Genomic DNA, 133,771 nt, shown 5'->3' with positions numbered 1-133,771 from the left:
TTGGATCTGGCCTTTGATGAGTTGGACTTGAACTATGACTGGCTGGAGCGATTAATTGAACCAATCAGCGATTAATATTGCATATCTCAGGCAGCCGACTTTTTGATAGCCTGATGCTGTCTTTAACTTTATTTTCCTTCTTGATCATTTTTAAGTCTTCTCTTATTAGTTGGATAAACGTAGGGAAATGTCGTAAGCGCTTTGGGGCGGGGGTTTCCCAATTTCATTGCATGTTAGTTTTAATATTACTGCTGACTTATTTTTACGTGACCTGGTGTTACGTGTACACAGCGTAAACGTATCATTCAGCGTAAACGTAATAATCTCAAACAGTTCTTCAATTTCTTAATCATGCAGAATATTGTTTTTATATAACTGTGACATGTTCTGATACCTAATTCTCGCATTTTTTTAAAGACGTTGATCTGATTTACAGAGATCCGATTCATCTAAAGAGTTTAAGAGTTTTGAATAATGCCCTCTTTTCCTTATCCCAGTTATAACAACTCTACGTCCCTTATTTCCCAGAAATTACTGGTATACCTATGATATTAAAATAAGATATAACACCAAAAGCTAGCACCCTCTAATAAAGAACTCATATTGATCGCTGATTGGTTGCTCAACCAATCACACCATAGAGTCCTCCAGATGATTTGCATTACTGGCTCTGACTAGTTTAACATCTGTTGAGCGAAGATGGCTCTTTACAACGGAGCCGAGATATCTCAAGATTTTTTAATGGCATGAAGCATAAAACAGATTATACGACAGACTGTTAGAAAGACAGTTATAAAAATTTGTCTAAATATTCCAGAAGGGAAATCTCTAAACCTGATGTAATCCTCCTTTAGTTGTACACCACAATCAAAGATATATTTTTAATATACCATTTGCGCTCCTTAAGGTATACAGATAACATATTTATATATGTATACCTTAGCGTAATAAATATTACGAACTTAATAATTCTAAACTGATCTTTACGAAAACCAAAACGGTCAGTAAATAATTCAAAAGTCCAAGTATTGCTAAGGCCAATCGTGCTAAACAAAGTGGAGCACGAAAACCAAAATGGGATTCTAATCTACTTCTCTAGAAGCCTTGTGATTACAAATATTTGAATTAAAATTGAAGAATATCAACAAGGATAGTTTTTAGTGCCAGTAGTGAAGCATTAGTTCCAAAACCAATTTTTCACAACTATCGTAGACCTAAGGAACTTTTTCGTTTGTATCCCAGCATTTAAATTCTAAGAACTATTTTAGAATGTATACCTTTAAGGAGGAGATTTATAGTAGCTTTCACAACTTTAAAAATATTTTCTTGGTCATTTAGTGGTTATATTTGCGGGGGGAGGGATGTTTTTAGTTCAATAACCACTTGACAAATTCTTTTTTGCGTTAACATGAAATATATACTACAGATATTTCTGGTAAAAATAAAACGCAATATATATTTTAATATGTGTTAGTACGAATTTTTTAAACATTTTTTTGCAGTTTTGAGTTTCTTTCAAAATTCTCCATATGAATTGCTTTTATATTGCCTATACCACGCGATAGGCCATGAAATTTGAAAAAATGCATATATATATTATTATATTTTTCCGCATTAAACTAACATCAACAATAATTCGCTAAACTTGTATGCAACTGGCAATAATATTTGATTCGAAACAAACGAAAGCTCATTTGAATACATTCAAATATCAATATTGATATTATTACACTGATTTAATGTAAACTGTAACTGTTTTATAATTAGTTTTTACGTTAAATCACAATTATCGAATGAAGTAAACAGTGTAACTAGCCAAACTAATGACTCACATCTAACGAATTCGTCGACTGATAGACCATAATTAATTATCATTTCAAAGATGTACGAGGAAGAAAACAAAAAAAGCATTAATCGATACATCGAAATATATCGAATACGGCTATATGAGTACTCGAATATTTCAACTAATTATGAATATCGTCTAAATGCGGATCGTCGAGCTAAAGGACGATGGCAATTTACGAGGTTTTTGCCACGTCTGATATACTTTTCTGCTACTAACTCTCAATGGATCTATGATATATATTATATTGTCTGGAACTATGTCCATTAATATTATGGATGAATATCGAAGTCGATGTGATAAATTATGGATGTAAATATTATAATCAGGGACACTTTATAACCTGTCTGTGGTTGTAATGTTCCAGGTTCCCAGTGGAGTCATGAGACTTAGTTGGTTTTTACAAGTTCCATGTAGAATAACTCATCTACCAGTTATCGTAGAGTAAAACTTTAAAATTTTCAGAGTCAATAGGTCATGAGAACATGTCTATTATATAAGATTCGTCTATTTTAAAAGCCACACATGAACTTTCTTCGCGTTGAGGATACTTTTAGGTATTGAGGTTTATTTATTTCAATCTGCAAAGTTCATCTGCAGATAGTACAACTAGAGCATGCCTGAACCTGATTAGAGCAGGTATACTCTACTTTGCCGATAAAAACAACTAAAATTTCGTCAGTCCAACTTGACTGTGGACCTGATAAGCGTTGATAACTAAGGCTATCAATAAGTAACGGCACGCGACGGGAATGTGATTAGGTTGAGTACTTTATTTATGTTATTCGCTGTTAAAATATTTTTTTTATTCAGTATTGACTTGTATATAGCAATTTATTACAATGGTTGTCCAGAAAGTAACGAACGTTTTTATCGCTGCTGTGTTACTAGAACCGTCATCTCGGTGTCAAAACGTCCTCCCTGTAAAGCATTTTGTACACTTCTAACTATAATGGTGCGTGATGTGCTTTCTCTACTCATTGTTCGTACAACTATTACAATATTGCAATTATAACTAATGAAAATTACAGTACTATATCTATTACAGTGAATTTATCTCTGATAACATTTTATTTATCTCATGTTTACATATATTTTCCGATCAAGACATATAATGATCTATATGGCATGACGGAAGGAATTGCGTAATAAGATAAAAGGAGTTCATGTAATCACAGAGTATAGAGATTCTACTGACCCTGGTAAGTACAATACCGTTATTCATTTCGTTGATCAGGATTGTTTAAGAATTAAAAACTACATTATTATATCTCCACCAAACTTTTTTGTTTAGGTTATGTTAATATGGTAAGTATTTAGCTTCATAGCTTGTGTGCTTATCAATGTTTTGTTCAGTTTCTGTCCAGATGAATATAACGTCAGGTTATAAATATAACCTTCAGTAGAATTTTATTTACTGGGTAGGAGTACACTACAAAACGTGTTGCGTAACAGGCTTCGCTGTGGTTACAAGCAAAATTTCGTCAATAGCTCTTTCATTAGCCCACGCATAGTAGTAGGCTACTATGTCACATGTTAAAATGTCATATGATTGTACTTAGTTTGTTTACAAATTGGGTTATTCCGGAAGTTCTAGTTGCCATCATGGTTACCCATAAAATTAATGAGAAAATAGACTCACTTGATCTGAGCTTGAATTTAGTTACTATCAAGGCGGGTGTTTTTTTTTCTTTCGCCAGAAGGACGGGGTAGCACCGATGGCGCCGCCGAAATCTGCACTAATGGCCAAGGGCATTTCCCATCGGTACTTTCCGACGTCAGATCACGTTTTACCATAGGCACGTGATCTTAGGTCGAGAAAGTACCGATCAGAAATACCTCGGCCATCAATGTGGGATGCGGCGACGCCCTCCCTCCTCCCGCACTTCTGACGAAAAAAAGCAAAACATTCCTAGAGATAGTACCTACACAAACTTAAGCTCAGATCTCGTGAGCGCTCGTAAAGGTTACCTTTATATTTGATACTACTATTGCCGTATTTACGATGACGTAATTTATACCTACTTGTATATCACGTAGTAACAAGTAGTAGATAGGGACATAATGGCCACCGTATAATAGCAAAGGACCAGATAATCTAATACCGTAAATGTTGTCCACTTTGCATCAGAATTGCCTGTTATATATAGATTAGGTCATAAGAATATCGCATACACAATTTATAATGTTCATATCTATCACATCATATGATATCTTGAACGTTTATAACCACCGTATCTATTAGTTCTTCTAAAATTTATCAAGTGGCTTTCGAATAGATAATTGGAAAACTAGATTCAGCTCTTTGTTGATAAAATAACTGGTTTCTGTTTTAAGATCCTTAAGATATAAGTCTAGTACCGTACTTTATTTTAAGTCAAGGACAAATGTTAATTTTTAAGGTTAATCGCCACTCTAAGAAACTTCACTCGAACTAATCCAGGCTCAGTGTGCACTTCAAACCAACGCAACATACATACTTGCGCACGGCACACTCAGGTCTTATAGACACTACAAATATGGGAGGTGTAGGCTATGAAAGACGACAATTCACAAATACCACTAGTTACAATTTTGGCTTTTACAAATTAGAAATATAACTGCATAACTTTCAGTGATTAGTTTAGTATCACGGATTTGGAACGGATATCCGTTTACATGGTTCACTTGAGTACGATATATCGGTGGCATATCCAGTAATCTAAAGAATAATGGATGAGAAATTAGTAGTCTACCATATTTAAAATTTCGATCCAAGCTATCTATAAACATAACCAAACACCTAATTTATGATTTTCTGTGGTTGAAAATAATGGCTTCGCCACTTCTACATGTACAGGTCTTTGATCTGTCACAAAAACTTCTGGACAAGCAAAAAAAGCTAACTGAAATTATATAGATAATCCTGAATGGTTGTTAATTGTTATGGTATTCCAACAAGAGGTTGCTGTAAAACGTATTCTGAATTAGTGATGATAGTCCCATTGCAATCTTATATGACCCCCCCCCCCACCATATATACCCGATCCATCACTGCTGAACATGTGCCTAGAGTGTCTGCTATCAGCAATTAAGCCCGAACATAAGATTGTGTCTTGCCTCTCATTTTGTCAATACAGATGGCGGTGAAGTGCGGCCAGTCTAGAGGACTACTCAATCAGTACATAGCTGCTGTGGCAGGTAAAATTAAACATTCTTGACAGTTTAGTTATATCATATGTATATAATTTGACCATCAAAGCACTTCCTCTACACTAAGCTTTTCAGTTTATGTTACTACGGTTTGTTTATACTGTGCTTCTGTACGACCAGTTTTATGAATTGCTTCAATTTAATAATAAATTATACTTATACAAAAATATTAGTTGATAATACCCATCAAATATAGGAGTTAATATATATATATATATATATATATATAAAACTAAATTTGTTATTTAATGTTACACATAGACGTTTTGTTTAACCTACTTTGTCAGTTAGTTGAATAGATTATTATTTTAGTTCTACTTAGTTTATGTCCCATATGACAAATACTGTTGTTAACTGTTTGTTGGTATTACACATTATAATAAATTGGAACGATTATTCAGAATTGCTCAATATTGTTCTCTTTGTCTTACGTGGTCGTTGTTATAACTAGCATTAAAGTCTTCTGGTTCATCGCCATAGAAGCATTGGCTTACAAGAATAATTTCTTAAATTACATGACAAAAATCGGTAAAATTACTTGACATCCTCACATCGGTTTTAGTCTAAAAACTATGGACTGGAGACGAGTTTCTACGGCGATACTAAAATATTTCAAGCATGTGTAAGCTCCCCGGTGTGAACCGGAAGAGTTTGATGTTAGTACATTTTTTCCAACACAGCAAATAACGATAAACCAAACGGCCATAGTTATAAACCGTAAAGAAGGGTAGAAGCAAACAAGGATAATGTTTATTTTTTATACATTTTAAATTATAAATAGGGCAAATCAAAATATCAGCTGTAATCTTTCCTTTATTATATTATATACATTATTTTAGTTCTAATTAATGCTTAGCTCGTGTGACAATATCATTTTTAACTGTTGTATGATGGATTAACAAATTAAAGTTAGTTGAAACGATTATTCATAATTGGTTAATAGATCAATTATTCTTTTCTTAGTCTTACCTGGCCTTATTTTATGTTACATCTCAACGTTTTTTGACTTCCTATATCAATTATAGTTAATTAGAAATTAGTACATATATTCTTAAAATCATCTTATCATTAGGTATGAATTAGGAACAATAACTAGTCATCAGAAACGAAAAAATATCAAAATCTTAGTAATTGTTACACAATTATTTAACTGTTGCTAATAATGACCAAATAATCTTTTCCAAAAATAAATATATAAAACAGGCAGTGTGTTACGCACATATTTTATGTTTCAGCATGCTTCAGTGTTGTAAATTCTTCAACATGCTACGGATGGACCACGCCCATTCTGAACCACCTCCTTGGATCTGACAGTGAGATTCCTATGACAAGGGATCAAGCTTCTTGGGTCATCTCTATCATAGAGCTTGGCAACCTGATATCCCCACTTCCAGCTGGAATTCTGTCGGACTACATCGGGCGCAAGCCAGTCATCCTAGCGACTGGACCTCTCTACATCATCAGCTGGCTGATGGTCATCTTCTACCCTTCAGTAACTATGTTGGGAGCAGCTCGAGTTCTGCAGGGGTTCTCGATGGGACTGACATTCACCGCTGCTCCTGTCTACTTAGGCGAAATCGCTGGCAAATCGACCAGAGGAGCAGTGACAAGCATATTCTTCAATTCGTGGTGGCTAGGTTTCGTTATACAATACTCAGTGGGCCCTTTTCTTAGCTTTTACAATTTTACCTACTTTACACTTGTTTTAAACATACCTTTCATGTTGTTATTCTTCTGGCAACCCGAGAGTCCTTATTATTACGTTATGAGTGGAAATATTGAAAAGGCGCGCAAATCATTAGCTTGGTTCCGAGACACTTCAACTGATGAGTTAAAGGAAGAGTTAGAAGAGATCAAATGGAGTGTTGAAGCCAACCAGAGATCAGCTGGGCTACGTGATATAATAGGAAACCCAGAGGAAAGAAAAGCCCTAACCATTCTGATGATGTTGACAGGAGCTAGATTACTGAGTGGAACTGGAGCTATCACTGTTTATGCCACTGATATTTTCGATATGACGCCTAACCTCTCTATATCATCTGATGTAGTAACTATGGCAGTTGGTGTTGTAATGCTAGCTGGAGGGGTTATTAGTTCATTCACCTCAGACTCCTTGGGAAGAAGACCCTTGCTGATGCTGTCATGCATTGGCACTTTCATTTGCCAATTTACTACAGGAACGTACTACTTACTTTTATTTAATACTTCTTTAGTTGTCTCTACGTTTAGTTGGATCTCTCCAGTTTTAATTCTCATCTACTCCGGTTTATGCACTACGGGTATGTATCCTGTATGTTCTCTGTACACATCGGAGCTGTTTAACTCCAATACTAGAGGGATTGCTTCCAGTATTGGTGCCATCAATGTTACCATATTTTCTTTCGTATTGTTGATAATGTATCAGCCAGTGAATGACCACCTTGGGTTATATGCCAATTTTTATTTTTACTCACTAACCATTTTAATTGGAGGCACTTACTTTTACTTCAACGCTCCAGAAACTAAAGGAAAATCTTTTGTCCAGATCAGAAAGGAACTTCTCGAGTTTAAAGCCTGAAGTTTCTAAAAGTAATATCATTTCTCTAATTAGAGTAGTTTTTATCTAAGAGTTACTACTTATTGACTCAGTTTCATATATACATATTGTGTTGGGTTTTGTAAAGGATCTCTGCGCATAAATGCTTATAAATTATCTCATACGTGTTTTGACTTATTTATATTGTTAATTATAATACTCATACTGATATTTATATCACCTTTTTATACTTAAGTCAATAACTATTATTACTTTCAAGACTAACTTTTAAAATGTTACCGGTTTAGTGATATTTTGGTATTGAGTATAAATTTCATATATAAATACCACAGTTAAATTCTAGATTATCGTTTGTTCATTTATTTTGGTAAATTTTTCGATGTTGTTTAAGATACATAAAGTAAGTAAAATAAACTATATGGCATCAAAGTGTCCATACTATACAATTCCCTTATAACAATGTTTTCCTCCTGTAAATATTGTTGAACCTCTTTCATTCAAGTATAAACAATTATCACAATTATTGATAAGTATGTTGTATACTGTCACACAGAACCAGATAACCTACAAGTAAAATTGTACGTTGATAAAACTCGGATACCTAACCTAAATAGTATAAGAGCTCATCCGTTTATTCCTAGCTTCATGCCTAATTATCTAGATTTCAGGAGGTACCTCGCATTCGTTAAATCTATCAGAATCTTGATATGATATGTGCAGGAAAGAGAATTGATGTAGAACTACCCAGTCAAAAATCCTAAATGTTATCCTCATCTCTGATGGTTTTACCTTATATCCCCAAGCCAAAATATTCAAACTGCAGAAAGCTTTACATTGTGACTTTCGGAAGTTAATTTAAATAATCAAAAGTTTTGTCTTAATAAAATGTATTATTACATGCCAGCTTGTAGTATTCAAAGAAAGAAAGACCTCTACTATGCTGTATTTCTTAGACAGAAGCTAGAGTTAGTGACACCCTTTTTTTCAAATCTCAAATAATAAATGTTTATATTTTGCCACATACCGTTATGCAAGTAAGTCTCACTAACATGAATTAAAAATTAAAAAAACAATAGCTCTTTTGCTTATAAATTGGTATAGACATTGGTAAGGGGAGTTTCAAATATATATCTGAGGAGAAATGGAGTGACCAGGGAAGCGTTTAATAAGCATCTGCTGATTCTGATTTCGACAAAGAATCACACGTAGCCTACAATACAGCAACGTACGTTACATTACTTACATAAAAAAACTCTAATGAACAGTTAGCCATGCACGACCCATGAAGCAAGCAATGGTACCACCTACTAGCATATATTGTTGTTGTTATTGTGAGTATACGTCATCTCAAGAGGTATTGAACTGTACGTGTTATACCAATAGTTTGATGTTCAGTTTCGAAAAGTGTTTTGCACGAGAGGAGGACTGTGATATCACTTTTGATAAGCTCTTATCAGTAAGTGTTTACAGCAATACAATTTTTCAATCCAAATATTTTAAATTTGTTAGTTAACAAATGTAAAGTTACAATACTATACCAAAACTATAATTATTGTGTTCCAACAAAGCTAAATACAATATACAATACCTGCAATGGCAGAAATAATTTCAAGCAAACTAGTATAAGATAAACTTAAAATCTTCACGTTTTTATTATGGCATCAGAGTTTTTATAAAGACCTCGTATACCTTTGAAACGGACAAGAAGGAACATAGGTTACACGAATAACTTCCCCCAGTGATTCTGGTTTATTTATTAGGTTCCTGGTTACATCATTGCTAACAGCAATGTGGAATCTGCTCCAAAACAGTGAAACAGGAAGAGTAAGGGATGAGGTATTAAGTTTCTCAAAGTAACCCTGACTGATTTCGGGGGGGGGGGGCGGTCCTATGCTGCCTGTGTAAACATATATCACTTATCGTAGGTACACTTATAACTACAAATACTTTAGCTTGTATTTCAGATAGAGTTGGTCGACATCATACAGAAAGTTTCTGAGTTCGCAACTTATAATGAAACACTTATATGTTTTAAAACTAAAAACAAAATATCCCGTTTCACAAAAATTTTGAATTCGAATTTCTTTTATACCCAGCCTAACAGCCTAATACTAATATTAAAAATTGATTGCTTGAATTTGTGATAAGCCATAATAAAAAAGGTCAAAAGTTTTAAAGACATATCTTGATCGGTTTTAGATATAAGGTATAAACATTCAACTTTTCGATAATCACAGAAATATAGTCTTTACTTTTATAAACGTTATAGACCTTCTGTGATCAGTATAATTTATTCCCTCTCCTTTGCATTCTGATCTCCCAGTCATATCTCAGTTTGCTATATTTCTTTTTGGATGCATTCCACAGCTTTCAACTTGTTGTAATCCTTTTACAAATTGTAGTGACATTAATGTTCCCATCATTAAATGTTACAAAACCATATTTAGCTCCTAGTTCAAATGATTTTTTCCTACAAAGATACTTTTTTATTCTCTACCACGAAACATTATTAAAAGATTCATTCACGTTTAGGTTTTTTTTCCAGGAAGGTAATATCGAAACAAATCAGGTTGGAATAACGAACGCTTGAAAAGTGTCCAATACAGGTAATATATAATAAAAAAATATTCTGAACAAAGAAAAATACACCAACCTAAGTAAAATAAGTGAATACAACTCTTCAACCTCTTTACAGGAAAAACATAGGTAAGGTTTTATTATAAGAAAACAATAAAAATAAGCAGATTTATCAGAATTTACAATTTTTTCGTGTGTTCTTTTCAAAAATATGTATACATTCAAAAATTGAAATAAAAATGTTTAATCCTAAACATATATTTTACCACCATGGACCTAGTTCTCAGTTTTCAGTTAGAGCCACAATCCAATATAATCCCTCTCTTGGAAGTTGCACAAAGGCCGTGACAGATAAAAAGAGTAAATTGAAGTGATGCTGGTGTCTTTATATAAAATCACAATTGAACTCAATCATCCTAGGCTAGTTATGTTTGTTTTAGGACGTTTGATAGGGGATCGTGGAGAATATAACTAACGACAAAGGATTAGATGCTGAGAGTTAAGTTCTCCAAATACACATTTACTTAGAGAAATCTCTCTAAGAGCTGGTAGAGTCTAGTTTGTTAGGGGGTATGTGTGAGAGAGACGGTTTACTAAGAAGCCTTTGGAGTATAACGTAGAGCAATGAAAAGTAATAAATTGCACCCTGATTTTTCTTCCAATGACCATTACTTACGTCATGGGTACTAGAGGATATGTTTATATCCTCCATTTTTGTATGTTAAGGCTAGGGTAATATCGCAGTGGTATAAGATAGCACTTAATGTTTGGTTGATTATTATAAAGACGGTCTAGTTGACGTGGTGTAGAAATGATGTATAGGAGCAGCAAACATTTAGAATTACATCTCTATATAACTACAAATTACATAAAAAATATTTTGAAAACTGACCCTTTATGCCAGATTTCCAGGTTAGAGGACAAGTGCATAGCATCTTGGAATAACGAGATAGGATAGAGTATGTAGATGTTTCCTCTAATTTTCGTCACTCATATGCAATCTGACTTGGAACAGCGACATATTATTGAAGTCAGAGATAGAGTATCAGCTTGCTAAATAGAAATTTCTCTATTCGTGCCATGTGTCCAAATTATATACCGTTTTTGAAGTATTAATTCCATATCTGATGAAGAGAAGGTGTTGAACATCAATAGTGTTGAGCGCATCGCCGGTAAAAATATTAAACCGGCTAGGATCAAGGTAGGAGCTCTCTGGGATACGTACTAGATATATAGCCATTAAGGTTCTCGATAAGTCAGATCCAAAATTGACAATGAGTTGGTGATCTGAGAGGTAGTTTTCAAACCACCGAAGTAACATGCCACGAATGCCATAAACTTTTAGTTTCTTCACCCAAAGTTTGTGTTTGACTCGATTAAATGCCTAAGAGAAATCAACCATATTGCATCCGGTCCCTGAAAGAAGATGTGATGTAAGTCTATTGCAATGCTGATAACTGCAGATCTGTCTTAAATTAATCCATGCTGTAAGGATGATAGCGAGCTTTGCAATATTAAGAAACCTCTAGAGAGCAGTAGCTTTTCAAATGTGTTAGATATAACCGATTGTACTGCAATGGGGCGAGATTTCTTGACAGATTTATGTCCATATTTGTGATTATTTAGATAACTTTAACTCTACCAGAAAAATTCTATTACATACTTTTTTATTGCTGAGGAAGTCAAACTCACAACTATTGATAGTGTCAAGATGAACAAGAACATTTTTTTTATTTTCACTGCACTTCTATACTGAGTGAAACCGGCTATTCTCCCTATTATTCTGAGCCGTAAGGCGTCTGCCGCATTCAACTTGTTAAACTACTGTACAATAACAGCTATTATTCTGTCTAGCTATAATACATGAGATTAACCCCTTTACTGCTGCTCTAAAGTGAGTGAGGCCAACAACCATCCGTCCTATTCTGCGCCATAAGGTGTCTGCGATCTGCCGCAGTCAACCTGTATGTGGTTACCGCAGTTTTGTGGTTTATCCTGTAAAAAGAAACTGACATTGATATATTTAAAATCCGGGATGTAACTAACTAAAAGGTAATTGTAAAGTAATCATAATCATTAAGTAATCATAATTGTTTTTCCTAAAATGTACGTGTTACCCGTACATACGAGGATTTTTCGAATTTCGGCGATGCTATATCAATTTTTTATTTTTAGTTGATGCAAGCGTGTGTTGGTTAATCATGACTACTGTTTGAGAAAAAACCAAAATATATCATGTAATCCAATATCGAATGGGCATGGGCGATGGGCATGTTATTTACATGTGTGTTTTTGTTAGGTTAGGTTTGACTGTTAACAATATATCTCTAAGACTGAAATATCGTATAGTATTTTTAAATTAATTTTGTTTATAATTTTAAACTTTTATTTAACTAACATAATGGCTAAATCTTTAAAATGCAAGTTTCACTTGAATTTAAAGGTTTGTTTCCACCTGTAAATTCATAACCTAAAATTAATCATTGTAAAGTATTGATATCCACATTACCTATAACGAAATAAAAACTCTACAATTTCTTACAATAGGTGTACTTTCATTGTCAGAAAAAATTTTTAGGCGCTAATAAACCATAAATTTAAAATGTTAACATGTTTGAAATTTAGGTTATCCTGTGTCACAAATAGTCCAATAATTAGTATAATGGGATCAGGGAGGAATAAAAAAAGTAGTGATAGTATCATCAAAAATAAAATAATCAAAACACAGAATGATTTTCTTATCTTTAAGTAACCTATAAGTGTTTAGAGGCTGCAATATAATAAGAGGCATTCACTACAATCGAATCATCATACCAAATTATCGATTAGAAATACCTAAGCTATTAAATACAAAAATATTCTAGTTATAGGGTTGCATATAATAAGCGGCCACCAACTATTGATTATAAATATTGAATATAAAGACATTTTACCTATAGATATTAATAATTATTAGTTGCCAGCTATTTTATTTTACAGTACAACAATATTGTTTAATACAATCTTGAAAGCCTACATGGAGGTTATTGATCCAATTTAATTAAAATAAAGCAAAATCATGTGTTACGTAGACCATTTGACTAATGGGAGGCCGCAAGTACAATGGCGATGTACATGTGTTATTTGTATTACAAGCAGTCAGACACATTTATTTATCCTTCAAAATAGTATAAAGTAACTAAATGTTACTCTGTTCTGTCTGTAACATTTGATAACACTATTATGTTTTATGATATAAAACAGCTGAACTTAACTGTAATTTCAATTACCCTTAACGTAATTTGTTACACATTACACTAAATACATGAATGTAATTCTTCCATCTGTAGACTTCCCTTTTCGGGTTAGGATGAAATTCAGGCTGCCAAATAATTGTTGGCTGGAGAAAAAATAAACCTAATTTTATTTCAGTAGTTATATTGTGAATTCGTTACTCATGAATATCAATGATTCGATTATTGTGGTGACCGCTTATTGAGTTCTTAAGGATTACTTTGTAGCTCTCCAATCAGATTCCATAGTTTGGGTGTTGGTAGTTCGTAGATCAATGTTTGTATTTAAAACATTGTTCAATGTTTAAAAAAACATTTTTGGCCAACATCTGCATATTCATCACCATTGTTCTTCTCGTGGTCACTAATCTACTTACAACATAAACAAAATAACAACAGCTGGCAATGATGTCACTAGCCTACTTAGTACGTAATGAAATAAAATCAGCTGGCAGTGATTAATTATGAATATCTCAAAGTCAATGTGGTATTCGATAGTATCGATTTTGAGGCGGTGGCCTCTTATTATGCAGTCTTTAATATAAAGAATAAACGAAAAGAAGCAAAAAAATTGTCATGGTTATTACCCATTTAATGAAGTTAATGTACTTCAAATCTAAACAAATTATGTTTTTCATATTTCAGAAATGGGTGATCTTACAGGATTGGGACTTAATTTATTATATTTTTCAGTACAGTTTACATAAAATCCAATAAATTTAACAACTTCGTTATGCCATAAAAACATCAGTTTCGCTTTACTTCTGTCCTTTCCTAGAAAATGTGACAATATCTTTCACTAGCTGTAGCTTGCTAACAAAGCGTTTCCATACATATGTTTAGGCCATAGGAACCTTTTTCATTATTTTGATGAGAGGAAACCACCTGAGAAGTTTTTCGGGTTACTCGTGAGACACTCTGTATCGTGGAAAAAGCCAAGGATATAAAAGGTTATGTTGCATCTTTCATCATAATATAGCCTACACATAGTATTTCCAACGTGAAAAATAATATCAAATTGGAGACCAGTAGGCACATAGCATTTAATAATCCAGAAGATATAGCCTAAATTCCATTAAAAATTTATATTCCTTTTTAACACAAACATTCTGCTGGTAGGACCCTTAATATATAGTTATCTTTCAGTAATAAATATCTAGGCTATTGCTTTTATAATCTACTAATTTACTTAAAGTAGGACTTTATTTATAATACAAGTGGATTAGTTTATTAGATGACAGCTGAGTTATATGTTACCGCAGTACTAGACATTGCTGACTAACTTTGTTTGCTCTCTTATTTTGTAAAATTAAATTACGACTTAGTACCCACTTAGTTATCTAAAAACAGTATAGTAATTTATTTTATAATATACTTGTAAATACTAAGATGACAATGGATTTCTTTACATTACTCTTTAGCTAATAGCCCATGTTCTTAAAGTATCTACAGTTAAAGTTTTAGTTCAAGTTGACCAAATTATGTTTCAGATTGCTAGTGAGCTCAGTTCAAAATTGTCAAAGGATATCCCACCGACCCGACAACAATATCAAAGTATCTACTTTATGGTATTAACAAGAAAAATGGTAAAGCTAACCTAATATTTCCTTTTAAATCATTTAAAAGACTGTTTCCTGAATCATCAAAAGAAGATTTTCATTCGCTTGTGAAAGTCCCTTGTGATGATGTTCTAAATAGTGTAGAAACAAGTCTTAGCTCTGAAAATGATCCAAACATTGTATTTAATTTGGATCAACAACACTTTATTCAAGATGTGTTATTGGATAAATATTCATCAAATGAAGACGTTAAGTCTCAAAATATTGTAATTGATTATAGGTGAGTGGAGAATTAATTTATTATCTTTAGATGCAAACTTTTACATTAATTACCCCTAAGGATTACCAAGCTATATTTTATAAGCCTCCTTTTACCTTCTATTCTGGAACAGGGTGTATGTTGAAAACACCTGGCTAAGTTAATTTAAACAAAAAAATAATTAATTAAAGCTTATAATTCCTTTAATACAGTATCTTGAATTTATTTACAAACATATCTGCAGAGTAATTTAGTATCTCTGTACTGTAGAGAAGTTAGCATGACCGGTGACTTCGAGATGCGCCGTAGGCAAAGACGGAACTAAAGTGGTGGGGGTGAGCGGCTCAGTCTGTTGCCGTATTTAGCCTTGTGAACTTCGGTCACCAGTCTTCTATACGTGCCGCCCAAAAAACATTCGCTTGTGCCAATTCACGAGTTGTAATACAATTTGTGAATTAATTGCGTTGTGCTCATTACGTTTTAAGTAAAGAGTTTGTGATGGATCGTAATGTAAAAATTAAAATTGGAGGTAGAAAGGTTATACACGGCCAAGCAAGAGAAGTGATTGCAAATGTTTACCATTTTATGAAACGGGAAGCAAAAACCAACACACTTATAAATTTGAAGAAAGTTCAACAGCGTGTCGTAGAGGCAACTGGAATTTAACATAAGGGTCTAGAAATGTTGGCAAACACTACAATATTCGGCTCCCGCCACCACTATGAGCCGGGAGCCGAAAACTCTCAGTAGGGGTAGTAGCACCGTATTCACTCCCCTACTCTAGATTGTGCCCCCACGCGCTCACCTCCTCCACTCCTCACGCGCATCCCACCGGTCATGCTATAACTTCCCTACAATACAAACTAATTTTTTACTTCACCAAAACCACTCTTTTTACTTCACCGTCTAGTGGAGGAGGTGTCAGCCGCACATAGCTAGGAATGCCTTTTGCCACTTGGAGACTAAAGACAACTCACCTATAATGGAAAGGTGGAAAATGATCAGAAAAGTGACTGTGAACGAATTAGAAAAAATGTTATACCAGACTAGGAGTTAAGTTTGATGAATATCATTGGGAATCGATGTACAACGCAAAGGCGTTCGCTCCAATTCTACAAATGATGGAGTCGAATAGACTCTTGGAGGAGGAAGAGGGGAAGAAAGTAAGTTCTTTGAAGTTAAATTAAACCTTTACCAAACATGTTTTGAATTTATTACCGAAAAATGCCAGATCATTTGCACGCACATTTAACTTTAATGCACAAAACATGTTCTTTTTGAAATAAATTCGTTTTTTTTGAAATTGTTAATTATATTTTAATAGTAAAATTCCTGAGAGAAGCATAAATTGTGTTTAGAATAACAATCAAGTTTTAAAGTACAGTGGAGTCCCGCTAATCCGAACACGTGTAATCCGAACGTCGGTTAATCCGAACAGGTCCAGGAGGAATTATTTATAATGATAATGAACAGTTATAGGAACTAATTACATAAAAAATGAAAATGGGTGCATCATTTCGTACATAAACAAAGAAAACTTTAATTAAATAGACATACAATATTTTATTAAGACCAAATTGTGTACGATACAGTACATAAATAATGAAGTTAAATACAGTACCAAATTGAAACTTATAGGTTAAGTATGAGTTAAATTACTGTATTTAAGAAGTGAAATCAAACAAAAAAAAATTGGACGTAGAGTACTGATATTATTATTGAGTACTGTACAATATTAATTGTTTAAAAGACATAAATTCAGTTATTGTCTTCTGTCGCATTGAAGAGTCTATTGGATGACGCGTAGTTTCGTACAACTATTCAACGCGTGGACCCGTACAATATCCAGTACGCTCACATTGCTTAACAATAGAACTCTCACACTAAATACGGTAAATGTGCTTAGTATTTCGCAAACACGTTTTATTTGTCAAGAAATACAATGCAACAGTCAGAAAACATGTTTTAATAAACAATGTTGATAATTCTATAACAAAATAGACCCATCTCAAGTTTAAAAACCGTATTTTTCTGTAATTCTGGCTAATCCGAACAATCACATAATCCGAATAGGGCTCGGTCCCCAATTAGGTCTGATTAACGGGACTCTACTGTAATATCCTTTAAATTGCCTTTTTATTTATTTTGTTTTTGTTTTAGTTGTAATTTTGTCATCAATCTATTCAAACATTTAGAATATTTATACAATAATGAAATATAAAATCGTATTATGTTAAATCTAATATTGCTCCTGCATTGGATATTGTTTACCACTTGAATGATGAGGACTAATAAGACGCAGGGGTGCAGGTGATGGTGCTAAAAGGATGGGAGAAAAGTGCCATTATTGAAGAGTGACGGGTCAAACCCTGTACCTGACCAGGGACGTGACTGCAGCGCTGGACCGCTGGGTGAAATTCCGGTTTGACCGTATGATCTACGTGGTGGACAACAGTCAACATCAACATTCACCGCATTGCAGGGAGTGCTGAATGCACTGGATTACGACTGGGCCAACACTATCGAACACGTAAAGTTCGGCCGTAAATCCCAGGGCATGAGCACACGTAAAGGACAGGTAGTGTTCCTAACAGGATATTCTGGACGAGGCAAAGCATAAAATGATCGAGAAGAAACAACACCAATCATCAAGTAAGTAAATAAGAGAGTATATCTTGGTTATTAATATTTTTATGTTGCTGCAGTGTTCACTTAGAAACAGATTAATGTTACCAGATGTACCTAACATAACATCTCTGCCTACTATGCCAATAATTTTAGTTTGCTGGGCTGTCTGTCTACTTTTTCGACTTCAAGATGACTTCATATGACATTCTGTGACTGCTGAACTCAATATTGTGTACACTATTTGAAAGTTAAACTCAGTTTGCTCTATTCACTTATTACCTTACATGTCTTCTGTCTTCTATTCCATTATGGACAACTCCATTGGGTAATTCTAAGCAATATATGGGTCAACCTCGATTTTTCTCATATTACAATTTAATGTTCCAATAGTCAATTAGAGAAGGAAAATGACTAGAATTTCTTGACGGAAAGCCAGTTTTAGGGAGCAGGCAACTCATATTACAATATAATGTTCCAATAGTCAATTAGAAAAGGAAATGACTAGAATTTCTTGCTGGGAAGCAGTTATAGGGAGCAGGCAACCTGCGAGAATTACCTATTAGTGATCAAGGGCACTGACGTGATCTGGGCTTCAAATTTGGAACTACTCGAGTTAATTTTTTTTCCTAAAAGAGCAAGCAGCGCGAAAGCGGCGCAGCGGGCAAGCATTGTGCGTGATCTTCGTATATACTGAATTGATTCAGGCCAAAGGAATGACACACAGATTCCTTTACCAGATTTTTACGGAGATTTTGTATTGGGCGGATTATATTGGTTTACTTTGCTTTCCAGCATGTAATTATGTGTTTTAAAATTGTTTTACATACATTACCTACATTATATTGTAATATGTAATGACAATTTATCAGAAATTTTTAATAAAAAAAAGGATCACGCACGATGCCTGCCCGCTCTGCGCAGCGCTTCGCGCTGCTTGCTCTTTTGGAAAAAAAAATTAACTCGAGTAGTTCCAAATTTGAAGCCCAGATCACGTCAGTGCCCCTGATCACTAATAGGTAACTCTAAGCAATATATGACCGTCTGGCGGTTGCCTGCTCCCTATAACTGCTTTCCGGCAAGAAGTTCTAGTCATTTCCTTTTCTAATTGACTATTGGAACATTATATTGTAATATGAGAAAAATCGAGGTTGACCCATATATTGCTTAGAATTACCCTTCCATTGTAACAACCTCAAATTCCTTACATTTATATTTGTTAGTAAAAAACCTTGCTGTTCTTATTTTTTGACATTCTGAATTATATTTACCAAATTTGTATCTTTGGAATTAACTTATATTAATTTTTACATATACAGTTATAATTGAAATCAACAGAATAGCTTTTAGATAGTGATTTTCTAAATTTTGATTGTATATTCACCTTTCCTCCATAAAATTACCATACAGTAAGAGTTCCAGTGTAACTCTTTTGACCGGCATGTTTGGTATACTTTGGATGTTCAAATTGAAGGTATTTAGTGAATTCTATGGGCTGCAGAACATGAATGAACTGTTTTTAGTAAATAAAAGTATCAACTTCAGAGTACTGTTAAAGATAGCCATACTATCAAAATGCTTCACAGAATAAAAAGTATTAAAATATTGGTTTCTGTGAATTTTATAAACAGTGATTACAATAAGAAGCCAATATAAGCTGCATACTCAACAGTAACCGTCTAATTATTGTTTTATTGGTTTTAGATGAGATTTACCAATATAGATTTTTTGCATTTTCATGAAGTATAAACACTATATTATATTTTTTCTTTCTTTCTCCGGCCTATCCTTTTGTTCACTCTAAAAGAAATAGGCCTCATATTAATCAATTTATTCATTTTATTACATACTGTTAATTGTAAACATAACTAAAGGAATCATTGTATGAAAGTCTTTAAGGTAACCTTTCTAAAGACACAGGCAGGAAATCTTCCTGATCACTTTACAAGCAGCTATATGCATTTAAAATAAGAAGTTCGGATAGTTTTATAATCATGTTCAAGGAAAAATGGATAAGATAAGGACGTGAATTTTTTACAAAATAAATACATTATAATGTCCAGTAATTATATTTTTTAGTAAAACAATTACATTTTTGTATAAATAAAAAACATATGTCATTCCTTCCAGTCATGTCTGTTCTTCTGTTCTATATATTTTAAAAACTTCACATCGTTATCTTTTACTTTTATTTTCGTGGCCTTGACTACAAAATACTCCCAAATACTTTAAATGCCTTCAACTCCTTATGGAATTGTCCAAAGATTTTTATTATTATTAAGATATTATGTTATTTATTTATTTATATTTTAAAATAATTTAAATTGTGGCGTGACTGTTTTGGCAACTTCATATTTTGGGTACTGAATTTTCCTTGTCTGGACTTATGCTAATTTTTATATTTTATACATGACTTGTGTCGATGCTCGTGTAAGCTCTATGACAATAAACGAAATTCTTATTCTTATTCTTATTCCATTTTCCCTGTGTTCTGGAAAGGTATATTAATTGGCGGTGATCATAAATAATTAAAAGTTTTATTTGATATTATAAATAAGTACAAGTAATGCCATCACGCAATAAATATGCATTGAACCATACTTCTGACGGTTTCAATTTTCCAGCGACAAAAAACTCATCTGATGAAGTATCCGATGTTCTCGGAGTATCTGCCATTATTGTCAATGATTTAAAACAGCGGAGAATGAGAGATTACAGCTTTGACTGGAACACTGCGCTGCAGGTAATTAGGTGTAAAAACTTAGAGTATTTACATTGATTATTTATTACAAATTTACGCTATTTAAAATGCATAAATATAATAGAACTACAACTTTGTCAGAACTCACCAAGGCAATTAATTGTAATTTTCTGTAATAATTTAATAGCAAAACAGAAACTAAGCAATTTAATTGTTTTTTTAACAACACAAAAATTACAAAGACATATTAGTCGAGGTTTTTAACATTTATTAGTATATAATATTTTTACTAATACAGTTCAGAGTGTTTAAGATTTCCTTCTGCTACTATACTGTTTATTTAAAAAACATCTTGCTAAATACTGTCCTAGTACTGTTTATAAAAGGATAGTAGAATAATACTGTTATAACTTGCTTTAATTTTATATATTTGTAACATATAACAGTGGAAAAGTTCTGACACTCTGTTTTAATTACATTGTTTTGTTTACATTTTTATGATATAATGATGCAAATTTTGTACCACTGCTCTAGTTATTTATTCTATCAGTGTTTAGCCTATTGATTGTTACGTGAGAAACACAGAAATAAACATGTTAAAATCTTTATGTAACTCCTGTTAATTTAACTCCATTGTTTGTTGTGATTAACGTTATTATTTCTAGTTGTTGATCTGAGAGTAGGCTTATTGATGGTTTCCAAAATGTTGATTTGATACAGTGCTGTATCACTTGATAATGTATGCTTAAAAAAATGCACTGTATTGATTGGCTCATGGTGCATTTACATGGGATGCAGTTACTAACTGCCTTCTTTATCTGGTACAACTGAATACGTAATAGCATTAGTTATATAATTTTGAAAATAGTAGTATTTACAACTTCTAGAATGTACTGACAGATTGAATTGGGGGTTTTCTATGTTCATACCTTGTTTGTTAAGTACTATTATATACAAAAAAATGAAGAAACTGTAAACATGACTTGTTTATTTACTGATAACTCATAACTCTGGTTTGTACTTGAGTGCAAACCTCTTATTGTTTGGCAAGGTGGAGCATTAGATCCAGTTGCGGTGGTCTTTGACTTCCTTACACCTACCAAAAGGTCCAGAACTCTTTTGTTTGGTATTCTCCCAAGCTGTCTAAGATGGTAGTTGATTTTTAAATGGATGTCACCAGATTGTTCGGATATAGTTTCAAGTGATTTCTTTATCGTCTGAACAGTACATTCAGCCTGGCCATTTGTTGAGGGATGAAAGGGTGCCATCACTTTATGTATTATGGAGTTGTCTTGAAGGAACTCCTCAAACATCTAGGATACAAACTGTTGTCCGTTATCAGAAAAAATGAAAAATGACCATTGGAATGCCAGATGTTGCAAAAAGAGCTTGAAGTACTCTAATACACCAATATGATGTTCTTTTCGTGGGAATAACTTTGATTCATTTAGTGTAAGCATCATTAACAATGAAGTAGAACTCCACTTTGCAAGGTCAATTAATCCAATATGTAGATGTTCCCATGGACCCTTGGAATCTTTTCACTGAAGAAAATTAATCTTTGCTGGTTTGTTCCTATTAAGAGAACAGCATTTGCAGTTTTGAGCTAGTTCTATATTAGCATCAATGCCCTTCCAGTAGACATAGCTTCTAGTGAAAGACTACATTTTTACCATTTCAATATGTACAATGTGAAGTTCTTAGAGGATTTTGGACTGAGTGATTTGGGAATCATTACCCTCGAACCTTTGAAAATACAGCCATCTTGGAGGGTAGTACGGTTTTCGTACTTTGCAATATGGAGCTTACTTTATATTTAATTTTAATAATGTTTTACTACTCCATCACACAGTTGTCATTCTGAAAGCAGTCAAGTGCACAGTGTACTATCCACCTAAATCGTACATTAGTTTCTTTGTTGTGCTTGTGTCAAATTAATGAAATGTTATAAATCATAATGTTATGAGTTGTGGTCAGGGCCATATTCAGCTTTGGTGGGTCTCAGAAAAGATATTCAGCTCGGCATTGTCATGTCCTGTGCCATCCGTAGACCGTAGACACGGTCCCTTCAAATAGACGTGTGATGGGGCCCAGCCCAGACCCCAATGGAATTGTCTGAAAAAATGTTCTTAAGTACGGATCTGCTTGTGACTTCTTCACTGCCTCTAGAATTGATTCTTCATAAACAAAACATTTTTCAAAACTTAAGACCTTTTCAACTGGAAATACTCATTATAAAGCAGTATCAAACTGCTGAAACCTGATTGTTCAGTTTCTGCATTATCAAGTGTGGGAAACAACTCCTCAACATGTCTAAGCTTGTAAAGTAATACAGCCACATTGATTTTATAATGTTTTGTTCTAGATGGATGGAGATTCAGGAGTGAAGCTGCAGTACACCCATTGTCGCCTCCACAGTTTGGAGCAAGGCTGTGGCGTGACATTGCCTGACACCTGCGAACCCAGTCTGCTGTCAGAGCCAGAGGCTTTGGCCGTAATCCTTGAGATCGCCAGGTCAGCTCACACTTCACTCCTGTCATAGGTTTGTCATGCATGGATGATTTTTCAGAAACAAAGTTTTATGATATTCTTACATTTGCAGGATGGAGGAGGCAGTTGAACGAGCTCATAATAAACTGGAGGCATATGAGATAGTGAACTACCTTTTCAGACTGTGGTAAGCTGGTGAACTGAATGGTACATACAGTTTATTGTTGACAAAAGCCTGCAACTCTCTTAGGTATCTGTTAAATTCTTCAAGAATAACCGCTCAATTTTTTCAGAAGTTCAGAAATGTTTTCTTGTAATAAAACTTGCAGTATTAAGAAACTTTGTAATTTACCTGTTCCTAAAACTATTTCAAGATTAGGCCCTTCTCCGTTCTGGAGGTATCATCAAAAATTTCACCTACACAAAAATGTAGTGGTTTTGTGTGTTTGTTATCTGCTCAAAGAAAAATAACTTAAGGTTGGTGGGTGAATAAGCCATCAGTTGTAGTTAAACTTGTTAGAAATTATTGGGTATCATTGGAAGCAAAAATAAAAAAAAAATAATGGTAGATTTGAGTCAAAAGCATAAGGAGCAGTGGCAACAGTGACTATTGCTTGGACTGACCTAATAAAGGTATCTGCGACTGGTACCCTCATGCAGCTACAGTGCAGACTGTTCCAGTGGAATATTCTAATAACAAAACACAAGTGCAGGCAAGACAATAGTGACCCAGTTAATATTTAATGATGGGCAGCTACACAAAATTGTATTAAATAATACATTAATCTAAAGTTGATAATAGTGATGGGCAAATTCAGAATTTTCAAATCTTAGTCGATTTTCAAATTTTAAATGCTAATAAACTTTTTAATTCTACGTGTGTTAAAAACAAACATTATCGCAAATTCAATTTCTGCCATTCTTAAACCTTTTGAGGCTGTCCAATAATGTGTAAGTAGTCCAAGAAAACCACCCTAATTTTCGATTGGGTTACTATCTATGGTTTTTCATAAAAAAAGGATAATTATAATATGGTTTAACAGCAATCTGTAATTTTTGTATTACCAATCAGCTGCCATCCACGAATATATACAGCAGACTCGTAGCACTGCATGAACGTTAATAAATAAAACATTAACTATAAGTACAGAAGTGCAATAATATGCCAATTAGTTTATGGTCTACACAAAGTAAGGCAAATACATGTATTACTGTTCGGTAATTTGTGTACAGCCAACAGTTAATTACACAACCGATCTTCTAACATTCGATTGTTGAATCCTTTTGAACAATTCTCAAATCCGAATCTTTGTTAAAGATAAAAAACTATACAATTATTTTGCAAATAAAAAACAAAATTTTGAACTGTTCCCAATTATACAGGGTGAGTCAGAAATATGGTAAAATATTTTAAGATGTGATTTTAGAGCTAAAAATAAGAAAAAAAATTTTGTATAAAGGTAGGTCCGGAAACGCTCCATTAGTGAGTAATGGCTGGCGAAAGATTTTGCTTTGTTTTCAGGTCACCTGGTGAAATTGAGTGATTCTGAGATGTTTTGTTCTTACTTTTTTAACTCAAATAAGGTGGATTTATAAAGAAAATCACCTGAAAAATCCAATAAAACCACTCTAGAGGTTGTAGTGTGAACAGTTTTTTTGAGAAAAAAGTATGAAATTTGCCAAAAATCTAATAACAAAAATACTGTTTTAAATGTTTGATGTCCAATAACATTGTTAAATTACCAATAAACAAATTGTTTTTTCCTAATACAGATTGTAGAGAATTTAATTCTGAAAACAACCATAATAAAGCAAAGTCAACTATATGTGTTAAAAAGTTATGAAAACTGACTCCTCACGTATTACACTACGCAGCAAACTTTTGCTGTTTCATAATAAGGAATGAATATCTGATTGGTAACAGCTGGTGAAAAACAAAACATATTTTTAGTTCAATTTTTTTTAAATACAATAAACATATCTACAATCGCTGTAAGTTCTCCACTAGAAGATTAAAGATGATGCTCAAAATAACCTCCCGTTGTTCAAAATGCACGCGTTCAGGCGTCTTTCTCATCGAGTTTCGGACCGCCGTTCAAAAACTCCACCGTGTCTGCTTAATGGTTTCTTATTCCATTAGAAATGTTTAATCAGAGTTTTTCAATGGTATCTATTGGGGAAGAGTAAAATAATGTTTTTAAATGTCCCCAAAGATCAAAGTCCACAGGGTTTAAGTCCGGTGATCTTGCTGGCCATAGAAAAAAACTGGTCCACCTCGGCCTATCCATTAATTTGTGAAACTCTCATTTAGGTGTCCCACGGACAGCCAGAGAGTAGTGCCCCGTCATGCATAAACCACATGATTCAGCGCAAATGCAGAGGTACATCATCAAACAGGTTAGGTAGCTCGTCTCTTAAAAAAGTTTAGTACACCACGCCATTAAGCCTGGGAAGAAGCACGAATACGAACTAAATGATCTGCTAAGATTCCAGCCCAAACATTTATTGAAAACTGATGTTGTGGGCTATTAGGTTTGATAGCATGAGAAATTTCTGTCTGCCCAAGTGAGGTTGTTATGGAATTAATGATAGCTGTTCTTGTAAATGTGAGCCTCATCACGTATTTAAAAAGTTTTGGATCAGCACATTTGCCCCAGAAGCCATCGACAAAAAGCAACACGGGGAGCGTAGTCTTGTGGCAAAAGAGTTTGGACATGTTGGAAGTGGTATGGGTGTAACTGGTACTCGTGTAGTATTCTACCAAATACTAGAATTGGCTGACATTGAACTGTAGTGACAATTCTCTAGTGCTCTTTTCAGGATAATCAAAATTTCATTAAGAACCAATCTCTTCTAATTCAACAGTCCTACATGATCGGGCGATGCCTGCATTACTATGCTCCCGAAAACTTAAAAGAACTTGTTTCAGATAGGAGTTGATCTGAAACAAACGCAAAAAAAAATCACGCAAAAAATCTTGCGTGCTTGGACACCTGCGGTTAGGAAAGTTTTCTCTTGATACAGACGTCTTGCTGCAGTACTATTGCAGCGTCTCAAACCATACATTAAATGCATGTCTGCTAATTTAGAGTTTGAATACACAAGAAAACAGAATATTACCTTCCATTTTTAATAAATGAAACAACACAACACACAAAATTCACTAATAAAATGGATGAAAATAACTGGTTAAAATACTTAATACAAACACACAGTATCATTACAGTTTGTTGTTTTGTTTAACAATGAGGTGACATATGTCATCTAATAATAAATGCCCAACTGATTATACAGGGTGGGCCATAAGTCAGTTGTCACTAGCAATCCTTAGACTTTGTTTTTCCTAGCGTAGTAGTTGTGAACTTGACTAAGTCAAACACTAGCAGTTTGAGGTTATGTTTGTTTTATTGTCGATATCTGAGAAAGTATGAATAGGAAATTAACAACAGAACAGCGTTGTGTTTGTTTTGCAACCATGGTGGAAAAAAAATAAAAAAAAACAAAAAGCATGATCATAATTATAGTGATGTTTGTGATTTGTTTTGTGGAACGTTTTCCAAATATCCAGCCTCCATCTCGACAAGGTATTCGCAAATTAAAATTTAAGATTTGAAAGAGACTGGGTCGGTAGCGGAGCTTCCTCGTTCAGGTAGTAGGCCGCAAGGTCTGTTACTACAGATAAGAGAATCTGAATGTTGTCGCGCAATGTTGTGTGCAATCACCGACGAAATCGCAAAGAAAAGCATCAAATGAGTATGGAATAGCAAGAACAAGCCTACAAAGGATACAGAAACAGGTGAATTTGAGACCATATAGGCCTACTTTACTCCAAGGCCTAAATGAAGATGATCCGGACAGGCGTGTGGAAATTCTGCGAGCTGTACACAATCCGACAAGAAGCCGATCCCAATTTTTACAAAAGCATTCTTTGGAGCGACAAAGCAACTTTTAAGGTGAATGGCAGAGTGAACAGACACAACTGTGTCTACTGGGATTCTAACGAATCCCCATATGGACGATGGAGACAGAGTTAAAACGCTCCTGGCGTGAGTGTATGGGGCTGGTATTTTTTAGCGGTGGGCTAATCGTGGCCTCAATTTTTTTGACGGTACTGTCAATTCTCTTAATTACCTAGATATGCTTCAATAGGTGTTGTTAGAACTGGAAAATAGTCCACTTTATGAACATTCTGCGGCCGGTTAAGGAAAAGTTGATATGGCAACAAGATGGAGCACCCCTCTCATTATGGACTTATTGTGAGAGACTTTCTAAATAATAAGTTTAAATGAATGGATTGGCAGACGAGGTACTATTGAATGGCCTCTACGGTCTCCAGATATAACACCAAATGGAATTTTCAGTCTGGGGTATACTAAAAAATGAGGTTTATTCAGTCAAGATTCGTAATGTTGAGCATTTGAAGGAACGAATCCAATCAGAATTTTGAAAAAACTTACAGTCCAGGAACATTTGCGACAAAATTTGTAATCTGTGTTAAAAAGATGCAATCTTTGCTTAGAACAGCATGGAGACCACTTTGAGCTTTTTTTTGTAGGTTCATTGAACACTACATGTTTTCCTGTATTAATAAATTGTATTTGTACTACATAGTAAAATAAATATATTTGTATTTTCGCTTGTTTTGGTATATTATTGCACCAAATGCATTTTGACAACTGACTTATGGCCCACCCTGTATATTTAAAAATGTTTAAACAGCTATTGTTTAAATGATTAATTATTACCAGCTGTTATCGATCAGATACTCATTCCTTATTATAAAACAGCAATAAAAAAATTAAGCTATGTGGTGTCATATGAGGAGTCAATTTCATAACTTTTTTACACATTTAGTTGACTTTGCTTATTATGGTTGTTTTTCAGAATTAAATTCTCTACAATCTGTAATTAGAAAAAACAATTTGTTTATTGTGTCATTTAACAATGTTATTGGACATCAAACATTTAAAACCGAATTTTTGTTATTAGATTTTTGGCAAATTTCATACTTTTTTTCTCAAAAACTGTTCACACTACAACCTCTAGAGTGGTTTTATTGGATTTTTTCAGGTTATTTTCTTTATAAATTTTGCCGCCTTATTTGAGTTAACAAGTAAGAACAAAACATCTCAAAGAGTCACTTAATTACACCAGGTGACCTGAAAACAAAGCAAAATCTTTCGCCAGCCATTACTCTCTAATGGAGTGTTTTCTTTTCCGGACCTACCTTTAATAAAATTTTTTTCTTATTTTTAGCTCTAAAATCACGTCTTAAAATATTTTACCATATTTCTGACTCACCTGTATATTGAACCATTTATTATTAAATAAATTTATATAATATCTATTCATAATAAATCATTTTATGAAGAACTGTTTAGAGGGTTAAAACAAAATATGAAACTAATTACGATAATCATAAATATATCTTCATAAAATGTTATGCACTATTGAAACATGTTTCACACACACTAGTACATAAAGTAAATGATAACTTCGAAGCCACATAAATACACGTATGATTAAATAGAAACCAGCCTACTGCATATGTATCACAATTTCTATGTAATTATAGTCAACTGCACACCTTTGTAACATAATAAACATTTGTTAACATAATATCTCTGACATTCATTTTGCGATGGTATGCTGTGCGTCAGAATTACTGCCACATCTTAACCTCATGCTCTATGGCAGTCATTGTCATGGCCATTCTATAGCAAATATAGTTAGTTGTCACCTGATCAATCCAGAAGAGAAGAAGGAGCATTTAATGTATGTGGTGTTCACAATTGAGTAATTTGAGCTTTGCCAAAATTTTCTAAAAAATGTTTTCCCACAAAAACGCCTTGAAATAAGAGAGATATGTTCAAAAAGTAACAGGAATTTTCATTTTTTTAATTAATTATTTGTCTACATTAATGAAGTCAACCTCAACACACTTCTCAAACTTGATATTTAGGATAGCCTTTATCTCTTTTAGCTCTGTCATCAATGATTGTAAAACGACGGCCCTTTAATGTTCTCTTTACTTTTGGAACTAAAATAAGGTTCCCAAGTAGCCATTTGTAGAGAATATTGAGACTAGGGGATCGTTACAGTACTGTTTTGGCCAAAAATTCACAAACAAGCAATGAAGTGTGAGTAGTTGCATTGTCAATGTGCAGAACCAAAAATCAGGATTTTTCAAACTGTTTCATGCAAACAGTGTAGTAGTGCAAACTTGAAGATAGTACTCCTTTATTGACCGATTGACCTTGTGGTAAGAATTCATGATGCACTATGCCATTAAAATCGAAGAACACAGTGAGAATAGAATGAACACACAGAGAATCTTTATATTTTACTGCACCTGTCAAACCTTTTTCTGTCTTGACGATTTATGATCCAGAATGCCTCCACTGGAATGATTGAGTCTTAATTTCAATGCCATATCCGTAAACCCATGTTCATCACCTGTCATAAAATGTTCCGATAATTATGCATTGTCGTTGACTTCATTTAGTGACTCCTGAAAAACTTCCATTCAACTATTTTGGAACAAATTTTGCTGCCACCTACCCAAAACATTGAAAAGATTTCATTGTATGAGCCAATTGACATTCCAACATCAGTGACTTCTCGGATCATAATATTGTGATCGTTCATAACCATTTCTTCCACTTTTTTACATTTTCATCAATTGTTAATGTGCTGGGGCATCTGGAGCGTTTGTCTTCTTCAATATCTTCACAGCTCGTTTTTTTACTTGTAAGAGACTCATCATACGTCTTTGTTAACATTGCCCACACTTTGTTGTACTTCATTTCATTTTTCACACAAAATTTGATACAAATTCTTTGAGCCAATTTTTTAACAATAAAAAATCATGGGACTCATAAAACACATCTAAACCTTAGCAGTTGCCACTGAAAAAGTAAGCAATCAATACAGCTGGAAATTGTATTATACTTCAGTACCAAAATAATAGAAAAATAATGATAATCAGACTCTCTAAACTTGTGAAACTTGGAAGTTCCCATTACTTTTTGTATTCACCTCTTACACAAAATCTCAAATTATCAAGATTTAAAATACCATCACTTTACTGAATTGTGAATTCTTAACAGTACCCAGTTAGTACATCATTGATTTCTCTAACTCCAATTCAATGATATATCAATCACACTAGTTTGATTGATTTTTCCACTAGGTATACAAAATGTAAAACCACCCTGGACAATATCATTTAAAATTTAACCTATTGTCACTTTAAGAAAAATGTTTAATTTGTTTTGTTTGATTGTAGCAATAAAACGAGCCAAGCCCTTAAAACGCTGAATGTGAAGAACCAATCGGTCCCGGTGGCGGAGCAGCGGCTTCTGTTGTTCCACAGAGCGAGGACCGTGTTGCACTCTGGTATGAGGTTGCTCGGCTTGCGACCTCTAACTGAGATGTAACAGCCTCTACTCTTGTAGTGTCTGGATTAGCTCAGCAGTTATCTGCTACCTCTGATGTTTGTTCTGGGAAAGAAATTAATTAAAGCTGTGGACAAGCGCTGATGCAGAGCAATGCATCTACTATCTGTTACAGCCTCCCAAGTCAACATGTAGCACAGTATATTTATGAAGATTGAATGTAATTTTTTAAAGCCTGAAGATTTTTTACACTTCACTTGAAAAAAGTCTCAATATTTGTTTATGGATAAGAATTGGTGAGGATATTTTTAACATGATAGTACTATTACAGAAGTGAGTATGAATATTTTAAAAGGTCACCAAGACAAAATACAAACAAAATTTTGTACTAAGTAGTCTTATTTCAACATCTAATACTAAAGAACATACCTGTATTTAGCATTAATTTAGTTTTTACAGTGCTAATATTGTATTGTTTTACAGAATAAAATGTGTTTTCAAAAATTATTTGGGTTCATTTTTGTCTAATCTTTTACTGCAAACAACCAAATGGTGATAAATTTCATATTTCTGTAATTTATTGGCTTTATTTTTTTTGTTTTTTTTAAGTTTGAAATTCCGGATGAAAACCGTTTTAAATGTGGAGAAAAGTAATAATAACTTTAAAAAAAAAACAACAAAAAAAAGCCAATAACTTTATTTTTTTGTTTTTTTAAGTTTGAAATTCCGGATGAAAACCGTTTTAAATGTGGAGAAAAGTAATAATAGCAGTTTGTTACTCTTTGATTTTGTATCTAGGTGTCCGTCGCCCTTACAGTATATTTGCAAAATTACTCTGATTTCTGTTTCTTCATATTGTAAAAAAGTCATCCTGAGTTAATATTCATTCAAAGGTGGTGAGGTTGGAATTTTTTTAATTATAAACCTTAATTTAAACTTTTACTGAAAATTTCTTTTCTGTATGATTGTCTGTCTATAGAACATCTCGAGAATTAAACGAGAATCACAACGTGTCCCTTATCGGGTACATGCGATCTTTCACAACTGCCTTTGTGTCTGGATACTTCAGACGTTTAACTTCGAAAAACCATTACGGTTTTTTTGCCATTTTTATTCAAAAATTCAACGTGTTAATTTCCACATTCACTGTTTATTAGACCCAGAGTTCAGTTGATTCACTCAATAATTGTTTGGATTCCCAATTTTTAAGGTGTTTGTAAAGAACTTTCTAATGCACTTTAAACCAAAAAGTGTTCTAGACAAGATTAAAATTTAGTGCCGCAGGAAGCCTAAGATTAATTTAACACCCATTAGTTTTGGAAGATCTGCAAATCCTGATACTCTGTACTTCGTACATTAAGTTTTCGCTGCCCATTGACCCATAATTGTGGATAGCCATAATCTCTGTAGTAAGTGTGTTTCCAAGGCAAAGCCAATAATCTTAAGTTTATTCAATAAAATACAAGGATTATCAGTTTTTTTAATAATCACGGTATTGGCTTTTGTCACATTTACATACATGTTCACATGCTCTTTGATAAGATGTAGTTTTAGATTTTCTTTTTCATTTTTCTGGATAGTCGAGTTCACTAGTAAACTCATCCTCTCCTACAATAATTATAAAGTAAGTACTCCCAAGTACACATTTCCTGTCTTGTGTGCTGTGATACAGTCTATAGGTACAGTAGTGAGGTTGAGTGGTAGAGAGGGCTAAATAGCCCTAACTCCGCCTCTTGAATAAAGGCATATTTCATTTCATTCATTTCATTTCTATATACATTACACAACCATATCATTTATAATCTTTCTAAAATTGAGTGAAAATCAAGAACATAAATAGAAAACTCCTTTTTCAAAATGCATTATTCATTATTAGCACATTTTAATTGGCTGAGCGTTAGCGAAGCCTATCACTCTATAGAATAGGAAATTTAATTTCTTCTGTCTGTCTGTCCAAATGATAATTTCTAAAACAAACTAAACACTTGGTTTAATGTACACCTCATATATTTTTGGATTAGGTTAAATAAATATTAAAACTGAGTGAGAGTATGAAGATAGCTTTCTTTAGTTACACACTAATATTAGTTCTTAACGTTTCTTCCAAGTAAACTTTCTTCTAGCTTTTTCTTGACCTGGCTTCTTTCTCTCTCTCCGTCTTCTATCTTGCGTCAACAATCCCGCTGCAATAAAAAAACTGAATTAATTTTTTGTTCTGTCTCATTTATCAATACAAACACAGAAAAAGGTACTTTTGAAAAAATAGTTTTAGATTTAACTATTTTTAGGTAATTAAATCATGTATTGGTTTGTACGCTTTCAAATATAAGATGTTATTAATTTTTAAGATGTATGTTCACAAAATGATGCAATAGCCACTAAAAAGAACAGTATTTCTGTCTTAATTTGTGGCTGTGTTCAGGGAACTACACAAAACAACCACCTGGCTTCCAGACTGCCATAAATACTTGTAAACAAGCGAACAGAAGAAAGAAGCATTTGTTTAAACAATAGATTCTTTGGGTAAACGGGAATATGAGCAAAACAAAACACAGATTCTGAATCTTCAAAGGTTTGTGCTAAAATAGTAGCTAGTGTTAAACTTGGTCATCACAGTTTATTATTTTCTTTTAAAAAAATTAGCAGTGGGTTGTGCAAGATACTTGAAACACAGTTTTGAAGATAGTCAGAACTGAGTCACGACATAATGAACTTGCTAAGTGTCTATGTACAGTATTACTGACACATTTTTGACAATAATTTAATCATGTTTAGGTAAGTTATTCTCTGTGACTGTGTAATTTTTTGTTTTGTACTTGTTTCTGAATTATTGTGTTATTACGAGAAATAATCTAAACAGACAAGATTAAATTGACATTTTTAGTGGCCATACTTATGTTGAAAGTATGTGAAATTAAGGAATTTTGTATAGTACAGTACTTTTATAAAAAACAAGAGACAAGGAAATAAAATTTAACATTGGCCTGCCATATATGCACTGAATTTAAAGGAAATATATTGGGCAATTTTCAATTGAAGGTTTAATATACTCTTCCAAAACCATTAACCTCAGTTCCACTGAATTGTAAGAGTTATATAATATTTTTTAAATTAAGATAACTTGCATGGACAGTATTGTATTACTAAAGTATTACTTTCTTAAAATGAATAAAACCTCGTACAAGACTGGAAACTACTGACCTATTCTCATCTGCTCGACCATGGTCGGAGGAACAAAGCTGCGTAGGGCCATCGAAATTCCAAAGCGTATGGCTCCGGACTGTCCTGTCACCCCTCCTCCATATACAGAGGCTTCCACATCTACAGTGTTCAACTTACCCGAGAAATGGAGGGGGAACAGCAGCTGTAACAGTTACGTTACGTTTTTATCACTTGACTAACAAGTAAAAGAATGACACTAAAAACTTAATGATTGGGTTAAGATTTAATTTAACCTTCATAAAAACAACTTTTAAAACAATCATAGTCAGGAAGAAACCTCTTTAAGGAGGTGCAATCAATTCTTTGTTTACCATTTTAAAGTCATAGCTCTTTAAGCCCTGGAGACAGAAAGAAAAATGTAACTCCATGAGGAATTACAGGTATTTAAAGTAAGAAGTTAATGAAATTTCATAACCACTCTTTGTTAAAAATAAAGCTAAAATAAAATGTGAATTTTTACAGAGCATACATGAATTATTCCTTTAGGGAGTTACATTATTTATTGTTCTATTTTTTAATACGATAAGCAATACTGGTGAGCCACTTTACTGATACGGGTTAAGCTGTTATCAGCAGGAAGTAGAACAATGACAGAAACAGATATTAGCTAAGTTAATATTGATGTTTAACTAAACTCTTAAGAGTTTGCATCTTTAACTAGATATCGGTTATGTTAAAATAAAAGAACCTATCTATCTCAAATTACACATATATTCAATTTGTCTCTTGAAATTATAAATTACAAAACCTGTTATTCGCCCAAAGAAAATTAGTAGTTTTATAATGCTCACTACTTCTTTGAAATAATTACATTTTTACTTCCTTGCCAATATAGTATAAAGTATTCTCCTGTTTTTATAGTGTTATAAAAGTGATTGAATACTTTTTGTTTAAATATCTAAATGTTTAAACCCCTTAATTATTTTGCTGTGAAAAAGAATATTATATAATAGTTTTTTGTTTCATTGAAAACAGCGATATTGGGACTACCTGAGTAAAGGAATAATCTTGGGGAAATGTATTAGTGAATATATATATATATATATATGGATGCATTGTTTTTTATGGACTTTTTAACTCTTTAATAGCTTTAACTTCATTTTCATTTTTTACAGCCCACTGGATGGTTATTAAAATGGTGAATATGAATTCTCACTGATTATTAAAAAGTTGACAAGATGTAATCTTAAATTTGAGTAAAATAAATTGAAATATAAAATAGTTCATACAGATTGTCCGATTTTTATGAAATTTGTAATTTAAATCCAATATATAAATATTGTCAGGCATTTTGATTTTTTTATTGCTTTTTAAAGAGTTTTTAAGTTTTTAATGGAATAATAACATCCTTATTTTTACAAAGCATATTTTGATCTTACAAAGCAGTTTTTTTACATGTTAATGAATAATTTAATTCAATTTTTACCATTTATAGTCCAAAACATTTTATAATGGTAGGCCTTATATTATGCCAATTTGAATAAACATTACATAACTGTTTATAGTACCCCACTAATATTATAAATGCGAAAGTTTGTTGTTTGGAGGTTTTTCCTTGAATCACGCTGAAACTGCTATACGGATTGCGGATGCTGAAATTTGGAACAGGTATAGCTTTTGGTCTGAATTAACATTTAGAGTGATTTTTACTACCCATAACACATTCATTTCACCAAATAAATTCGAAGTCAAATTGAAAAATTAGTTTGTTTACACTCGAATGTTATGATAAGAACGAAACGTATTTTGACATTATAATATTACATTTTAACAATGGCTAATGGAAACAATTCATTCTTTCCCTGGCTACAGTCCAAAAAACAAGTGTAACGCAAAACTTTAATAACGATTATTTTGGAAAGTTGCAAAACCTTAATAAGAATTTCCCTCTTATACCGGAAGTGCATAGTAAGTAGGTAGGACTCTCCCCTAGGTCGTAATAGGCTTTTCAGTCCTACTTATGTGTGTATTTTCTTCATCAGGACAAGGTAAACTCAACTATGTCAACTCGATTTTGACCAAAGTAGATTTCCGAGAACTAGATAATCGAACGTATATAAAATTGATCGAGGCAATATGGCAAACTAAACTGTGACATAGTAGGTAAGTGAATTTAAATGGTCTTAAGTAGGCACTATTTAACTGAAGTAGGCATCTCGGTCCTACGTAAGTATATATTTCTTCTTCGTCAGAACAACAAGGCAAACTCTACTATAGTACTGGAAATATCTTAGACCTGAAATATATGACAAGGACTGGAAATATATGCTTTTTGACCGAAGTAAGTTTCTGAGACATGTGTGATCTGAGATTTGTGTTTTCTTGATCGGGATGACAAGGCAGATTCAGCTGTGACGTTATGTATATAATTAATTAGAACCACAAATGCTCCTACACGTGCCAAACATGATATAATAATTAAGTTAAACTCTGATACTATTTACCATGAACAAATAATATCTACCTGATGTATGCCTACTTACTTTTTAAAATTTGTATAGGACTCCCATCATATTACATCATAATTGCTTTTACTAAGTAATATAAGGACTTTGGTTCTAAGATTGCTTGTGAAGCCGCGGGTAACAGCTAGTAATAAAATAAAATGAGAGGACTAATATATCAATTAACACAATAGTTAACTTTATTTAACAATAAAAATGTATTGCTTTCAAAATAGTAAATCTTGATGATTGGACAGTAATTAGATATTATCACTATCTCTGGGACAACTATTTAATCCAATAAAACTTTATTCAGATTTACATATTATATACAGAATTTTAAAGTACATATTTAGTTGATAAAATGTTATATTAAAATGACAGTGAATCAAATTCTTCTTATTGTAATCCATAGCTAGCATTGAACTTGGATAACATATTCTAGAATCTTAGCCAAGATTGTAATCCATGGCTGGCATGGAACTTGGAAAGCATACATTCTAGAATATCAGCTAAGTAAATATTATTTTGGTTGGTAAATTGGATAAATCATGTAAGGCTTTAATAACTGTGGCAGGCACATACAAACTGAAATATTGGTAGTTTACCAAACGTTATGACTAAGAGGGTTAACATCTATCTTTATACATTTAAGGAATACTAAAAATACTAAAAATTGTTAAATGTATGTTTTGTTATAAGTTTTTCAGAAAATTCAATTTATTAATTATATAGTTTTAATATTGTATACTGAAGAATATCAATAATTTTCTAAAAATATAATTATTTTTCAAACAATGAAACTTTTTTTATGTAAGATTAAACAACAGTATTCTACATTTCACCACAACAAATATTTTTAACTCGAGTTTACACTTTTCTTAGAGTGGTCTTTAAATAATTCTTATTATAAAGCACCAACTGGCCTACTAAGAAAGTTAAACTATTTAGTACCTACCTAATACCAACATTTATGAGACCTAAATATATTTTTAAACAATGGCCAATGAATAACAGTATTGTACAAAAAAATACCCTCCTGGCCAAGAGTAGGAAGCTGGGGAGTTAGGGAAAGATGCCTGCAAGTGTTTATCTGATACAGTACATGCATATTGAATATCACACTATTATACAGCGTGTTAACTCTCCAGTAATTTTTAGGGAATTTCTTCTTCAGGTCAAGGCAAACAAAAAATTTCAATATAAAAATGGGTTAGAAATGCTTGGTTTACCATATGTCTTTGTTTTTTAGATTGTATTTATTATTTTAAAAACTAGTAAAGATCAAAATTCAAATTTAGCACGATTATTGTTCTTGCAGTCTCATATCAAGAAAAAAATTAATATTAGATTATCATATTACATTTAAAGATGGAGGACAGTTTATATATTTAAAGCTTATAATAAAAACTATTTTATTGGTTCTAGAAATAAAAAGTAAAACCTAAAATCACATACAGACATAAACAGCAAACTATAAGCAACTCACACATGTTTTTATTACATATTTTAGTTTGTTAAGCCAAAAAACTAATTTTCCAAAGATTACCACAGAGTTCATAAACATCCTGTATAAAATATGGAAGAAGTGAAATCATTACCTTTTTTTAAATTTGGTATTGTATTGAAAAGTTTTCAAAATAGTAGTGTATAGACAAAATAATTATTAATAAAGAGATTATTAATTATTGAAATTTTGAGATTCTGACACAATATCCAATAGATATGGGTTTCAAATAAATGATTAACTAGGTATTCTTCATATGACAGAACCATGATCAACTTAAGTAATTAAGCTAAATTAAATTAATATGATAAGTATTTATTAAAAGTGATCATTTCCATTATTATAGATGGGTTTAACTGAAATTCTGGAATAAGTACATACAATTTAATAATTCACTAATTGCAACTTTGTTTTAACATGATTTAATTTTGATTTTCTAGAAAAACATTTAAAACCATGGGGTTTCCAATAAACATAAACTTAGGCTTTTCAAAAATCTGTGTTTGCATGAAAAAGGCAAATACAATTATATATAAAGACAGTTTTGGCCATATTTTGGAACCATAAATCATTACAAAATCAGTATTGCAAGGTACAGCTAAAGATTTTGGATTGAATAATCAGTTCTATTTTATGAAGATAGGATGTGAAAAAATACCTGTTTTATAAAATCCAAAATTTGAAGAATAACTTAATAGTAAATTGGTCCGACAAAAATAATAATAAGATTTAGTACTGAAGATTGTATGTTTTGTATTCAAATACAAAAAAAACATACACCATTGTGTCAGTACTTTATTGGTGGTTCATAACAAATAATAAATAAAGGTGGACAGCTGTAAATTGTCAAAGTCATCCTTCACTTATACAATTGGTGAAATGTGAACATCCAATGTTGGGAAAATTCTACGTCCCACAATCCTCAGGGTCTCCTCAGTTCCCATGCCACTAGTTCTCAGTTGCGACACGTGATGTAATTGTTGATTGTATGTTGATAATAAAATATCTATCTAGAAGTCCTTGGTTTTCTACGCAACTAAAAGGAATGTTGCTTTTGAGATAGTGTTGTATGAAGAAAGACAATCAACTAGATTTCTTATAAGTACATGAAGTTCTTACTGTATAATGAGTTCCTTCAAAATTGACAAGTACTAAAAAAGTTTTGAAAGGAGATATTGTTCTCATTTTCCACCTCAATCTCATCCTCAAGAGCAACTTGTGCCTGTTCTATCATCTTGTAAAGCTGTATAAATAAGAGGCAATAGAACAGTCATCAATTGAAATGTCTGAAAAAATTATATTATCACAGACAAGATTTACTCAACTTCACAGTTTGGCACCCTAGATCATGTGGCTACTAACTAAAGAGCTTTTGTAAACCATTAGATTTCCAAAAGAAATGTTTCTATTGACAAGTAATTTTTTACATTATACGGATGCTAATTATTTTTCTTAGAGAAGACAATAAGTAATTAATTATAACATTTTGAATTTTGTGAAATTTTTTATTTATAATTTTTCTCTTGTGATTTGTTAATTAATTATAAACTGCACTTCTAAATTAACATCTACAACAGAACACAATCCACCTTATATGTTTTATCTTTGTCAGATTTTCTACTATCACTTCCGGTTTTGAATTATGATTTTAGCAACAACCAGAGCACAACAACAACTGATGAAGATGGCACAACATCTCTCCCAAGTGTTATCACATAATAGACAACTTGCTGAGTTAAGGTGACTCAATCGATTCCCAGGAACTGATATATTTTTACAATAAAAATTATTATTTGAGTAATATTATATTACAAATCATCTCATTTTTAAAATCTAATTCCCTGAAGTCATAAACCCTTTAAAACTTGTTACAATGAAGTCATAATTCACAAACAAACTGTAAAAATTCACTTTCTTACCTTCTGCCTGTTTTTCTTCAGCTTGAAGGTAAAATTAGCCAAAAATTCAACTTTACATGACTATAAGTTCCCGTGGAGTGGAAAAATATTTTACTTATCTTTCTATTATGAGTTTTCTCAAAGACCTACATGTTTCAAAAGTAACACCAATTAGAAACCGATTGAGTTATCCTAACCCTGGCACTAATTCTTCCAGTCTCAACCTATTGTAAAACCCCAATTGCCTTCATTCACACTCTATATAAAATGCATAGTTGGGCATATTATGTCCCCAATTGCCTTCATTCACACTCTATATAAAATGCATAGTTGGGCATATTATGTCCCCAGACCCCAATTGCCTTCATTCACACTCTATATAAAATGCATAGTTGGGCATATTATGTCCCCAATTGCCTTCATTCACACTCTATATAAAATGCATAGTTAGGCATATTATGTCCCCAATTGGTAATTGTTCTTTTTTAACTCTAATGATTTCATTTTTCTCATCTCATATTTCTCCTTACAATCTTTTTCTGTAATAGAAGAGGCAGTCAGCATATTATTATATTATTCAGTCAATTCATCAGTAAGTAACATTGTTTCATCAACTTTATTCTATACTTTATATATTATATATATATATATATATATATATATATATATATGCCGGTACTTGCAAGTGAGAGATCCGGGTTCGACTCCCGGCGGAGCAAGTACTTTTTGTGATTCAATGTTTATTGAAATTAAATAAGGCTATTGCCATTTATACAATTTAATGTAAATAAAAGTCGTTTGACAGGTATTTGGTCTTCCGATCATATGTTAGTTTGCTTATTTAAACGCATATGTGACAGATATATATATTTACAAGTGTTTTATCATTTTCCTACAGATAAACATTGTTTATCTATAACTACTTTTAACATGAAAGACAAGATTTAATTTTAGTAAATTTATTACAGAGTAAATACTTGTATAATAAATAAACTTTCATGAATGAAAACTTCTAAATTGGTGTTGTATTCATCCAAATGTACATTTAATTTTATATTGATAATTTTTTACTAAACTACAATCAATTGGTTTTTCAGTTAGACAAATAAATATTTTTGCAACCAATATTCTTGTAATAGTATGTATTCTCCAGTGAATCAGTATATCAATTAGTCTTATTGAACATGTGCCAAAAAATATATAAATATGCAAATTTCAGGCATAACTAAGGATAGTGTAGAGTCAAATACTTGATGTTCAATTAATTTATTTTAAGATCTGCTGTTTTAGTAATTCATTTCTGTATTCATTTCTTCACTAAAATGAAGTCATACAGCAATAAGCCGTCTTTCTTTGGCTGATCTATGCTGTTGCCAATTATAAAAACATTGCTGTCTGAACATTACTATAAGATCGTGCTAGTTGTTTATTATTCTTAATAGGCAACAATTAACCTAGTTAAAGTAACCTCTATTTCGGTTTTTACAGTGGTTATGAATAAAGGAAGCCTTACTATAAATAAAGCAGTTTGTTATTGTTAATTAAGAGGTTTGTTTATGTTTTTCATAGTTATTGTTCATAAGGACGTTTTTTGTTGTTAACATATTTTTTACATCTCTGTTGGTTTTTTTTTCTATTTATTTAGATAAAACAAAACATACTTAGCAACATATATTAATGTACTTTATTGCTTTTAATAAAAGAACTCGGATCTGACTGCAGAGGCATTAAGATATTCTGGAGCTGCCGTTCATTAAATTTTTTTCTGTTGGCTATTTGCTAGAACCTCAATGTGGACCATGTCTTGTCATAGTAAATCTGCTTTATAATTCAGTTATTTATCATTCGATTTAGATAGCTTTAGCATCATTAGATTTGTGATAAACTCCTCTAAAATTATTATTCTTTTAATTTCTGACTACAATTATTGCTGGTTTTTAAGATATTCAAAGTAAAACAGTTTTAATGTCCGCCATTTTGAAAATATTAAAGATATCATATAATTTGTTGCAGTAACTGGCCTTGTTACTGAAAACACAACCAAATCTTTTTTAGGATTTTAATTTAATTTGTATGTATATGTAATATGTATTAATTAAATGTATATTAATTTGTATATATATATATATATATATATATATATATATATATATTGATTTATACATATTGTAAATTATATGTAATAACATAGTTCAATAATATTTGGTGTAAGAATGTAAAAAAATTATCATAGAAATTAAAATAATATGGTGCTTGGTGGGGTCTGAGTCCATGTCTCTCAATTTATCTTGTGGCCTCCCCCTCTCCCTCACAGTCTGTAGCCTAGGCCTGTGCCTAGTCAGCCTAGTAGTAAATCCGGCACTGGGCTCAATTCTGGGTAATACGGATGAGGGTCCATCAGTCCATTTCCTGTAAGGTCTGGATTACACAGTAAGCTTTATGTTCTTGTCTTGCTATTGTTTGATTTTTAATGCACCACAATAAAAAAAGTAAAAATATTAAAGTAGAACCAATATGAGGACACTCATTTTATGATATAAACATTCATTTGACTATAAAATATATTTATTTGAGAGAAAGTATAGGTATTACCAATCTATGTACATGGGCAAATTTTGATAAAAATCAAAAAATAGGCAAACTTGTGTACATTTACTTACATACACACACTGACACAATATTTACAATAAATTAATAATTCTGTTTGGATTTTAGAAACATGTACATAACTCAAAAAGGCTATCTTTATGAACTGAATAATTCAAACAAGATTAAAAAAATATTAAGTACTATTATATAAAATGTAATAGGTAAAAATTTACTATCAATTATATCAAAGCGAATATTATATGATTTCATATGATGAGAAAATTGAAATAATCATGTGACTAAATTTTAAAATTTAATTTTGTACACAGAATTCAAACTGCTGCATTTGAATGAAGTAAATACAGAGCAGATAATACAATCAAGAAGATATCTAAATTCAATTTAACTCCCCAAAGGACTTCATACATATAACTTTAAAAATACATTTTAAAACTGAATGATTTAAAACTTATTACTTAACTTGATTCATTAACCAAATCATGAAACACCAAATAAATAGTTAAATCATACGTGTCTCGTAGTTACAAATAGTAAAATGTTTACTCCATGTATTTACCAATTATTTGTGAATTGTGTAATGAAGAGAACACTGCTATGGCAAGGGAACAAAAAATAAAAATTGTATTGGTTTACAAAAAAATTATAGTTAAGACCAATACTGTACTTCATCTTCAATAATATAACCAGTATTATTTTGTATACTAGACAAATAAATAGGGATTTGTGATAAACATAATAGCTTTTGAGAACCTCCTAAAACCGTTTAGGAAATATGTTAATCCATCCTATAACAACCCCAACTGAATGCCTAATTACAAAAATGAATACATGTCATGATAAAATTATTCCTTTATTTTATTATTGATACAAAATAAATAATAACAACTTTGAACAACACTTATGTCTATCACAGAAGTAAAGCTACTTATAACTCCAAGAACTCAACTCTAACATTAGTTTTAAGTCAGGATTTACAAGGATATTTGATTTCTTAAGTTTCCTTGGATTCGTGGAACCGTCAAGCTCAGATAAAACTTAACAACTGGTCAAACTCTGTAATATTTCTGTATTTACCAATATGGAATATTCAATATACTGTAGTGTTTGCTAAGGAAATTATAAACACATTTTAAACTTGTTGAATATTAACCTAGAAGCAAGTAACATTTTAAATATTATTTACATGTGAATGGTTTTTTAATTTCAATAAACACACATACATGGGGCAGCGTCCTATCCCGAATAAGTAAACCTGTGTTATCTGGCCAGGTAAAAAACAAAATTGTTAATTATATAAAAAAATTAAATCAAATGTATCCTTTGTTTGCACAATATTACTATATAATTTTTCGAAAGACCTGTTAATCCATATCATACAACTCTGTTCGACTGATTACGATTTAGTAGTTAAAATTGTAGATATAATGAAGAGGAATTGGATATGATTACATTGAGTACCAGATCACATTATGATATTAAAATAAATTATTTTTGTATTACTGGTGCATTATTCAGAATTTTATATTTGCACTATTCAGTATAAATTACACAATAGTATATAGCACAAGGTGGGGGGGGGGGTGGGGGGGGGGGGGGGTGGGGGGGGGGGGGGGTGGGGGGGGGGGGGGGTGGGGGGGGGGGGGGGTGGGGGGGGGGGGGGGTGGGGGGGGCCCGTGTTGTGTGTGTAGTGTACTGTATTGTTTTGCTTTCTGTTCTCCAAATCTGTGCTTCCAGATAGTGTGCTTTCATTTGTGTTGGTGGCGTTTGGTTTTTAATCTATCGCGATGGCAACAAATACGTAAACATGTGGTTAGTGACAATTGGATAAAGAGGACTAGCAGAGCATTAGGTTTGAGGATTGAATAAAGGCGATATTCTTTTAAAAAACATATTGCAGCATCGATTGAGTATCTGGTGTCGGTTACATCTACAGTATCGGATGGAAAGAAAAATAGGACAAAAATCGAAGAAATTTTGTTTCAAGATGAATAACAAAAGACAGTTTGGGCAATCGGTGCAAAGCTAAGAAAGCTAAAAACGAGACTAGCTTTGTAATGTATTGGTTTTGTGCGGAAAGGGAACGTGGTATTGCCAGTGTCTGGGCCTATCATTCAAGAAAAGGCAAATCAAGCTGAATAAACAGTTGCCCATGATTGAGTGAACCAAATTTTACTGCGAGGTCAAGGACTGGTTGGAATAGGTGGAGAAAAACGGTATGGTATTCGCCAACTATCTATCACAGGAGAAAACTCTTATTCTGGGTAGACAAACAAGCACTGCTGGATGACTATTAAAAACAAGTTTTTGGAATTTTGTTAAAGAAAGAAAATGTAACGATGCAAATCAATAATATATAACGCCGATGAGACAGGTCTGTTTTTTACAGAATGTTGCACGAGCAATAACTTTGGCCTCAAAAACTGAAAAAGACGGCAAAAGGGATACAACAAAAGCAAAAGACCTGATTGACAATTAATGGCCTGCAGCAATGCTTCCGGGGAAGCATAAATTTCCTCTACTCTTAATAGGAAAAGCGGAAAAAAAATCCAAAAGAGCACATCGAAAAACGTTAAAATTGCCGGGATTTTCTACCAGTTGTCCTACACAGTCCTCAAAGAAGTGCATGGTTGGATTCAGCAACAACTTTTAAAAAAACTGGTTTTTTTTTATTGTTTTTTTGGTGCCAGGCGGGTGACGAAATATTTAAAAGATTGTGGGTTGACCAATTTATTAGCTGTCCCTACTAATTGATAATGCTCCTTTACAATCCAGTCTGCAGATGTTGCTGGTTCCAGTGGGGACAATACACGTCAAGTTTTTGCCCGCCTAATGTAACAGCGCCTAATTACAAGCCCGAGGTTCATCGAGAAAATCCAAAGGTTAACAGAAGACAGATGCATAAGACACCAATCATTGACAATAGAAGGAAGAACACGGTGGTTAGTTGAGATTCTCAAAACATTTAAATGTTGAAAACTGTAACTGGTACATAACCTGCATGAATTTTGGGAAACACGTGACTTAGAAATACAGCTTAATTAAATCATGGAAAAAAACTGTGGAAGGGTGTAATGCGACTTGCCTGAAAATATAATTCAACCAGTGGGGAACTGTAATATGGAAAATGACTCTCCCAGACGATGTCCAGGCCCCAAGAAACTTTTGGATATGTTCCAAAACTATTGATGGCTGCTCTGATAGTTCCCGATGAAAATAGTGAGCGTTAACTCTGTGGTTAGGGGGGCAAGACAATAAAACGGCTCATGTTGAATGACGACTGCGGGATCAGCCAACAGCACGCAAGCGGCAGGAACGACTATTGGCCACAGACCAAAGCTGGACTGAGCTTTTTTACCAGGAAATGAAACCAGTTATACAATCGTACTGTATAAGGATTAATAATAATTTAATGGTTGCATAAGTATTGATGTTTTTTACAATTATGAAATGGAGTTTATATCTGCTAAGTATTAACCGTAATATTTATATTAATTTTTACCTTAATGTCACCATTCTTTCTCGGCTAACCCGGATTTTCGTTAACGCCGAATACGGCCGCGGTCCCGTTTAATTAAATATCCCGACCTTAATCGAAGGGGTTTCCACTGTACTTATGGTCCTATGGAAATCATCCTTGCCGTTAACTTCTTATTACTGGAAGGAAACCTCTCACTTGAAATGGCTTGGGCTGTGTCCTGGAGAAGATTTGAAAATCTGGTATGGTATGGATCTGTAAAGGAAGAATAGGACTAAATAGTTGGGCTAAATAGATTCTGCATCGGCAATGGACAAATGCAACGGCAAGTGGGTGGAGGGCTCCAATTGAACACCTGATACTATTACACTGCAACTCATTGTATAATAACGGCCTTAGAAAATCTTGCATTTGAGCAAGCTACATTTGAGGATCTTTATAATAATAAAGAAATGTCTAAATGTGTTAGATTATTTTTCTTGTTATTGGTTATAGCTTTGTATGTTCTGGACAAAGTTTTCACTACATTTATGTGCAATTTCTGTATTGCAGATGCAAGACGAAAATCTGCCCATGCCAATGTTACAGTCCGCTCTCCAGGGACAGGGCTGATAAACATCAATGGTCATGATCTCAGCTATTTCAGTGACATCCAAGCTCGAGAACAGGTAGGCCTATCTTCTTACACGGTGATAAGAGTTTAATAATGATCTTCCAGTAAGTGTTCTGAGTAGCTTCATATTTATTACCACATAATACACTGGCAACAAACTAACCATGGAACCGACTTCATAATTTTTTATTGGTTCAAATCGTAATTTGACATACTTGCACATCAACATAAAATAAAAAAATCTGTTTCATTATTTACGCATCTTCCCTTCAAGAGTCCACATGGAAGCAGGTTCTAGTAAATGTTGACTTTAGGTAAATTTACATATAATTTTGAACATACAGCTCAGAAATATGTATGTTTTTTTCATTTAATAATTACTTTAAGTCATAATAGTTCTTTTGACTAAGCGTTTTGACGGTCTTAACCCTTACTCTAGGATCAAGACAAAAAGTTTAGATATTGACTGATTTATCTGTGAGTTTGGAAGTTTACCACAAACTAACTAGTAGAGTTACAATAATTTAAGTTACATTAAAATTTATCAAGTTTATTTCTGTGGTGAATACAAATGAATTCGATAAAAAAAATACCTTCAATTTTTTTTATGTTTCCAACACGAAAAAAATGTACATGTTTTTGGGACTTTTTTAAAACCAAAGTTCAATTTTTTAAATTCATAACTCGAAAACTTGTGATCCGATTAAGACCAAAAATATCTTTACAATATAGTTATTACAAGTGTGCGATTTTCAAGTAAACTTTTCAAATGTTAGATTTATATGTAAATAGTTGTTATTAAATTCCTTTCTTAATTTTTAACCTTAACCAGGCAGTTAAAAAAATTCAGCATTGATCTTGTTATGAGACTCTTAAAGTAATTATCTTGGTTGTTTAATTTTGTAAATCAGTATTTAAAATGTTTAAGTTTTAAAACCAATTTAATTAAGCGGGTTTTGTTAACTCATCATGCCCAGCGCATTTTCTTCTGAGTAAGCAAACCACCAGACTGCCTTAGGCATTTATACCTAGGATGTTACCTCTCTTTAAAAGTTATCATACATTTGTGGTATTAGCTGATAATATATCACTGGTTTTGAATCTCCTCTTTCTAAAATCAGACTGAAACAAGTTAGGGTAATTATTATTTAATAATAAAAATGTGTGACAATTGAGTTTCTTAAAAAAAAATTAGTAAGTACTTTTATAAGGTTAAGAAACTATAATTTATTTTTGTCATAAGTAATAAAATAAAACTAAAACACTCCTAAGAGATTTGGCACTTTTAAGCCCTACTGCAAGATCACGTGGCACTAAAAGGGTTATGCCAGTTATTATGACAAGCTTAATTAATTAGGTTAAAGTTGAAATCCAAGTCTCCTTATTGTGAGAAAGTCAAGGACCATAATAAAGTCATATATAATGATGAGGACTATAATGAACGTTCATATATTAGTAACGGTAATTGATGGTTGCCAATTATCTAATATTTAAATATATATATTTGTATGTACTTCATGTATATCAACATAGCATAAATTTAAATGTGGTAAACCATATTTTTAATGACATGAGATTGGGAAAGCAGCATACATAGTGGCTTATGTAGGGTAATCAAATATGTGCTGGATGTAACAGTCTCATGTACTTAAACACTCAAGGAATGATTACATCAGAAGCAGAAAATGTTTGGTAATGCGTACTTGGAAGCGCTGCAGAAGTTGTTGCGTAACATCAGCATCATTAGTTTGCAAGTCACTGTTTGTTCCACTGGCGGACCTTTGTAAGGGACTGTGCCGCTTTGATCAAAGAACAAATACAGGAAATGTATACTTTGGTGTAAAGCATAAAACATTTATATTCACAATTATTAATACATATAGTAATACAGTATGAAATAGAGTTATGTTAAATTGCGATGATGATGTACAAACATATATTGTACATTGTTTTAGTTTTTCCAGTATTGTTTTAGGATTGTTAGGGTTGGGGTAAATTAATAATTATTTTATCATTCTGTTTTGTCCTTACTATTAACATATATACCTGTTAATTTAAATTTGATATGCTTTAATTTAAAAGAAAAATGAGGACACTACAAACCTTGACATCTTTTATAAATCCAGCCTTGTGTGCCAATTTACTTTTAAAAAACTACCCACACACAGCCTGAGTCAACTTTGCAGCACACAGCTGCTGTGTTTGTAAATATCGAGAAACTTTCTCACTGAGTGTTTACTGAAGCAAAGCCTCAGAACTGAGACGGACTAGCTAGCTAGTTCAGCACAACGCAGCCAGCCAGGCGGGTCTGATAGGAAACAGATGTGTTTATAGGAAGTGGTTTACCAAGATACAAACGGCTGAGTTAGTGTTAGTTAGCATTGGCAGAAATAGACTGATTGTTCTCTTTCAATGTTAGCTCAGGCCCATTTTTTGGAGCCAGGGTAACAACTCCACTGTGTTGTTTTTGTTGTTCTGTTTACGTTTGCACTGTAAATGGTATCAGTTGGAGTTTATATAAAATAACAAATGCGACATGTAATGAAATAAAATTATAGCGGACTAGGTAATAAGATCTGATGATGAATTAATTAACTTACTGGTGTTTATATTATCGGCTTAAGTCTGAAAAAATGTACATCATAACATGTAGGCTTTGCAGAAAATAGCTAAATTTTGTCAATTTTAAAACTTGTTCTTTCTTTAATACTACTAGTGAATTACAAAACAAATTCCAATATTAATTTAATTTTGTGAGGCCTTTTAGAATTGAAGATTCCATCATCAGGCAACTTCACAAAGTTTTTCTTTATTACTAATTTCTTTAAATGTAAATTTGGGACATGTTTGTCGTTTGAGTAGTGTCCTTAATCTAAAAGTTTCTAAAAAGTTCAAAAGTTCAAATTGAGTTGTAAAGCTGGAACTCAAAATATGTGTGAATGCAGAAATAGAGATGTTTGATCAAGTAAACAAAAGACATAATGTAAAGGAGTACAAATAAATGTACGATAGCTGGTTTATTGAAAATAAACTTGATAGTAATTATGTTTCTTTCTTAGAATTTAAGAAAGTATAGAAGGAATACATTCATGGGAAGGGGATAAATATAAATTCAAGCATTTAGTGAAGTACAACTAAACAGTTCTAGCTTTCCTTGTACAATTCACTATTCTGAGAGATGTCACTTTTAATCTGTGCCAAGTAGGATGTAACTTATTAACTTAATAAATCTGGACATGTTCTATTTAATGTGTGCGTTTTGATATACAAACAATGTTTGTTGCCAGGGTAGAAGGTCAACAAGGTTATTTTTCGCAGGTCTAGTTTTAACCAAACACAAAATATTATAGTATAACGAACAGTACATATACAGGTCCTTGATAGGCTTAATAAATTAACTTATTAGTATTAAGTTTGGACACAAATATGGAACAATCAACATTACATTTTTGTTTAGTCATCTTTGAACTATCCAATGAAATGTTTCAAAGTCCTTTGAAATACATTAGAAAATGTTAGGACTCTTTTGTCACTAAAAAATGTTTAGTTAAGATGTCTTCATTTTGTCTTTATCCATACAAAAACATCTCGGACATATAAATTAAAACAAATTCGTATAAAATGTTGTGTGAAAAAATAAATGAATCATAACAAAGTTTGGAAAATGTTAACAAAGGCCTATGGTGAGTCTGCTACGAATAAAACAAGGGTTTACTAGTGGTAAAAACATTTCAAATATGGCAGTGGAGATATTGAAAATGACGAACTCCGGACGTCCCAGAACACTAAAAACCAATGAAAATGTGAAAAAAAGTGGAAGTAATGGTTATGAATCATCACTGTATTTTGATCAGTAAATTCGTTGATGATGTTGACATATCAGTTAGCTCATGTAATGACATTTTTTGAATTTTTTGGTTACTAAAGGTGTGGCAGTAAAATTTTTTCCAAAGTTGTTGAATTTTGTACAAAAGTAGCAACAAATGGAAGTTGCTTAGGAGTCACTAAATGAAGTCAACGATGATGCAGAATTACTGAAATGTGTTATAAGAGGTGAAAAAACTTGGGTTTACGGATATGATGTCAAAACTAAAGCTCAATCATCCCAGTGGAGGAATTCAGGATTGCCAATTAAGTCTGAAAAAATGCTTGAAAAGTGCAGTTGAATATGAAGATTATGGTTACTGTGTTCTTCGATTTTAATAGCATAGTGAGGTCATCGTGAATTCTTACCACAAGGTCAACTGGTCAATGAGGAGTACTACCTGCAAGTCCAAAGCTATTTGTGTGATGTAATCTGAAAAAAATGCCTGGATTTGTGGCAAAACAATTCGATAGCTTTTGCACCATAACGATGAACCTGTTTACACTTCATTGCTTGTTCATGAATTTTTGGCCAAAAATAGTACTGTAATGATGCTTTAGTCTCCATATTCTCCAGACATGGCTCCTTGTGACCTTTATTATTTCAAAAAATTAAGAGAAACTTAAAGGGCTACAAGCAAAGATAATATTAAAACTGCATCACTGAAAGAACTAAAGGTTATCCCAAAGATTGAGTTTAAGTAATTTTTGAGGATTGGAAGAAGTGCTGTCTGCAAAAGTGCATAATATCTACTGGAGACTAGGGGTCTAATTAATGTAGATAAACGAATAAATATTTTTGCCAAAAAAGTAAAATTCTTATTAAAAAAACCTGATATTTTTATAGTTTAAATGACTTCATTTATGTAGTGTTAGAACACTGATGTCACTGTGGCATCATTGTTGATGTAGTGCAGTCATAATTTGTAAGAATGGCAAAATACGTTTTGTGTTAATTTTGTTCTTCTACGAATTTGTTTGTCATATTTCATCATAAATTTAATACAGTCATAAATTTATTGCGTAAAATTGTTTTGAATATGATCTCCTTAATGGATCAGTGTTGTTTTTGGAGTTTAATGTGTTGACAAATGCCCACAGCCAATTGATTTTGACAGCCATTCCTATGTGCGTATTTGGCTTGTAACAGACCACTGGATAAATAATAGTAGTGTACAAACTGTAATACTGAAATAGATCTACGCATGATGCTAAATATCACTACAATACAGAATATTAGGATCTGCACAGCAGCACTATAAGAATAACAGTAACACTGAAACAGATTTACGCATGCTGTTAGATACCACTACCACACAGCATTAGGATTTGCACAGCAACACTATCATAATTATTGGAACAGTGTAAAAAAATTATACTAGATGTTGCAATAAATGAGGAAGAACATTGGAATACCAGATTGCAAAAATGTGAATTTGTCACATTTAGACGAGGATTATCATGAAAAAAGCGGATTTCATAATATCTCGTACCTTATGTTTTGAATTGTTCAAAGCAAATTACTAGAGATCGACTTGTTGATAATAGTTTTAACATTTGGTAGATTCAATGATCAGATGAGCTACTAGAGTTCTGTGTGAAGGATGTGTTATACCTACGCATTTATAGTTGAAGATATGACAGATTCTTTTATGCAATCATTTCTTCATTGTTTACTGATTAGGGACAAGAAAAATGTTAACATCAATATGACTCCTGAGTTGTTCTAGCCTAATGTATACAGAAACCAATAATGAAAACAATCTGAAGATTTTCACTAATAAAGGATAAAAAGTTGTAAAACAACCAGACTATGGCTAATGTGTACATTGGTGATGAAGATTTGAAGATTTCAAACGATAAAGGACAGGACAAGTTTGTCAATGAACAGACTCTCAAGTTATACCTCAACTCAAGCGTAATATATAAAATACACATTTAAAAAATAAGATAAAAACTCATGAACAGTAAAAATATAATATATAAAACATTTTTATATCTGTGCTCTGCTTTAATCAAGATAACTTCTTTATTTTTATACTAAGGAAAAGTTACGCACTGTCAATGTATGACTCTTACTTTTACACTTAAGGAACAGTTACGTACTATCAATGTATGACTCAAGTGAAGGGGTTTCCTGGAGTGTGAGTGTTGTGAGGTATTACAGCGTGTTGTATTGTGTAGAACAGGGAACAGTGAAGGACATGAGTCATGGACAAGAGGTCAACAACACCGAGCTGGTTACTGTCACTCATTTGCAGATTTATCATACTGATACATTGAAAGGCATGAGAATGAAGCATCTTCTAGGAATCTCTTTTTAACTGTCATGTCGGTTATGTAAAATGCTTTGGGTAATGCAATTGTTTTGTAACAGAATATAAATTATAAAATACTTTGCCTCATTTAAATGTTTTTCTCTATAGAAAGGACAGTGATACAGTGAATGCAAATAAAGTTTGTTTTTATAAAGCTGTAACTGAATCATTTAATTATACAAATTACGTTGGGAAGTCTGTGTAATATCTGTATCATGCTTAGTATACATTTGTGATTTATTAGTAAAACCGGTTTTTGTTTCAATAATCCACACCATAAATAAAGACAATAATATTCAGTTATGTGTAATATCAACTGCTAAAACATACAGTTTCAAAAGTTTTGTGCTAAAAAACTAAGAATGACCTTTTTAAAATATTTGAAATTTTATTATTTATTTTAATCTACATATGTTTAGTTATATACTTAGTTTTTTAAGTAATAATCTAGAGATTAAATAGTGCTTCCATAAATAAAGCATTTTTTATGCGTAGTATTATAATAATCCAAATATTAAAAGAATAAGAATTGGCAATGCTATGAAACATGCAACAGGTATAAAAAGGCCAAAAAAGGTTTAAGGAGTTCCACAAAGGATATCACACGAATTCATAAACTATTTTTTAAACACATTTTCTAACATCTTTTTGTATAATTTAAATGTGTTATCAAAACGTTTTTATTGTTTAAAGTTAAATTTTAAATGTGTTTAATTTCAACATTTTAGTTAAAAATCAATATTTGGAAGATTCTGCCAGAGAAATCTAAAAACATTTGTATGTTTTAAATGTTCTTTTTTAATCAAAATACCATTCATTTATTAAAACTTACTTTTTTAAATATGTAGCATATTGGATAGTTTTGTTTTATGACTGAATTTCAATATAGAATATACAATTTTTCAAATATCAAACGCCTTTATATAGTTTTTACTTCATGGAGTTTCAACTCTTCAGTAGTCATGAATTTATTATAATGTTATCTTTTATGAATTATTGTTTCAATATAAGAAACTTATTAATTATTATTGTATAAACGATTTTCAAATACTGTACTTATGTAACATTTTGACATCAACATAGTACTTATTTTAGGAAATACTAAAGTTGATCTCACCCTACTATGTTGTCAGTGCTGACTATATTTTATCTAGATAAGTAAACTAGATCAGTAGACATCTGATTGATTAAGACAACACAAAATCATCTGCAGCAGGAGGGTTGATAATACCGACTCTCAACTCTCGTTAACTTGATCTATAATGTGTTGTTAACTCCCTTGCAGCTGCTAGCCTTTTTTAATCAATACCGATTTATCCATTGATTCAATTAAGACTGAAGTTTGTGTTTGTTTTTCTGTTTCATAAAAATAGTTTTTATTGCTATGAAGAAAAACACACATTGAGACTTCCATAAGGTTCCATTATTTTTAAACAGTTATTAATATTTTTCTCCAAGCTAATTAAAAAAAAGTAAAGTAAAGATGTCTTATTTTACTAGGCGAAGTTAGGACTAAGAAGCCCTCTCTAACACTTAAACTGGGGAACAACGGTGCTTTGTCAAAATTGAAATCTTCATTGATATATTTACAAAATGTCTCATATTTATATAGTGTTTTTATCCATAGTTCAACCATTTTTAAGTATTAAAAGTTTTTATCGGAATGTTAATGTTGTAATAAATATTATTGAATAAAATTATGACTCAATAACGGTTTAAAAGTAAAATATTCAGTGCAATTTGGAAAGAATATCTCAAGGCATATTATTACTTTGGCAGATTCATACTTTTTTCAATTTATTCTGTAAGAAAAATATTTTTCCATTATAGAAAATGAGGGGCACAAGCCTTATTTGGAGCCCCAATCCCAAATGTTCATTAACTGCATTAATATGAAAATGGAAAACACATTTATTGGTATTATTTAATAAGATAAAATTATAACATTTTTATAATTAATTTTACTCTTCATTACTATTTTAAATGAACTTAAATAATTCAATGTTTACAATATATAATATGCTTCATATATTAAATAGATTTTAGAATGTAGTGCTCTATACTCAAAATCATAAAACGGTTCAATCGATCTTCACTTATTGTAGATTACATTTGGTTTTTTATTAGACTCAATTTGCTATCGCACTCATGATGCCACTGGAAGAGGTGTATAGCCAAAAGCCTAAGACAAACACAAATCTTTAAGATTACGTTTTCAAACATCGTTATTGAAATCTCGTTTAGAACAGAGGCAGTAGAATTCAATCCTCCCTATTTTTCAAAACTCAACAAGGAACGTTTCAATATTATAAAATAGAGTCTGAATTCTTCTAGTAAATCATCTTTCATGAAATGGTTTGAGTACGTGATTGCAAGTCGATTTGTTATAGAATCAATATTGATCTCACTTAAAGCATCAAATTTGTTGGAAAAGAAATTACGGGTGAAAACAAATTTGTAATTTCACCAAGCCTATGGTCTAGAGTAGATATCGAATTTCCATTGATAATAAATCAAGGGTAGGTAAGAATACTTTTATTTCGAATCGAGATTCATTTGAGTTGTAAATGTGTTCTCTTGAGTCATTGTTAAAAAAATTTTCTTTTTTCTCTCTCTAACTTGTTTGAGATGAGGTTCCATACAGTACTAACATATGCTGATACGAGTTTTACTTTGTCTAACAGTATAGACCAGCTGTTTTAATGTTTTCAATGTCAGAAACTAAATCTCTATTTTTCTGCATTCTTTACAAATAGTTTTTGGCTTTATAGAGCGTCATTCTTGTAGTTGATGTTCTGCAAAAGTTTAAACCAAATTGTGGCGAGAAGAATGAACTCAAATAATTAAAGCCACCATTGTATGATAGATTCCGTCTCTGCTGGAATATTAATTTGTTTTTGAATTTTGTATAAGGTTAAAATAATTTATGATATCTCTGAACAAGAGGGCACATACAATCAACTCTTGCACTCCATCTGTTGTTTGAAATAGAATGTAGAGATATGTTAGGCGTTTCTCACAACAAATTGCTTATACAATTTTTGTAGTTTCCAAAGTATGATTTGAGTTCTATGCTAGTTTCACGAGCACGTACTCCACAGATATTGAGGAAATGAGCTGTCAGGTTGGCCTGAACGTTTTTTTTTCAAGAATTTGAGGTAATACACCTTTATATCTCCCACACATATTAGTCGTATTGTAGAATGCTTTGCCTTTACATGACTGCATAACCTGGAGTTTCTTAATACAGTGGTGATTTGTTCTGAAATTCCTCACTTTGTCAAGATGGCACAGCTGAAGGAACCTTGCACACCCAGGTTTCATCTTGCTTTGTAATATATCTGATAAAGAGTACTAATTGTTCTTTCTGGCAGAGATCTGCCATTTCATCCACAATACTGTTGTAATATAAGGACTCTATAACTTCATTGACTGTGTGTGGTATAACATACCTTTTCTCGACTTTTTATTCATTTGTTTGCCAAAACAGATAGTTTACTTGTAATCTTGCCATCAGCTCTTAATATATTCACTGACTAGATGACGTTGAACTTCAATATTGTATTTACCTAAAAGCTTTAATGTTGATAGATAAAACCCCAGGTGTCATCTGTGTCTGCAGTAGAATGGCCTCCTCTGAAAGGAAGATTTCTCTCTAAAACAATGAAACATAAATCACTGCTCTAAGAATTGTCTTCTTAGTATCTTCTTTCAGTTCTATAGAAGTAATGATCTGTCAATAGCACTATTCTGACTTTTCAAACGTGCAGATCTTTCCATTTTATGTCATTTGCTGGACTCACGATTTTTTTACTTTATTTTAGATCTTTTTAAATAGTTTTTATGCCTCCATTGATAAATTTGGAGTAGTGACTATAGTCTCAAAAAAGCAAAAAACAAACAGTGAAAGCAAAATGGTTGGCGTGACGTGACTCATAGCAGCTACTCACTTTTTTTCTAAGCGTGTCTGTTACCGATCATTGTGATGCAAATTTATAAGTAAGGAATAAAAAACATGATTAAAATGAAAAATATCGGCTAAAAAGAATTTCGGGAGTGGATAATTTTTATGATTGTAAACATTTGTGGGGTATAAATTCCGGCTTTGAAAGGAAGAACTAGAGATGTGCCTGTAGTCACGCAGAGCGGTGGTAAAAAAACATAAATACAATGTAGCAGGACGATAATCCAACAGAATATCAGTGGTGAGGGGAGGGGGAGAGGTCAGAAGGGCAGGTATTTGTCCATGTTGCACTCGCAAGGACGACCGGTCAGTTCACTGCCGGTTTGTTGTTCTCACTGATTTTCCTCATCAGCTGTAATTATAGTTATCTACGGCTCAGGATAGCAAGGAGAACTTCCAAATTGATAAAACATCGATTCCTTACTTTTTTAGTGAACAATTCTTAACATGATCCAATCGATTTTTGGTTTGGATTTTTTGTTTTACTTTGAGAATCAGAGCTAATAATGATAATCTTACTTTCTAAGCTTACATGGCCAGTCTTATAACTAACATTGCAGTAACATCGTTTGTCTGGGCTAACATCAAAGTTTTTCCGTTTCACACCGCGTTGAAACATTGCTTACATAATAATTAACTTCATAACTGTTCAAGTCATTTGAGAAAAATGTTCAAAGAAATTGTGTAAGCAATGTGAACCGGAAAACTTATATTACTCTTAATATAAATTCTGTATAGAAACAAATTATAAAATATTTGTTAATCACTATACAGGGGGGATGTTTAGGCATATAAAGCATGAATGTTGCACAGTTTTTTTAACTAGGCCCAAGTAATACGGTTGAAAATAGTAAATATATGACGCTTTACAGTATGCATATTGCGAGTTAAACTTCTGTAAATCAAGTTAATGATATATAACTTTAAGAATCTACACACTTCAAAACAATTAAGGGATCACTTCTAGTTCTTGTTGTAGGATAAATGTAAATAAAATGAGAGAGTTATACTTTGGCCACAGATAACGGCAGCATCTTGATAAGGACGATAAGGCATTTTGTTTTATTTCCGATTATTACTGTTGAAGATACATACTGATGATTTCCTTGTCAGGTACAAACAAGAATGAGATGACAATTAAATGTCATCATTACAGAACTCTGTAACTAGCTGTACCTGTATCAGTTTAGATGTTGATCAGTTGATGTTTTATCGTTGCTCTGTTTGGTTTTCATTGTAATGGTGGGGTTTAGACGGTTTATGTCCGACACAGAAGTCAGTAGAGCGGTCACTTTGATAGAAGAAGGTGTTTCCCAACGGATGTGGGTAGACACTTAGGTGTGAGCCATTTAGTGGTTTCCATATTATGAAACTGTTACCAGAAGCAAGGCATTCTTCGCAGAAGACCAGGGTAAAGTTGCTCAAGGTCACACCACGGACAAGGAAGGCATACTTTTACGAGTTGATGCGCTTCGTAATCGATTTTTAACTGCTAGAGAAAATGACTTTAATCAGAAAGCTTGGAACTCGTATATCAGACCAAACTGTGAGAATAGACTCGTCAAGAACTCAGCTAGAATGAGATGTAGGAGACCTGTCCAAGTGCCGTGACTTACCGTACGTCATACGAGGGCAAGAGACCATAGGGCGTAAGGTAATGTTCACAAACGAGTCAAAACTTAAAATTGTTGGTAATGTAGGTCATGTTAGAATACGGCGAAGAGGAAATGAGCGGTTTGTTAACTGTTGCCTATCTTCTAGGCTTCTGTTAGGGGCTCAATATTAGTGTGTGCGGAATAACAATTGATGATCAAATGATTTGAAACGGTAGTTAAAAGCCCAACATTACGTGGATGAGGTGTTGGACGTCCATATTCGTCCGAGAGCGGAACAAGCAGATAAAGATTTTGTATGTATGCAAGCTAGAGCCAGACCACATGCAGCGAGAGTAGTTCGACAGTACTTAATAATAAATAATAATAATAATAATAATATAATAATAAATAATTTATTTCTCCAAAATAACAAACTGAATATTACAAACAAATATTATTGCCAGTGCTTAAAAATAAATAATACTATGACATAATTTATTTACAATAGCAGCAAATAACAAATACAAAAAAATGTGTTCTACTAATTTTATTTTTAATAATTGATGTACATAGAGTAATAAAATATAAAAAGTATGTTACATCCTACATTAGTTTTTCTTTTTTTTACTAATAATTAGGCCAATAAATTTACACAATAAGGGAAATTTAGGTACCCCATAAGGCTGTGCCTGTGTTGGGGATACTGTATACAAAAAGAGTAAAAAATAAAAATAGCGGAAACGAGCAAGAATGAAATGATAAAAATGAGTTATTGTAGCTTATGTAGTAAATAATGTACTATTGCGTTTCAAAGTTTAAATTTAGTATAACTATTGTGCTGTATTAAATGAAAGGATTTATGCATGATTTACAATTAAAATATTAGGCTTTAAACATGCGACATTAAATATTATAAATCATTATTTTATGTTTCTCTAACGTTCCTATTTAAATATTATTATAACTTAGCAGACTATACTAACCATACACTAATTTATTATTATCTTAAATATATACTCAATATCATTTTGACCGATCAACCATACTCTAATTTTTTTTAGAAAATATATTTATGTTCCTACTATTTTTGACTAATTCTGGCAATAAATTATATGTCCTCGGAGCTATGAAAGAAACACATTTTGTAAAATGTGTTTTTTGAGGCTTTGGTACACAAAAGTTATTTGCATTTTTCTTAATCTCATTTCTGCTTTATTTACATTGTCAGAGCATTACCACTTCTAATATAAAACAATTTTAATACTTCATAAATGTACATATAACGAAGGGGTAATATGTTCATGCTTACAAATAAGGGATAAGAATGTTCCCTAAAATTAGCTTTGGTCATTAGTGTTATAAAAATCATTTGTATTGTTATTAATGTTCCTAAATTTGTGATATAAGTTCCGCCCCAGCAGGAGAGAGCATAATCAAGCCTACTATGAATTAAAGAAAAGTAAACGTGCGAAGTACGTCTGAGGGGCATAATTGTCTAAGAAAATTATAAATACGAAGTTGATTCATCAATTTTCCCTTCAAAATTGCTATATGTGGTTTCCAATTTAGTTCCCTATCCAATACGATTCCCAGATACTTTATAGTATCAACCCCCCTAATTTTGAAACAAAATCATCACAAAACGTTGGAACCTCTGAGCAGTTTAAACATCTGTACACTAACGGTTTCTCCTCTAAGGCTAAAATGTATATAATTTGTTTTCTCTGGACTGAGGACCATTTTATTAACTTGGCACCACCTCAACAATATCAGATCGAAATTGATATGCTGCTCTACATCATCACGACTATTTTCAATATAACACAAGGCAGTGTCATCAGCAAATGATGTAACATATCCTTTGAACTTAGCATTGCAAAAATCATTTATGTAAATCAAAAACAAAATCGGGTCCAAAAAGTGATCCTTGTGGGACTCCGTGCTCAATTTCCCCCAAATCACTCAAAAGTCCATTTATTCTAACCCTCTGCTTTCTCGATTTTAAATAGCTGCAAAACCAGTCATACACGACACCTCTAATTCCACAATTATACATTTCATTTAATAATATTTCATGATTTACCGTATCGAATGTTTTCTTTATATCCAAAAATATCCCACTTACTTTTATATTATCATTCATCCCATGCTCTACCTTGCTCATAAAATGTAACAAAACAGATTCCGTAATAAACCCATTTCTGAACCCAAACCCTTTGGAGAAGATCGAGAGAAGGGACAAAGGCCTATGGTTGCTGCACTTGGTACTAGGGCCTTTTTTATGTAAAGGCACCACAACTGCTTCCTTCAATTGATTTGGAAAAATGGCACTTGTTAAACTTAAATGTATTAAAAATAAAATAACGTTTGAAAATTATGAAAATACGTTTTTAATTAGGTTAGTACTTAAACCATCAATTCCAGGAGATTTATTATTTTTCAATGAATTTGCAATCTTTTCCAGCTCATACATTGAAACAGGTTCAAAGAACATAGACGATAACTCTATTTTTTCCTTAAAAACAAATGTACGATATTTTGAGGAAAGGTATTAACATAGTTTTCCTCTAAAGAAATCAAATCTCTAACAACCCCCAAAAAATATGAATTAAACTCATTGGCTATAGCGAAATGATCTCGTTCAATAACATTATTTATTTCCAGCGCATATGTTTCTCTTCCTTTAGCCGCTTGCCCGGTAACTTCATTTACAACTTTCCACGTCGCTTTACTGTCACCTTTGCAATGTTGGAACAATTTTCTGTAATAACTTTGTTTTGTTTGATTTATATCAAACTGCAGGATATTTGTGTACCGTATAACATTTTTTCTTAGTGTTTCATTGTTTGGATTCCGTTTACCTATTTTAAATAAATATTTTTAAGTTTGATCCTCTTAATATTAGTTTCTCTGTTACCCACGGTTTAATCTTTTTCATTCCCTTATTTAGGTGTGTTGTTTTAATATAACACTGTTCGACATACCGTACATTTTAAAAACGTTTACAAAAATGTCATAAGCAAGAGACGCGTCAATGCAGTTGTAAACAGCTGTCCAATCCGCATTTTCAAGCCGGCCGTGCAACAGCTGATAGTCAGTGCGACGTGCCACGGCCGCTTCGGTGTTGGTGGACGCGGTCTCGACAGGTCCGGCCTTCCCCTGCACACGCACCACGCACAGGCTGTGGTCGGTTATACCCGCTCCACCACGCTACCCACGACACAAAATCTGCTCTTATCCAATATTCTTGTGTTGACGTGATCTAAGCATGTGCTTGAAACAACGTGCAAGTCATCCGCACTACGGACTGTTCTTGTTGGTTCATTTATATTAATGTATCAAATTATAAAGAAATTGAATTTATTCTTTTATTACAATAACGGTCAAGGTATTGTTCTAATTCATTGAGAAAATTAACTATACTCGATTCATGTAATCTATACACTGCCAATAGAGAAAAATGTTGTTATAAGCCAAAAAGCAAAACTTTACAATGTCCGCAGACGTTATTCTTTCCGAAGAAACACTTACACCTTCAATAGTTTCAACTCTAATATAAATCATTACTCCACCAGCCCTGTAATGTTCGTTATAATTGCAAAAAATAGTAAAATTAGGTAAATTGTATAAATCTTTTTCAAGAACCGGTTGGCAGGTGATTGCGATGGCGTCGTCCTCTTCACACTTACGCAAAAAAGGTTTCCTCCCCGCTGCCAAAAAAAACTTGAATCCTTTATTTCTATTTAGTTACCTTGCCTTGGCGAAAAGGATTCTTCTGGTGCGGGTCAGGGATTCATTTATGAAGACCGGCCTGTCCATCGCCATCCCCATTTGGCGAGTAGAAAAGCCGCGTTTTTCACGCTTCTTCTGCATCAAGGCTTCTTTGTCTATACGACGTACAAACTTGCCACAATGCCAGTTGGTTTAGTGGAATCGGTTTTATATTTAAGTCTGTGGCAGGCATCGATCATAGAACTATCGATTGCGTAGCCAAGTCCTGCTTCAACCTTTTCAATTAGCTCGATTGTTCGCTCTTGAGTTTCCCGCCTCGGTTCCTCAGGGACGCCTTGAATTTCAATGGTGTTTCTTCGGGAGTACTGTTCCGCCTCTTCGAGCCTCACTTCGAGTGTAGAAACCTTCTTTTTAAGCATTCTGTTTTCAGTTGCTAGTTCTTCGTATTTTTTCAGTACTTCCTCCATCCTCGGGGTTTGTGCATTCATGGCGGTGGTATTTTCTCCAGTGTCTCGTATAAGGCTTAGTGCGATTTATTAAAATCAGCCACGATCTTGGCTTGTTCTGCTGTACTTGGACGTACATAACATACCAGTATTGGAGTGGCCTGCTTGCAGTGCAGTGCATCTGGGGCCGGCCAAACCAACTCAGGACTTTGGATTAGCTGGAAATGGCGTTACGAACAGAATAAGCATGGTTGCCTCAAGACAGCTTCAGACGAATCATTAATATCATGCGACAGCGTATTCGAGCATTAATCTCAGCCAGAGAAGGTACCAGCGATATTGAATGTGCAATTATTAAGAACAGATTATACTTTGTTATATTCGAAATGTAATAAAAGAGGTATTTTTACTTTAATTTTTGTGTTTTGGATGTTCGTTAGTAACGTAAATTAGAATTTCAAAATTAAGAAAGGATTCTATGCTTGACTACTGGTATAAGGCTTTAAACATAAAAAATAAGTGTCAGATATCAAACAATAAACTAAGTACAAACTGTTAAAAAAGTGATCATTGTTTTGAGGTTTATACTTTATATATAGTAGAAACATTTATATTATAGAGCACTTATGGTACTGTATTCAGTTCGTGGTTGGGTATTTAATAGCGAGGTCTTTCACTGCTACTGTCCAAGTGTAGCCAATGTTATCTACTTTTGAAGGCCAAATTATAAGCCGAAGTCATACTAAAAGATGAATCTGATTTTCATAACCGGTTTCAACATTAGCTAGGCTCGAGATTTTACACCCCGGTTTTGTACTGCAGAGCAACTCTTCAAAACACCGAGTTGTGTCAAAAACGTGTTTTTTCCATACATAACATGTATGCTATTTTTTAAGGGTTAAACAGTAAATTGTAGGCCTACCTTGTTTCATGCACACTGGTAGGCATACACAATTGCTTGATACAGGCACATATTGGCTGTCGTATTTCGCAATAACAATGCAGGCAGCAGCCACTCCACCATTATTAGTTTGCACTTTCACTTTCTATATATGAAGATGATCACGTGTTTCTTGGCGTGGAAACTACGTCTAGGTTACAACAGTAATTTTACGATATCGCGATAAATCCTCGTTACAATTAATTTCGTCGTTAATACTGTTTTAATCTGAAAAATATTCTCCAACCATGCTAACTAAATACGACGAAAATGGACCTGTTAATTCAGACAGGGAAAGTTCAACATGATTTGATCAATGATTGTTCAACAAAGTTTAAAATCAAATTGAACATATTAAAACTTTTTTTATTTGTTATGAAAATGTAAAAATGGATTAAAAATAAATGTATTATCTAGTACGTTTAGTACTATATACTTGCGTGCTCACCTCACAATTACATAAAAAATATTCCGTAAAATGAAATGGCAAATGCGATACTTTGTATTCATTTGCAATATTGAATTAAATAAAATTCTGGCAATTCTTGTATTTATTTTTGATTTGACGGAATTAACAAAAATAAAGTACATTTTTACTGTCTACAAAAAACATCTTCCACAATTAAAATGTTATTAAACACAACCACTGAGGCTGGATTATCGCGAACTAACGATTTAAATTCAGTACACTCCAGTTATAGTTATAGGCTATATTTTCAATGCGTGTGGGCTATCGTGAAGTTGACAAAATACCGCCAGAAGTATAAGAAATTTGGTACGAAATTATTCATGAGATACTCGACGTTGATGGAGATACATTTCTTCAGCCCGGTTACTTAACGGCTTTCAATAGATTTAAAGTAAATTCTAGAAATAAAATTATTGCTTGTTATAAATACATCGTTATATTTAATGTAGCAATTTATTTATTTTTATTAATTTATTCATTATGTGACTCAAATTATATATATATATATATATATATATATATATATATATATATATTTATTCCTAAATTAATATATACGAGGTTTGGTAAAAAAATAAAGCGACTTTTACAATTTCCTCGGTTTACGTATATTCCTTTTTATTTTTTGTATTGTTATGTTGGTCTCTGACGTATGCCAACCATTTCGGCAATTTTGAATGTTCAGTTAATAATTGTTGACAGCTGATTTGATTGCACGTGTCGTGGCTCGTCTTTGATTTGTGCCTATTCGAAAAAACGTTCTCAGAGGGTCGAGATGTGAACGACGAACAGCGTGCCGGACGCACGAGCACGTCAAGAACATACGAAAACATTGACGAAGTGAAGAAAATAGTATTGGCCAAAACAAACACACTAATGATGCCGCAGCCACCGTATTCCCCAGATATGGCCCCCTGTGACGTTTTCTTGTTTCCGAAACTGAAGAGGCCCATGGAAGAACGACGCTACGCTACGATTGACGAGATGAAGACGGCATCGGAGGAGGAGCTGAACAAGATCACAAAATCGACTTTTCGAAGTGCTTCAAGGATTGGAAGAAATGTAGGCACAAGTGTATAACATCTAATGGGGATTACTTTGAAGGGGACACAGTTGAGATTGATGGATAAATAAATAATTTTCGAACAAAAATAATAACAAAAGTTGCGATATTTTTGAACAAACCTTGTATGTATGTACGTAAATATAATTATAAATAAATTAATAACAATACATAAATAGCTACATTAAATATGATGTCCAGATTAATATTTTGTCATTCATCGTTGCCATATGCTCTAGCTGTATGTATATAATTATTTTACCACGAATTTTAATTTGTGTTTCACCTATACTATTTAGCAATTTAAACATTTTCTAACCTATTTATCTATTTAGGATCACATTCTCTATCTGTTCATTTAATAACAATGACATTAGTTTTTGAAAATACAAAAAAAGACAAACCGCATGTTCTCGAAACTACAAAAATACTTAGCCACTCGCTGAAAGAACGGTGTCAGAGCGTGGAGAATGCTAGAAAGAAACTGTGGAGCTACGATCTGACGCGACGACGTGACAAACTCCATGGCCCTCATCCTGTCACAATGAGGACTCTTGCATCTCCGCCTCCTCCACAGTGCCGATAGCTCTCTTCGACACCCATCCGGTCATCCGTGGCTGAGAGCGGTTATCTTGCGGTTGTCCCTCTACTTGGCGATTGTAGGACTGTAGGTCCACGCCTAGTTTTGACGAGGGTGGCTGAAGTCACTTTTCTTGCAGGGTAGGACAGTTACTCCACGCCGAAACCCGTGGACTGACTGTCCTACTTTTCAAAACTGACCTGGCCGTGCCTTAGTTTTTTTAAAAGTAAATAACTAAAATAACTTCATTCTGATCAGTGATACTTCCACTATATTCGCACAGCGTACTGCTGAAGCAGTTGATATTACCGTTTACTCAAACCAAAACTCAAGCTATCACATATAAAGTGGATTACTAATTGGGATTATATCTAAACAAATTCCACATACTACTACCTGAGTAATTCGGCATTATCCTAAGCAATCATAAACATCTGCATTAATTCTTGTTTGAAGGTTATTTTTGACGATGGAATGATTGTGAAGGAAACAGGATTTTCCGGACATTGCCATCTGACTGCAGATCTCGAAACGTATAGTGTTACTGATTTCTTGTTTCACTGAACGATGGTAAATGTCCGGAAAATCCTGTTTCCATCTGCAGTAAGTTTGTATTAATTATTCCTTATCATGGTCCATTGTTAGTACAATAATGTACGTATATGTGTGTAAACAAGTTAATTGAAATGGATGGTTTATTGTTTCATTAACACTGTTAATAATTGAAACATCCATTTCATTCATATTTAATATATCACATTTACAGTTGTTGTATCAAATTACGTTAAATAGATAACTATACAAAGACAAAATATTTTATTACCTTAAATAGTGGCTCTTGGCCTAAAAAAAATAAACAAAACTTACTTGCCTACCGAAACATACTAACTTACATATTAGCAACCGTCGCTAACGATATGTTTTTAATATCACTCAAACTGCAATTCGACGAAGACCAGATAAAGAAATGGTCTAGTCTCATTCAAACTTCCAATTGCTATTCATCGTTATATCCCGCTGCGTCAAAAAAATTTGTAACTGCGTGTAAAGTTAATTTTTGGTCGATTCAGGAACGACACGAGATAATTTGTTTTGTTACTAGCAGTTACCAGCGACTTCGAACGCAAAAATGTCTTAAATATGTTGTTAAAACCTATTAGTTTTAATTTTAAAATAAACTGGTAACCGTTACATGTATTAAAATTTGGAGTTTAGTTAGTAAAAAAATCACAAATGCAGTACGTTTTTTTAAAGGTATACGGTTAGAATTCACGTTAACTACTGTAGTTCCCCGCGGTTTTGCACCTAATTTCGTAGGTTTTCGTGTGAGCATTTATGGTTCGAGTGAATTTTATATCCGACGTCCATGTTAGAGTTTATTGTTCCTATGATCAAGGAAATGTGTCTTAAAATGTATACTTATGGCCATTGTAATTTATTCCAGGCTTAATATATTTTGTGCCTTAGTTGATGTTGCTTTGTTTCCTCGATCAACGAAATCTACAAAAGTCCGAGAAGCTTACTTCTGTCAAAAGTCATATAAGATGCGTTTTATAACAGTCTTTAAATGTATTGTAAAGGTTATGTAGTAATTTTTTCTTTGATATATGCATTACAGTACTCATCGAGCACTGCACACCCAATAATTACTAAAGTGTACAGTTAAAAGTAGATTTTTTATTAATACTTTTAATTTTTGGTATCTTAATATTTTCCTTACTCTGTGCTCAACAGTGGTTGCAAAAAAGGTTGAAATAAGAAGTGTTTGTTATTATCAAGCTTACGCTATGCTTTCAATACCAAATGTAAACAAATTAAAAATAGTGATTAAATTCATTACACTTATGATTGTGCTACCATAAAACAATGTTTACACAAAACAGTTGACTAAAGTTAACAGGCTCTTATATTATTATATAAAAGTCTTGTTCTCTTTGTCTGATTTTTTTCATGCACGTCGGGGCGCAAAACCTATCCAATAAAGCAAAGTCCATTATAATCGTTACAGCCATTTCTTAAGGTTAGAAATGTTTTAACTAACCCTACTATGTTTGATGTGTATAGATGTTGTCTAATTCTTTCTGTAGCCATATTCTAAATGTTCTTCAGTAGTCATATAGAGTATAGATCTCGAAACATCCCTTCAAGTGTTTTAGAGTAAGTATGACGACCCTTTGTCAACCCTTCATCAAAAGAAACCCGTGAGTCGGACAGTGGGTCCCAGGCCGGGACCGTGGACCCACAGTCCGTGGACGCACAGTCCGTGGACCCACAGTCCGTGGACCCACAGTCCGTGGACCCACAGTCCCGTGGACCCACAGTCCGTGGACCCCACAGTCCGTGGACCCACAGTCCGTGGACCCACAGTCCGTGGACCCACAGTCCGTGAACCTACAGTCCGTTTACCCGCTTGGTGTGTCTTCCGCAGCCGTTTGCCGGTTCGTGTCACCTGCGTCTGCTGTACGCAGAGGCCCCGTGTTACCATTTAATTTCATTTCTTTATTGCCAGAGACATTATTACAATGCATAACGAATGTCAAAATTAATACAATTGTTAATTTACAATTGGATAATGCAGATCCCATTGTTAATGACAATTAAAAAAATATATGTAGTATTATATGGAAATATTAGAGGAAGATTAGGAAAAAAAATGTATGGCAGTGAAAAAGTCACAGCCTATACCATTTTTACGATTAGTCCAATAAAGCAGATACTGAGTAGTACCTTCCTACAATAAGATAAGTTTTAAGTTTTGCTGAAAAACTCTTTTGTCGTATTTTGACTGCCAGTGCGGTTTGGCGAACATCTGTCTAGTGTCTGCTCGAGTTGGAGTGTTATAGCTACGAGTTGCTAAATTATATGGTGCAGATCCACTAAATATGTAAAAAGTATACTTACATAAATATATATTGACTCTAATGTTAGTATCTTTAATTTTGAAATACAGTTCAACATGATTGTCTGCCCCTTAGTGCGAAAAATACGCGTATTGAAAAAGATTTCGAAGCAGTCGGTATCTAACTTTACACAAAGAAGTTAAAATTGATTATTGTAAGAGTTTTCAGACCACCCAGCGGATTTGAAGTCAAATTGTTTTTTTACAAATTCGAGGCTGTATTGATTAACCAAACAAAGGATTATGTCTTGATGAGTGATTTAATCTTGATGCGCTGGATAATAATCACCCATCTCCATGTTGATGTCGTTTGGTCGGTGTCTACATTATCACCGATTTATTAAGTGTCTCAATATCTGTGGTCAACACCGACCATTTCAGACTACCATGGCCAAGAGGCTATAGTTAATGGAGAAAAAACGTGAGGGAGCCTAAGAATAATAAGTAACTCAAGGTCAGGAAACCTCGCTCTCCTCAACAACTCTATTTCTAAAAAATGTGGTTTCTTTCTAAAGAAAAGTGGGATGTGTTTAGTTCAGTTTAGTAGTTTAGTAGGGGTGTAATCTGTAGAACAGCATTTTAATTTTTTAATTTAAAAATTGCCATCTTAATATATGTTATCCTACAAAAAATTACAGAGTAGCCTAAGAATCTTATAATAAATGGATTACAACAGAAATTTTGGTTTGAGAGAAAAAACTCAAATAAAAACAACAACGTCAAACCAAAAATTTCACAACTTTTTCGAAATTACAGAAAAATTTAGAGAAAAGTGATTCAATCAGCGAAAGCATATGCTGTCTCTAAATCAATTAACTCGTAAAAAATATTTATAAAACCGTTTGGAACATCATACAAAAAAAAGAATAAAATAAATAAATACAATACAGAAACCAATCAAACAACCCTATTCAGACAACCTAAATCAGAAACCAAATTCGGGGTAGCCTGGTGGGGGTCCGAGGTTACTAACGAGTTCAACAGATTTTACGCGTCTGTTACTTGTTTATTACCTTCACTAGAAATCCCCACGCGTATACAGTAACCTTATTGGTTACTCATTAGCACAACTCCATTAGAGATGAGGAACGTCTCGAATACATTATCTGCAGCTCCTTTTAAAAGTTGAACGATATTAATTTGATATCTGTGTAACTCATTAAATATATGCTTAAAGCACTTGTGTGGCCATTATCCCAATTATTTAATTTTTCTTTTAAACAATGAACTTTCCCCTCACTCATAAAAATCGCCAAATTTAGTGCAATATTTTAGAAAGACTATCACTGCTCAAAACAAAATTATTGACCCGTCTTAATTCTGCCTACCCTGAGCAAAGTATTTGAACAAATATTTTAACTTAGAATGCTCCAATTTATAAACAAGCACAACCTGCTTTCTGAGCATAGATTTGCTTTCAGGAGGCTAGTCGAAATAGTTATAAAAATCTTCTGGCTGTGTTGACCAAGCTAATTGCTTGACGAACTTGTGGCATTATAGGTGTGCCTCTGCGACGGTTTAGTTCATTTCTTCTATGGTTTAGTCATAGAATGTAAGTTGTCAAAATTCCAGAAAAATTCTCTGAACCGATTCACATGCGATTTTTATTATCTCATGCATTTTGTAGTGTTGAGTTATTGGCATACAACTGGTTGACTGCACAATCAGTATACTGACAACCGGAACTGGAAGTTTATTTTATTAATTGTCCTGTAAATAGGATAAGAATAAATTTCAAAAGGGGCAAATCGTGTCTATGAAAGATTTGCTATAGACCGTATTCCTGTGATGAGTCGTAAATCGTGGCGGATTTCAACTACGGAACTGTAGGCAAACTTAACGAATGTAATCACCGGATTTTAAATCTTGGCGTGTGTGGAATTTTGTTTTTGAATGACGGCAAAAAAACTTTGTCTTGAACTTTGATGAGAAAAAGTTTTAATACAATTATATCATTGTGAATTACATAATATTGATTCCAAAGATGAATTTCCAAGATAATGAAAGGTAGGCGTTGTGCAATCCGGATATTATTATTACGACGTGCCAGACAAGGAGAGAGCTAGCCAGCCAGTCGTGGTGTATTCGAGTAATGAGACCCTAATGAATACTTTCACTGAAATAACTAGTATCTCACATCCATAAATTGACACCCCATAAAAATATTTCGGTCTGTGAAGGGGGAGTCCACGCTCAAAACAGCAAACAACTTTTTTTTCTTAATTTATATGTTTTTTTTTTATTTTCTTTTACCTTGGTAATTTCTTTACACAAAAATGTCACAAACGTAGCCCTACTAAACTATTTTCACACAGAAAAAATAATTCATGTTTTGCTGCAATTTACAGCAATATTTTTGTATAGTTTTCATGTTATATTGTTAATAATTAGGTCTTAAACATGTGCCTTTTCAATAATATTAATTCTAAAATAATGCTTTACATGAATATGTTGCCTAATTAAGTTCGTTGTTTTGGTTTATTGGCGTTTTCAGAAAGTTCATGTTTTTATACCGTTTATTTAAATTCTAGAGTTGTATAGGAGATAGATTGACGATTTAAAAGAATTTTGTTCAGTTATGCCTATTCTACAATGCGTAGTATTAAGTTGTAAAAAATTGATATTAAAGTATTGATAACTAATACAAACTTTTGGTAAAATATTGATAAAAATAAAAAAGAGTTTTGTGTTATAAAACTCTTTTGTCACATAGTAGTTTATTATAAAAATCAAAACCCATACTACACTTTATAGAGCAGGCTTTTCTAAATAAAGTAAAAAGAAATTCACTTCTCTACCACTCACAAAACTTACCATACAAACGGCTAAAAAGCTCATGCCCTCCCCCCTTAGGGGGAATAAAAAACATTTGTTTAAATTAAATAACTAATAAAAAATGAGTTAACTTTTTAAAATATATAGGTATATAGATAAATTATTTTAATTCTTTCATGAACTCTCCTCTTAATAATTTGGTAAAGTTTTATTTTCTGATTTTGCGGATACTCCATTTAGAAAATTAACCTATATGGAGTTATGGACTATTCATCGTTTTTGCTGATTTTTGCTTGTAAAAACAATAATTTTAAACTTATGTTGATTTTAATTTTACCACATTAGTACCACATATTTCAGGTTTTGAAACGATAGTTACTATATTATTTATATACTGTACCATTGAAGTTTATGAAACAAACTATCAGTGTGTTCTTGAAGCGTGAATATTCACATTTCCCTACTGAAATAGGTGGAGTTTGCAATGTCATAGTCACATCTAGATATAAATATCGTGCCGCAATGAACTTGGCCACTCTTGAGGCTGGATATCATCCGGTTGAGTGGGCGGTGGGCGAAGTGGCGTGTAATAAATCACATTTATTCAGGGTTGTATGAGTATTTTAATTTGCGAGTCAACCGCATGTACGAGCAACCTCCCTCATTAGTCTTTAGTAGTCTTACAAATGTGGTCATGTTTGTTGAGTCTTGGCCGACTGCGACTGATAGTCCCGGTGCCGCCGTCGATGGCAAATGTTCAAGGTCAGCCTGATGGTCTGGAAGACCTGGCGTTGTCCGACTTGTCTTTGTGGGGGGGGGGGGGGGTGGGGGGGGGGGGGGGTGGGGGGGGGGGGGGGTGGGGGGGGGGGGGGGTGGGGGGGGGGGGGGGTGGGGGGGGGGGGGGGTGGTTATAAGTTTTATAAATCCTATCGAAAATTATATTTAATATAGTAACATAAATCGCTGCTATTGACTAAGTTTCTATGTGTTTCTATAGTTATTAAAAGTTATTGTTATGCATTGTTTACACTTATATAATTATTTTTTAAAACTAACATTTTTTTTGTTCGTTTTTACTAAATTAAAACAATTACTATTCTAATACGAATTCTTTAAATCTCTCCACGAGTACACTACTGGCAGAGTCTGTGTGTAACGGCCTCAAGTAACATTTTTCTCTATTTATAATTTAATTTCTCTGCGGTCCAGTATTACTGGTTAGTGGTTATAGTTGTTATTTAACGTGACAACTTAAAACAAGTGTTACCGCGCAGCAAGAGTTATTCCCGCAACGTGTTGCAAGAAACTCCCTGATATTTTGGAAGGATAACAACAACGATTAATTCATTCGTTTTGTTGCTGGCAAAGTAAGATTGAGCTTGAAACAATAAAACAAGCCTCAGACTCAAAACTGTTCAGCTTTTTTTAGCACAGGGTTATAATAAACAACAGAGTTATACAGTGACCATTGTTTTCATTGCACGGAACATTATCTACACTAGACAACAGCAGCCTTTTTATAAGTTTTATAAATCCTATCGAAAATTATATTTAATATAGTAAATAAATCGCTCTATTTGACTAAGTTTCTTAGTGTGTTTCTATAGTTATTAAAAGTTATTATGTATGCATTGGTTACACTTATATAATTAATTTTAAAAAACTAACAGTTTTTTGTTTCGTTTTTTACTAAATTAAGCATATTCTATTCTAATACGAATTGTAAAACCAAGTCAATAGCTTTTAATTGTGTAATGAATTCTCAACGACCAAAATATATCAATGGTGAACCAGTCAAATAATAAAACCACGGTTAAGAGTTTTATTAATTCGTTGTAATGCTTTATTGTTCCAATAAAGAATTAGTGCTTAACATTTTAATGTCTTATAAACTATCATAAACATAAAGTTTTATGAATATTTTTAAATTCTTGAAAATTTATACTTAACTTCATCAAGTGATACGTTTAATAAATTATCTTAACGAAATTCAGCAGATGTAATGATAAAGTTGATGAACATACGCGTATTATGATAGTAAAAAGTCCGATAGCTACAATAAATACAATTTTAGCAGTATTTTGTATTTTAATAACGTTCTATAAGCAACGGTCCCTGGAATACGTTGTTAAAACAACGTTACATTTTAATGGATAATGGATAGATGTACGATCGCTTTGCAACGATCAGTCAGCTACAGTTGCTGGAATAAGAGGTTGTCGCATCCTTCTCTATCATTTGACAAAATAACGTAAAATCTCATTGGCGCTAAACAACGAAATTTCCATCTCTCTTATTTGTCTATGTTCTGTATACTTTGGAAGCTAGGGCATTTTTTATCAATTAAAAAAAAGTAAACTAACAAAAATTCAACTAGAAAACGGTAACTACATACTAGTGATGGGATAACCGAATGGATTTTATAACCGACTAACCAGTCAGTTATTTTTGTCGTTAATCGGTTATTTTAGTCGAATGAATAACCGATTACCTTTTAAATTCAATCCACATTTTAGGGATGGGGTGGTGGGGGAATGAACCATTCCTGTTGAGACAGGTACGCGGCGCGGCGCGCGCGGCCAATTTACTCACGGCCGTACTTAGCTTTGGCGAGCCCTGGTAAAGATATTCGGTCGGGCCCCGTCGTGTCCCCCCACCAGACACAAGTCCCTTCATATAGACGTGTGACTGGCTCCGGAAGAAATTGTACGAAAACCCGGTCTGGAGTTCGGACCTTAATATACAATCAAAAAATCCCAAGCAAAACCCGCACTGGCAGAACCGTAATTGAAAACGAAATTCTGTAATTGTATTATTACTTTTTTTCTGTGCATACGTTATAGTCATAACATTTTAAAATGTTATATTATCATATATCATTTATAACACTACAAGATAATTACCGTTCAAATTGCAAAAATTATAATTTATTTTAATTACGAATCACGAAAGTTAATCGCTAAAGAACGATATTTCAGTAATAAAAAATAACTTATTATAATAAACGAGCAATTCAAGTATAGACTGTCTGCACAACCAGTTAACTTACAGAAACTCATTCGGTAGAAAAACTAATCTAAAGACTAATTTAAAATAACCGATCAGAATCAACGATTTAATTCAAATATAGACTAAGTCTTCACAACCAGTTAACTTATAGAACAATTAGTCGGTAGAAAAAACTTATCTAAAGACTAATTTAAAATAACCGATCAGAATCAACGATTAATTCAAATATAGACTAAGTGTTCACAACCAGTTAACTTATAGAAAAATTAGTCGGTAGAAAAACTTATCTAAAGACTAATTTAAAATAACCGATCAGAATCAACGACTAATTCAAGTACAGACTAAGTCTGCACAATCAGTTAACTTATAGAAAAATTAGTCGGTAGAAACACTAATCTAAAGACTAATTTAAAATAACCGATCAGAATCAACGATTAATTCAAATATAGACTAAGTCTCACAACCAGTTAACTTATAGAAAAATTAGTCGGTAGAAAAACTAATCTAAAGACTAATTTAAAATAACCGATCAGAATCAACGATTAATTCAAATATAGACTAAGTCTTCACAACCAGTTAACTTATAGAAAAATTAGTCGGTAGAAAAACTTATCTAAAGACTAATTTAAAATAACCGATCAGAATCACCGACTAATTCAAGTACAGACTAAGTCTGCACAATCAGTTAACTTATAGAAAAATTAGTCGGTAGAAAAATTAGTCTATAGACTAATTTAACTGGATGCAGCAAAAATAACCGACTAATCGGTTAAAATAAAATAACCGAACTAACCAGTTATTTTCATCCAGTTATTCCCACCACTACTACATACAGCTGTTATGTTATTGTTTATAACACCACAATTAAGAATTCACTTTTTCAAATTGTTCAATCCAAATAAAAATATGCATTGAGAGTAAATCTTATTGATAATTTATTGGAATGTAAGAACCTTTCGGTATATTATTTTGTTGATATTGAAGATATACGTTAAAACAATTGAAGTGTCAAGTTAATTTGAAACTTAAAAATACTTTGGTTATGGTTAGTGGTAACAAACAAGTGTGCACTTTACATTAGGTTAGTGGGTTTGATCTGCACTTCTGGGCCCAAGGACTTTATTTCCATACTTCTTGAGTGTATAAGAAGTGTAAGTAATTACTCTTGTTTGTTAAAACCCCAGTAAGGCACTTAGCAATCTTAATAAATTAGAGAGTAAAATAATGTAACATCAGTGTTGACATTAACTATGAAATACTCATTTGATGTTGTATCAACCAATTGTTGCTGCTAAGTTTTTTGTAGTGATGGGACTATTGATTACATTTTACAACAGACTAGTGACTAGTCAACTACATTCAAACACCGTCTACACGAGTCGTGAAAACTAGTCAACTAGTTTTTCTTGTCTTGACATGAAAAGAAGTTCACTGTTGCTGAAAAACAATAATACTGAAATCAGGGGAATTTGAACCAAATAAAAGATGTTTTTGTTAATTTCCTTCTGAGAATAAAAGTTCGTATCGGCCTGACAAGTGCCTGGCCATCAGTGCAGGCTGCGGCAGTACTTTCGGTACTGCCTTGTGCTGATAGTGGTGAACAAAAAAATATCCCTCAAGGTAGTACCTATCACTAAAGGATCAAATTCTAGTTGATCTTTCCTATATTGGATGGAAAGTAGTTCTCTACTTTTAACCCTTGAACTGGTGGTATCTGTACCTGTACTGGCATAGCCATTTGTAAGCTTTTCATTTATCTGTTATACACCTCTAAAAATTTGACAAATATACAACTTATTATATATAATTGTTTTCAGGGGTAGGGTACGATAAGCAGACCCGGTTTTTTATATCGAAATTGGCAAACGATATTACTTAATCATAACCATCGATACTAATTAATTATTTTGAACAATTAACAAATCTATATCAACAGCTGTACAAACACTTTCAAATAATACACGTATGGTAATATTTCAATTTTACATAAGTAACATTGATTATTAAAAATGTCAGTCAAATTTTAGAAAACTACACGACATTGTTTTGAAAGATGATAAGACAAGTTTTTCCGTTGCTTCAACACATGTAGGACTCGTACCAAAAAACCCATTATGTGAAATTTGTGGGAAAGAAACAAATATAACTGTTTGAGGAGCAAATATGGTCATCTTCAGTTTTCCTAATTTTGGTTATAATAATTTGTTTGATCACTTAATATTAAATTCACATTTTAATTAAAAACATATGTTTGTTATTGCGGACTACTTATAGATACTTTTATATCGATTGATAGTCTAGGATTTGAGATGCGAATATTAGGTATCGGTGATTCCATTCTTCGATATAAAAAACCGGGTCTTCTTATTATACCCTACCCGTTTTCAGAATATATCAAGGAATAATAATAAATAATTTTTATTATTATTTTCATGTTTAAAAACGTCTGTGTTTGAAAGTGCTTGGTAAGAATGTTTTTGAATTTTTTATAACTTTTATACAAAAGGCTTATATACTTTTATTAATATACAAAATAAATTCACCATTAGAAACTACCTTCTGTTATTTTACTTTATTTATAAAATCTTAACACTATTGTACACATAAGAGCGAGATCTGAGAGCAGCTGGCCTTAACTGAAGACTAGCTTAGGTAAATTGAGTGTCAGTTTTCACAATGATTGTCTCTGAGACTTATTGTCAAGGTAAATTGAGTGTCAGTTTTCACAATGATTGTCTCTGAGACATATTGTCATTGCGCTAAGGAAAATGAAATTGGTTTCTAACTGTTTTAGAGGTGACAATCATTTAAGATGGACATATTACTATAGGGATTAAAATTGTTTCATCTAACCCCTAATGTTGTAAGTACTTGGATTTTATTGAATTATCTAAGAGTCTTTTCACTTGTTAATAAGATCAAATTCTGCATTCAAATTTTTTATTGACATTATGTTAGCACCAACTTTACAATTTACCTTTTGATGGTACATATCGGCTAAAGTCCACCTCCATTGTTTGGCCTAATTTTGACACTCTAACTTACCATTACTTAAATATTATTGAAATTTATACTATATATTTTGTAATTAATTGAGATTACATCATTATTGGCAAAAAAAGTGCTTCTAAATTTCATTTTGCGGGCATTTGGAATACTCACTAAATACCATTGTTACAACACAGTATACAAGGTGTGGCTGGAAAACCGGAATAGTATTAGCGGAGCCACAGAACGATTGCAATAAGGCTGAATACTGTATGGCCGGTCACGTAACTCCCCCTCCCACCCTTCCCAGAGTTTCGTTTGGTTCTCATACTTATTCTGTCTGTAGTGCCATTTATAAGCAGTAACCGCTAAAAATCTCTGCACCAGAAAAATGTTGAGTATCCAGAAAAAACAGTGTGTGAACATCAAATTTCTTTTCAAAATTGGAAAATCTGCAAGTAAGACATGTGTTATGTTACAAGTGTATTGTAACATGTCAATCAATGCATTGGAAATCCTCTGCTTCTCCATGGCAAAAAAAGCACAAATGACAAAATCAAAATAAAGGCCATGATGATTGTTTTTCTATATCAAAGGGATCGTGCACATTGATTGGGTACTGGAGGGGCAGACAGTACATTAGGCTACTAAATTAGTGTCTTGACTACCCAACTTGAGCATGTACGGAAAAAAAGGAATGATTTATCGAAAAACAAGTCATGGATCCTCCAGCTTATAAAACTGTCAGTGAAGACATTTTTAGCCAAACACAACATTTCCGTCGATCTAAGGATCATCCACCCTACTCATCCGACTTGGCCTTCTGTGGCTTTATTTTGTCCCTAAGGTCAAGTCAGCTTTAAAAGGAACAAAATTTGAAACTGTAGAAGCAGTAAAAGAAAAGTGACGGAAGTCACAAATTATTTTTTGGATTTCTTACTGCAAGTCCTGGTCTTTTTTATTCATTTGTCCCTATGCAGATTTTTATTCACCAACCTTCACCTTCTTCTATTTTCGATGTTTGCTCTTGGTTTTGGTGTCTAAGTTATATTACTTAAAAAACTTGCATAACTTATACAAATATCAACAAAAACAATACAATAGCCAAATCGTTAATAGTTTACATCTGTATGTTTACTTGTAGTAATTCATCACATGTACTTTTTAAGATATTTAATAAATACATGTTAAAAGTAAATCGTGTCATATTTCTTTTTTGTTATCTAGATGCCATTAGCGTAGTCATCATAAAGCCTTTTACTTTTGCTTTCATAGTGTTTTCAAGTGTTAACCTGCTATTTCTGGATCGTCATATTAAAATATCTAATCCTATGCCTTAGTGTCCCAAATTATCATGTAGTTTCACGTCCACTTTCCTTATTGTTTTAAAAATAATTGCGATAATCCAAACCAATGTCACCATTTAAATGTAATTATTCCGTTTAATTACTCCATACTAATAAGTTTTCTAAACTACATGTCTAAAAAATACACGGGCAAGCAAATTACATGCCATGTTACAGACTCAGTTCCATGAAGTCTGCTGTTTCTTAGAGCGGTTTTAAAATGTTCCAATGCATTCTTATGGCAATTTTGGGAAATTTCAACCCTGAGACAAACTATTTCTAATAGAGATTTGATAATCTAAGACCTTTGTGCACACCTACAACAAGCTTGGTGATAAACTGTTCACATACATCACCTCATGTGTTACTTAAGTAGATATGCTTAATACAAATATATAAAACTACCTATAAGAAATCTTACCTGCTGTGTTGATCAACATGGCTCACTCAAATTTCACACATTGGTGCTGGTAGTTTGACCTTATTACCCAGCTATTTGAGAGGAAAATTTTCGGATAGTTCGAGGCTTGATGTAATGAACTGAGGTTTCCTTTGTTGTCTCATTTCTAGGGCATCACCAAATCATTCTCGGAGTAATCGGAGACACCTTCATATAAGTGCCCCCTACACCAACCAGTTGGCCCACTGGCTCACTATTTTCCCGAGTTAGATGATTTATTTACACAGTTACAGAATCTGTTGTAATAATATTTATAAATTTGACACAACAAAAATTGTATGAGTTTTCTAAATAGTCTATCTTTCTAAATACCTGTCATTATTGTATTATTCCAAATATAATTCATATATCATATGTATATATGAAAACCTTAGAGTTTGTTAGAAATTTATATACTAAACATTAAAACTTATTCAACCTTTCTTGTAGATGGGGGTTGATTGACCATTGAAAAAAGTATATTTACTGATAATAATAAAACAATTAATTACAAACATAGCACTTTTCTCTGTAGCAAAACACCCTCGCGTAAAGTAAGAATAAGAATAAGAATAGAATATTTATTTGCCATTCGGCCATAAATAGTCATTACAGTCATTAAGTCATTACAAGTGTCACTGAATTTGCAAGCAGTTCTGGCATTTTACAACTCAATACAGTACGACTAATTATGAATATATGTATAACTAACTTGACTGACAAAACTTCTCAACAACACACATTATTAATTGGTGCGACAAGTAGATGTTGGTAGTTAAATAGGTAAAAAACTGGGACAATTGCAGTAAAATTTTGTCATCCTACTCATTCCACACTATTCCTTCATTGCCCTGGAGCCTTTTAAAAGTGTCCAGGTAGTCTTTTATGGTGAAAAGGCAGAATTTTATATTGACGATTTGATTATAGCTGTAAATATACATACTCTCACGATATATAAGTTTAGCTAAATCACATGAATGTCAACTGACCACTTCAATCAATAGTTGATGAATTGTATTCCATTACTAAGACTAAAACTTACAATTATTTAAATAGAAATATTTCAAGTTTTTTACTTCTTGTAATCTTGTGAATGAAATGTAGGTATCAATATATCATCATATTCTGATTCTATCATATTACCAATCTCTAAAATTCTGTTGTTTTTTTTAAATAGGTCTAATGATGATTCCACCAAACGCAAAAAAGCTGTACCATGTTATCATTTAAAACCTATTTTTCTTTACTTGGCAAGAAAGTATCCAACAAGATAAAGAAATATTTGAAATGTATATACATTATTATCATTTATTCTGTTGTATTGAATAAATGTTTCTAAATTGTTCTACATTACTTAAAAATTAATAACAAGAAGAATTAATGAACTTAATAGCTCAATATGGAAGCTGAATTTAATAGCTGTTACTGAAGATTTTAACTTGAAAGACATTTATAAGTGTTGAGAATTCTATTTTTTACATTTTGTACTCAATTAACTTTTAACTTAGTGGAAAATGTATTGCATAGCATTTGAAATAACTCAGGAACTATTCAGTTACCTTATACCTCAATGTTACTGTAGGTATAGTATACCTTGTTAATGCTTTGGCTCCCAAGTTGTACAGTGGCTAGTGACTCAGTAGTATAATCAGTTTCGGAAACTCCTGAAGCGAATGTGTTATTTATCAATACACATAGATATAGTACCAATTTTTAAATCAATACAATTCTAGCTATAGTACATGATGTTGATAATATATTTAATAGATATATTTAGGATAATCATTTAATTCCTATCCTTTTCTCTCTACACCAGGGTTATCCAAATATTTTTGTTCGAGGGCCAAAATGAAAAATTTGAAGAGGCAGAGAGCCCAAATACTCTCACATGTATTCTATTGATATAATATGGCTAGATATGTATTCAACTACCTAGAATAGAACATTTAAAGTATCTGGACAAATGCAGGAGGTTTATTAAGAAAATTGTCAAATATTTTTATACAAAACATATTTTTTATTTACTAAAATTATGATTCTTTACAATTATTTGACGAATATTAGTCACATTTTTTTGTTGAGTATGTCTGAGACGTGTGCAGTTATTTTTGGGCAATAATATCAGGTCTATCTTTGCTCGAACTTTGGTTTGATGATCTTAAACAAAACTAGATATTAGATGTTCATCAGAAAGACTTGCTTTGTAATTCCATTTTACAAAAGTCATGTTGTAAAATGAATATTCACACATGTACTCTAATCCTAACTAATCTAACACTGAAAACATTTCCCTTGCAAAGTTTTTTTGTTCTCTAGAAGATATCACTCAAAGATCTGCAGTGAAAATGTCTATTAAAGTGGATGAGTAACAATTTCATGATTGACTTTTAATAAATGATCTGTCAATATAATCAATTAATAAAGCTAGGCTACAAAATACATTTGAAAACCTACTTGTAAAGTGGAAGAAAATAGCTGTATTTTTTGTACTACTTCCAAGATCTTATTTGCAGCATGTCAATTAGTTCAAGTTGAATTTCCGAAGGTAGATTTTCAATTTCAACTTTAATGGTTTTCAAACAGCTTTATCTTTTGTGCTGTTTGTACTTCATTGAAGTCAGCAAAGCGAGATAGGAATTCCTCTTATTTTCACAATGGTATCAACTACAAAAATCCAACGAGAAAGGCACACTTTTCTTTGAAGTTTCACTAGCAAAGTTTTTACAGGTTTCAAAGTGGTCCAAAGTGAGTTTCGTAACTGAATTTCAAAGAGATGAAGCTTTGTTCTAAAATCTTTACATGTTCAAAAAATCTGCTTTGAAGTTTAAAGTTCAAAAATATGAGATGGCTGGGAATACCCACTGCACTGCAAATGCATGCTTCCAAATCCAGCAGATCTTTGAGTTTTGTCTGTTAAATCATGAATATATATCAATAGTGTGACGTAGTTTAACAAATTAGTATTGGTAGCACTTTTACTCTGCTTAATCTACTAATGCCAAAGTGACTCGCTGAAACTTTACTTCAAAATGATATGGCACATCTGGATTCACTCTCAGTTTCTAAAAGAAAATCTATAAACTTGTGAATTTTTAAAGCATGAGACCTAATCCACATAATTTACTACCTTTGCTAAAACTTTTATTACTTCTGAAACCTTGGAGTTTTTACCACACACGGCTTGGTGATGAATATATCAATGGAATTCCATGACTTTCCCATCTACAGAACTTTGAACTGCATTCCAAACATGTGAATGGAACTGAATTCAACATTCACATTGAACTAACCCTTCCAACCATACCTATATTACGTGTATTCTAAACATATCTTACTAAGCATGTTCAGAGCCACACATACTTTTACTTCCATTTGGAATAATTAGTAAAAATAGTTTCATTTTATTTCGAAAAATATCTTCTTCACTAACGTTGCTCATGGAAAATAAACATTAGCCAATCCTTTGATGAATAGTAAATCACTATTTAGACTTCTCTTTAAATAAAAATATTTTAGACGAATTTGACTCATCTGTTGACTCATCCCAAGCAATCAAATACTACTCACATGATCTGCAGGCATCTTTAAACTGGTTACTAATGTCTAATGCCTAAACCTTCTGTTCGGCACATGACTGTATTTGCAGACAAACCGATTGGATTAAACATTTGTTGGTTTCAGGGACATAACTCCTCCTCAAAGGTCCTTTTTTATTGTCTGAGGATATTGTACTCTTTTATCGTAGATTCTTTTTGTTACAAATCGAACACAAGGTGGTGTTTTTATTTTCAACCACTAAGTAATTTACACTCTAATAATTATTTAACTCTCGGTACTCACCATCAGCTTTCCTCCTTTTAGACAAAGACATAACTGAACTAAATGTTCAAATAATTGCTGAAAAACAACATAAAGATAACAACATCGTCACCACCATCGCCAGCGCGGAAATCGATACTGAGAACGAACTATGTTAAGCTTTTGTTGTTTTTTTGGCATTAATAACTTATGCTAGCAGTATATTCTTGCCAAAGTGTCTCGCTGAAACTTTTAGATGAAGGTCTCATTGCTAAAATTGAGATCCCAGTGCAAGCTAATCGAATTTACCATTACCATGTTGTGGCATCTCATTAAAGTACTTACCTTGCAATACCCTTCATTATTAATTAAGGTACTAAGCAGGCTTATGTATTATAAAAATAATTTCTAATTAATTTTTAAGTTGGTGTGAATCTCTCAATTATTTTCCTAAAATCGGTCATTGTTTAACTATTGATGGAAATTTATTTTTGGTGGCTGCGAGCTGATTGGAACCCTCTCGTTGACCACATTTGCCAATAATCTGCAATTTAGAGACCACTATTATGCCCCTGTTTATCAGTAATACACCCCTGAATTATCTGGTAAATGTCCCATTACAGATTGCATGGGTTGAATATAATTAATAATAATTTATTTTGTTATTAAAATCCTTAAATCAGTGTTGTGGACATGAAAAGAGTTCAAAAATGTTCACTTGTTAGGTTGAATAAAGATTTAAAATTGTATAACCTTTGCATAACCAAATTTGAGTTTTATATATATATATATATATATATATATATATATTTGAAATTTCCTGAACTCTGAACTGATACCAATGGAGTTGTTAAACCACATCTCCTTTAATTTTTCCTTTTCTAATAAACTTATAAATATAACTTCAACTTTTCAATTTTAAAAGAACAGAGGTGACAGTTCTGTTATGTATCTTTTGGTAGGTTTTGAGTTTTTATGTAATGATTTTACTTTTTTGGTTATTTTGAATATTTGTGTGATTTAGTTGTGTATCTAAAGCTACGTTTGTTTTTAGGCATTAATCATAAAACTTGGATGTTAGTTTAACACTTTCTTTTCACTCACAGCCACATATATTTTAAGTTAGTATAGCTCTTAGAATTTTTAAATGATTGACTTTGTTGCAAATGATGTAGTGTTGCTAATTTGACTTTTCATAGGTTTACTTGAGTATAGCTCATTTTTGTAGACAAACAATTAATAAACCCTTTTGAATTTGAACTTTACACTATTACAGATATTCTTGTTCATACACTATAAAAAACTTACAATTATTTTTTTTCATTTATCAAATCAGTCTATCTTATTGCTTTGCAAATTAAAAATGGAATAACGTGAAATTTCTAATTAGGTAATAAGAAAGAAATACAACAACTTTGATTTCATATTTAAATTATATAAAATGTATTAAAAAGATTTTTTTATATCTAGAACAATAAAATAATCCACATTCCACTTTCAATATTTTTTATTTTTCAACAAATTTAAAATTCTTGATGTTATTACAAACCAACTTTATATTCAAACATTAATATGTGTAATTGCTGACACTGAAGGGAATAATAATAATAGATGGCTCATTAATTAAAACTAATTGCTCAAACTTGTATTTTCAATAACTTATTTTTAAACATTAGCTTTACAAAAAGTGTAAAGAAAAGTGAAATGAAATGTAAATTGTAACTATTTTTACTGATTAGCTTACCAATCATAGTTATGGAATTTCCCAAGACATGTATGGCACAAATCTGCAGATACGGTTGCAAGTTATATTGTCAAAATAAATACAATAACTGGAGGACTGTAGTATTTTCTTCAGTTTAATTTCTCATGTTAGTTATTTTTCAGGTGGACATGTCAAACAGCGTCAGTTATTGCAGACCAGCGGGATTGTCCGATGATGAAGATGATGATGATGATGGTTTTGAATTTTCAAGAGATTATAGTAACAAAAATGTATATATTGATAAGATACCAGAGTCTAAGGAGAGCCTCTTTTATTCAGCCTTAAAAAACAATGAAATTGACACAATGAAAACTATGCTTGCTAATGGTTTTCATGTAGATCAACCTCTGAGAGGAGGCTGGTCACCATTGATGCATGCCTGCTTACTTTGTTCTCTACCTGTCGTAGAGTTTCTTATAAAAGCACAAGCAAATGTAAATTTCAGCAAAGAGCTATTTACTCCAATGATGGCTCTTTGTAAAGCCAGTTCAACAAATGAAGAGGAATTATTGAAATGCTTGGATTTACTGCTTAAGAACGGTGCCACAGTTGATGCAACGGATAGAAACGCTACAACTGCACTCATGTATGCTTCAAGTTCTGGCCATATTGACCTTGTGAGAAGGTTGATTGAGGACAAGTGTGATGTCAACATTCAGGATACAGAGGGTTGGAGTGCTCTTTTCCATGCGGTTGCTGAGGGACATGAGAAAGTTGTTCAGGTCTTGCTTGAAGGAAAAGCTCGTCTGGATTTGATTGATATAAGAAGAAGAACTGCATTCCAATTGGCTTTACAGAAAGGATTTGATGATATAGCAAAATTAGTCAGCTCCAAAAAAGAAAAAACGGAGATTATTGGAAGACGAAGAACCAGTTTTGCCAAATAAGATCAGTAAGGATCCTGTGGAAGAATTGTTTGCACAACTGCCTGGTCCGAATGCCAAAAGCATATCTGGATTTTCGTCTGATGTCTACAAACTGTTATTGGCCATGCAATTAGGACATATTGGTAAACAATTTTCTGCAAAAAATATTCAGCTCAATGAGTTTCTTTTGATAACTGATGAACGTTTAAAAGAATTGGGTGTCCGATTTTCTGTACATCGTCAGCGCATCCTAAACTCTATTAGAAAGTTTCATCTTCATCAGTGGAACAAGGCGAGTTTAGGTTTGAAGCCACGGAACCAGCAAATGGATGTTGAAGATGGAGTCAATCTGATGTGTAATGTTATAAAACATCTTCATATTTTGAATGCCTCTATGAATTACATTAGGTTACATCAACCGATTCCTGTCAAACCTGAAGTATTTAAAATGTGTGAAAATATTATACATCAGCTTAATCTTATCACTGGTGAATTGAAAGTTATACACTCATTTGCTTATAATCTGGACCACAGAGAGAAGATAGAACCTGTTGATTTGATTAAACCAAAAAAGGAATCCAAAAAGTACTTTTTGCCTTTTTTGGCATCATCTCTTTTCATTGGTTTTATTTTGTGGAAGAAAAAAGTGTCAATTTCTGTACCAAACGTGTTAAATGTTTTTGTCAAGTAGATAAGAAATGTTAATGTAAGTATGTACTGAAATGTTGCCTTCAAGTTGTTAAATTCTGTGATATTTCATAAACTTTGTATTCAATAAAGATAGTGTGTTTTGTATAGTAACTTAACTTTTATAATTGATGAAAAATAAGTGATGAATTAATAATAAATTATAGTTTGAACCTAATAAATTGCTTCAACTGCTTTTATTCACTGTAATATAATTCACTGCATCTTTCACAGTGCTTGCTCTTCCTGGGATTCAGTTAGTAATTAATGTTCAGCATCATCTGTCATAAATTAAAAAGCTCTCCCAGTAATAAAAATAATTTGTAATTTTGTACATAATAGTACTTTTTTACTCTATTTGCAATAAATTTATTCGTTACCTCTCAGGATAATGGAATATTAAAGTGCAATTTAAAGTTTTTAATCTAATCATCTTGAGAATAATTAAAATAGGTGTATATCACTAAAAGACCTGAAATCAAACTTTTAATCTCATTCCAAACAAAAATATATAGATGCTGAATTGTATATATTCGATATAAATCTGACTAACATTCAATTTTAAGAGGAAGGAATAGAAATTTTAAATAAATCTTTGAAAACAATATCAATTTAGATCATAAATATTGATAGTATTGAAAATGATCCTGTTAGTATAGATACTGCTATAAGAAACGAACCATGAGCCTAAAGAAATACAAGTCTCTTTTTGAAAAGTGCACAGAAATGTGATAATACATCAAAACTTGCTCAAGAGAGTCCCAAATTATCTATTTCTAGCACTTCCACAATGCAGACTGCTGGTACAACAGTAGGCGAGTAAGTATTAGTGTAATAGATTGATAAATAGTCCATTGGAAAGTCAAATTTGGGTTTGCACTTTTATAGAGTCCAATTTAATTTTTTGAAACTCAATTGGGTGTTAGTAAAAGCTTAATTCCAAGTTTGTGGGGTCACCACTCTTGTCTCTCGCCTGCCATCTTGACAAAATTAGTGCAGTTTATTATTTATCTTACAAACTATTGATTTTACAAAAAACAATTTAACATTTTTTGGAGCTAATAAAAATGTTTCTTGTTAAATGAAAATTAATGAAGTTATTTAGAAAAAAAGGGGGAACATTTTGGGACAAATTAATAGCTTTTTATCAATACATGATAGAATTGTACACACACACATATATATATATATATATATATATATATATATATATATATATATATATATATATATACCATATGTGTGTGTGTAAAAGAATATTTTATTTATATATATATATTCTTTATTTTATTTATATATATAAATATGTATATTGTTTTATTACATCCAGTAATTGAAAAAAAATTCTAATTGTCAGATTACCTTCTTCCATATAATTGTCAGATTATCATTTAGGATGGGCTACCTAGTACATCAAGTTGAACCGTCTGTATAAAAGTCTGATACGCTCGAGTATTTTAAGGTTGCATTTTTACATCTTCAAAAATGTGTCATGACTTTTGGTCACGTCCAAATCGAATAGCACACTTTTTTGAGTTCACTTCCTTCAGAATATCTGAAACGCTTGAATAATTTTTTTCCCAAATCTTTTTACGACGTTGCGCTCACTAATCGTCAGATTGATATCCGTCGGTTATCAGAAATACAGGTTATACACTATGAATGTCTGACACGCTCAAATATTTCCATGTGACTGTTTTTTCTTACATTTTTGAAAATGTATACATGCTTACTTTCCCACTAAAATGGCAAACTTAACATAAACTTATTTTAGGACCTAATATTCACAATCCATTAGGTCCCCATGACGCTTTAGTAACTGCAATTTAGCATCCCAGACTCCCCTACTACTATAAACTAAAAATTATGTATTTAACAAAATATAAAATTTCAAAACACTTGTGTACTGTGTGTCGGAAAGTAGGATGTTGAAGGATTGAAAGAAGGTAATAATAGTATCCGATTATAAGAAGGAAAGTAGGAGTTGCCAAAACTATAAGAGAATAAAATTAAAGTTCCAGTAAGGAAAGTTGTATGACAGGATTGCATTTGTAAAATGGAAAAAAATGAGGTTTTAAAGAAGAATTGGGTTAAGATGAATGAATTACTGGAGCTGAGAAGTGAAATAAAAGAAGAAAGTGCACTATTCCCTCCCTCCTCTATCTAATTATGCATCAGATTAATTTTCTGCAATGTTCATCAGTGAAACTTGTTCTTACGGACTGCCTAAAGTATATAATTTTGTTAGTGTAAAATTTGTTAAGTGTCTACTATATATCTACAGAAAAGAAGCCAACTTATGCAAGAGTTAAGTTCTGAAATGCACTTCCGAAGGACTTAAGGATAGCCAAACGATTTTAGTTAGAAACTCTACTAAAACTGGGTGCTGGAGCACCCATTCTACCAACTTGGTGAATATTTTGAATAGTCTGACAATACTTAAATATTGAATTTTAACAATATACTTTTATAATCATTGTTATCTCTATGATGATGTATAAAGGAGTGTCAATATACAAGATATATATTTGTGTAAACTCTATCCAACCTACAGTGAGTTACTGCTATGTCAAGGTTTTGGGCTGAAATGGATTGTTGGTATATTTGACATCAAAGATTGTATAGTTTTCCAAATTACTACCCAGAACTATTGAAATCAAGTTTTGGAGATATCATAACTTTCATTAAGATACTGTATTTGATAATAATTCGAATAAGTTTGAAGTCTACCAATGGTTGCAAATACATTTCATGAACATCCATCAAATAATTTCTTTGTAGAAAAAGGATAAGTAGAAGTTGTATGGGTTTTGTGAAACTGGCATTTATTAAAAGTGCACAGTATAAAAGTGACTTCTGTTTTAAGTCTTTGTTAGATTTTGTTTTTCAATTAAGTATAGTATTATGAAAAAGAGACACCGAACCAAGCAAATAAAATCAGGACTTGGGAGTTCTTTTATTGAAGAATCAGATATGGTAATAGGTTATATAGTTAGATCAAAATATTCTTACAGGAAACATGAGTGTAACTTTAAATGTGGGAAGCGCAAAAATTGAAAATAGATTTTTGTCATTACAGCATGCGATAAATACAAAATCCCTATCAATATGCACTGTCACTTTTGAGATACAATGATCAGCCCATGTGTGAGTGTGTGGCACTTGAAATATGTATGTAAGGTTAAGCATATACTTGGATACTGGGACAATGAACCTAGAGCAGATAGCAATAATGTGAGATGATAATCCTGAAGAACAGCATTGGATTACCTAGAAGAGACAAAATAATAGTCATTAGAAGAAGAAACGGATGAACCAATATTTGAAAGGATTAAAAGGGATCTGCTGAGGTGTTGGCATCAGGGGCGTATCAACAGGGGGAAAATGGGTCCGGTCCCCTCCTAAGAGCATTTTATTTCAGAAATCAATCCCCTATTAGTTTATTTTTTACTAAAACTAACATTTATGTTGGAACTTTGAAATCAAATATATAAATTCTAACTTTATAATTATTTTAATTTACAAAATATACAACACTGCAGATAAAATTCAATTTAGTTCGAAACGCATTATTTCACCGTGACGTAGAACTTACAAAAGTGAGGTTAGTTAGTCCTTACTATTTCATGTGGCTTCTTCCTGTACTCTGTACTTTCAGTAACCGATTGCAAAATGTACTCTGTACTTTCAGTAACCGAGTGCAAAATGTACTCGTACTGATGTAAAATCATATGTTACAGAGTACTCCTAAAATGTTCTAGTTACTGTTACTGCTAAACGAGTCCGAGTACTTTTTACCAGGAAAGGGCGGTAAATGTGTAAAGTATCTGCATTGTAAAAGTAATCTGCACCAGGTACTTTCGGTTTGCGATGACTTGTACTCTTAGAACGACGAGTACCTGGTACAAAGTATCTTTTGGAGTAGTCCCGATGTGACCAGTTGTTACAGTAGTGAGTATGTTGCCAAGCTCTGAGCTGTGTTAGTTTGTTGCCATTCGTTTTTACAAGGAGACAACACCACCCTGGACAGTGTGACGATTTGCACGTTAAAACGAGCAGTTACCAGTTGTGGTAACTTAATAAATCGTGCTCAATTTTAATAGTGGTTTACATAGATGCTCAACGGCTAAGAGTTCCATGATGTGACCAATGCAGTATTTTGAGGATTGTCCAGTCAAGATTAAACGTTAAGATGGTATTTTGTTAACAACTTTATTCCCATACTATATCATGTGTAAATCATTAATCATTATTGAATAACAAGTTTCCGAGTTATGAATGTTAAAAGTTGCAGTTTTGTTGAAAAGTGCCAAAACACTGGTATTTTTCTCATCATTGTTATATCATGGAAGTATCAATAGTTAGTAAACAGTTTTATATGTAAAACTGAGAAAGCTAAATTTTGATATAATTCCCGTTATTGGAGCTCCATTAGTTTGGAAACCGAGAGTAGACATCAAGACTCAGCTTTGGTCTTGATTTGTGATTTAAAACTTATCTATTTTGTTAATGTTATGATTAAATTTTGCTTTATTTAACAAGAGTCTGACGTAATTAAAGCAATAGATTTTATATTTTTTTCTTGATTTTTATTATTTTATTAATAGTTTGACATACAAAACACGTATATGTAAATTTGCTAATCCTCTCAATTAAATTTTACAACGTTATATGGCACAAGGTTGATTTTTCCATTTTTGATTCTTATACCAGTATAACTTTTAAAATATTGAGTTCTTGCTCCATATTTTATGGATTTCTACTCTTTACTCCCTTTAGTAGTTATGAATAAAATTAAGCTAACCTACAGGATTCTATTTGTAATGTCAAGCTCCTACTTAGGTAGGATAAAGGTGTTGCAAGCGCTCCTTGGTGAGGCTGGTGCAAACTGTGGGCTAAAAGCGTTTGATCAAATGTGGCAAGGCAAATAATAGACGACAAAAAAGCTGATGAGATAATCTAAAATGCCAGGGTAGCAGCAAGAACTAAGAAGAGGAAGTTGGAACACTAATAATAATAAGGGTTTCATTAGCCTGGAACTGATGATCTTGTCTGAACAAACACAATAGTTCCTCTTTTGGCTTGATTTCCTAAAAACTTCCAAATTTCAACTTTAGGTAGTTTTTTTTTTTTTTTTTTTTTTTTTTTTCCAAAAAGTGCTTAATTTTTACCATATATTTCAACCTCCTGTGTATGATATACCTGAATTTATTCAATGATAATCATTAAAAAAATATAATTTTAAAAATATTAAAGTTATTTTTTTATAATGTTATTTTTATTCATACATTAGGTTAAATGAGACAGCAGATTTCCCTTAAACAAACTTCATATAAACTAATTTTGTTTCAGAAGATTTTAATTATTCCAATATAAGCTTACTGGTGATTGGTGGTAGAGTGATTTTACTGCAAACTTTATACATTCTGACCCTCCACTTTATAACCATTTTATGACCTAATACGTCAAAGATCTCCCGGGGGGTGCTCCTGGTCCCCCTACTGGTCTGGGGGTGTTTCCATACCCCTGACTCAACGTGTAGCGGACACCCCCCAAAGAATATTTCTGGGTGCGTCACTGGTTAGCACCTGTGAAGGAAGGTGCAGGAACGTTGGTTCTTTTCTCATGTAAAACAGGGTGACAGGAGGCCAAGAGGAAAACTTAAGATCATTTAGTGAAGGTGATGAAAGAAGGTGTGGAGAGAAGAAAAGAGGTCTGGGTGACAGTGTGGAAGAGAGAAAAGAAGGTAAGACATAAACACTTCATGTTAAACATATCAATCAATCAGAGTACTTTATTCATATACATCAAATACAGAATAGGCGTCAGGAGTAGGAATAACTGTGTAATATTAATGAAGTTTTGAGTGTGGTGGTGGTCAACTGTGTGGGGATGGGTTGTCATGGAACTGGAACATGGCAGAAGATCTCCAATAATTGATGAATTCTCCAACTGAGTAGAATGGTCTCTCTGCAAGCTAAGCCGATAGACGCTGTCTTGTACTGCTTACATTAGGGCCTTTAATTGTCTCTGGTAGTAGGTTCAGAAACTTCACTCCGATGTAGGAAGGCTTTTCTTCAAAGAGTGAAAGATGGTGTACTGGTAGTAGGGTGAAATTCATTATTCATTGATATGATTCATATTCGATGATACTGGAAACTGTGTTGAAGTTTATTATAAAACATGACCTCAATTTAATTTATAAACTTTAAATGTGCTTTAAGAAGGCAATAAATATTAAATTCTGTTTTCAATTACTGGCTATTCTTTATCAATCCTATTATATCTCTTGTTAACTCGTAGTTTGGGTATTGCAGATTTGTTACGAGATTAAAATGATCCGTCTCTCCTTTTATTTCTACCAATTTTGTTCTGATCCATGGATTCTTCTTCTCTATCACCTACAAACATAAACAGTTTGCAAATAACAGATTCTATGATGATTAATAAGAAATTCACAATAGTTATATTTTATTCATAAAAATATACAAAACAATTTCATGAACTACTAGTATAAGTATAAAGGTATAAATTGAATTATTTTCTTTAACTTGGTTATTTACATCTCTACTCAACTCAAAAAATTTGTATATACATTAACAAGTGATAACATAATGTAGTAGGATCCAGTACTATGTGGGGTCTGAAGCCATATTACATGTAGTTTATAGTTAAAACCTTCACTGTGGCGTTATTTGGAGGAATAAAAGAGCACAACAATACAAATAAAACAGTTATTTTCATTTTACTGTTTTGTTTATTATTTAGGAAACTGTACTAATTAAAATGGTAAAGAAGTGTCCAACAAAATGACCAATTAAAATAAATATTTGTCCATGACTCAGTCTAGCATCAGTGTAAAATAAAACTCTGTTTAATGCCGAACGCGTTTTATAGCGTGAATGAGAATGATGTGCAACTGGGATACTGCACAATCGGAAGAAATACTTCCGATTTTAGGTGGAAAAAAATGTGCGATGAATGGAGCAGATTGAGCGTCAAACGTGTGTATAAATGAGAGTTCGACGTGGCACGTGTGTCAAAATTGTTAGATACTTGACGTTACAAATGTACAGACTTTTTGTCTACGTAATAAATATTTGACTATAAAATAAATTACAAAAAATATCAAATGAAAAAGTCTTAGACTATGGTACTTGAATTATGTACTTTCTAAATTACCTTTCTATACTCAATAGACTGTCGATGGAAGGATGGAGGGTCTTGTCTTGCATAAGATAAAAGTACTGAAAAGCTCCGTAGCAACTGTAGATCTCCATGTTTAAACATTGGACTTTGTCTGATTGCAGTCTCTCTAGAACAGAAATAATTTGAATAAAAAGCTGGACTCAAATACATTACATTTATGATTATTGCTATTGAAATACTCTCAAATTGTTGTTTAATAACATGTTTCAAAACATTTCCATGCTTTACCAAACAATGTATGGAAGAGAGTAGAAATGAATTGAACTGAAAATATCTTTATTCAAAAAAACTATAAGATTACTATTTGTTATTTATTTTTTTAATTCAGAATACACACAAATTACTAAGTGGCTTTTACATTATTAGGTGGTCTTATTACTAAGATAGTTATTCAGGATAGCCATCCAACAGGAAAATGTGGAATAAGCCGGAAATCTCCCCATAGAACAGGGAAAATCTCAATGTTATTTTTAGGCTACCTCTATGTTAAGTAGCCAGATGGGAAGTTCAATTCTATATTTTCATCAGAATTTCTTTAAACTTTAATGCTCATTTATAAGTATTCAGGTTTTCACTAACCGTTGATTTAGCAATTACCAACAAACCAAAATTACCTTAATTAGTTATAACAGGGTTAATATTAACTAACCTTTATAGCCCAAGTGCCACAGAGAAGGTGAGGGTTGCATAGGAAATATTCTCAGAATGGTTTCTGACCCCTCTGGTAGTTTATATTTTAAATCACCTTCTCTATAGCTTCTAGACTATAATATGGCAGTGATAATCCTCAGCATTAGCCATAATGGCCAGTGCCATGAACATTGGAACTTACAGGGTGAGTCTGAGATTTTCGTTGAATGAAGTCTCCATGAGAGGAGTAACATCGAAGATGCCACTGATAAGAACCATTCCCCTTACCATCCTTCTTAGACAAGGCTCCAGAGAGTTGAACCAATCAGGCTCCAGCAGTGAGGCTGCGAGATGTGCTCCTGAGGAATGTCCTCCAAACCAGACGTCCCTGTCACACGGTAGTGTTAAGTGTATGCATTTTAAATTTTTTTCTTGGTGAGCGGTAGATTACTTTGAAAACTATAAATAAATATAGAAATTAAAATAATAAATTAATTATACATTATAATATGTTTATCATTGCCCTTAAAGATTGACTATTGTTTTTCCTTGGAATGGTTTAGGTCTTCGACCAGTGGCAGCTCCAGAAGAGGAGTTTGTAAAATATTTGTATGAAAAGATTTTATAATCACTTATATCATTAGTGAATTAAAAACTTAATAAACTGAGTACAGTTCTTTTGAAGCATTTTATTTTGTTGTTGTTTTGAAATGCAAAATTACAGTTACAGATTACCTGTTACAGTAAAGATAATGTTAAACTAAAACCAAGATGGTCCCCTCCTCAGAAATTTGTTCAGGATCCGTCCTCGTCTTTGATACAAACATATATAATCAGTACAAAAACTGTCAAACTTACTTGGTCTTTTCTTCTTTCGCAATGTTCAAAATGAAAACTGCCATCTCCCTGATCTCTTGGACTATGACATCAAGAGTGACTGAAAAATTGTTCAGTTTTAGATTAATTTACAGTCTCAACTTCTAATACATTTCAAGTAACTCGTAGCTAAACAAATTTCCCCGGAGTGTTCTTAATAGACACCCCCCCATAATCCTAAATTAAATTAAATATTCGTATAAGAGCAATCCAAATTGTTTGAAATACTTTACTTAAATGTTTCACTATGAATTAGACCTATCTCATTTACTTAAATTCACGTTTATTCCATACCACACCTCTTTCAGTGTGGTATGCTCTTCAACCAGATTCATCCCCTCTTAAGGCCAAGTCTGACAGTTACATAACTGACTGACTTTGTTTTACAGTTGCAATGGTACAGGTCGAGAGATTCCATGTGGTCCTCGGCCCGACGATGCGCAGTAATCTACTGGTCATGTGGAGTGGAGAGGGAAGTCACGAGCTCAGTCTGTGAGCCGGCTCCTCTCCTTGCTAGCCGCGGTTCCCCTCTCGCGCATCTAGGAGACCACATTAAATCTCTCGGCCTGTAACTAGACTATCGTTTTTAAACAATCATCCATTCTATAGTTACTTTTTGTAAACTACTTTGAATTGAAGATTATGTGAAAGATGTCATTTAAGATGAAATTTGAATTCAAGTGACAAATAATGGACATTTCAGTAATTATCAGTTACATATAGTCCTACCGTTGGGTGCCAGGTCATAGCCAACTATGGCGCTTTTGATACCAGCTTCTCTCAAAGGAATTACTGGATACGCTGAAATATCCTTTGACAAACGCTGCCAGAAACCACCGTGTATGTATACAAAAATTGGTGCACCTGAAACAGTTATTTGTTAGTATTCAAGAAATAAGTTTTTTAACAGTGTAAAATAAAATGGATCTCAATAGGAAAGGATTACAATATGAACACATTTGTTGTGTGAAGCAGAGAGAGAGGTCCACTAGCGGAATTGAGTGCAAGCTATAGTTTGACTCAACCACTCAAACAACACAACTTAGTTACATTATTTGTGCATATTTTGCTATGGTCTGAGTTTCCAGCATGTTCGGTCTACAGGTGACATCTAAATGACTCTTATGACTATGTGCAGTAGTTGTCTCGATGTTTTATTGACAATGACATCGATATGTACAATGGGCTGGAGACTCTACCACTTGTGTTTGGAGCGCTAAAATATTTTTTTTTAATTTATTAAGATTCCCTTTTCAAAAAAATATTGATTTAGGTTACTTATTCTACCCTTGATGAGTTTATGAATTGGACGAACCGGATAATTGCATTGTACTTAACATTGAGTTGTACTACAGTGTGTTTAAAAAATTTGTAATCTTTATCAGTAATAAATGAGTATTATTGAGTAAATTCAATTTTAAGGATCTTTGTTTAATTTCTCACAAAATTAAAAAATTTAGAGCATGAAACTATATTTTATATCAGCGGTTCTCAAACTTTTTACTTCGAGCCCCCATGCATAAATAAACGAGTATCATTGAGTAAATTCAATTTTAAGGATCTTCGTTTAATTTCACACAAAATTTAAAAAATGAGAGCATGAAACTTTATTTTATATCAGCAGTTCTCAAACTTTTTACTTCCAGTCCCCATGCATAATCCAGCTGGTAGCCGAACCCCCTTACATGTAAGCGTACTATATAAGTGAGTCGCTATTGAAATTTTACAGTCAGTGGTGCCTGTGGGTTGCGTGTGGTCAGGTGGTGTGAATTGTTAAATGAGTGAGTTTAAAAAGAGTATAATAACTTTTCTATTGTATCAATAATAGGATTTAGTAACTGAGTATATTTAAGTTTTGATTTATTTTGTTTTATATTAATGTTGTTTTAAGATAATTAATATTAATTTCTCATCTGTTTAGTATATTATTGTTTAGTTTGTAAGAAAGTAACTGAACATATTTAAACTATAATGTATTTCTTTTATATTAATGTAATGTAATAAATAGTGTATAGAGCTTAGTTTAATTTACTAAATTTGTTTATATTCTTTAGTTTGTAATTTTTATTAATTTCGTTTATACAAGGGTGTATAATATTTCGAGGTTGAGTGGAAGAGAGGGCTAAAATAGCCATAATTCCAGCTAGAAATAGTCATTTTACATTTTATTTCATTACCGGTACGCTATGCCATTGGCTGTGTGTAAACAATTTTAGTAAGGCTACGCATCTATTAAGGTGTAAACTATATACAAAAACAGCAAATCTAACATGTCTATTCATGTATTTAACTGATTTTTAACAAACATATTAATACACTATGACAGCATGTAAGCATGAAACATTTTTATACCTGGAGGTAAATCAGTACCATAGAGATCAAGAAGTTGCTCCTTTCTGTAGCCATAGCGTAGATTCAATCTGTGTGGTACTGTTTCACGGGCAATGTTACTGGCTGGAACATGTCACATTGAGGTAAATCAGTAGTATCATAGAGATCAAGAAGTTATTCCCTTCTGAAGCCATAGCGCGTAGATTCAATCTGTGTGGCACTGTTTCAAGGGCAATGTTACTGGCTGGAACATGTTACATTGAGGTAAATCAGTAGTATCATAGAGATCAAGAAGTTATTCCCTTCTGAAGCCATAGCGCGTAGATTCAATCTGTGTGGCACTGTTTCAAGGGCAATGTTACTGGCTGGAACATGTTACATTGAGGTAAATCAGTAGTATCATAGAGATCAAGAAGTTGCTCCTTTCTGTAGCCATAGCGTAGATTCAATCTGTGTGGCACTGTTTCAAGGGCAATGTTACTGGCTGGAACATGTTACATTGAGGTAAATCAGTAGTATCATAGAGATCAAGAAGTTATTCCCTTCTGAAGCCATAGCGCGTAGATTCAATCTGTGTGGCACTGTTTCAAGGGCAATGTTACTGGCTGGAACATGTTACATTGAGGTAAATCAGTACCATAGAGATCAAGAAGTTGTTTATTTCTGTAGGCATAGTACAGGTTCAATCCGTAATGTACTCCTTCAAGGTTTCTGTCTAGAATATGTTACAGTACTGACTTGGTTACATGGACTTGCTTTTTCTTAATTAAGCTGCAGAGGTTTTCCTTAACTAATTATTTAGGAAACTTCTGCCAGCTTCAGGAACCAACATGATCTCACTGTGTTTGTTGTTTTCAACATTTGACTTTGGGAATTCCATTACAAACTTAAAGGATAATACATATATATTTTATAATTTGAGATTAGGTGATTTAATTTCATATATGTCCATTTTACTCCTAGAATAAAATTTAAATATCAATTTTAAACATAATTAATTATTAAAAAATTGAAAACAAACGATTAAGTGATTATTGGCACACATTGAGATTATAATGAGTTGCATTTATGTTTTTCATTTGTTTGTTATGCAACTACCTTACTAATAATTGTTTCCCAGATTTTCCACTTGATATGTTTCTGAGAAGAAGCCTTTTAGATTTATTTGTAAAGGATAACTAAAGGACCTGCATCGATGAGTACGTTTTAGTAAGTTACCTCAATGGGATTTCCCATTGTAAACTGGGATCTTCTCATTGATAGTGGTCTACAAATGGTATGATGAATGAAATCGATACAAATAATAAATATTGTACCTCAAAATCTCTAAAAATATAAATACTTTCCTTACCTGTAATACCATTACCCAACACATAGTTGACGATTCCAACATGTTAATAATTTTCAAAGTGGCATGTACTTTTTAATGCGACATAAAATAACCAGAGGGATGCCAAGGGGTGGTCCGTCCTGGGTACTAACTTCTAGAGGGGTGCCAAATCTAATTATATAAATGGCCATTACAATGAAAATAAACAATAATTATATCAAGAAATAACCATAGAGAAAATGGAAGTCCATCACTGCAGAAGGCTTAGATAGGTAGGCCTTTATGCATAATATGACGTTCAAAAGTGTCCTGTTCAGTAAGGTTGTAATGTAGTTTCTACATTTAAAATTTATATTTCGAATTTTTTTATATAAATTACATTAGATTTGGCATATTATATGGGAATAACAAGACAATTTTAACACACCAGTTTTAAATACATTAAAATACTTATTTTTAGAAAACATTTTAAATTTTGATGCCAAATCAGATCAACATTGGGTTTAGCTGTTTAAAAGAAAACTGCTGTCATATTTTATGAATGAATCGGTTGAATAGTTTACGTGAAAAAGCAAACAAAAAAAGGCTCTCTCACATTTATGATATTATTAGGATAAAGATGTTATACTGGAACAACACAGTTTGCTTACCATTAGTTGTGATGTTAATAAATTGTTGAAGAGCCTCCTCCCGTGGAACTCTAGTCACCGAACATGATGGGTTGTATTGTATCTCCTGTTGAAACATGGTTTAGAACTGTTTAGACACTCTCCACCGTATGGAACTTCCTTTTATACCGAAAGCTACTACTACTCTACATTAATAGACTTTTAATACATTCAATACTCTTGGCCCATTTTAGTGTTAACCATGTTTTAGGTTACTTCACCTAAAGAAAAAAGAGTATATATATAAAGGGTCCTATTAACAAAAATTATTCAAATCAAATCATTTAATTAAGGTGTTAACTTTAAAACTGAAATGTGTTTAATATCTTTTTTATTCATTGCAATAAATATTAATATTAAATACTAATATTTATTAAAGGAGCTTGACCTTTAGAAATTAATTACCTCCATAGAATTATAATTTATATAACCTCATGGATCACTAATGGCCTTTGCGAGGATTTTATTAAAACAGAAAAAAGGGGAGAGTTGATACAAAGTCGATGGTACTGATAAAAAATGCTATAGTTGCAAGCAGGATTTGAATCTGATCTATATGTAACTCAGATCCAAAGTCAGGCGTCTTAGACCGCTCGGCCATCAGTACTCCCATAATTTCACACATTTCATTGATTTTATTTTGTAAATTATTTATGTACCATCATTAATTAAATCTCTATTAATTCAAAATAATTTCTCTTTCTTTTCACAAGTTATAGTTTTGTGGAAAGTGTTAAAATTAACAAGTGATACAGCTATAAAATTACAATTTCTTATTCCATACTTGGAATGATTAATTCTGAATTATTTCCAGCTACTTTCTGGAATAAGCTCATTTCCTCCCGACTCAGCCCAACAGTAGAGGAAGAAAGTGTTAACTTTTGTTATTGTGTACAATCCTATAAATAATCTTCGTTTAACAGTATAATCGACTAATTTTAATCTTTGCCCTTAAATCAATTGGCCACAGAAACAACCCCTATCCCCATTTTGTACTCTAGTAACTTCAATGTAAAGACGAGAGAAAATAAAAATGTTCTTCAACAGTAAATTTTTAGAGCTTTTAAAATTTTAATTTTAATCACAAGTATGTAGCAACGTACTTGTGCATTACAAAATACTTGTATACCTAATATAAAAACATTTATTGTAATCAGTTTTAGCTTCAGATTCTCTTTGCTAAACCACTTTAAACTCAATACATTATCTCCAAGAACTTTTCCTACTTTGAAAAAGTATTTCAATGTTTATGATATTCTTATTGTTAGTTATTCAAACTAGTTTTCTATCATGACATTTCAATTATATGAAGAATTTATGTTTATACTAATAGTAGAATTTTGCTATCACTTAATATTTCTTCACCATCACAAATTTCCTATCTTCTGATACACCATTGCTCTATTAAAATCTATGAATTTATCAAACATATTTTAATAATCTCTTGGTCCTTGAATATTGTTGAAGTTATCATTATTTTCATCCAATCTTCATATCCAGTAATTGTAAATTTAGTCACTATATGTTCATTACTTTCATTTCATGGACAAAAACCAAACTGGTTTTTTATCGATCAATTAATATATATTTAACATAATGTTTCATACATATCTTTTTAAATCATAAAACTTATTTAAAATATATATATATATATATATATATATATATATATATATATATATATATATATATATATATATATATACTTGCAATTTTAAAGAGATCGTTTAATTTTAGACAAAATTTTTTTTAATTAGTAACCATAATTGATTAATTCAGATACTCTTTTAAGTATTGCAAAAACTTTGAAATAATTATTTACTGATTAAATAAACCCTTAATTGCAATGACCAGTAAGGACACAATTGTACTGTGTATACCTCCTCTGCAATATATCTGCAAGGCATGACATTCCAAGTAGTTGTGCTCATTGGGGAAAACATAATGTTTAATATCTACAAGAGTTTGAAAACACATTAAGCTTACATCACATTAGGATAGAAAAAGATCAGCCATAGTATAACATAGATATAAAATCGAATAAGCAACAAAATTGTACAAAATAAAAGTATTTAAAAAATTGTGGTCAAAAACTTTCAACACTTTTAAGTAATTTACTTCAAAATAAATAAATAATAAATAAATAAATATATGTTTATTGCCATCTTACAAAAATGCATCAGCAAAGTCAAATATACACCTAAGTGTTATAGTCTGGAGGCAATATTATTAATCCAACATAATATAAACGTTTTTACCAAAAGTTGCCAAGAATTTCTCTCTTCCACCTATCTTCATACATAATAAATAATACAATTTCATAAATAATACAACGGAATAAACTTAGGTACTAAACAACATCCTGATCAATCCCTATTACAAACTATTTAAAATGGACTGTAAAATTGTAAATAAAACTATAACCTATAATATTAGCATCTATCTAGAAAGTTAAAGACATTAAAATATTATACAATTCAAACATTAAAATATTATACAAATAAAAATATTACAATGTTATATAATTAAAAACATTAAAATATTATACAATTAAAACGTCAAAATAAATAAATAATATTTATTGTCATTTTTCAAAGAGCATTGACAAAGTTGTGTATACATCTCATGACAGTGGAAGAAAGAAATAAGAATAAACAGGAAGAAATGGAAAACTAGAAATTCACTTCATGAATACTAAAAAACTCAGTCAGATCATAAAAAGGATTCCTCAGTAACCAAGTACACAATTTAGCTTTGAAAATGTTTGTTGGATACTTATCAACTACATTTCTTAATTTGTTATAAATCTTTTGAGAAGTTAAAATGTGACTCTGCTGTGTTTTGCTTAACCTACAGTGTTCTATTGCAATGTTGTTTTTATTTCTGGTATTGTAGCTATGTATGTTGCTGCCAAAAGTGAGAGCTGGAATATTTTTCAGGATGTATGAAACCGAGTCAAAAATATGCAAATTAATAAGTTTGCAGCTCTAGTTCAATAAAAAGTGGTTTGCAATGGTCCAATGGATTTGCTTTAGTCATTATTCTAATCACCTTCTTTTGCAGGATGAGAATGTCATTAATTCTAGTGCTATTGCCCCATATTAAAAGACCGTATCTAATTATAGATTGGAAAAAGGCATAGTAGGCAGATTTTACATAGCTTTCAGGCACACAATTCATTATTCGTTTAAGAAGAAAAATTACTCTTGATAATCTTTTGGAAATATATTCAATATGAGTGGTCCATGTTAAGTTATTGTCAATAAATAGTCCTAGAAATTTAACACAAGAAAAGAAATCATTGGTTATGTCGGATGGAGGGATTTGCCTTAAGCTGAATAAAATGTTTTGGGTTTTGGATTCATTCAATAAAAAACCATTTGACCTAAACCACAATGAGGCTTCGGTAAATGTTTTATTTACAAGGTCTTGTAGTGTGTTAAAATTTGTGTGAACATTTAAGAAAGTTGTATCATCTGCATATAATAAAGATTTTGCCTTTATAGCACTAAAACCTCTAACGATAGTTGTGTTTAAAATTTGTAATGTTCAAAAATCTTGAACTACTGAGAAATAAATTACAAAAAATGGATTACTACTTACTGGGCATAAAAGACTAGCAACATTACATGCACACAGTATTGATAATGGAAGCATGACTGCACAAACAGAACTTATCAGCAACTGCTAGACAGTTATGTAGTTACACATTGTAAAGTGCGAGTAACAGTCATCTTCTTTTACCAGTGAACTACTTACCATAAGTATATACACATATATTGTCCAGCTTGTCATTCAATTATTATTACAAACTACAAAGAAATACGATAAATGTCAACTAATATCCTTTTTATATTGGTCTCTTAATGCTTGAGTGAAATGCAGTTTGTATAATAATAATAAAAACTAGACATAGCATTAATAAAATGTTGAATTTATTATTTAAAATATTAAATAACTGTAAATACATTTTTTATCCATTTAGAACTGAAAAATCAATTTTTGGTGTTTTAATCAATATTTTTTCAACATGCAGAAACCCATACTAATATTGTTACGTACTCAGTAAATTCAATTAAAAGGCTGCATATTATTGACAGTGTAGAAAAAGGTTAGGATGTCATTACTCTAAATATATAAACCATATTTTCCATTAGCATAATGTGATGACATGTAATCCTTAGTTTTGAGCAACCACCTTTGCTTATATATAATATATACTTTAACTCTTATATACCCTTTTTACATAAAAGATTTGGAATATTTTAATTTCTATAAATACAAACTATTATCCACTAATTAAATTTGTATTAGTTTCACAGTTGCAAGAGATTGAGCAAATGTGAATTTCCGAGGTATCATGAAAGTTTGCATGTGAATTTATGGCATCAGTGTCTGTATTTATGAGATTTCAGTAATGTCTTAACTTCAAAGATCTGTGGGACTGAATCTAAGTCAGAGATCATAACCATATCTTAATGTGAATCTATTTCAAATTCTAAAAATACAAGCTATTATCAACAGATTAAATTTGTATTAGTTTTACAGATACAAGAGCTGGAGCAACTGTGAATATCTGAGGTATCATGAAGGTTTGCATGTGGATTTGTGGTATTAGTGCCTGTATTTACGAGATTTTAGTACCTTCTTAAAAGACTAGCAGGGCAGAGTTGTGAATTTGGGAAATTTTTTTGTTTACTTAGAACAAGAAGCTAAGAAACCTCTCATTGCACTTAGTCCTAAAAGAACATATGCACTTACTTCTGGAGTGTGAGTATATTTAGGATGGGAGTATATGGGACTGTAGGAAGCAGGGGCCATCTCCTGTTGAAATCCACGAGAAGGGATAGCAAGCTATATCTCAATCACATTACCTTGGAAGAAGGGAACGCCAGCTCTGTCTGAGTCTCTCCAGTCAAAGCGGTTAGGAGACGCACTCCTTCATATCCAGAATAGCTAGTCTTGGGAGCTCCACCCACTCCAATAGCTATCCTCCGCAGTACACTAGACCTATAGACTCACCCGTCCATCGATATATATAGTTTATGACCATAAGCTCTTTGCTCAGTCAAAGAGTATGCAACCCTTTCTTTGTCCGATTTTTTTTTTGGTTTTATTGAAAATGAGATACTGACCAATTTGCGTTTTCTTTTCATGAACTGTTACCTTAAGGACATCCCTGTCCCTAAATACCAACATATCCAAAAAGAGTAGATAGTTTTGAACTTAAATCTTCATTGGTTAGGTTAATGAAGGTAAAAATTCTATGTATGTGAATTAAAGATAAAATTAGTTTAGTGTCTTCATGAAGGAATATAACAAAACTATAATCTATGTATCTCTGCCACAAATATTTCACAAGTGTAAATTTATCTTCTGACGGTTCCTGAATGCTGCCACATGCATTTCGTATGCAATAAGCTCATTTCTCCAAAGCAGTTTTAGTTATCTTAAGATATGCAGTACTTAACACGTTTCTGTGCATTGACATCGCTTGGGTTCATTCTCTCCAATCTGAACTTCATGCTGTTGGCGTACCAGTCAGGTATCATGTGAACTTTTGAGTGACAATCCATTGCTGCAATTTTTAGTTACGTCTTAGGGTTTGTTTACATAGAAGAGGGTACATTTAAATCCTGGAAACATAGTGCTATTCTTTTGGTAACATATAACGATAGCCAATTTCCGAAATCCTATTACTCTTAAAATATTTTAGTTTGTAATCATATTACGTTGAAATAATAACTTGAAGAACTGTTGTTTTGTTTGTAACTGTTAATAAACTGAATCATTCATTCTTCTGAACACTCAAAATGGCCATATGAATGATTAAGGCGAATTGTACAAGTTACTCAAAGTGGCCTTGCGAACTAGAAAGGATGGAACTGCAAATAAAATACAAGTAGGCAGACAAAATATGTAACGTCACTCACATTGGTCATAACTATTCTAGAACTTTTCTGAGAAATAAATGAAGCAAAAAGGTTTGTCACAACTGAATAATATTATTTCCAGGCTGGACATAGATCTACATAATGATTAGTAAGGAAGGAGTGGATTTGTTGGAAAATAGTCAAACACAAACACATTAGTAGTCAAAAATACTATTTAATTAGTTCAATAATTTTTGTTGTCAACTCAAAACTAGAGTTTTGGAGATTTTCTACAATATTAAAGTGATCTGTATTTAATAATTTTAGAAATTCTGTTTTAATATTCTTCTTCTTAAGTAGCTGAAACAAAACACACAAATAAGTAAACAGATTTCTAATGTAACATACATTAAGACAAAGTTGTGATATATATATTAATAAGGTACAAAACAGAAGAAACTGTACTAATATAAATTTTTGTTGTAGTTTTTGAACTCTATTACTTTTTGTTATTACTCTATAATTATCTGTCATGCGTCTTTTTCTTTCCTTATCATTAATCTTGTTGATGTTTTGTTAATAAAAGCCTTAAGTAAAGGTAATTTAGCTTTTAGTTCTATAACAATTTTGCCAACTCCCTGCCTTGTACCTACAATGGTATTGGTAATCTCAAAAACAAATATGATAAGATAATCAGTAAAGTATGCAATTTGTATTATTGTTTACATGTGAGAAAATCATCAAATAGTAAATAAATGGAAAATACGGTATTATACTATTATAGTGTACATCCATTTACAAGTTGAGGAATTCTTGTTCAGTTAAGACAATCCATTTTGTCAGCTTTCTCTTAATGTTGTGAATATTTTCTTCATAAGGTGCTATCTAATATGATTTATTATCTAAAAGTGATCATGTTTGACATGCACAACATTGATATTGTCATTTTGTAAGATTCTTTGAGGTGTGAGAAATTACATCGGTTTATTATTTATACAGGCTGGTGCATGTCAATCCCATTTGATTGGAAGCATAAATGATTGTGCTCTGGTAGGATTTTCTTTCATTGTTTATTATTGTGTCCTTGACTTGTCTGCTTTGTAATATAAGCTTTGTGTTTTCTTTCCTGAGATGTTCAAGTTCTTAGTCATATTTTGTTTTGCAGTTGCTATTTTTGCTTTGTCTTCAAGCCGACCAGTGTTTATTATAGAACTATTCTCTAGGGCTTAAATATACAGGATTTTCGTCTTGTTCATGCCATGTCTCTTGCTTGCACATATGTGTGTTGCTTAATTTCATTGTTTTTTAATAATTTAGATTTCACTAATGAGTTTGTGTAAATATTTAATATGTGAAAAAGTGTAGTACTTCAATTTTAATTAATTTAACAGACCTATGCCAAATTCAACAAAATACAATAAAAAAGTTGGTACTTTTTCAAATCTTTTACTTGAAAAATAATTATTATGTAATTTTGTTTAGTTAAATAAATTAGCACTTTTTTCATTTATATAATTTTTAAATAGTCGTTAGGGGGTTAATGTAGTGATTCATAAAATATACCTCACTGTACTGTTGAGATTGGTTGTGGAAAGCTGGGGAATCATGTTCCGCAACAACAACCAATGCCATAAACTCTCCTAATATTTCCAAATTGCCTTCTTTAAATATCGGACTTAGCTCTAGAGCTGATTTTCTGAAACAAAATATTTAATACAATATTCAATTATGTAAACCGCTATAAAATGAAGCACTTTGTTTATACAAGCAGACAGCTTTAAATAGAAAAATATTTTGCATGATCTATTTTTGTGGTTTAATTTCATTTGTAAGTAATAAATACCTTTTAATAATATATTTTATTATTACCGTACTGATATTATATTCCAAGAATCTTAGTCCTACTGTAAATAACATTATAATAGTTAAACATTTTCAAATCTCTATTGGAGATAAATAATAAGGTACACTCTTCTTGAAATGGTAGTAAACACCTCATACACTCGGTTGTGCAATATGGATGTACTGAATAAAGAATTAAGCTGATTTTATAAAACACACTGATTTTTGAATAAACACAGTATGTATATCAATGTATGGGATACAATCCATTGAGAATGCAGAGATTTTAAATAACATTTTGCCGCCTCCTCACCAAAAACTTGATAGCTCCCCCCTCCACCACCAAACAGAATTGCTACAACAAAAACAGAACTTCTTCCATGATATGTTTACAAAAGAAGACTTAGATTACCATCGTCAGTATATTTCATGTTGGTGTATTTAATCCCAAATATAAATTTAATTGGTAAATTACATTTTTTGAAATCAATATAAGTAATTAAATTTCCAAAATTATACATAGACTTTGTGAAAGATGACAAGAGTTCACTTAATTCTGGATACTTGATTTTTTACAAGGCCAAGCTTATAAGGGCATACTAGTTATCTATTGTTGTCCTGGCTACCTGGCTACACATCTGAGGTTCTGATTTGTACGGGTATGATAGAGTTTCAGGAAAACCTATACATTGAATGCAAATTATAAGCAATTAGTATCTACAGATAATTGTAATTTTAACAATTCATTAGCATTGAAAAAATAAGGTAAGTTTCTGAAGTGCACTTATGAGATTGAGACGATTTCCTATTTATGACACAAATTTTAACTTTGGCCCCACGCTAAAAGCCTCGGATGCATAGCTGTCAGCTGACTATCGATCTTCCTAAGTACATATGTTTACTAACCAAGCTACATTAGATACTCGTAATAAAAACTACACAGCGTTGAGAAAAAAAGTAAAAACTACAGTAGACTGATGAGTGAGTGATCCACTGACATAGTAAAGGTTTTGACAAGAAGTTGAGGAGGTTGCTCACTGTCACATAGAGGCCTAAATAGGCCTCTTATACTTAAACCAGCTTTCTAATACTTTAATCAACTTAAAGCATAACTTACCCAGTGTTTATGATGGTATGACACTTCAAGTAACCTTTAGCCTGATTGAACGTGAGTGTGAAAGGAACAAAAAAAGCTTGTTTTAACCAACTCTTTTTGTTCTGTAATAGTACAGTATATATACACATTTTTGTCATTTTTATATTTTTTACTACCTAGTGTGTGCCCCCCTAGATATGCTACTATTATGAATGAATGAATGAATGTTTATTGTCATATTACATCTTACAAGATCCAGCTATGCTGGTAAGACAGATGACATAGTCAGAAATTTCCCTTTTTTCGGTCTCCCATCGTTAGTACTAATAGATTTAACAAGATTCTAGCTAAAATGATTTGCTAACAAATAAATAAGCTCTGTTATAAATAACAGTATTAACACTTTCAGCTATGAACAAATTAACTACAAACTAATTAACAGTATTAAAACCTATGTCAAACATTTATTTTGTAAAGCATTCCTGAGTCAGATGTACATTAAAATTGTAGTACACCATAATGTAATAACAATCATTCATTAAACTAATTAACAAATAAAACAATAAAATTAGTTAAATAATTAACAAATAAAACAATAAATTACTAAAACAATTAATAAATAAAACAATAAAATTAGTAAAACAATCAAATTAATAAAACCATTAACAAATCAAACAATAAAATTGGTAACAATGTAACAATATTCAAATAACAAAATGGAGATCAATTATTGAATTTTGTATTACATTAAATTAAGTTTCTTAGGAGAAAACACTTAATCTTCATAACTAGATTATTATGTTTTTGTCATTTAGAAATTCGGAAATCTTGTAGTAAGCCTTTTTGACAAACATACTTTTTATTCTATCTAATAATTCAACTTGTGGCATTTGTTTGAAATTGTTAGGCAATTTGTTGTAAAGTTTAATACCCATATAATACAAACTTTTTTCAAATATGGCTGTGGTGTGTACAGGATATATTAACAAATTGGTATTTCTAGTATTGTGTTGATGAATAGTTTTTTCTTTAGAAAACCAGTTCAAATTTTGATGAACTTGACTCAGTACTTCATACATGTACACACAAGGGACAGTAAGAATCTTCAGTTTCTTAAATTTTTCTTTACAAGAACTTCTTCTAGATGAAAATGTCATTATTCTTATAATCTTATTTTGGATTTTTAACACTTTTTCTGTTATCTCTACTGAGCCCCACAATGTAATTCCAAACTTCATAATTGAGTAAAAATAGCCATAGTACCACACACACACAGCTCATATTGAAACAAATAGAATTGAGTTTTTTACATAAGTTTTGTATTTGTCCTGTCCATGCCATATGCTCATCAAAACAAACTCCCAATAGTTTTACATTTTTGCATCTATTTATTTGTTCTTTATCTATTGTGACTGTAAACATTTCTTCTCTTTGCTGTCTATTTTTGAAGTGAATAATATTTGTTTTTGTAGTATTCAGAATCATTCCATTAACTTTAAACCACTCTTCTAATTTAACTATAGTTTGTTCTACTAATAATTTCATTACATGTAAGTTTTTCTCCTTGATTATAGCTGTGGTGTCATCAGCATATAAGACTAATTTCGTGTCTATGTCTTGTGGTAGATCATTTGTATACAATGTAAATAGTAATGGTCCTAAGATCGATCCTTGCGGAACTCCTGACACTACATTTTCATACTCTGAATGATACCTTTTATAGTCTGATACTAAAGTTGTTTTTTGTTTTCTCCCTGTAATATATGACTTAAACCAATTTAAAGATGTGCCCTCCACTCCATATAATTCTAATTTCTTCATTAAGATATCATGATCTACACAATCAAATGCCTTTGATAAATCACAGCACACTGCCACTGTAGACTGTGATCCATCCAAAGCACTGTAAACTTCCTCTGCAAGGTTGGTAAGTGCCGTGTCAGTTGAGTAATTTTTTCTAAAGCCATGTTGACATCCAGTAATCATACTATTTTTTTCTAGGTATTTGTATAATTGATGGTTTACTACTTTCTCATATAGCTTGGAAAACACTGGTAACAATGAAACCGGACGATAGTTTTTTACTTCAGTTTTCTCACCTTTTTTGTAAATGGGTTTCACTACTGAATATTTAAGCTTGTCTGGAAAAACACCTGTTCCTAATGATTGATTAACCAAATTTGTTATTGGCTTCACAAGATATTCCTTACAGTCTTTAACAATTATTGAGGGAATTTCGTCCCAGCCAGTAGACCACTTGTTAGGCAACGTTGATATTAATTTATGAATTTCTTTCGCTTGAACAGGTTTAAAACGAAAAGACGTAGGCTACTGTTAACTTTTTGTAATTTTCCCACTGCTTTTACCGGAGAGCTTTTTATATTCAATTGTTCTATAGTCTTTAAATAAGATTAATTAAAATGATTAACCATCTCATTATGTTCTCTAATTACTTTCCCATTAACCACTATTTCTCTTACTCCATCGTGATTTTTTGTGTTTATACCAATTTCCTGTTTTATAACTTGCCAGGCTGCTTTACCCTTGCAGTTAGATTGTTCTATGTATAAATCATTAGCTCTACGCTTAGCTTCTCTAACAACCTTTTTAAAAATTGTATTATATATTTTATAATGGATTTTAATTTCTTCATCATTTGAAACTTGTGCTTGTTTGTGGAGTTTTCTCTTATTTCTACTTGAAATTTGTAACCCTTTTGTTATCCACTTTGCTCTAATCTTCCCTCTAATTTTGACGGATTTAAGTGGAAAAGAATAATTAAACATGAATAGGAATTCTCTTAAGAAACTATCAAAGTTTTCATTCACTTTTTTAGCATTGCTGAATTCCCATTCAGTATTTTTAACGTTGATCATAGTCATGTCTAGCTTCTTTAGTGTATCTTCTCTGAATAACATATTTATCCCTACTTCTATTTTCAAATATGGGCAAAGTTGTTATAATAGCATTGTGGTCAGAGAGGCCAACATTCGTAACTAAAAAATTATCAATCTTAAACCTATTGTTTGTTATTATGTTATCTAGACATGTTCCACTTGCTGGTCTTGTTACCTCAACAATATTTATTTTAAAGCCATTATAATTAAGTATTTCATATAATGTTTGTGGTTCCTTTTTATTTAATACATTGATGTTGCAGTCTGTAGCTATTAAAATATTGACATTTTTTTTAATTTCTGAATTTATTCAATAAACCACCAAGTTTTTCAAGAAAAATATTAAGGGTGCAATTATCCGGAGTTCTGTATAAAGATATAATAATTATTGGGGTTTTTAAATCCAAAAGTTCTATTATGGAGCATTCAAAGTAATAGTTATCATTGTACATTTTTAAATCATTTCGGACCTTAAAGTTTATTCCAAAGTTTTCTCTGACCAAGATTGCCAAACCTCCTCTAGTACAGTTTTCTCTAACATAAAAATCAGCTAATTTGAAAAATTCAATATTATTCAATAAATTTACATTTTCCTTTGAAAGCCAGTGTTCATTCAAGCATATTATACAGATTTTTTCTCCCAAATCTGCAAGCAATAAGTTAAGTTCATCCAGTTTGCTTTTAATTCCCTGAATATTAAGTGTATTAACAAACAACTAGAGTTACCAATTAAATTGCTATCACTAAAACTAAAACTAAAATCTTTCCTGGCAGTGCAGGTGTCGTCCTCTATGGGCTGGTTCCTGGTGGGGGTGGTTGACCGTTTCCCTCCTGGGTCGTCAGGTCTCTCAATCTCGGACTGAGTTGTCTGCCTTCCGCTGATGCTATGGGTTGCTCCAGGTTGAACTCTTGTATCGCTGTAATGATCTGCTCAGCCAACCATTGTTTTCCTTTGGTGTTGAAATGCATACCCTGGTGGGTATGCATCTCCCTCTCAGCTCTGCTCCCTTCAACAATTTTGAGATTTTTATGTGTTGACATGAGATCCTTTAAGGCACTGTTGGTCCTTCTTGTTTCTTCATTGACACATGACCAGTTTGCAAGATCATATCTATTAGGCAAATCTACCAGAACTACATTTTTCTCCTTGCATTGCTGTAGAGTGTCTGAAATGCAGTTTAAGGCTTCTTGTGATTCATTTCGCGCTACATCGTTTGTCCCACATATCATTACTAAAATGTCTTTAGGTCCCTGAATCTCGGACTCAATATTTTCCATATTTAGTACTTGCTTGGAACGACCACCATAGTGGTCGTTCCAAGTTGTACAAATGTTGTACAAATTACTATAGTAGATAATTTGTACAAAACCAATAGCGCTAGAAGAATGATGCAATTTGTTTAAATTCCAGGCTACATCCTTACCATGACTATCAGCGCACAAAAGTATTTTGTTTATTTTGTTATTACAATCCTGTTTTGAATTTTGACTATTTGTGTCATTTTCTTCATTATATGTTGCAAGAGGTTGAAATCTGTTAGCTGACACCAAGCTAAAGTCCATTTCAGTGGTGGAAGCTGTAAGTTTAATTTCCCTTTTATTTGCTTTAGGTTGAATAAAATCTCCCATTGTTAACGGTAAACTTGCTCTTCGCTCTACATATTTTTTTTTTACAATTTTTCTTAGTAATTGATTCTTTCAGTTTTATAAAATCTTCGTCTTTGTAAAACTATATTTTGGAGTATTGTCTTTTCTTCTCTCAGCTGGATAATCTTCTTTTGGGCTTCATCAAGATCTGCACTCAATGATTTTATCATTAAATTCATATTTTTTAGTTCTTCCGTTAGAGCCAGATTACAATCAACCTCATCGACATCCTCACATTCACTGCCAATAGCATTTAATGCTGCAATACATTTTGAACAACTCCATCTGATATTCGAGTTTTTTATTTCTTTGAAATCATTTTCAGTTAAATCAGTGCATTCAAGATGATGCCATTGTAAGCAGGAGTTTCTACAAAGTACTGCTTTGCAAGATTACTAATATTTTTTAAACATTTTCCACATGGACATTTAATTTGTTTGCCCATTCTAATTATCTTAATCAAATAATATGTTCTTTATACTTTAATAAAATGTTCCAAATGTTATTTACTTTGAAATCTTTATAAATATGGTAAGAATACTAAAATAATTAGTTTAAGTTTCAGCTTTATTAAATTAACAAGCTGCAAAAGGTAAGTGGCAAAAAGTAAATGTCACCAGGTGTATTTGAACCAGGTATCTTCAATTCAAGAGTCTGACAATTAAGCCACTCAGCTATCAGTCCTGAGATATCATATGGTGATATATCACACATATACTTGGCAATTACAATCTGGTCAGTCAAGTCAGCAATACAATCACTGAAAAGTTTGTCTCAGTTGATAAGAGAGTACAAGGGTCAGGTAACCTGGCCTCTTATCTGATTACCTTTCTTATCAAAAGTGCAGCCTTCTTGGAATTTCCTGATTTTACTAAATAGAAAACTTAAAGTTATTATATTACTTCTTTGCAAAACTGTAAACTGACAACGTAAATTTGAAGCACAGAACTTATTATCAAAATTGGTTAAACTTTAATTTAAAACAACTCACTAAAAGTCACTGAATTTCTGTCCAACTTGAGGAGCACAAACTTCACTCAACCATCCACCCTGATTATCACCTTCAATTTCCTTATTATGAATTGATAAATCATGAAGATTTCTTCCAAAATATTATCTGAATATATAATTTGGGCCTTCAGATGAAAATATAGCATTTTATCTGACATGGTAGGAGAAGTGAAAGAAAGGTCCTTTTACCCATCTCAGGACAAAAATATGCAGTACCAGTTTGGACAGACATAGGATGCCAACCTCAAGATTCTTCACAAGAAGCAAGGTCAATCTTACATGGTTATCCATAAGGATTCCAGGGATAAGATTGGCAGCTTAATGAATTACCTGGAGAGAAGAGAATTTCAGCAGAAGAAAAAGAATGGAAAACATGAGGAAGCAGTATATGGTAAGAAAATAGTTTTTAATTCCAGCTCTTTAAGCAATTTATAGCAAAGCCAACCCCCTTAGTGGGGCTTTAATTTTTTTTTTTTTTTTTTTTTTTTTTTTAGTTGTCATGTCTTAAAAACCTTTGCTAAATTATATAAGTTACAACAACCTTCCTCTATACCAACATAACTTTTTTTAATTAAAGACTAATGTTTTATTGTGTTCACATCATTTACTATATAATAATATTTCATATGTCTCACTCTGTCAGCTGTAGAGCTACATTCTCAGAGGTATGGATGAGAGCAGTGGTGTCAAAGATTCCACTGATAAGGACCACTCCCTTTATCAGCTGTCTCAGTCCCGGCTCCAGAGAGTTGAACCAATCAGGCTCCAGTAGTGAGGCTGTGAGATGAGCACCAGCAGAATGTCCTCCAAACCACACATTTCTGCCACATTGAAGTACGTGTTTTTAATCCACAGGTACATACATAAAACACATAAATGTACGTTTATGTATACGTTTTTTGTATACATACATACATAATAATAAGTATATATACATTTTATTTTCATTGTTTAAAAAGTTTATTAATTGAAGAAAAGTGTTTATTTTGGGGTCTATATCATATTTAAAACACCCCTTTAATACTTAGTTGCCAGTCTTAACTAATAAATTATAATCTGTCTTAAGTCAAAGAATTTGTTATAACTTCATAACATTTTTGTACGTTTTGCTCGTAAAAAAAGTATTACTGTACTTTTTTCAAAAGTAACAGGTTATTTACGTATAAGGAAATAGACAATGTTTATTATTTCTATTACAGAAAATTGTGTTTTCGGCTATCTTTTTGCCATAGAAATATATAGGTTCCACTAAGTTGACTGAAGTAATGCTACTAAAATTTACTTACTTAGAGCCATTTTCTTTTGCCATATTCAGAACAAAAACAGCCAGCTCTTTAATTTCTTCAACTATGGCATCAAGTGTTACTGAAACATCCAAATGTCATATAGTTATTAGAGATCGGCACAATTAATTGTTTCACAGAACCAGTAGTAATTAAATTACTATTTCAAATATATTTTGTTTATAAAAAGGCTCTCAGCTATTCCAGCAGCATTAGTTATTTGCATCTTATTAGACAAGTGAAAGATCCTGGGTGGTAGCCCATACTCATAATTATGTTATCGCAATTAATGTATTTTCATGAATGTACAAAAATAAGACAGCAGTGAAATGGTTACTCATAAAATACAAAATTACTTCAAAATAATAAAGTAAAATGTAGTAAAATTAAGGAAACTTATTAACAGATCAAAAAATGTATACCTACACTTACAAACTAATAACAATAAATTATTTAAAAACTCATAAATAGTCATTTTCAAACAATTTTAAAGGAAGCAAGGGTTAACCCTTAAAGTGTACATGGTGTACCCTAATATTCTTTTTATTAATACATTACAGTTTTATATATTAAAAATGCTCAAAATGTGCAGTTAAAGAGCAAATGTCTACAAGTATCAGTAAAGATTACTCCATTCCCACAATTCCATTTATTTTTTAATTAATTTGATGTCAATATTCGACCACGCTTTTATAAGCTACAGTCAACCTCTTTTAGTTTCTGAATATCTTCATATTGATATGCTACTTTTATAAGGATACCAGAAATGTTACATACATTTACCATTGTTTTAATAATTTTTGTTACACTGTTGTGACATTGTTGATAGTGAAATTTAAAAATACCGTACCAGAGGGTACCAGGTCGTAGTCCACGACAACACATTTGATCCCAGCTTTCCACAACGGTATCACAGTATAAGCAGATAAATCCTTGGAGAGCATCTGCCAGAATCCTCCGTGAATGTATACAAACACGGGTGAATCTGGAAAAGCATTAAACTATATAGTTCAAACAACTAACTGTTCATTATTTTAAATTAACAAGGTGGTGAGAGGTGGTGAAACTGTAACTCTCCTGGGGAAGGGAGGGTATGGAATACCTATTAGAACAGAGGTGTGTCTGAGGGCCCTTCTCCAGAAAATTTTGAATATAAGAGGTCTCAAAACTGTGTTTTTATGAATTTTTGAGATACAGAGGAAAGTATCTCGCTGCAATTGAAGCCTGTATATATATATATATATATATATATATATATATATATATATATATATATACACTTTTCACAATATATATGCTATAAGTCACAACAAGTTTCCTTTCGCTGCAATAATAAAAAACCGTTTATATTTACTATGGTACTGAAAGGATGATTATTGCTTTAGTTACGGTACTTCGAACATGTTTCCATCTTTACTAACAGTCAAAATTATATTTAAATATATATAGTTCAATACTAGTAGTTTGAACAAACATATTCAAAAAATTTTAAATAGTGATTTAAAAATAATTTTTTAAAATAAATAACATATTACGTAATCTAACCTAGACTAACTTCACTTATATTTTTTTATAAATTAATGAAAAAATGTGCATTGTATTGTATTATTGTTGCTGAACACTGTACTTAACTATGCTTATTTCATTTTCATGATCAATAGCAATAAATGATTTGATTTGATCATTTTATTTTCAGTCTGTATGACATTTTATTATAACAACTCAATATTATAATTGTGTTTACAACTGGAGACATTATTTTGTACATTAAGTCTATAAAAAAACAATATCTTGAATATTTTAAACATTTTGAAATTCTAAATTCAGGATAGAATATTAAAGTCTCATTTAAGCCGGTACATCCAAAATGTTATGTAGTTTGGAAATAGAGTAATCTATTTCACTGTTTTCCTTAATATTTTTTAGATTTGAAACAAAACTTGAGTAACTGGTAAAAATCTATTCTTCTCTGTTTTTAGGACAAGTTTTGTCTTTACATTAAAGTTTTGTGAAGACACATCTGCATATTGTGAAACCTTCAATTTGAACAATTATATTGGTTTTTACTATGGTGATTTGGAAATCTCTATTTTTTTTAAACCTGTTTAAAACTCCCAAAAAGAACCTTAAAAGTAAAAAATATAAACAAGGCAACGTTGTTGGTTTAACGTTGATTTCTCCACAAGGTCTACTTAGATATCAAATTTTAATATTCTAACTTGAATGGAAGCAACTAAACATTGCTTCTTAACAGTGAGTAGTACTGTACATCTTAATACAGAATTAAGTGTTATTTTACAAATTTAAATGGAAGTAAGTGTAATAGGTATAAACCAGCGTTGTTACATTTGGAAAGATCTAAGTATGGTCTATACGAATAAGTATTAAGTAATAATTATATTCCACCCACCTTTTGGCAAATCTGTGCCATAAAGATCAATATGCTGATACTTCCGTTTACCATACTGCAAGTCTAGAAGATGTGGTACTTCTTTTCTAGCTGTTATACTTGCTGAAAAATAAACAAATATTACATTATCTATTTCCTTTTAACCTCAACATCAATAATTACAAATTAAATATAAGAATATGAATATCTTTAGTATCAAAATGGCTACAAATAAAATAATATTACATATAGGTAAACTAGAACAAATAACAATAATGCATTTCAAATATTGGAAAAAAGAACAAAATTCAAACAGAAATATTTAGTGACAGATACTACTTAGAGTTCGTAACAAGACAACTAAAGGGCTGAAATTGGAACTGGTAATAAAATGTAGTAACAAGATAAACTACAGACTGATAACAAGATATATATATATATATATATATATATATATATATATATATATATATATATATATATATATATATATTAGAACCAGTTACAAGATAAATTTATAACAATATAAAAAATAAAAGTAAAACGATGGGTATCAAATAACAAATCACCATAAAAATTGATTTGATTAAAAAACAACAACAAAATAGAAACTAGTTTTGATGATGAGAGAAGGGAATATTGATATATTGAGTATAAAAATCTAATATATGTTGTACAGGGCAAGCATTGACACTACGCTAGATAATAGAGGCCAAATGGATCGAATCTCACTTCACTAACACTCTAAGAACTTGTTTCTTGAATGAGGCAAGAGAGACACAATACAAGTCGATCTCAGAAAACACCAGACTTCCCTCCCTCGCCAACCTCTACAGACCACTATTATGGTTGTAGCTTGTAGGCAGACAACTCCTTTGAAAGATGGATTTGGATCTCATACCACAAGGAACTGCAAAGTCAATATTGTACAACTTATGGTTGTGAATAAGGACGTTCACCATTTTAACGAGCAGGCTGAGGTCAAAGATCCTGCGCTTCAACTGCAACTCATAGAGCCTCTCGAAAACAATGACAGGTGTCTCTAGATAGACATAACCAAGGCTCCAAACCAAAATTCTGATTAAACTACCTGGATTCTTTTACCATGTTGATAGGACCAATTTGGTAAGGGTACCATATGGGTGAAGCAAACTCACGCAGAAGCAAAATTAAGAACCTGAAGTGGAAAATCAGTGACAGAGAAGATCTGAAATTGCTGGTTGAACAGAAGACAGAACCAAAGAGTCAACTTGTCTGGAAACAACATGGGCTGAGTAAAGTTCATGTAGCCTACATCATGAAGGATGTAGGAGTCATGATGACTCTCAGATCCTTCATCTTAAATGCTCTCTTCAAAGATGTTCCAGCCATATGGTAGTTGAAGAGTAGAGTAATATTACCACACCCATAGGACAAAACTTGATATTTGAAGTCCATAATGTTAGAATTGCTTCAGTCCACTATATTAGCCAGAGAACTCTGGTGGATCCTATATCCACGAGATTACAGAGCATAAGAGATCTTTCCACCATAGACAAACATGAGATAGTTAGAAGAAATGGCTGTACTGATGTTAATAATAAACAGCAGGAGACCCAAATACGATCCTTGAGGAACACCTCACAAAACTGGGAAACGTTTTAAGAGGTCCCCATCACATTTAAGAATCAAGACTGTTACGAAAATAACACTTTGTTAATGAATCATTAGTGAAGCTTTTTAGGCAAAAAGCACTATTGCGGTCATTCTTCTAGCAATACTCATATGCCCCAGAAGGTGATATATACCAATCATTACCTCTAAAACATGTATACATATAAAGGTTTAAAATCTGTCACTTTTCAAATTTATCACAATCCTAGTAAAGATAGTTTGGATATTTCTTTTACAAAAATGAACTTTATATATGTAATGCCCTTTGCTCAGCATACTTATAAAATTGTGGTTTTACTCCATAATTTTATATCTATAAAATTTCTTTGAGAGGTCGATCACATTTTAAGTCTTATTCTGCCCATACCCACGGGCAACTGGCCTGTGCAAGGATTGTGTTACACAGAATAAGAAGAGTCAATACAGGTACTGATAAAATGTGCTATGGTCACAAACAAGATTTCAACCTGCAGTATTTCTAAATAAGATCCAAAGTTCGACATCTTAGATTATATAACCATCGGCAATGTGTACCACAAAAAATAACAACTGTGTTTTGTGATTCGTTCATAAAGAGTAGGCCTACTTGCTCTGTGGAGATTTGAATCCAGATGTCTCAAGGTATTAATTGATATTGTCATTTATATATATTTAATGAGTATATATATATATATATATATATATATATATATATATATATATATTTAACTGATAAAATATAACATTTTTATCTGTATATTTGCAAGAGTTCTTTCAAATTCCACGCTATTGGTACTTAAACGATTTTTTTGTTTTCAGCAGGTTGCAAAGAAACCTTAGATTTATTTTATCAATCAAGTAATGAAATTATTTTTGATTGTTCAAATGTAATGTAATGTATATTATCAACACCTTCATGTTAAAAGTCCTATAGATATTAGTATTAGTTAACTATTTTATTCCTTTGTTGAGTAAGTTAACAATTTAATAACAAATTAACTAAAACAAACATTTTAACAATATTATTTTCTTAAAATGAAACACACAATTCTCTAATAATTTTTTATTTATTTCACAAGGTTTTTCGATATCTAAGATGCCATTGTCAGATGTGAATCAAACGCGACAATACTGCATACTTTTATACCGTATTCTTTTCTTTTTTTTATAAAATAGTTATTCTTTCTAAATTTGTATGAAAAATTCCAGTATAAACAAAAATTATAATAACAATAAGCTTTATTTTTCATAAAAAATCATTATTATTATTGACGATGTGATAAGTTGCAGCTTGAAGTCACATATTACTTATTACCAACTAAACTATTCTGACTGCAAAAGGTTTATTTATATTTTAAAATTATTTGAATTTCTATGCAATATTTCTAATTCTATTTTTATTTATTAAAAATCTCATCTAAACTGTGGAATTGTAAGGATGGTTTACATTAGATTTATTCTGATGAGTGTCCTGAAACGTATTTAGGAATTCCTTATTATATCTGCACCACTTCTGAGCTATGGATGGCTTCTAGGGAACAAACTATTAGTGAACTTCTTTCACAAGTTTTATGCTCCTTAATTTCTAGAAACTACACACTTTTGTGAGGAATTATCTGGTTACATACCATTAGTAACAACTTCGAGATGCAAAGGTACAGCTTGGTCTGGATGTACGCGCACAACCCATCTGCTAGGACTGTACTGATCTCTCTGTGACAAAATATCACTGTCAATAATTACCTACTAAAATATTGTTTGTACATAAACCCATATATGGAGCAGATAAACTGTTACTCTAACTTACAGTTGTACCAGTAGAGGATCGATACTGACCCCATGGGCTTATACAGGTTAAAAGATATGAATAAAATGTAAATAGATTATGTTAAGAGGAACTCTTGTAACTTGGGGCTATAGTTAAAAACTATTATAAATAGGATCTCGTCTCGTATTCCATAAATGTTTCACTTCAGAAAATAAGAAATTTGTAACACCAAAATACACTAAAAGAGTTTTAATTTTTGACGTGACAACGTCTTAAATTAGGTTGCGGCTCGGAGTCACTCATGAAAAAGTGTAACGCCCGGTAACGTTACGATGCCCGTCCAGTGGGTCCGCCGCACGGGATCCGCACGGGATAAAGCAGATAACTGTGGGTCCGCCGCACGGGATAAAGCAGATAACTATGTTTATTCGTTAAAATGTGGAGTGCTTAGATTCGTCATTTACAACAACTACAACAATAAAGGTAAATAATTGTACACTGATATTTCATTATCGTAAACTATGATTGATTGATTAATTGTTAGATTGACACAAAAGTTGAGAAACTGAGTTTATAGGTTATGTCATACTATTGACAAATGTTGATAGTGTTAAGTAAATTATTAGTTTTAATCACTCTGCAATCAATCGTAATTCAGTCGATTGAGAAGAAACAGCGCGTATTGCTAGTCAAACATTTAAAATAACAAATTATAACCTCTAACCTGTCATAACAGTGCGACCAAACAAACGAACTAAACCGACCAATCACCACGCGCGGAGTTAGAATTTAACTGTGTTTAGCAAGAATTTCAAATTCCAATTTTAGTAAATGTTTTATTCAACTTTACCATTTACAATAACAAATTTTAATTAATTTCAAAAATGTTTTAGTAAACAAAATATATTTCTATAGTTAAAATTTGTGCAAATTCTTATTTTCATTCAATTCCTTGTTCCTATTGTGCAATTTAATAATATTCATATCAATAAATATTCTACCGAGAAAAAGACGTTGTCACGTAAAATCTTCGCCCGTAAAACCGACTTTACAGGCAACCATAACTATGTCATTTAATAGCATAAAATAACTGGAACATTTGTTTTACTGTATTTACTAATAACACTCAAATGGTTATGATTTCATTGTATATTGTATGTAAGTGGTAAGAGGGAAATTAGTCTCTCGTCTTGAGATATTTTAAATCAATATTTAGTATTAGGTTGTAAAATCTCTAAGTCAGGCTCAAACCCCCACTCATTCTCTAATTTAGTAACCAAACACTCTTTTACATTCTTATTGTAGTTGCAAATAATTTAAGCTATGAGTAATACTTTATTTGAACTGCTCTGTTCTTCAGATCAGGTTTCTTTTATTATTATAAAGATGATGTACAGTATAAACATTCACAAAACTCGCTAATTAAAATTTTAGTTAAATGTTTGATTTGTTAACAAATTAAATATATTGATATTCATTTCACAGATTCCACATTTAACAGAATTTTCAACGGGTAGGGTACGATAAGCGGACCAGGTTTTTTATATCGAAGAATGTAATCATCGATACCTAATATTCGCATCTCAAATCCTAGACTATCAATCGATATAAAAGTGTTTGTAGCCCGCAACAACAAACATATGTTTTAAATTAAAATGTGAATTTAATATTAACAGTGATCAAACAAATTATTATAACCAAAATTAGGGAAACTGAAGACGACCATATTTACTCCTCTCACAGTTACATTTGTTTCTTTCCCACAAATTTCACATAATGGGTTTTTCGGTACGAGTCCTACACGTTGAAGCTACGAAAAACATGTACATAAAAACTCGTATTATCTTCTTTCAAAGCAATGTTGTGTAGTTTTCTAAAATTGACTGCCATTCTTAATAATCAAATGTTACTTATGTAAAATTGAAATATTACCTTGCATGTATTACTTGAAAGTGTTTACAGCTGTAGATATAGATTATTTAAGTTAATTGTTCAAAGTAATTAATTAGTATCGATTGATTATATCGATGGTTATGATTGAGTAATATCGTTTGCCAATTTCGATATAAAAAACCGGGTCCGCTTATTGTACCCTTTTCAATAGCCACCATGATTGTTTTAATAACCAATAACACAAAACTTGAGTGAATATCTTAAAAAAATAGCAAATATTGGCTCAATTCAATGTAATTTAGTTACTGTATGGCAAACATATAGAAAATGTTTATGAATGATTACAACATTTTTAATTATAGACATGAAATAGTACACAGCCAGACTGATTATAGTTTCTATGATTATATTCCTTCCAAAAATATATTATGTTTCTATATAAAAGAGCTAGGTAAGAAATTTGTACTTGATTCCAAAAGAGAATTAGTTTTTTAATATATCCTAATCAAACAAGATACTATTCCTACTAAACTTTTCTGCAGATTACCCATGAACTTCAAAATCAAAATCCATAAAATAGTTACAAATAAAGATCACGTAGCATAAAAATTAGTAAAATTTCATATCCAATAGTAGCTAAATTAATAAACAGTTTTTATATAAACGAATAACTTACAAACACTAATGGACTAGGATAAAATAACTCTTACCTCTTCCATGTCAAGACAGTTACTGGGCTTCGTTCAGTAATTTGAGCCAGGTTCTTGTGTAACAGTGGCGATGATGGGGAATACACAAAAAACCATTACTCACTATACATTACTTTCACTATGAAGTCCTACAGTTTGGATTTCAATTTCATAATATTATGTGTCAAAACCTTTTAAAAATAAATTACACTAAAATTTTCAAAGTCAAAGTGAAAGTCAACTTTATTTACATGTACATAGAGTACAGTATTGCGTCAAGATACAATAAAATAATCAATATATAAAATAAAAAGCATTTAGCAAATGATATAGGTTGTTATTTTCTTCTAAGTCCTCCAGTTTAGAAATTCTTGCAGGGTGTAGAAAAGTCTGTCCAGCAGCCACTACGTCAGTGATGTCTTCAGGTTTCTCACTGGTAGCTTCTTCATTTCTTCAGGCAGACAGTTGTAGAAGACAGCGCCTCGGTAGGACGGCTTTTTTCGAAGAGGCTGAGGTGGTGTATATTTAGTGTGAAGTTGTGCCTGTGTCTTGTGTTGTAGTGGTGCTGGTCTCCCAATCTGGCTTGGCCAGACTTCACTGTGTATAGGATAGTTTCAAGGATGTAGAGTGATGCTACAGTCAGTATTTTGGGTTCCTTGAAGGCGTCTCTGCAAGTATCCCGTACAATCAGGCCCTTAAGTGTCCTTACAGCCTTTTTTGTATTATCAAGATTCTTTGAAAGAGTGTGGCACTAGTTCCTCCCCAGACTATCAGCCCATACCTCAGGTGTGATTCGAAAGGTGAATAGTATGCTGTCATGGCTGTTTTTATGTTGCTTATCTGTTTAATTCTTCGTGTAACAAAAATTCCCGAGTTAAGTTTCTTGCGGAGCTGTTCTAGATGAGGTTCCCATGTAAGGTTATTATCAATTATTATGTCTAAATATTTACTAGATTTCACTGTAGTAATTTCTGGGAGCCCTTAGTGGTGGTTTCGATTTGGTGTAAAAATGAGTTGGTAACTTTTGCTTTCGTTTAGGACTAGATCATTTTGATATCAGTATTGTCTGGCCATGTTGAAGGCTATAAAAGTATCTACTTCCAGTTGTTCTTTATTTTTATTTGCAACAACCAGTGCATTATCATCAGCAAAATCACTGCTTCACAGAGGTTCTGTAGGTAATTTGGAAAGTCGTTTGTACAAAGAATGTATAGGCCAGGGCCAAGGACCGATCCCTGGGGCACTCCTTTACTGATTGGTAGAACGTCTGATTTTGCTATCTTTATTATTTGGTTGTCTTTATATGTAATCTCTACCAGTTGTTTTCAGTTGCTGAGGTAACTGTCAAACCACTGAAGTTCTTTTCCATTAATACCAAGATTTTGTAGCTTTTTGATGATCATTTTGTGATCAAGGCAGTCGAATGCTTTGCTGAAATCCAGCAGTATCGTTGTTGCTATATATCCTTGTTCCAGTTTATCTATTATATTTTCAAGTAGTTGTATTACTGCTGTTGCCGTTGATCTTTTCCTAATGAAGCCATGCTGTTTGGGGGTAAGAAGGTTGTGTTGTTGGAGATGTTCATTAGCCTATTTAGGGCAACTTTTTCCAGAATTTTTTGAGAAATTTGAAATGAGAGATATTGGGCGATAATTCTCTGCTTCTATATGTTGACCGCTCTTGAATTTAGGGCAGACTTTCGCGGTTTTCAGACTACTCGGGAAGATGCCTTCGTTAAAAGATTTATTGATTAAGTCCTTGAGAGGAATAGTTCGTCCTTACAACATTTAATTCATTTGGAAGGGATGTCATCTACACCGGATGATGTTTTGGGTTTCATTGAGTCGATGACTTTTTTTATTTCTTCTTCTGTCTTGTCATAGAGCTGTAGGTTAGGAATAGGGAAGTGTTGAGGAAACCTTTGAGTTGTTTCAGCTGTTGGACTTTGATTAGATAATTTATTTTGTTCCAGTGTCCTCTCTGCGATTGTAGCAAAGAATTTGTTAAAAAAATTGGCAATGTTTTTAGTGAGTTATGAATCTCTCCATTAGCATTCAAGCTGTCTATGTAGGTAGCAGTGTGTTTCACCTTTCTCTAAGAATTTATATCCTTCCACAAAGCCTTGGATTTGTTTTCAGCCTGTTCTATAAACTCAACATTTTGCTTTTTCCTCAGGTCTTTAAGTTTAAGGTCATAATTTTTCTTAATGAGTGCCGTATTTCTTTTATCGTTGGCATTTCCTGTGAGGATTTTTCTGTTTAGTGCCTCCAGGTAGGATATTTTAAGTTCTTCATTTTCTGTATCCCATAGTCCTTTTTTGATTCTTTGTTTCTCATTTTTATCACTTTGTTTGGGCATGCAATATCCATTACAAATCGCATAGCACCTTCAAAAGCACCATCAGTATTTTCTCTAGCTGTGACATTGGTCCAGTCTTGAGCTGCTAGGAGTCTTCTAGCTTCTTCATTGTGTGTTTATTGATGATCCTTCGCTTACTCACATTGAAGGTGGTATTTTGTACCTCTGCTGTAATACTACAAACTTGTGCACTGTGGTCAGAGAGTCCCGTTGTACGCTATGTGATCTTCGTTAAGGTTCGTACAGATGAAGGCAATAGAGGTCGAGCTATGATGAGTGACTCTTGTAAGTGGCAGTTCTAGTCTTCTCAGCCTCCCTTCTAGAGCCTCTGCTAAAATTTGTTTCTATTTGTTGTTTGTTAGATTATCCACATTTATGTCCCCCATTATAACTATTGGGTTGTTTAGGTTTATGATTTTATCTAGTTCCGTTGAGATTACGTCTGTTCAATCATCTAGATTGGTTTGAGGTGGTCTGTAGATTCCCATTTTGTGTAAGCCTCTCGATATTATCTTTCATTCCATCTATGTTTTGGTATACTACTACAAGTTTCTTATCTTCCTTTCCATTAAGTTTAGTTTTCAGTATCTGAGGTGTTATTCCTTCAGTGCTAGGTTGAGTTTCAGCTGTGATATGGTCAAGCCTGTCCACTTTGTTCCCAAGTCCTCTTATAATTTGGTTTTGAATTTTGAATGCTTGTGGTGGTGGTGTCCTAAAAAATGTTGGTGTAGTGTGTGCGGTAGTTGGTGTTAAGTTATTATCCTGTCTCAATGGTTGTGGAGAAGGATTGCAGTTTTTTGGACAGGGTTTGTCCGATTCCCTTGATGTCAATAGTTGTGAAGAAGGGTTTCAGTGTTTTTGTTTATTTCTTTTGCACTAGCAAGGCAAAATCAACCACATGTCAAAAATAATTTACTGAGAGTAAAGTAGTTGACTGTTTAAAGAAAAGAGTGAATTTGATATGTTCTTTAATACAGAACCCTTTAATTTGACAACTAACTAATATAAAATTAAAATTAATCATTAATAAATCAACGTTTTATTTTGATTTCAGTGCCGATTTGTATTGATTGTATAGAGGAAATACAAAATAACATGTTTATTTCTTGTAAGATAACACTTTGTAGACATGGATCGTCCTAATAACCTTCAGAACTGATTGAGAACAACAATTTTATATTAAGTGGACAAATTATTTCATTCTACTTTTCATTCTGCGGTTGTGTCTAAAAATGAGTAAACAAGAACTTATCTAATCTGACAATCTAAAGTAGTATATTTTATTGAGGAATTTATTTTAGTAAACCTTTTTATTTTATTTTATCAATTTTAGTTTACAATCAAATTTAACTATTTTCACCATTCAAATATCTTTATTTTGTTACTTATTTACAGGTGTACTGAATTCTTACTATACTTCTTTTAATTTTTCACAAATAAAGAATTATTATTTGAACAGACACTTTAGAGGTATGTGGATATACACACATGATGATAAAGTTTGTAAAGTTGGAATCCTATACGTCATATTGAATATTTGTAAAATTGCAAATATTAATTTTTGAATAAAATATAAACTATGAAATAGTTTAAACGTTAGAGTGTTTTATTGCGGAGTACAAAGGTAACAACAGTTTTTAAACAAATTTATTTACACAAAACTTTAAAAAAATTTAATAAAAAATATAAATACTTTTTACAAACTAATTCTTTTCCTTTTCCTCACGTTCTTTTTTTAATCTCTCTTCTTTCATCTTTCCTATCATAGCCAGAGTTTCTTGTTGTTTCTTGGCAGCTCTTCTCACTTTAAAAGATTTCTCTCTTTCTTTAAAACTTTTCCCTCGGCCAGGATTTATTATTTTTCCCAGCTGTCGTTCAATTGCACCTATTATAGGCACCTAAAACAAAAATAAAATAGATAACATAAAACCAATCCAGAAGATGACAATCTGATTATTTTTAATTATCATATAATCTCATCCCATTATTAGTGTGCTTTAATTCTTTTTTATTTATTCCCATCATCATGATGACTAAAAAATATATTTTTAGTATGATTTGAAAAAAAGAAAATATGAATTGTGCTTGAAAATTGACTGTTAAATGTTAGAGAGCATACTACAACTAATACAGAAAGAAATTCACTGCCACAATACAAGATTTGCCCCAAACTTTGCTCCTACCGCTTCACAACATTATATATGTACAGTAAAAAAACTAATACATTGTAGCAAAGCTGTTCAACCTAGTACCATAACAAAAAATTATGTCTGTCCAACAGCCGAAGAAGCGACTGACTGGTTGGATTACAAAGAAAAGTTTCTTTTTATTGTATGAATTTATTAAAGAAGTGAAGACACTATTATTGAATATTATTGTGACAATATGACACATTACTAATCCAAAAGATCAAGTAAAGATTAATTCAGCAGACCAGTCTAATTGTCTGTACTTTAAAGTCCAAACTGCTCTTATGTCCATCTACTGTTACAAAGACAAGAATAATTGTTTTCATACTTCATGTAAATTACCAAAATTTTTAACTTTTTCTCATAGCTTCTTACTTAATTGCCCCAGTTTATAATATAATATTATTATGTAAAATTTAATTAAATTTTAAAAAAGAAACATGATGTTTTCAAATTAGTTTTATTTGAATTTTGTTTGGGAGATGACTGTTTATCATGTGTTTTTTGAGTTGCTGGTAGTTGTTTTATAAAACAACTTTTTTCCAAATATTTATGGGAATTTATATTATGGGAATAGGACATAACACAATGCACATAACTAAATTTTAAATGATTTGGAAATCTCCAAGATTATGCATTACACTATTTATTTTTAAACCTAGAAGCGTATATCAGAAATTCTAAAGTATGCATTGATTTTTTTAGGCTTCACAGAGTCCCTATGTAGATATCATAAAAATCTTATATGTATTGCAATAAACCTCAAAAGTTAATTTACTAAATGTACTTGAAGCACTCAACAAAATTTACTTTAAATGACTTGATTATTTTTAATAATTGATGTACATGTAAATATTACAACTTTGCTAATACAGTAATAAAACATTGTATCCCAAAATTTGCTTCTTCAATATCTTTTTGAAGGATTATTTGTTTATTTCAATTTTCATTTGTTATAATTAACTGTTCATATAAATTACAAATTGCTCCAGTTAGAACATCTGGACCCACTCGCTGGTTAATATAAAAACTACTACTTGGAACTAGCATCTACAACATTAATCCGTGAAATATTATCATGTTTTACCTCGTCGGGGATGTGCACATATCGAACGTTCCTTGCTTGTATAAAAAAGTTATCAAACTTGTATTTTTCTCCTTTACCATTTATAAAAACTGCAGCAGACATACTAATGTTCATAAACCTGTAAAATAAATAAAATATTAATAATTGTGAATAAGTAGCCACTATACATCTGCCATATCTACACACAAACTACTTAGCCACTAACTTCAAGGTTTTAACCTGAGACTTGTTCTGTTTATCTGTCATTTAATCAATGTTGTGTCAAACTAGTTCTCTTTTAGCAAATAGATGACTTGAATTAGATGAGTGCCTGAACGTAATAGAATATCACGTCTTTTGCTGTTTAATTCTACTGCGAGCAGTAGTATAGTTCACAGAAACTACTGCAACCAAGCGGTGTTAAATATAAGAAGTAAACTTCAATAGGGGGTGCCAACACTCTTTCTTCTTGTGTGTTATTTCCAGGTTGCCTTTACAGAAAAATTGTCATGAACTACATCAGTCTCTATGGTTTTAACCGAATTATGTTTTATGCATTTAAAATGGTATTATAGAGAAGCTATACTTTATATGTAAAATAAATGTATTTGTTTTAATGTTCAAAATAAGTCTTCTCAAAATCATTTTTAGATATGTCATGTTTGTTCTTACTTTTCTTGCAGCGAAACACTATTTGATTTCAACCTTTAATTCTAGTTTTCATCACGTCAATACAAACTGGACAATTTGGATTTAAAGAAGCAAGGTGTCATTTAAAATAGAGTGTGGGTCACTAGTTCAAATCTCAAAAATTTCAAACAGCAAAGTAGGTTATGTGGCACATCATTTTAAAGCTCTTTGAACAATGAGCAATTTGGTACAATATTTTTGAAAATATCTTAACTTTTGTCCTCATGGCAGAGATTTTTTGAAATGATTTAAGTTTTTGTTTTTTTTACTATAGTATTGTTGTACTTAAATTTGCGAGTGTAAATTTTGTTTATTGGAAAGAGCACAAGATAAGCTTTCAAACAGTAGCCTATGTCGATTGAGTAAGGTTTTCTTACTGTACTAACATTTCCAAATTCAAAAAACTTGGCAGTCCCGTGCCCAAAAGATATTAAATAAGAACATACGTTGTGTGGCACAAAGAAATATGCACATTATAGATTATAAAAGGTAATATAACTTTGTTCATAATTAATTAACAGGTTAAACATGTCTGACAGCATGTAAATTGCACTAATCGTGATTCAATATTATCAATCGAGTGTTGAACGCTTATCATACTGCAGCCTATTAACAAATAACAGCATTTTCAATCTCTAGCGGGCATTACCGAAATACCAAACACATGATTTAACTTTGTTTTATTTAATTTGGAACAATAATGTCCGACTGAATTACTCGTACATTATAGGTTTTTGAGATTGTATTAAACAATATTGTTATTCTGTGGAATAAAAACAGTTGCCAATTATTAATTATGAACATCTCAAATGTTCATATATTCGATAATTTAGATATTTCTAATTGATAATTGATTCAATTGTCATAATCACCACTTATTATACTGTAGCCAGAATTTCTAATCGATAATTTAATTCGATGATTGGATTGTGGTGGTGGCCGCTAACTAAGTTATACTACAAACTTAGTAGTCCCAAAATACTACTACTACTACTTTGGGACTACAAATATGTAGTCCCAAGCACAGAAGAGATAAATCAAAATCTATGTTGACTACATCTAAAAATGGTTATGTGTGCAAAGTCCAACATAATATAATCAACCGATGTCACTTACACATCAACATCTTCAATTCTGCCATAAACAGATGATTCATTTCGAAGATCTACTGTAGTGTATTTTCCTTCTAAGGATTGCACAAGGCAAACAAGCCCATTCAGTGCAAAAAATTTTTCTCTTGGTCCTAGTTGTTTTGTCATTGTACACCTATCACACAAATACTTGTTTAACAAATTTCAAAAAATTAGTTAAATTCTGCAATGTATTACAAGGTAATGTTAAAGTTCACTTGTAGAGTAAAATGCACTAGCAAAGAAAAACATCATTATTTTGAAGAAAACTGCAGATAACAATATAAAAATGGGCAGCAATTTCTTTTACCCGAAAATAAAAATTAGGTTATGAGTATAGAAAACAAAACAATAACATTATTTCGATTTTTTTAACTTTCCTTTTTTGTCTGGTTTGTCGTTATAACCGGATAATTAAAATAAAAACATTCACCCGAGTAGTTCACTTTTTTCGTGGTCGCCTTTCCAAAATTTAAAAGTTACACATATGCATTATATAAATATATTGGTTAGTTAAAGTTGACAAATTTAAATATAATATTAGATTATATTTAGATTTAATATAGATTAGAGTTGCATTCAAAAACATATATACCCAACTATTTAATTGGTAGGTACATAAGATTGTTTTTTCCTAACTCTTCATTATCTAACAGTGTTTTAGTAAAGTTACGTTTAATAAATCTTCAGGGGCTCGCTCAACAAGAAAACATCCTACTCTGAAATTGAAACGTATATCAGACCCACTATCCAGGAGAACATATGTTTTCAAATGTTATTTCATAGGCATTTTTTATAGAATTAAAAATTTTTAAAAATAAAATTCAATTTTGTTCCCGAAAGTATTTCCACTATTTTATTTTTATACATGTTTTTAAGTTTGTTGAAAATGTATCCCTATTATACGAATAGTGTGGTATTTCCTTATTAACCCTTTAAGTGGCAAGAAACCGAGGTTCATAAAATTTTATATTTTTAAGTGGAATATTAATATGATACCTTACGTTACCACTAATACATTACAGTTTTAAAAATATTTTTACGTTTTTTTGGGATTTTTAGGGTGGGAAATTATTATCCCAATGTATCTCTGGGCAATGAGTATTTTTTTTGTCTTGCCTTGTATTCACTGGGATAATATATTCCCACTTCAAAGGGTTTGTAAATAAACACACATAAATGTAAAAGGATCATAGTGAATGTTTATTACATACAGTATAAATACTATGGAAAATATAAGTATTCCTAGAATAGCATAGTTGGAATAACAATTCTTGTCAAATCAATATGAAACAACATTGTAGATACTGACCTAATCTAATACAACTGAAAACAATAACACTCACTTTACTTATTCACATGAAACAAAACTTACAAAACACTCAGTTTTACACGTATGTTGTTGCAAAATGGTAAAAGGTTACATGGTCTTGTGGAATAAGGAAAAGCAGCCCTTGCATATTGCGACTTTACAGGCACTATAAATCATATTGTTTCGCTTTTATTTGGTTTTGGTGGAGCAGTGCGCATATCTTCTGTATGTGTCTACCTTTTGTGGAAGGTGATCTTCAACATTAGTAAGGCGTAGACTGTTTTCCACAGTTGGTTTTCTAAACGGACTGTTTCGTTTCCTGGCTCTAGACTTTTCGGAAGTGTAGCCAACTTTTTTTCTTGATGTAAAAGTGCCTATCAACTGATTGACCAACTTTGACCTAAAAGTCAAATGCGACATTGGTTTTGATGCAGCGTCCTTACAATCTTTACTGTACAATATGAAACTATTGACAATAGCTGATTCAAAAAAGAAATAAAAAAGCTTCATCCACCAGCGTGTAGACTTTTGTGCTAGATTGTAGCTAGACATGTGTTGATCAAAGCGATCTACTCCACCCATGTACTTGTTGTACTCGCTACTGCTTCTGGGCAAGTGACTTCTCGATCTCCTTTACCATTTGACTGCATGACTGTAACTTTTTTGAGGAATTTTACATTGCGGATATTACTGACACACACACTTTTTTCCCTATCCGCCCATTTCACAACACTTATATCACCACTCTGAGTGATATTGTTTATTATATCTTTATTGTTTTATTATATATCACTTCCTGATGTATAACCTTCCTGTGTCATAATATTTTCAATTATGCCTTATTCGTGTTGAATAACACAATAGCTCAAACAGTAACCTAACTTTTACAAGACTGCCGGAGTAACATCCAAATAACTGCTTTGCCAGAACATGGACAAAATAGTTTATTCCTAATAAAAAAAGAGTAAGTTTTTGTTGTTATTTACAAATATAAATCTCTCAAGCAAATATAAAATTTATATTTTTTTATATTTTTTGAAAAAAGCATTACATTTTCAGCTTGTAGTTCACAATGCTACATTTTCATGAATAGAAATTTTTACGTTGCAAAATACAAGTAAAATATTATATAAAAATGATTTCAGATAACTAAGGAATAAACTCCTTATCTTTAAATTATTTCTTGATGTATATTAGTGAAATTATCTTGATCCTAAGTCTGAGGTATGGACAAGAACAAAAACATTGATATCTCTGAGTGACAGTGGGATAATATATTCCCACTTTCAGACTATCAGCTGGATAGAAATCAAGCTGGTGTTGCCAACTGCTGAAAACTAAATTTATGTTTTACAGTAAGTCTTCATGGTATGTATTGTGCATGTGGGAAATTATTATCCCAAAGAATCTCAAGCGTAGTAACATAAATAAAAGTAAAAACGTGGTGGGAAATTATTCACCCAATATCCTATAAAGGGTTAAATGGTCTTACGTTTCTTGCTTACCTTCACAGCAATTTAAGAATAAAGGTGTTAAACATTTTTTAACTGAAAATAATCTTGTGTTAATATTTGCGAGTCTAAACCTTGCTTTACGTATATTTACAATTGCATATCTGTTTGTTTTACATTTTTAAACTATGGATTGTCTAGGTATCCTATTTGAACTTTTTGCACCAGTTGGCTTTCTCCACTTCCAGAAATAATTCCATATATTGTTGTTTACTTTTTTAAATTTGGTTTGTGTTAAAATCATTTTTGCACCCACATCTCCTGTATTATTTCACTACTAAAAATTGTGTCTTTTGCCAGGGAATCTACTTTTTTATTTTCTTGTATACCGCAATGTCCTAGTACCCATTTAAATACAATGTTTTTACTTTCTAAAGCAACTTTTACAATCATTAATATTAATTCTTTTACATATAATGTTTGAATTATGGCCTTTATCACGCTAACGGATGACGGTGAATTGTGCAAATAAGAAAATTATCGTAATTGAGTTTTTAGATGTATTCAACAGCTTTCAAAACTCCTATTATAGTTTATTACAATAGTGATAATTTCATATTAAATAGATTTCAGAATTTCCTATCAAAAATCTTGTATAACTTAATACAAGTTTAGTTAAACTATATTTAAAGATTGTGTTCCATTTGTGTAATTTTAACTTGTGAAAATCTGATACTTTTTGTTC

At 32.1% G+C, this 133,771-nt stretch overlaps 7 protein-coding genes and 1 long non-coding RNA gene across 10 annotated transcripts; 4 read left to right on the top strand and 4 right to left on the bottom strand.

Annotated features, from left to right (window-relative positions):
• Nucleotides 1-2,656: 2,656 nt before the first annotated feature.
• Nucleotides 2,657-8,003, top strand: LOC124360117 (facilitated trehalose transporter Tret1-like). Its single transcript, XM_046813448.1, has 3 exons — nt 2,657-3,048; nt 4,966-5,026; nt 6,274-8,003. Exons 2-3 carry the CDS (start codon nt 4,966-4,968, stop codon nt 7,593-7,595), a joined length of 1,383 nt encoding a protein of 460 aa, XP_046669404.1. The 5' UTR covers nt 2,657-3,048; the 3' UTR covers nt 7,596-8,003.
• An 8,320-nt stretch (nt 8,004-16,323) lies between these two features.
• On the top strand, nt 16,324-30,961 carry LOC124361177 (probable arginine--tRNA ligase, cytoplasmic). Its single transcript, XM_046815217.1, is given in 8 exon segments — nt 16,324-16,404; nt 17,593-17,707; nt 17,710-17,831; nt 17,833-17,893; nt 20,491-20,609; nt 22,933-23,081; nt 23,170-23,244; nt 30,346-30,961. Coding segments are annotated over 8 exon segments (873 nt in total). The 3' UTR covers nt 30,497-30,961.
• A 1,537-nt stretch (nt 30,962-32,498) lies between these two features.
• Nucleotides 32,499-34,925, bottom strand: LOC124360116. Its single transcript, XR_006922208.1, has 2 exons — nt 33,656-34,925; nt 32,499-32,637 (listed from the first exon to the last, which is right to left on the bottom strand). It is a non-coding gene; the product is annotated as an uncharacterized LOC124360116 (long non-coding RNA).
• A 39,782-nt stretch (nt 34,926-74,707) lies between these two features.
• LOC124360114 (ankyrin repeat, SAM and basic leucine zipper domain-containing protein 1-like) lies at nt 74,708-85,100 on the top strand. 2 transcript variants are annotated; one of them, XM_046813444.1, is made up of 2 exons: nt 74,708-75,028; nt 84,336-85,100. In XM_046813444.1, exon 2 carries the CDS (start codon nt 84,342-84,344, stop codon nt 85,098-85,100), a length of 759 nt encoding a protein of 252 aa, XP_046669400.1. In that variant the 5' UTR covers nt 74,708-75,028; nt 84,336-84,341. The 2 variants fall into 2 exon arrangements, with proteins under 2 accessions (XP_046669400.1, XP_046669402.1); XM_046813446.1 differs by having other exon boundaries at nt 84,325-85,100.
• On the top strand, nt 85,057-85,966 carry LOC124360115. The gene has a single exon (XM_046813447.1). It carries the CDS (start codon nt 85,204-85,206, stop codon nt 85,768-85,770), a length of 567 nt encoding a protein of 188 aa, XP_046669403.1. The 5' UTR covers nt 85,057-85,203; the 3' UTR covers nt 85,771-85,966.
• Nucleotides 85,967-91,533: 5,567 nt separating this feature from the next.
• On the bottom strand, nt 91,534-102,770 carry LOC124360113 (kynurenine formamidase-like). Its single transcript, XM_046813443.1, has 8 exons — nt 102,414-102,770; nt 98,793-98,877; nt 96,834-96,935; nt 95,211-95,345; nt 94,464-94,542; nt 93,808-93,993; nt 92,949-93,081; nt 91,534-92,167 (listed from the first exon to the last, which is right to left on the bottom strand). The coding sequence occupies exons 1-8, from the start codon at nt 102,465-102,467 to the stop codon at nt 92,021-92,023; spliced, it is 921 nt and encodes a 306-aa protein (XP_046669399.1). The 5' UTR covers nt 102,468-102,770; the 3' UTR covers nt 91,534-92,020.
• A 2,132-nt stretch (nt 102,771-104,902) lies between these two features.
• LOC124360111 (kynurenine formamidase-like) lies at nt 104,903-126,175 on the bottom strand. Its single transcript, XM_046813440.1, has 8 exons — nt 122,852-126,175; nt 120,109-120,193; nt 116,870-116,971; nt 115,310-115,444; nt 114,463-114,541; nt 113,812-113,997; nt 106,247-106,379; nt 104,903-105,043 (listed from the first exon to the last, which is right to left on the bottom strand). The coding sequence occupies exons 1-8, from the start codon at nt 122,858-122,860 to the stop codon at nt 104,915-104,917; spliced, it is 858 nt and encodes a 285-aa protein (XP_046669396.1). The 5' UTR covers nt 122,861-126,175; the 3' UTR covers nt 104,903-104,914.
• Nucleotides 126,176-126,821: 646 nt separating this feature from the next.
• On the bottom strand, nt 126,822-133,209 carry LOC124360112 (U7 snRNA-associated Sm-like protein LSm10). 2 transcript variants are annotated; one of them, XM_046813442.1, is made up of 4 exons: nt 133,081-133,209; nt 130,250-130,399; nt 128,465-128,582; nt 126,822-127,086 (listed from the first exon to the last, which is right to left on the bottom strand). In XM_046813442.1, the coding sequence occupies exons 2-4, from the start codon at nt 130,390-130,392 to the stop codon at nt 126,892-126,894; spliced, it is 456 nt and encodes a 151-aa protein (XP_046669398.1). In that variant the 5' UTR covers nt 130,393-130,399; nt 133,081-133,209; the 3' UTR covers nt 126,822-126,891. The 2 variants fall into 2 exon arrangements, with proteins under 2 accessions (XP_046669398.1, XP_046669397.1); XM_046813441.1 differs by lacking the exon at nt 133,081-133,209 and adding an exon at nt 130,859-130,960.
• Between the last annotated feature and the right edge of the window lie 562 nt (nt 133,210-133,771).

Source organism: Homalodisca vitripennis, chromosome 4, assembly GCF_021130785.1.
Source record: "Homalodisca vitripennis isolate AUS2020 chromosome 4, UT_GWSS_2.1, whole genome shotgun sequence".
Classification (NCBI taxonomy): domain Eukaryota; kingdom Metazoa; phylum Arthropoda; class Insecta; order Hemiptera; family Cicadellidae; genus Homalodisca; species Homalodisca vitripennis.
Note: the sequence above shows the minus strand (reverse complement) of the source record. Positions and strands in the feature narration are given on the sequence as shown.

Bases quoted from the DNA above. Each gene is read 5' to 3' on its own strand.
- LOC124360112 (XM_046813442.1), bottom strand. From the start codon at position 130,392: ATGACAAAACAACTAGGACCAAGAGAAAAATTTTTTGCACTGAATGGG. The intron at 128,583-130,249 runs GTAAGTGACATC...TTTATTTTACAG, and splicing joins AGAATTGAAGATGTTGATGT to GTTTATGAACATTAGTATGT. The intron at 127,087-128,464 runs GTAAAACATGAT...TTTTTGTTTTAG, and splicing joins ATGTGCACATCCCCGACGAG to GTGCCTATAATAGGTGCAAT.
- LOC124360113 (XM_046813443.1), bottom strand. From the start codon at position 102,467: ATGCTTCCATTATCAATACTGTGTGCATGTAATGTTGCTAGTCTTTTA. The intron at 98,878-102,413 runs GTAAGTAGTAAT...ATGTTTCAACAG, and splicing joins TTGCTAGTCTTTTATGCCCA to GAGATACAATACAACCCATC. The intron at 93,994-94,463 runs GTAAGTTTGACA...ACCGTGTGACAG, and splicing joins GCGAAAGAAGAAAAGACCAA to GGACGTCTGGTTTGGAGGAC.
- LOC124360117 (XM_046813448.1), top strand. From the start codon at position 4,966: ATGGCGGTGAAGTGCGGCCAGTCTAGAGGACTACTCAATCAGTACATA. The intron at 5,027-6,273 runs GTAAAATTAAAC...TTTATGTTTCAG, and splicing joins GTACATAGCTGCTGTGGCAG to CATGCTTCAGTGTTGTAAAT.
- LOC124360115 (XM_046813447.1), top strand. From the start codon at position 85,204: ATGCAATTAGGACATATTGGTAAACAATTTTCTGCAAAAAATATTCAG.
- LOC124360111 (XM_046813440.1), bottom strand. The intron at 116,972-120,108 runs GTATGTAACCAG...TTTATTTTTCAG, and splicing joins TCTCGAAGTTGTTACTAATG to CAAGTATAACAGCTAGAAAA. The intron at 106,380-113,811 runs GTGAGACATATG...ATTTTGTTTCAG, and splicing joins GTAGCTCTACAGCTGACAGA to AAAATCAGCTCTAGAGCTAA.
- LOC124360114 (XM_046813444.1), top strand. From the start codon at position 84,342: ATGTCAAACAGCGTCAGTTATTGCAGACCAGCGGGATTGTCCGATGAT.